This window comes from Ciconia boyciana, chromosome 7 (genome assembly GCF_034638445.1).
Source record: "Ciconia boyciana chromosome 7, ASM3463844v1, whole genome shotgun sequence".
Taxonomy (NCBI): domain Eukaryota; kingdom Metazoa; phylum Chordata; class Aves; order Ciconiiformes; family Ciconiidae; genus Ciconia; species Ciconia boyciana.
This window is the reverse complement of record NC_132940.1, coordinates 1,388,466-1,510,361: the sequence shown is the minus strand read 5'-3', so window position 1 is coordinate 1,510,361 and position 121,896 is coordinate 1,388,466. Positions and strand designations below refer to the sequence as shown.

Below are 121,896 nucleotides of genomic sequence, written 5' to 3'. Positions count from 1 at the left end.
TTTTACATGTAGAACTTCCAAATGAGAGTAGAAGCTCCCCATCCCGCCTCAGCGCTCTCCCCCCGTCTTCTGCCTTCAAAAGTCCCATTTTAAGCAAGCGCACAAAGACCCACCATTTCATTTTCAGGCAATCGGACGTAAGGATTTATTTCACTTGTCAGTCTTGCCAGCGTGAGTGGAATACAACGTAACGATACAACTTTCAGGCCAGTAGTTTGGATAGGATATGAATTAATTGGTGGTTTGGTTTTGTTTTGCACACCTTCGGTTTGGGTATGTGTGATGGCGGGCATCAAGCCACGTGTGCGGCACAGCAGTGGCAGCCAGAGGCCGGGCAAGGACGCTCTGCCCCGCGGAGCGCCTGCCGGGCGCCTAACGCCAGCTTGCACGGAAAAGCAAATTTCAAAAGATCGTATTTGCAAATCAGAGAGTCTAAATCATTTCTCTTACAAAAAAAAAAAAAAAAGCCTTTTGCCAGTCCTCTTCCTGGACAATTCCAGCAAACATTCTGGAAGGGAGTGACACCATTGCATTGCCTAAGAATTTCCACGGCCCTTGACGGGCGCTTCCCGCAGCTCCGCCAACCCAGCCACAGCCGGCGGCACCAGAGGCTTCATCTCCGTCAGTCGGGGCCGCCTCCGTCTCTTTGCTCGCACGCGTGGCTCTGCCCCGCACCCCGGGCAGAACAAACGCTCTCGTCAGTTCAGTTTTCTACTCGTGAGTACTGTATCCAGTTCAGAACCAACAGCTTACTTTACTAAAAATTTTACCATTTTATAAAAGACATGTTTAATTATGATGGAGATGGCTGTATTGTAATTAATATTTTGAGATAATTGTGATTTTGAGCTTAAATTATATACAGAAAATGGTCATTTTTGTATGTGTTAAAAGATTGCTATATTACAAACGACTAACTGTACTTTTCAGTTTAATTACAGTATTAATGTAAATAAAGCTGAATGAAGAAATATTTACTACTTTATTAACATAGATTGTGAATGTACTTAATGGTTTTTGCAGTATAAAGACTTACTGAACTTGAAAGCTGCTTCATTTTATGTGCAAAAAGGTACTTCAGAACTCTATTTTACATCTATCGATTCAGTGCAATCAATTCTATTGTTCGTTCATTTGCACACGCCGGTGGTATCCTTCCCGTTTTCTTTCATGTATGACACTTACCCGTAAGGTGCATATTGTGTTTAGAATGCATTTTGCAGATGCTTCTGTACATAGAACAAATACAGGGACTACAACAATGCTGTGCAGTGTATAGCAGAGCCATTTTTCGGCTTTGGTGTACCCAACTTTTTCAGTATTTAAAAAAGTGTTTTGAATAACATTAAAAAGTCTCTTTATTGTACAAATAATAAAAATGTCACCTTATTGTAATTCATTTTTGTCGCCTTTTACTACTGGAAAGGATCTGAGTTTTCAAAAAAGGCTGTTCTGCAGGTTAGGGGAAGGGAGAGGGTCATTACCGACCCGTCCCTTTGGAACGGGCGCAGGTACCCGTACCCACACCGTTCTCACCGCTCATTTCACGTACAGCTTCAGAAACGGTCACGGCCTCTACCAGCAAACAAAGCGGCGTTTGAGGGACAGGCTCCTTGTAGCTACCAGATACGTCAGAGAGAGACATGAAACTGAGCACCTCCCCTTGGTCAGCCATAGCTGCTGGCGAGACATCAAATCTGCAAGCGGAGCGGCTGCAAGCTTGGGAAGAAAAGCTGAGCCTGTCCTGCTTTTTAGGTACAAATGCCGTATGGAAGATGGGGAAACAAAAGCGAGGGTCGGGGGGTGAGAGCAGCAGCAGTTCCGTCCTCCGAGTAACTACAGAACAGCTCGTGACTTGTTTGAGCTCAGAGCAGCCACCCTTCCTCCTGCACAAAGCCACCACCACATCCTTCTGACAGGCAGCGCCTTGCCCTTTCCCTCCCCGGCCCTCTCCCTCTCTTTCGAGAGCAGGTTCATACCAGGCACCGGGTCTCTGGTGTCTCCCGCCGTGCCGGCCAGCCCTGGCCCGTCTCTCAGGGGGCTCACGGTCTGGCGCAGCTGCGGCACGGTGCGTCACACCTCCTCCCTCTTGCCGAGAGCTCGCCAAGACCACGCGAAGACCCTGCGGATGAGTAAGTGTGTTTTATGTTAATTCTGGACACATGCAAAACCCCGAAAGTTGAACTTTGAACTGTAGTAATTGTTGCGTGTTACAGAAAAGACAGGTGGAGAATGGAAAATGCTTTCGTTACACATATTTTTCCTTCTAAACACGTACCACAGGAAGCTTACCCATGCGATGGCAGCCTGGCAGCCTTCATACAGAGACTGAAGGGAAGAGCGAGGCACATTTCCGTTCCTCAAGCTTAGCGAGGATGCCTTTTACTTTAAGATTTTAAATTTTAGATTGCAAAGAGTTCAGCGGCTTGCCGTTAGAAGCAGTAGTCATACATAGGGACAGCACTAAAGGTTGTTTGCTGGCAAGAGGGCAGGGCAGCACTGGGAGGAAAGAGGTGACACTGCTCAAGTACCAGAAGCGGCGCAGTTGCCACAGCCTGCCCCTGTGCCTGGCCGCACGTACCGTGCCCGCTGGCCATGGCTTAGGCCGTAGCGCTGCCGCGGGCCCTGCGCATACCCTGCCCACGGCACCTCCGTGGTAGGTACAGTGACAGAGCCGGAACAGCCAGCCGCTGCCTCTCGGTGTGCTGACGGCAGCGCCCGGCGCAGTTTGAAAGCCAAACCAACCACAGCACGCGACGCCCCACCTGCGGGAAGCCGGCCGGTTTCTGCTTCACTTCCATTTCCAATTCACAGGCCTGCAGCGGGCCCAGAGGGAAGCACGGGATCTGCAGTCGCAGAGCAAGCAGCATCAGGCAGCCCCTCCTTTTCTATCGTTAACATCCCTGATGCGTTACTGTTGTTAACAAAGGTATCACTTTCAGGACGTGGAAGTGTGTTTAAATAAAAAAAATGAAAAGCATCTCAACGTTACTGGCTAGAAAACTTAATGATAGAGTAGTCTTAAAGAACTCAAAACGTACATGCAACAGGAAACATTTATTGTTTCAGTGCAGCTACCAACACCAACCACGTTTTGCCAACTTTTACGCGGGGTGCGCGCAGCCCGCAGTACATCTCGTACCATCTCCTTACCGTCACCACACAGTTTAAGGGTTCAAGCATTTGATCGCATACAGACCAGTAACCACGTCTTTCAGGCAGCCGTGCAGAGAGACTGAATACCTCACGGGAGATTATACAACAGGCGTACAAAAATCACAGTGTCTCCTGTCTTTTGCTCAAATACGCTGATGGTGACAGTTTTTTTAAAAACTAGCTTGGCTGTAGAAAAGGTGTTCTCACCGTTACTGAAGGCAGCTTTCATTGGCATTCTTTATTACAAAAAGCATAGGCACACCTTGTGGTATTTTAGAACACACTCTTGAAACATGCAACCTCGAGGGGAAAGTATTTCCTAGGTGAGTTCTTTCTTAACATGCCAACTACAGACAGGATTGTAAATGCTTTGCGGCACAGGCCAGGTTAACGAACAGTTGACGAAGGAGGAGGAAGGCAGTAAAAGCATACAGTGTTGGGTCGGGTAGGGTCACACTCTGCTTGTACTTTGATTCCCGAGCCGGCCGAGCACACAGGCTCCTGCATCAAGCAGGAATTCGGCTCCTCAGGTACTCCAGCACCGCAGCTGTTCCTTTCGCCAAGATGGCTGCTCGGGGAGTGCGGAATGGATTTCCTTCTAACAGAAGTGTCCTAGGGAAACAGAGAGGCTTTGAGTTTCTTGCATAAAGGCTTTTCCTTGCACCAGCACATTCATACGCTCCATATAGATTTTCTGAACCTTTTGAAATTCTTAAGCAATTCCTCTTCTGCTCTACTAAGAGAATTTTAATTTCTGCTTCCCCAGTTCACACTAACTTAGAGACATCTGAATTCTAATTTCTGCTAATACATCAGTGGTGGTATGTTATTGTAGACACACAATACACACACCCCCTACTCCTTCAGCAAGCCTCTGCCAGAAGAAAAAGAACTTCTGAAATACAGAAATGGCACAATAAAAGGGGAAACCTGCGCTGAATCGTAACCCTCCAGCTTCTAGCTCAGCTGCTGGCCCACTCTTCTTTGGTACACAGAAATCTCTGTGGCGGTTTCCACTCGGGGGGCGAGGGTGGTGTTTTATTTTGTATTTTTGAGGTCCCTCCAGAAAGTGTCCTTAACGGGGAAAACCACAGGGACCAGCAATTTGTCGTCTTTGACACGGCAGACTACTTAGGCACAACTGTCGCCTCTGGGGTGTATCACGTGAGGATAGTCGCAGCCACGTCCCTTTAGACCTCACGTAGAGGATGTTATCCTGTCTCTCTGGCAGCAACGCGAGTTAGCACACAGGTAGGGAGCTAAATGGATTAACTCACAGGTAGTGCTGCGGCTCGCCCGCCTGCCTTGTCCGTAGGTGCACCAGCAGCGTGAACGTATGTACGGACAAGGTACTCACTTCAGCCCTAGCCCTAGATTGACCCAAACCAACACACCCTTTCCATTTTTTTTTTAAATCATGAAACTGCTCCCCCAGTTCTCTACAATACTGAGGAAATATGGAAGAAATTGCACTGTTTTACAAATGGTGAGAGACCCTTTTTGTGCATTGAGACCTACAAACACACACACTGCCCATTAGTACTTTCTCCTCTGACAAAACATGCCATGAAGAAATCAGTCAGGATATATTTTTATCGAACAGGTCATCACTTAAAACACGCACCTGAGAGTTTCACAGTTTCCAAGTTCTGGTGGCACCTGGAGGAGGTCGTTGTTCTGAAGGTCCAGTGTTCCAAGCTTGTCCATCATCTTCAGCTGCAGGGGGTCGATGGACCCAACCTGATTGTTACTGAGCAGGATAGTCTCCAGGGCTACGATGCGATACAGGACGCTGGGAAACTCTTTAAATCTTCAGGAAGAAAAAGGAGGCAAACCAATGAAAGTCAGAAATAGGGCATTCAAAAAATTAGCAGCCTTTAACATCAGACAGCATTTTAGCTTTGTTTATTTAAGGCACACTTTTAAACACGCCGCTCCGAAAGGAGAACGCATCCCTTCTTCTACCATGCACGCAGTGGGCAAGCTGAACAAAGCGTGCTCGGCGACAGCTCAGCACCTCTAACAGAGCTGCAGGCCAACTGCGCTCGTGTGACAAGGCTGGCGTGTCGCACGGAATGGGACTCACCAGTGTAAAGAAGGAGAACAGCGGCCGATTGTTCTCCCTGTAGTTACGAAGTGCCCCGCCGAGGCAGAGGAACGGTGTCCCTGCCCCGAGCAACAGCAGCAGCGGCGGATGCTCTTCAGGGACAGCACTCGGCTGCTTCCCGCCGACCACTGCCTCATGTTTTTCCATCATTCGGAACTGCTGTATTGTGGATGCCAGCGGGCAGTCCCGTTGGTAGCCATTTTTTGACATATTGTTCACAAGATTGTTTAATCCCTTCTGTAACCGGTTGCTACCGCCTCTCTCGAAAACTTTTGTGGCAGACACTTCCAAAAATACACTACCCATTGTGTAAGGAAGTACGTGCACTTCATCTCTTTTAAGCTCACAGCTAGTTGTTAAGTGCCTCCTCATTCTTACATCACAGGAAGATCATACCGAATTCAGCCCAGTTCTTTTTATTATTGTATATTAAAAAAAAAATCTAAATAGTTGCTCACCTATTAAAAGAAAGATTTATTATTTGCAGTCTTGTCAGTGCCTCCATTTCCTCCGGTAAAGATGTCAAAAAATTATTTCTGTGTATCAAATGAAGACAAACAATAATCACTTCTATGAAGTTTTAGTTAAGAATCCACAGAGACAGAATATGCATATCTGTCGGTGCTAACATGCAGTCTTAAACCAATTAATTGCTTCGTAAATGGGTCAAGACCATGCTCAAGTACAGACACTTGCTAATGCAAGCCAGGTTTGCATTCTCATTTCTGCCAGGAGGAGATTTAAAGTCTGTCCTCTAAAGATTCCCACGTGTTTCGAAGCATCTAACAACTCCACAAACCCGCTGGGCAATTCAGCTCCTCGGGTTTCAGAGGAAAGCTTGTGAAACTGCCCAGATCTTGGTGCCAAAGTGAATCAGCAGGGTAACTCTAAAGCTCTTCAAAATTCATGTAGCCTGGTATCCAATTGCTGTTACAAGCTCGCTTATGGCTACTGTTACCCTAGTGTTTCCCACAACGGGAAGCCATTCAGAAGCTTCTTAAAGCTACAAGGAAGACGGGTTTGTAAGGACAAACAAGGTACGTCCCGAGTGTGATACAAAAAGCCATGACAGGAAAATAAAGACCACTCGCTAAAAGATGCCCAGACTTAGACTGAAATTCTTAATCACTGAGATATTCAGCCTTGTTCCCTCATCAATCTCGTATTATCACCCATTTCTGCAATCTTCTGCCTAACTCCTCCATCAGCAGCACGTACGTCGCTGCATCGCAGGCTGGCTGAGGGACCTCTGGAGCTCGGCTGGTCCGAGCCCCTAGAGCAGGCGGCCCAGGACCACGTCCGGTTGGGTTCTGGGTATCTCCGTGGATGGAGACTCCACCACCTCCCCGGGCAACCCGTGCCAGCGCTGGTGTTCACCCTCACAGTGACAAAGCGTTTCCTGATGTCCAGAGGGACCCTCCTGCGGGTCAGTGTGTGCCCAGGGCCTCTGCTCCTGTCCCTGGGCACCGCTGGGAAGAGCCTGGCTCCGTCCTCTCTGCACCCTCCCTGCAGGTGTTTGTGCACAGGGGCGAGATCCCTGAGCCTGCTCTGCTCCAGGCTGAGCCGTCCCAGCTCTCCCAGCCTCTCCTCACAGCAGAGATGCTCCAGTCCCTTCAGCACCTTGGTGGCCCCTCGCTGGGCTCTCTCCAGGCACAGGCAGATGACTTTAAACCAAACCAAAGTAAAAACCTGTCTCTGCAACTGTGCTTTGCTACGTTTCATTTTGTGAAACGCCAAAGACAGTAAATGCCAGCGAGCTGACCCTGATGTCTAAACAAATGCAATGAGCATTGTTCAGAAGCAGAGAAGGTAAAATGGCAGTAAGTAACTATCTGTTGCAAACAAAATACCTACAGACAGCTTCAGTTTCAGGCAGCACAGCAGGGTTGGTACCTTCACTGCGCTACCTCCTAGCTACCCTCCAGGATTTTTGGGTGGGGGGGTTGGGGTTTTTTGGGGGAGGAGGAGGAGAGGCTGCTTTTAGACAGCAACTTAACACCTCTGAGACCCTTTTACGGCCGAGACAAGACCTTTCATCACAGCAAGTCTCAGAGCTTGTCCACTTGGTTTTTGTGGTTTTCTTTAACCAATGCCTAAATCTAGGCCACTTGCTATTTCAGATCTGCCGGTCATTCAACTGTCACGGAGGCATTTTGGGAAATGAAAAATTATTTCAGTACTGCTATTCCACTGTAACAGATGGCTGGTTTAAAGAGGCATGAAAATAAGTTACTGAGAAAGGAAGTCCAACACACGTCACAAACCTGATATCCAAATGTGTCAATTTATGGAGCATGCAAAGCTCCAAGGAAATGGATGAGATTTTATTGAAGCCAAGGTTGACATCACAAACCGAGTCTTTCAGCTCCACAATCCTGAAACCCAATATGAATATACTTTTATTATGTAAGCTCATGTTTGCATTCTATTTTCTAAGTTATTGAAAAAAACCTGCTTTATTCTACAAATCAAGGACACTCTATGTTTCTTGACATTTCAGAAGCAATTTTGTGGAGTGACGACAATGGAAACTTCACCTGTGAAAGCTGCCTGTCCTGGAGCCTTACACTTGATGTAAAGACAAAGCTCAGAATCACTTTCCTAAAGTGATTAGGAGAGCAAATTTTCTCTCACTGATGAGGAGAGTGAATTGTACTACAAAAGCCTGCTCACTTAAATGCAGTTAAGAGGTATTTCAGAAACTATGGCACAGATGACCATCACTGCCATCTCCTGCCCTGTAGATGTTTTCACAAAAAGACTATCCATCTTCTTTAGCAGTCGAACAAACAGAAAGAGACTGTTATTTTATTGCCATCTTTCATTTCTCTTCCACTGTTCTGCTATTACAAATTCCAGGAAGCGCAGCATTTGCTGCTTCTTGTAAAAGGGTATTATATTAAGACGTTTTGGTGTAAAATATTTAACAACTCAAGAAGTTAGCTGTTCAATCCTTGTAGCAGAATCTCTGTTTTAGCCCTAAAAACAAAAGGTAATTAAATGAGCTAAATACTCATCTCTCCTATCTGAACTGCCACTGAATCCTCTGGCACCTAGCAGCGGCACACATTACTCCTCTGTGAATGCCACAGCTTCTCACGCAGTGAAAAAGCACGGGAGGCACAAGCATGATCTCACTAAATTGATTTTCTACAAACTGTACTGAAGAGAGATTTTTTTTCCATGACAAAGAGATCACACCTCTTCAAGTTCTGTGTGCTAGAGGTTAAATGTTCAGCACACTCAGGTCCAAGAATGGAGGTAAGTTACCCCCACAAATGTGGTGGTATCCTTAAAAATCAGCTTTCAGGCTTTTCTTGGGCTATCAGAGATGCGGTAACCTTCCTCCTTACACAAAAAGACTACTTATTCCCATTAGTGTCAACAGAAAGCCTTTCTTTGACTGTGGATGAAGTAACAAGTGCAATAATATCAAACGCTATGTGACGGGACACGAAACCTACCAAGAAGAGAGGCATGGAAATTGCTCAGGCTTCCTTAAAAAACCCAACAATTATGCTATCTGAAGAAACTGAATGTAAATAGAACCTCAGCTATCATACTAAAGGTATCGCCCAATAAAGTGGTGAATCCACACAGATTATCTTCATATGGGAAAAAGACCACTTTGTAGAGAAAGCAATACTACACTGCAGTTAAGTACAGCACTTCATTATTATGAGAAGCCACAGCAGTCTCCCCCCCCTTCAATTCCACAACGCTTAGCAAAGCAAGATGAAAACCAACATGTAACGAAGCACCACAGAGTAGAGCCAAGCTTCTTTTCACTGCAATCTTCATGCTAATCAATGAACCCACCTGCATGCTACTGGTACTAACAGTGCTATTATTCAGCATCTCGAATATACTTTCACTTGTGTGTGTGAGTGTGTACACACAAATACACAGCAGAAAGTGTAAATATACTTGATTAGGAAAAACACAGGATGCTGAGGAACAAAAGTAGAAAAGAAAGTAACAAATAGAGAATGACCTTTACAAAAGTACCTTGGAGGAACTTCATTCAGCTGGTTTTTGCTGAAGTTGACAGTGGCGACAGGATTGCTTCTGACTGCATTGAACATTTCATCGGGAATCACAGCTGCCTGTTTCTCACTAAGAAATGAAAAGCATTTAGCTGAGTAACACGAACAAGTTCATCATTTCCTATTTATTAACAAGACATTTTCATCTTCTTTTAGAAAAAGATGAGTCGTAGAATAGATATATAAATATCCACAATTTGAAGTCCTTGAAGGACTGTTAATCAGAAAGCTACCAATCACTGCGCCATGCTACACGGCATCTGGGCGATAATATCCTTGCACACTGGCACCCTGCTCTGTTACCCTGCTTAAGAGAAATCGCTAAGAGCTGAGTTACGTCACTCCCTCAGCAAACATCTGAATGCCTCATACTGGGCCAGGAAGCGTAGCAAGATGGGCATTACCCCGATTTCCCCCACTCAGCTCAGAAAACATCCCCAGCACAGTGCTGTGTAACTCGGGTAACTGCTCCGTCTGCAGCTCCTGAACACGCAGTGACCAAAGCCACCCCGGCCCTTTCACCGCAGCGAGGTCCTGGCCACGCTCCAGCTCCCAGCAGGACTATGCGTTTCACCCGGCCGTTCTCAGCAAACAGGGCTTCCTCCCCCTTTCCCAGCCTAACAAGTTACCTTGTTGGTTACATTTCAGACATAACTGAAGAGATACCTCCTACAAGGTGTTCTGAGACTTAATGCAAATTGCTCAAGAAGTTTACAAGGCACTAAAAGCACCTGCAGGTATTAAGCATCTCAGTGAGTTAAAAGGAATGCTACTGTGGAATATTTGATAATACAAAGAAATAACTTAAAAAAACCTGCAATTCAAATCTGCCTATTCCTGAGCACACAAATTAAAGTGAAAAATGCACAAATGCAGCAGGATTTGCAGACAGTTTGGTATGTATCACGAAGGGAAAACAAAACAAAACAAAAAGCAAAAAATAGGAAAGTGTTCTTACAACTTTAGGAATAGGTAATATTTCAAAACACATACCTATATTCCAATAATTTTAGTGAAGTTATGGCGTGCATGTTAATCCTTGACTCACTTGGAAGAGTCATGGCTGTCACGGGAGGCTCTTCATTTGGGCTAGTTACATCATCTACAGGCAACAAACGTATAGTGTCACACAAACTACAGCCGCAGCCAGATGTGGTGTTCTGAACAACCCAGATGGAGCGGTTTAGTGTCCCTAGGCACCAGCCATCACCCTTTTTAATTCTTCCTGCATTCTGGCTCAACTCAATACAATCTGATTCAGATTGTTTCAAGAATTTTCTAGTAAGGGTTTTTTGTAATCCTGGGTTTCTGGGTTGGTTTTTTTTAGGCTGGGCAGAGGGGAGAGGATTTGACTTGGATTTTGAAAAAATAGGTCAGGAAGCAATAGAGATGTTACGCTAGCGGTAGCTGTCTGTTATGTCAGGCAGAAGCCTCCAAGGAGTGGGGAGCTAGAAACAACAATAAACAGGGAATTGGGGCTAGGAGGGATGATCTGGATCACCTATATCCAGAACAGCAAATCTGACCACAATTTTAGTTAAAACATTAATATTTATACACCTTCATCACACCCTCCTCTGTAGAGTTCCTTCTGATTACTATCTACAACCCCCACAAAAAAGCTATTGGCTTTGCAAGGCTACTTTGAATGTTTAAGAAATGCAGATTAAAAGCATTGCTCTGCACACCTGAGGCGTGGCACCACACCCAGGGGATTCACATACACGTAAGCAGGGTGAAGCTTAGCTAGAAGTCCAAACATATGATAAATCCAACTTCCACTGAAAGAAATTGAACAAAACTCTATGGAAATTCAGCAGCATTCAAGAATAAAAGTCTACTAACAATTCCGCCTAACTGCAACTAGTTGTCCTTTCATTAAGAAAGGTCAAAAGGGTCAAAAAAAAGCTACAAAAAAAAAAAAGAGGACTTTTTCCCGTTTAAACCTCTACAGAAATAGGACTGCTACTGGTTTAGCTCCAGCTTAGATGCCATAACAGGTAGAGTAAAATCAGCAGCATTGCTGTACATGCAAGACATTAGCTGATTTTATTATCCGCAATTATATTATCTATTATAGTTCACCAGATAAGCTTCTGAGTACGTACTCTAGCATCCTATCAACTTTTGTCAAGTTAATAATATGTCAGATTTGCACGGAACCTGACATTTTGAAGCAGTTTTATGTGCTGCAGTAACCTCATTAATACTGCCATCCTCTGGCGGGCGGCGGGAAAACCCACTGAACAAAAAGGAAAATCCACACACACCATTTTCAATAAAAGTTGCTTGCATGTATTACCCTTCTAAATTAAGAGGTTAAGCATTTTTTGCCATTTAAGTGCACCATAATCACTTCCATATTGTATTTAACATGACCAGTGAACTCAGTCATTTTGCCTACTTTATGTTTTAAAACTTAAGAAAGATGAAGACTTCTAAAGATGGTAAACTGAAGTTCTGTTTTGAAAGCACTTCATCTTCTCAGCATGCAAGTTACTTTAAGACTCTGACAGCCTGTTTCCTATACAATAAAAAATAAACTGTCATCTCCACTATTTTGTTTAGAAAACACAGAACAAAAATTTTTTTAAAAAGCCAAAAATATCTCAGGGAATTAGAAGCCCAGGTATCAATCTGGAAAGTGACTTGAGTGCGCAGAAGCAACTAGCAACCTTTTGTCCGCTTTTTTAATACTATCACTTCCTTTTTAGAAAGTACTGCATCTGTTAGAGAAGTGTGATACAGAATCATCTAGGTGCTTTTTAATCCACAGAGGCAGAGCTGTGAATCCAAGAGAAGATTCTGCAAAAAAAGATAGAGCATTTGCGCAGAGAATAGTCCCCTTGAAATATTTCATCTGATTTTCTGCTTTATGACTTTTTAACTATTTCTATAGGGAATGTAGGGATCAAGACTATTAGATAGTAGAAAGATGAAGTTTAACAAGCCAGGATTAGAATGATGTTTAAAATAATCAGTTACTTTCTCCCCCAAAGCTTTTTATATTCTTAGTCAGCTACATGGTAGAGTTCATGGCATCACCAAGACTTTAAGGCAGACTTTTTTATGCACGTACTTTCTGGGAATCACAGCACTGTACTGCCCATGTTATTACATGAATGAAAAATACATAATACCTTTGCAAAATCCCACCTGCTCTTCTATACTGTGACCAAGCCAGCAGACAGATGGCAAGCTTAAAAAGAAGAATCCCTTATGTAAACTTCCCATGATGTTCAGGGGAAAAACAAAAAAGCTACTTGAATTCCTCATGCAAAACGCATAAAGGGACCAGGGGAAAAATACTTAAAATTGTTTTTCCAAATTATAAATCCTCAGTAACATTTGTTATTCAGTATTATCTAACAGAGTAAGAAAAAGAAATGGCACTGAAATATAAGAGCAAGCTGTTGAGTAAAGAAAACTCTATTATTGCAGGATAACTGAAGGAAACCAGACTGAAACAGCTACCCTCCATAGGTTCTACTTTATTTTAACTGCTTAGAAAGATTCTCTTTAAAATGCTATGCAATAGAGCAACATACCTTGTATTTTGCTTCTTAGATATTTCAGAAGTTCCTGGGTGCCTTTCTTTAAAAAAAAAAGAAAAAGTCAGTGAGCATTTGCCAGCCAGTATTTACGTACCTGTTTGACACAGAGAATGACGGTTCCAGTCACACGGGAGGAGCCCATGGCACTGCTGACTAGAAAAGCCACCTAATGCTTCCTGTAGAAAAACCCTCTTTGCAGCAGCTTATGAACTTGCTTATTTACAATTTTGTTTATTTATTCCAGTTGAAAATTTCCAATCCCACGTCACTACCTCAGGCTCCGCATTTTAGCTTTTTATCTAAAGTAGTTAGCCAGTTCCAAGCGCAAGGAAAAAATGCTCAAATAAACTTAATCTTCTCTTTAAAAATATCTAAAACAATTATGCTTTGGAGAAGAAATTTAAAATTTGTCAAGGAAGCTGACTGTTCAGTGTTCCGGTAACTTTCTGTGTCCAGAATTATAAACTCTGGGAAAAACACAGCAGTTTACATAATTTGCATGGATTTTTAACAGCTGGATTCTCCAATGATTTGACTTTCAATCCTCTCGTAGCAACTTCTACTGGTCACAGTTACTATCTGCATAATCTATGAGTAATTAAGCATAATCTCATCCCGCCCGTTTGTTTTAGGATAAAGCTATGTTTTCCTTACAATTTTACATGCTCCTCCTTGACGCTTTAAAACAGGGACTGACCTGAAGCACTGAATATGAATTAACATTTCTCATTCTAGCTGACGACTGTATTACACACAAGAAGAGACTGACTGATCTGAATGCAGGGGGGATAAAGGAAATGTGGACGTGGGAAAGGAAGGAACTCTCACAAGGAATCTGGTGAGACAACAGAAACAGAAGACAAAAGACTGAGAAAGAGAGGCCGTAGGAGACTGGGGCTGCCTGCAGGCACGGCTAGGCATGGCATGTGCCAAGCTGAGCAAGACAAGAGAAGCCAGTATGGAAGAACCTGGAAGCTTTTAAGGAAAAGGTGAAGGTCAAACAGAAAGCTGAGTAACAGTCACGTGCCTTGCGTGGAGAGGAAAGCAGATGTGCTGGTTGTGGCTGGGACAGAGTTAATTTTCTCCACAGTACCTGGTACGGGGCTGTGTTTTGGATTTGTGCTGAAAACAGTGTTGATAGCACACTGACGGTTTAGTTGTTGCTAAGCGATGTTTACACTGGGCAAGGGCTTTTCAGCTCCCCGTGCTCTGCCGGGCACGCAAGGAGCTGGGAGGGGGCACAGCCGGGCCAGCTGACCCCCGCTGCCCAAAGGGCTATTCCAGACCATACGGCGTCATGCTCAGTATAGAGACTGGGGGAAGAAGAAGGAAGGGGGGGACATTCGGGGTGATGGCGTTTGTCTTCCCAAGTCACCGATACGTGTGATGGAGTCCTGCTGTCCTGGAGATGGCTGAACCCCTGCCTGCCCATGGGAAGTGGTGAATGAATCCCTTGTTTTGCCTTGCTTGTGTGCGCGGCTTTTGCTTTCCCTATTAAACTGTCCTTATCTCAACCCACGAGTTTTCTCACTTTTACCCTTCTGATTCTCTCCCTGCTCCCACCGGGAGGGAGCAAGCGAGCGGCTGGGGGGGGCGCTGAGCTGCCGGCTGGGGTTAAACCACGACAGCAGACAATAAGACAAAGCTCAACAGCCAGGTGATGGTATGTTACGCAAAAAGGAGAGACTAGCATTTAACAGAAGACAACTAGAAATTTATCAAGAAACAAGAATGGGTTTGGGACTTGAATGAGAGATCTGAGGAAAAGGAAAAGATCAGACGGAGCAGGGATGGACAAGAGAAGAATCTGTGCCTGCTAGACTATACTTACCCCCTCGTCCTTGCCAGTCCTTCATCTCAGTATTCACCTGCTGCTAAGAAGTGCCTGGGGAACCCTACAAGCTTTATCAATTACTCCCCTAAATCAAGTGTAAAAAAATCTAGATAGGCATATAAAATTCCAGTTACATGAATTTACAGTGTTGGTAATGGATCAAGACAGTATAAGTATAAAATGACATAATGGAATCCTTGTACCTGTCGTTTGCTACAAATTTGACTTATACACAAGAAATTACACACATCTATGCTCTTACATTTCAAAGACAGCAAATCCTCAGAAGCTAGGGAATACCAGAACTAAAGCAGCCAGGCAACCCTAACTCAGACTCCTTTGCATGTACATTTTAAGGCAACTTTGAGCTCTGAAATCATGTATGACTTCCATCCACGGAACCCCTGCTCATTAATTTAGTGCATACAATGCTCACTTAGCAGATACACGATGTTTTCCCTCTTCTGGCAGATATTACAAAATTTAATTTCAACAGAGAGTCTTCAGCTTTGTTTATTTTTAGAGAACCCCAGTGCTTTGTAAACATTTATTTTATAACACTGACAAAAGCACAGAAAGAAGTAATGTATACCACCAACAAGAAGAGAGGCCTGCTGGGGAAAAAATAAAAGGGAATTCTATAGCAGCAGTAGTGCCCACGCTCCAGCCTCCCTGCTGCCCTATGTACTTGTTTTCTCATGCACAGTTCACACCTTCACTTTCCTGGTTACCTACAGAGAGAACGCAGACCCGAGGTGTAGGTTATCCGTGAGAAAACATAGCGCATCAGATTGTCATTGCTCAAAATGCATCTGCCATCAAATACGCTTTGGAAATTGGATCCTAGATCCTCAATTAAGGCAAGTAGGAAATGCAAAACAGAAATCCATGCTCATCTAGGAAAAGCCTGATGTAAAGCACTCGCCTAGCACTGCAATGAACTGTGACTGCAACAGGATTAGGCAGCAGACAGCTGCCTTATCCTTTTTCTCCCATTGCTTCATTTGCAATACAAATTTTAGTTTCTGTAGCAAATCAGAAACAGGTCCTATAAAGCAACAACCTCCTTTATTCCACAGTCCTCATGACCTTACGCACTGCATCAGACTCCAGTGGAAAGAGCACCCGAACCACAACACACACAAACAAAAGAGATGGGTTAAAGTTGCACAGGTGACTTGAAATCTGGAAGTTTTCTAATTTTTTTAAGTGTTTTGTCTACACAATTTGGATAACGTACCTATGCGACATAAACAAACTTTATATATTGTCTATAGTGCTTACTTGCAGAAGGTCTCTTCGAATGGTTCTCAAAGGATTTCCCTCTAATGCCAGGAATTTCAACTGAGGAAGGTTCCCCAACGTATAAGGCAATCTGCAAATGGAAGCAACTCATTTCAAAGCAGATTCAAAACAAATTCTAAGGAATTTGCAATGGTTTGTCAGATGGCCTGGTACTCCGAAGCTCAGGTTCAAATAAAAAGATACGGAATATATTACATTTAAGAAAGGCACAGTTTAATCATAGCATTTACACGATACAGAAAAGGTTCCTTCATTTTATGATTGAGTCTTTTTTTAATTACATTTTACAAAGTGAAATATATCACCTATAGAATTAGATGTCATTAGCTATGCCTCAGCACAGACATAATGCACTTTTTAATATTACCTACTGATATCATTGTTGGCGAGGTCAAGTCGCTCCAGCTTCTGAAGCAGAGTAATTTCATCAGGAACTGATTTTATCTTGTTGTCTCTAAGTTCCAATACAGAGAGGGAATTCAGATGCTTCAGATTCTCTGCATTTAATATTTCAATCTGATTTTCACCAGCATGTAATTCCTACGGAAACAAAGATCACCTACAATTATGTTACTGTAGTAAAATTGCTTTATAACTTACTAATCTCCTAAATCATGGCATTGGCAAAAACAAATGGCGATGTGGAGAAAACACAGATCTTGATTCCCTTTCCTCTGCACAGGAAATACCAAAGCCTCCAAAGATCCAGGGACACAAGTCTGAACTTAGCTCTTCTGAAACTATCACAGAACCCTCAGTTTTGAGTTCCATTTCCAAGCTAGGAATAAATTTGCTCTGCATTTGTCAAGAACTTCTCAATAACTCCTTTGCTCCAAAATTTTCTTGAATTCCAAGTTACAGGAAGTTGAGAGGGCAGCTCTCCATGGCCCTATTGGAAATGTTTCACTTATAACAGAAAAACTGAAAGGTTCTTTAGACCAAAAAGAGCGTACACATGCTGCTGCACACACTAAGACACTGAACTTCACATATCAACATGAATTTTGTTAGAAAATGCTGAAATAGCTTGGGATTTTAACTGCTGAGTTCAGAGTTATGCAGAACTAAGAAGGTATCTGCATTCTTTGATGGATTTGGTCATTGGAAACAACACAGTGATACAGGCGTTCAATTGTCCCAATCATTCTTCTATTAGTTGAGTAACAAATTTCTGATGTTCTGAGGCAGGCAATTTTCAATTTTAAACATACTGGGAATTAAGGCTACAAAATACCTGGAAGATCTGACTATGCTAAAAGGAAAAAAAAAAGTATACTTTCTCTGCAGTTACAAAGAAAAAAATGATAGTGAACAAAGTAAATTTATCCAGAAAATGCTCCTGGAGATAAAAAATAACTGTTGCAGGCAATATTAGATCTAGTTTTTCAGTCATTCCTCTTCTAAATATTCCTTTTATTTTCCCAATCTGAAGAGTACTGTTGCAAATTTGTCTTCCAAATGACCTTAAGATTGACCAATGTGGACAGTAAGAGTAATTGCAAATGGGGATGTATTGAATAGAGTTCTACACACAGAATTATAAACTTTTGATCACAGCAATTCACAAAGAATTGTGTTTAAAGTAACAGCTATTATTTTAAAAGTTTACTGTAAATGTATTTGCGGTAAACCAACCATTTCAAACCTTACCTTCAATAATTTGCATGAAGGAAATTCTGGTAAGGAACGTAATTTATTTTTTCTCAGATAAAGTTGTTCCAAAGATGCCATAGTTGCTAATTTAGAAGGTACAGTTTCCAGGTAGTTTTTAGTACAATCCAGTTGTCTTAAGCCTACAGAAGTAAGTGTGCAAGTGACAAACAGAAAAGAAAGAGAAAATAAAAGTCATTTTCTACAGAAGCATAAATATCCTGGGTTTTAAAATAAATATAACAACATTTTGGCAATGAGAATTTTGGAAGAAATCAAATCAGTTAGCATCAACATTTCTGAAACCAAGGCATCTGCTTTTCACTTGTTCTTCACAGGACATTCTGGAACGCTTTCAGTGACACTGCCAGGTACTAGCTCTTGTTTAGAGTACAGGACTGGAGGGAACAAGAAAGGGTCCAATATTGTAGACCATCTCAGAAAGATCTGCAGGGAATTTCTATAGCGTTAATAAAAGCTGGCAGACCACCTCCTGTCCCTGTAAATCTGCCACAGCTATTAAAATACGCGTTTCACATCAACCACTAGTCAGCTTGATGTTTAACATTCAAATATCAGAATTCAATTTCATCACTCTCTAATTTATGGTTTCTTCCTCTCCAGTAATTTCAACTCTCTCTCATTTACGCTTTATTTGCCACTCAAAAGATGCACTAAAGAAAAAATTTGTCAAATTGCTTATTGCACTTAAGGCTAACAACTTCTAAGCAGAACAATATTCATCCTTACACTTTTCTGATCATTCCATGTCCCGTTTATCAAGAAATATGAACCATAAGAGGACTCAAGTTTGATATACAGTAGCTGTAGCTGATTTTTTTAAATAATTCTGAACTAATATTCTTGAGAATACAGTAACTCTTTAAGAATACATCTTTTAAATCTTGAATAATATGCACTACATTTCTGAACATAACTACAGAACTGGCTGTACGGTATTTCATAATCTGAGGAAACTAATTTACTTTTCATTGCACTGATATCTGCAGGCAGGTTCTTGAGTTGATTACAAGCCAGATTGAGTCGCACTAAGTTAATGAGCAAAGCAAAACTTGTTGGGATGTCTGTGAGATGGTTGTTGGACAGATCCTGAAGATTAAAAAAAGAAAGAGAGAAGAAGAGAGAGAGAGAGGTTAGAAATAGAGATGTTTAAAATATCCCACGAGTACTGCTACTGCAAAGTTAATTACTGGCAGAACATTAAAATTAGATGGCTGACATCTTCAGGATCTCCCTGGTAGAAATGTGAATGGAAGAAACAAGTCTCCCGTGACTGACAGATCACAAGGGATTTTTGTTAAAATATTTGGTAAAACTTGGTTTCAAACACACACAACACCCCCCACCCCCCCGCTATGTAATAACTGACAACCTACATAAGTCATTAGAATATTCACAAAGTTCTGCTAAGCTATGGGGTTTTTCAATTAGCGGTAGCAAAACATGGATAAATTGGCCTTTCTGCACAAATAAATATTTTTCAAAAAGTTGTAATTTACTAATTCTTCTAAATTGACAAGCTGTCCAAATCCATCCGGCAAGTGACTCAGCTCATTGTGATGAAGAAGAAGGCTCTTCAGATGTGACAACTGCATCAACTCTTCTGGGATACTTTTCAGTTTGTTGTGGCTAGTATTGAAACATGGAACACAAAGGCAAAAACCAATTACTAAGTAGTTTTAAGAACATAACTGTATAAAGAACACTTTTTTTACATATGATGCTATCCAAACTAGAGTTACAACACTTGTATCAGCCAGCCGATCTTAGCCACCCGTGGCGTGTTGAAACACAAACTCTTCAGACTCTAGAGCAAGTACGAAGCACATCCAGCATCAGATACACGGGATATTCCGTGCTGGCACAGACTAACTGTTAATTACATCTGCAGTGAGACAGGCTTCGGCAAAATATTCTCACACTGCAGCGTGCACATATGCCTGCTGTTCAGGATACCGTCACCTTTAATAAAAATCTGTCTCCTACAACCATTACAGCTCTCTACAATGGATTAGTTTCCTAGGAGAAATGCATTATGTTTATTTGTTCAAGAATACTTTTAATCCTCATCTGAATTTACATATTCCAGCTGGATCTTACATTCTTTTGCTTTATGTTGTTCACACACACAGTGGCAGCATACCCTCTTCCTCCTTGTGCACAAATTTACAAAATTACTCCAGTAAACAGAAGAATACAAACTTTCCAGCATGAACAAGATCTATACAATTATTTCCAATGTATATTATTCATGACAAAAAGTATTTTTGTTCCTTTAAAACAAAATTGCCAGACTGAGGCACATGAATGTAGATATTGCTTTTGCGTGATTATTCACTGTTTTCACCTTCCAAGTGAGACTGTGACTCTGAGTATCAGTGAAATTGATTTTAACAAACCTAGGACCATCAGGTTTGATCCAAAACTTACGATTCTCAACATACTAATATTCTCTAGTTAAAAATCTGAAATTAATTTTCTGAAAGAAAATTTAATATACTGCAATCTCTTATTCACGCTGTGAAAGTCACTGCAATATTTCTCATGTTCGTTCTGTATCATGTACTTACCTGACATCAAGTTTCTGAAGATTTTCTAATTGTCCTAAAGCAGAAGGAAGTGATGTCAGTTGATTATCATGCACCTGGAAAATAAAGTTTTTAGAATACAGTTACTAATTTGTACCTTGTAGGTTTTCTTTCCCTACCCCGGAAACAAATCAAGCTAACCTAATACACAGAATAATTTTGTATAAAATAGCTACGTACATGCCTCAATGCAATTACGAATAGCAGCATTGCAACTGCCAATCTGTGAAAATTCTACTGAATTGATAGTAAATGCTAAGAAATTATATATGAAGCAGGGGGTGTGTGCAGGAAAGGTGGTTGCATCCAGTAATAGCTCTTCCTTCAGTGTCCATAATAAAACTTCCTAGATCTTCCTACAGAACAGTACCCAGTACCAGCGTATAAATGGGTATACTATCAGTGATCTGTAACAATCTTTCCTTTCTCCTGAGAATGCACCAATGCCCCTTCTACACATCCACCACTGCAGGGAAACGGAAAACAAAGACCTAAGACCATGTTTTCCCACCTCCTACAGAGAGAGTACAGTCCTACCATAACAGATCATTGTACTCACATCCAGAACAGTGAGCGCAGGCAGAAGTTTGACATCCTCTGAGAGACACTGCAGTTTGTTTGAGGCGAGTATCAGCTTGGTCAGATCTGTTTGCTCCCACCAGCGATCGGCAGCGCCAAAAGAGAGATTTTGATGAGCTTCCTCTGGAGTATCCAGATTTATCCGCCACACATGTTGAGGCACTACATACACAAGCATACATGCGTCAACTAAATTCTTCTGATATTTACTCTCATAGTTCCACTGTCACAGGGCTTTTCATATATACGTACACACACATAGTCGACCGTTTTTCTAGAGACATTTTTCTAGAGCTGACAATAACAAGCTGATGGAAACCTGCCAGCAACAGCCAAGAGAGAGCTGAGCTGCAAACACACGGCAGCGAACGTTCATTGCTGTCGCTCCCCCCGTATTTTTCCCGCCCCGCCCGGACGGCGTTGCCAGGCGTAAACCCGAGCACAGCAGGCACGCCAAGCCCGCGCAACCGGCCAGCGACCCCCGGCCAGCCCGGCGCCTGCTCCCCCACTGCAGAGCCGTGTGCTCTCAGGAGAGCCGAGGGCTCGGCACAAGCGCAGCCGCTTTCCCGGGGCTCCCACCCCGCCGCGGGAAGGCGCGGCCGGCAGGCCCCGGGCCGCCCTGCCCGCCCCGGGCCGCCTTGCCCGCCCCGGGCCGCCCTGCCCGCCCCGGCCCTCCACGGCAGCACCGCCGCAAACCCGGCTTGGCGCGGCCGAGGCGCGGGGAAGCGCGGGTGTAACCGCCAGCTATAGGGAGGGCAAGGAGCAGCGCGTCCCCGCCGGCACCGAGCTCACCCACTCCGCCCCGGGGCGGCAGGAGCCGCGGCGGGGTCTCCCCCGCCGCCCCGCGGGGCCGGGGCCGGCGCCGGCTCCCCGCGCTCACCCTCACTGAGGCTCCGTCCCGACAGGTTTAACTGCCCGCTCTTCCGAGCCGCCCGGATCAGCCCCTGCGGCACGGCGGGGCCCGGCTCCGCCGCCGGCCGCCTGAAGCCAGCGCGAGGGTCCCCCGCCAGCGCTCGCCGCGCCGCCGCCATCCCTCGCCACAGCCGGGCCGGCGCCGCCCCGCCGCCCGCCAAGCGGGCGGGGCCTGGCGGGGCCCCTCAGGCGGGAGGGGGGGGTCCCTCAGGCGAGGTCCCGCCGGCGGGGTGCCGCCTGGGCAGGTGCCCCGCGGAGCGCTCAGCGGGCCGCTGCCTCCCCCGGCTCGGCCCCGACCCCGGCCATTTCCCGCCCCGCGGTACAGCGTGGAAGCCAGGACGCCGAAATGGTGCCCCGGCATGGGAGCGGGGCCGGCCCGCAAAGGGTTCACCGCAGTGCCTGGGGCTGCAGGCCCACAGGGGCCGTTTGCATCTCCCCGAGGGGTTTTGTCGGTGTAGAAGCCGGCTCCGGCTCCTGCAAAACTTAAGAGCCAGACTGCCACCTTTGTGGGAGATGAAGACGGCCCTTTCCGTGCTGGTCTCGGCTCACAGCTGGACCACGTGTGGTTTTCATCATCCAGATGCGGTTTTGGCCATAACTCCCTCCAACGAATGGGAGGACAAAGGAGAGGTCCTGTCCCCTCAACAGCAGCGCTGCCCCGAAGGGCAGCCTGAGCATTTGGTACAAATCCACATGGCCTGTGAACGAAGCAAGACCAGAAACGGTAACTGACGGTTCTGATTCTTACTAATTACTGGAGAGGAGACTGGGCAACAAATTGGCTGCAGCTGTGCACGCCATCTGAGGCAGATCTCGCTCCCCACCCTTCCTCTCCCCCATTTCTTTTTGCTGAGGTCTTCACCCTTGTCACAGTGTGAATCCAGACCAAATAACCTGGGAATATTTTATACAGACACACAAGGTATACCAAAGGAAAAGGCACTTTTACATCAGTTTATTGTTTTTCCTTTTCCCTGTAGTCCAGAGTTTGCAAACCAAGTAAAAATACTACAGACTGAAAAATTCTGGCTGCCTACCAGTACTGGAGACCAACGGGGACCAGTCACCGCTTCTGCCATTTAACCTGGGAGCAGGATCAATGTCTGCCTGACCCCACCAGCAGTTCCTGGTGAGAAGGGAATTACGACAAAGGAGCGTTTCCCCCTTAGTCGTTGCACTTTTTAGCTGTAGCTCTTTGCAAACACCAGGTTTGTGTTTCAAACATTACCCTTTTTAGAAAGAGCTTCTACTAGTAGTTCCATTGGATTTAAAACTAATCAGCCAAGGACCAAATACCACGTTAGGTAAATAAGCATGAGATTCAAGAAGCCATCATACCGCAGGCACTAGCTCTCGACTGAGGATTTTGGCCTCGTTAGTTTTTTTACCACTGTTCTTTAATTCCCTTTTTTTCTGTCTCCTCTCTCTTTGGGAGTCGCCAGGCAGCACTCCATAAGAAAATGCTGGGTATTTCAACTGAGTATTAAAAAAAACAGTGCTGGAAATTGCAGAGTTTTGTATGAAGTCTTCAAGTCAAGTTTGTGTGTGTTCCCAGAAGATATACCTGGAAGGGCAGGAGTGAAGCAAGCTGAAGCTGGTTCCTGACAGGCAGAAATCATAACAATGGATGGGAAGGGCTGGGGGGAGGGCTGAACTTCCTGGAATGATTCATATTCTTTGCTTAAAAATCGCTTTTATGGATTTCAGAAATAACCAATTGCTTTATTTACAATCTGATGCCAGGAGCGACAGAGCAGAAAACATACAGAGCACTCAAAGTACATTCATCTCAGTGAACCCAGGCAACAAAGTACCTATTCCACTCATCTCTACGTTAATACAATTAACTCATATACCAATTGACCTAGCCTGTTTAAAATGCGGCAATTTTAAGCTTATAGCTGTGAAGGAGCAAGCAACATTAAAAAGCCCACCAGGAACACCGCGGGCAGGCTGCTGTTAGCAACGCACCGGCCCAGCTGGAGCTAAGGCCTCTGAGACCCACCCGCCCCTCTGAAGGCTGACCAGAAGTACTCTGCAACCCCAGCCGCCATCTGGATGAGCCCTCGTGCTACCGGGACAAAGGGCAGCTTAGGCTCAGTGCTCTCTGTCAGCCTTACAGTCCCTGAGGCGACAGGCAGGCCGCGCACAGCAGCGGCCGCAGCCACCTCACGCCTCTCCCGCCAGCCGCCGCCCCTGCTCTGCGCATGCGCGGCGCGTCCCGCGAGCACGGAGCGGGTAGCGCGCGGAGGCGGAGCCGTTTCCCCCCTCCCCCCCGCGGGAGTTGGGGCCTGGCTGCGCACGCGCCGTCCCCGCGCGGTCCCGAGAGAGGCCGGGGACACGCGCATGCGCAGGCGCGGCCGCTCGGTGTGGGCCCCGGGCTGTGAGCCTGCGTGGGTCCGCGCGCCGCGCGCAGTGCGCCTGCGCGGGGAGCGGCAGCGGGGGATTGTGGGATACTGCGGCCCAGGCAGGCTGGTGAGGCGGGCGGCGGTTTGTGCGCGGCGGTGGCTGGGCCGGGCCGGGCCGGAGGCGGCGGCAGGAGGCGCAGCGAGGAGCTGCAGCGAGGAGCTGCTCGGGCCTAACGCGCTCTTCCTCTCCCCGATGTGTTTGTAGCAGCGGAGCGGGCGGCAGCGCAATGGCTTCAAGCAGCGGCACCGACGTGATCCAGGTCACTAACGTCTCCCCCAGCGCCAGCTCCGAGCAGATGCGGACGCTCTTCGGTTTCCTCGGAAAGATCGAGGAGCTGCGCCTCTTCCCCCCCGAGTGAGTGGCGGCCCTCTCCTCTCCTCTCCCTTCCCCTCCCCTCCCCCGCCAGGAGCGGGCCCTTCCTCCGCCTCTCCGCGGCCCGGCCGCCGCCTCCGCCTTCCCCTCCCCTCCCCCAGCGCAGGCCAGCGGCCCGCCTCCTGCCTCCATGGCGGCCGGCAGCGGGCTGCCGCCGCGGCGAGACTGCCAGGCCTTGGCCTGCCCCCGCCCCCGGCTCCGGCTCGGCGCTGACTCGCTGAGGAGCTCGCCCGATCGCGAGGCGGCGAGGGCCCCGCTAGCCCGCATCGGTCAGCGCCATGCGGCTGTGCAGGGGGAATCTCAGCGAGTCGAGTTGGAGCGAGGTGCTCTCCGTGCCTCTGCAGCCTTCTTTCCTCTCGGATAGAGTTGCTGCAAGAGTTTACGTGCTTATTACAATTGTAGTTATTCACGTAATTATGTTACGCACATATGTGGGGGGAAAACAGTAGTTTACGGCATGCAATTACACGCGGGATTCCTCCTGTCAAATGCACGTTTTTCTCTAGGAGCTGTTTGTTCAGGGCTGTCTAGCTAACCTCTGCTGTCTGGTTAACTTCCAGAGCCGTAGGCAGGTTATGGACAGTTGGCCATAAAACTAAAATTTTGATATAAATATGCATTCTTTGCGAAGAATTCTGTGCAAAATGGGCAGGTAGTCACTAATATACAAATAATACACATCTATTATGTTAGTTAGGCGATAACATTGGTTTTGGCCATGTCAGTTTGATTTGTTTTACGGAAGGTAATGTCATTATATGTTGAGCTTTTGTGTATGTATTATGTAAGTAAAAAGGTTTCTTTTTGCCGTGATGAATGAGGGTTGTTTGGTTGGAGAAAAACAAGAACGTGGTCAATTATTTTTAATACCCAAGACTATTTTTTTTATTTTAGGAAAAAAAAGCTATCACAAAGCATTGTTTTTTTTCATCATTTGTTCTTCAATCCCTGCTAGCACAAAACCAGGAAAATTCCCCCATCCTGCTAGCTGGTTATATGTGCAAATCCAGAAACAGTATTCCTGGTGTTCTTGCAGTTTCTTACTTTGGGTTGGATTTTGGCAATTTCATGTTGGAAATTGAAGCATAGAAGGAAATTGAATTGAGGGACAGTTCCAGACATGAGAGTTGTGTTGTTAATAGCAGGGATAACTATACTTAAATGTCAGAACTGTTAATGCTTGGCAGCCAGCAAAGTAACTCACCTTTGAAGAGGTGCACTTATTTGATGTACTGCTCTGTGTTTAATATTTTGTCCAGTTTTTAAGGTAGTTTATTATAGCTGAATTCTGTTTCTGAAACTTTGTAGTTTTAGATACATATTAACTGATCTGTTAAAAGATTACTTTTGTGGTATCAGAATGAAGTACTCTACAAAAAAATCCCAAAATCCAAAGCCCAGCCCAGCAACTCCTTTTACTATACCCCAGACTGTCTATACATTTGTCATTTGGCTCATTTGCGCAAATGTGGAGTGAAATACTGGCCCCATGGGACCCTGCTCAGTACGGACATTGGATCTGTCTTGGGGCTGTGCGCTGGAGAGAAGTCTGTGGTCGGTGTGTTGTAGAGCTGGGCTATGGGAAGAGAAGAGATGGCTTCAGGGAGATCTGCCTTGTACCCTGGTGTCGATAATGTTTGATACTAGTTAGATAAGAGTAGGTGCCCGTATTTAGGGTGAACTTACTGGTTTGTGTCCTGGCGTAAGTCTGTTTCTGCAAAGAGGCCGGGCTCCCGCATTTGACTGCTGACTTCTGCCTCCTTTGTTCTGGCACTGGTGTTTTTGTCACTTCAGCTGGGTCATTTCATTGGTTTAGAAAAATACCGAGTTGACTGCCTTTACAGCTGTGTCGGTGAAGGCTATGCGCCGAGGGAGAAAAGGCAACAGGATGCAAATAACTCCAGTAACCCAGGTGCCAGATGTCTCCAATTGGATCACCAAAAATTAAAACATTTGGCCTAAATTTCTTTGGTATTTCAAAGCCCCAGATGAAAAAGGAGGATAATACTTAATCATCTTGTAGGGATATTATGAAGATTTCTTAGTATTTATGAAAAAGTTATAACTATAGAAAAGCCACTGAAAAAATTAATAAGGAACAGGAAATATAGTGTAACTAAATAAGCCTTGTGCAGAAGACGTAGAAAATACTGAATAGCTGTTGAAGTGAATGTTATCATATATCTTTGTTATAGAATGTATATCTTGGTGGAAAAATAGCATTTTTGAAAACTGTATGTAAAGGTTGTGCAGTTGATACTAGACCAGGCACTTTTTTGGACTGGGTTTAATTTTTAACCTTACTATTTTGAGGCGGTTTTGTGTCATTTCCTTTGTGTTGCTGTCCATACAGAGATGCCAAGGGCTCTGGCACCTCTAGACCTGCTGCGGGTCTCCACTGGGGTGCTCGGGGATCTAATCTCAGGATGCTTTAGAGTCTCCAATTTCATTTCGCACCAAAGAGGGGTGTATTTCTAGTAGTGGTAGGTTTTTTTATCCGTTTCTTCTAAAGCCTTTTCTGTTCCTTCTCCTTTAAACTTCAGGTCCTGACTTTTCCCTGCCCATGGTGTTCATTTTTTGGGCAGTACAGGACATAAATTAGAATCTGTAAATTCTCTCCATAATCTGAATCTCTTTATGTCCCAGATTATACTGGGATTCTTTCTTGCATATAGTATTTCCGAGTAACCAGTCCTATTTCCATTGCTCTACCTCCTTATTTGATCTTTCTCTCGGTCACTCTGATTCTGCTGTCCCTTGTAGAAGTTCCTTATTCTCCCAGGCTTCCAGATCAGATATAACTTCCTGAGCTTCTCTACATTTCTGTTTCTCTCTCTCTCTCTCCCCTCATCCATCTCCTTATCCCAGTTTATTTAATCAGCTATTACATGTTTTATGTATACCTCAGCTTCATATTCCATCTTTAATCCACAGCCAGCTCTGTGACTTCTTCCATTTTGCCTCCCCAAACCCTTTCTTCCTTCTTCCTTCTGCTTTTCCCCAAGGCCATTGCCTGGTTCTTGTCTGTATTGTATTCCACATAGCTTCATCCTGCATGGTAGGCAAAACTGAAAAGTGGAGGGACAGAACCGAAAAGTGGAGGGAATGGATTTCTGAGTGCTGTTTTTTTCTTTTTTTTTTCTTTTTTAAAAAGGTGTGTGTGTATGCAGACACACACACATACATATATACGTATAAAAAAGCTGATTTCAGCATATTCTGTTTAGCATATGAAAACTGCCTTTCCATCAAAACTTAAGTTTCTGCTCTGAAACTTGGACATAAAAGGTCTTATGCCACTGGTGTTTGATAGAGAAACCAATGTGTTCTCTGGTCTTGCTATTTAGATATGAATGACCCAGTCAACTTTTTATGGACAGAGAATTTTACCAAGAAAAAAGCATGGAAAATGGAAATGATGGAAAATACAGTCTACAGAATTAAAGCTGGATAAAATTAGGAGCATACTTAATGATAATTTCATATGTTGGATGGCATAGTAATTGGGAAGATCTTTTGCCTTATCTAATAACTGCCGATGAAAGCTATACAAGGGCTCTATCAGAATACTGGCGTTACTTCCAATTGCCACTGGTAGTTGGTCTGCTGAGAAAAGGATGACGACTTCTGTTTCGAATTGAAGCACATGGGTTGGTTCTTTTTTGGGGGTGGGTTGGTTTGTTTGTTTTTTAGTTGTGTTTTTTTTTTTTACTGTGTTTCTTCCCACCCAATGAACATGGTAATGTTGAAAAACATCTCTTGCACAGACAGTCTGTTCACTCCAGCCTGATTCTAGCCTGTAATAATGCCAGTAATAATGCCAGTAGTAATGTTGATGTAAGTGGCAGAAATATTGCTTAAAAAAATCAGATTTAATATTCAAGATGCTGGTTGCAATATGAGGGACCTTTGGTGGAGTGAGTAGTTAGAGGTTACAATGCGAAGGCTGGATTTCCCTGTTTATCTGCTGTATTTCAGAATCTGCTGTACTTCAGAATGGGTACATTGTTCAGACACCAGCCGCAGTAAATCGTCGTGTGTCTCAGCAGTCATTGGCATGATGTCTGAGAGAGAATTACTAAATTTTTCGATCTGTGGTGAATTAGAATAATGATGGCCTTTTTTTGGTAACCGTTGAGAACATCCTGTTCTTGAGAAATTTTGCTCAGCCACAGCTTGGATTTTAGAGTGACTGGAGATACGATTTTAAAAACTAAATACACTGATTATATTATGTCAGGCTGCATAAGCGTAGCCTTACGTATTCTCAGCTGTTTTCGTAGATTCAGCTAGCTGTACAGTTTAGTACGTAGTGGTACTCACGTATATAAACAGTATCGACTCTGCTTCACGTTCCCATGTTATCACAGACATTTTAAGAATGTTTGAAAATATTGTACTGCATTTATGTAATAAATTGTTATTTTTTTATAACTTAGATTAGTATACCATTCTTTTCTTCAAAATTTTACTACTGTGATTTTGTTAAACACTGTCTGCTAATGCTTCTTTGGTTTTTATGTTTTTATGCAAATGGTTAAGAAAAGGCACCATTTTGGCAAGCTGCTGTGTATTTGTAGATACAAAAGAGCTAATAGTTTCAATTTTTCTGTCTCTGTGCCATTTATCACTACGATGTTACTTTCCAATTTATTAAATCTGCAAGATGTCGGATGAAGTGGATGTTTCTAATTTTAATATTTTAAAAGCTGTAATACGCTGGCTTCAGTCTAGTTTTTAACATCAGGTTAAATTTAAAATATATTAGAGTGTGATCTGATAGGCATTTAGGGCAGTTCTGGAGTTTGCGTAACTTGCATGTTGGGCTGAGCCTGTGCTCAGTGGTGGTGAAGGTTAGATAGCTTTTGGCATTTGCGCTAACAGAAATAGATCTTGGATGTCTTTGTTGTTGATGTCGAAGTCATTCTCCTTTCTCCTGAATTCTGACAACTCTCTCTGTGCTTTCAGTGCTTAAAGATTTGATCAACGTTCTTCAACCCAGATAAAATTGTTTTGGCAGTGGGATGCATTTTGAAGAGCTAGTCTTATAGCTGTTTCTGTGAATCTAGTTAGTAAAGGTAGATCTTTGTCATGAAGAATTAGTGAATATTTTTCAGAGCTACCTCTTTTGGCTAATTTGTACCTCTGGTAGTTGATGGCGGAACTGAACAGCAAATGTACCCTGGCCTTGTTTAGGAACTAAGGTTTTAGGACTCGCTACTACATTCAGTACTTGCCCTGCACCTTCTGGAGGCAGCTTTTAACTTTTCTGCTGGACAGCTGTGTCTGCGTAACAATTTTTCTTACTGTGTTTTAGTTTGTACATCAGATTAAAGCAAAATCTGCACCATTTTCAGGATATATGGACTTTTGAAACCCATTCTGGACCTTTACCAAGATGAGTCTGCCTCTTTTTTGGGGGGTTTGGTTTGGTTTTGTTTCAGAGAAGGGGATAGGGGCACAGTTGTATGCCCTACAATTCTTTTCTATTGTAGGAAGTAGATATTTCTTTTTTTTTCAAGTGACTCAAAACTTCTGCATTCTCTTTTGGATTTTCCCTGTCTGGGATTTTTTACGCAGCTCTGCTGACAGACGCTCATTTTGAGCTGTGGAGCAGGTACAGACCTATCTTGGAAAGACGTCTATGTTTACTGATCGGTTGTTTAGGAACTTTTCACCCCTTAGTGAGGTTTCAGCTGTAGTGTTGCCTACCTGAGCTGCTTGAATTTCTGTGTGTTTAGTGCTGTTACTGCTGAATGATAGATGCATGTTCAGTAGTGTACATCCCTGCAGAATGAGCTTGACAGTTTCTGTGTGTGTGAGAAGAAGCATGATGAAGTGTGGTCTAGAAGCTTTTATGAAATTGTGTTGATAAGTAAAATCATAGTGATCTTTTAATCATTGCCCTCTTCATTTTGCAATTTACCTTAAGTCATTTGGGGCCTAAAGTAGAGAGCGTACAACTGCTGGTGGTGTTAACTTGTGCGGTATACATAGTAGGTAACTTTTTATCTTTCTTGAGCAAAGCTTTTCTTCCTCTCCTTCCCTTCTCACAGACAGGCCATGAAGACTAATTTGCATTTAGGTGACTGGTCATAGATATATTGTGCATAATAGAATTAATGTCCAGTTGCATATGAGGCAGTGAAACTCTTTCTGCAATTTTACAGTGGATTGGCTTCATTCAGTGTCATTTTGTATCTGTGGCCACGCAGAATGATGTTTGATACAAAACCTGAAATGGTGTTCTTGCATAGAGAAGTCATGGTCCCTATGACTTCCTGGCTCGGTGAAAGTAGGGAGACAATAGAAGTTACAGGTTTCATACTGTCAGACTTGCTTCCATCTAAGTAATTTATTTCTTTCTTTTTCAGTGATTCTCCTTTGCCTGTTTCATCGCGTGTCTGTTTTGTAAAGTTCCATGATCCCGACTCGGCAGTTGTGGCCCAGCATCTGACAAACACTGTATTCGTTGACAGAGCGTTGATAGTCGTACCATATGCAGAAGGTTTGTGAATTGTTTAATGGCCTATGAAGCCACCATATGTTGGCATTTTATTCCAGTATAGTTCACAAAAACGAGGATTAGTAAAATGTCAAACATAAGATATTAACATTTTGAAACCCTTGGTATATTGCCATTGGCCCATGGATTAAAGAATTTTTTTAATCTAGTGACACTGAATGAAAGTGGAAAGTTTACCTCTTACTGGTTTTGTGTGTCTTTAAGTTTAGAATATTTTAGGCAGAATTATTTGCAGATTTTGCTCTTTATCAGTCTCAATGAGACATTTTCCTAAACAGACTTAGGCAAACCGGTCAACATTTTAAGGAAATTTTGCCTTAATAATTAAGTGTTTGCCACTTTCACATAGGCAGAAATCTCTTCACGAGAATGGTTTCTCCCTCCCTGAGAGTGCATGGGAGAGTAGATGAACATTTCGTTGAGATATGCTGCCACTGCATTTAGTTGGGAACTTCCCCGAAAAGGCACTCACTCTCACTGTGAAGTTCAGTATACCAAGGGTTTGAATAATTATGGTTTAATTTGAAAGTGAGATCTTCCAAGAGGTGCCAAATGGGCACTGGTACTAGTTTTTTATTCCAAGTTTTCTTGTTCATCCTTGATATATTTTATAGAATTTCACTAAATAATAAACTCTTCTCTCTGTTATTTGTGTGTGTGATTTTTGTAGTGGAGAAGGCAAATGCAAAGCCCTTCCAGATGACTGAAAAACAGTGGGTCCTCTGCAGCTACAGGGGATTCTAGACATTAACTAAAGGCCAGCAAGCACTCAAGTCCCCAAGTGTTTTCCTGGTGTAACCACTTGTTAACTACATTTTCTCTTCTTCTTTTTATTTTTACATTTTAGGGTGTTACAGTAATTTGAAAGGCAATGAGCAGGGTTTTTGGAACTTACCTTAAAAACAAAGTGCTGAGAAGACACCTCTTCTTACAGAAGTCTTATAAAACTCTTCTAGACTTGCTTTAGAAGTAATTGATTTCCATTGTACTGTTTCTTGATTTACTTCTGAAATAATGGATTTTCCCAGATCGCTTGAATTCAATAAAATCTCTGCAGATTAAGTCATACTACAGTAATAAATTTGGTACATGGCCTGGGTTCAGACCTATAATCAAGACATTGTAATGCTGTAGGCTGTCTTTTGAGGCCTGGGGAGCTGTCTTATCTTTGTATTCCTTAAACTTAAAAGATACGAAAACTTAATTTCTGGAACGTAGGAACCTGCAGCATGACCTTTGATTGAGACGTGCTGCTTTTTGAGAGCGCAGAACACATTCTGAAATTGCCATCGAGCTACTGCTTCTGCTTTCGCTAGTTTAGGTATAATAGCATAGTTGAAAGGCATCTTGTCCTCATCTTTGTATAAAAGCATGGTATAGCAACAGTCCATCCGAGTTAGTACTGAAATGTTCTCCAAGGCCCATGGTGAAGAATGTTAGTGTTTAACTTCTCCAGTAAGGATAAAAACATTTTTCTCTTTGTCAGTCTGACTTTGTCCATTGTGCTTGATGGTGGATAAATCTGGCACATAGAGAAATCTGCCCAGTAGTTTTGGTTCAGATTGTGTAAAGAAAATACAATTAATAAAGTAGAACATTTTAATGGGCCTGTTTAAATCAAGGCGTCCTCATGGGCTGTTTCTTGTGGTGTTCTAGTCGTTCAGAATGTTGATGTTTTTGGCATAATGATGTGGCGTATCACAAGAGATACGTTCAGCCAATAAAGTTATGCCCCCGGGTTTTGTAATCCTATGCTTTTGTCCCTGTACTGGAGTATAGTTTTCCCTGCAAACGCATACTGCCAGGGTCCTAGTCAACAAGCTATTTAAGCACGATACAGCAAGATTCTTAAAACCATAGTGAAATTGCTCGTGTGCTTAAAGCCAGGCATATGCTTAACTACTGTGCTGAACTGGGCCCTTTTATCTTTTATTTTCTATTGTGATAATTCTGTATTGATATTGCCTGTCACTGAAGTAAATGTTTATTATCTGTTTAGTGCAATAATTATCCCCTATATCACGAGCGCACTCCCGTTTTAGCATACACAGACATTTTGGTGTTGGCTGTTGCTTTGTGTTATAGAACTATACACAAAGTCTACGGTAAGGTTTAGTATTTGTAATTTTCACTGTGATATTCCTAGATTTGGAAGGAACTCTAAGATTAAAGATGGCTGGGGGGGGTATGTAGGTTCTTTGGTTAATGTTTGTTTCTTTTGTCTGTTTCTTTTTCTTTCATTTCTACACATTCATGCAGTATTTCATGGTTCTAACAAAGCAGCAGTAAAAAAAGCTCTTGAAGCATGAAAATTAACTGGTGAGGGGCCTCATTGCTTTTTTTAAAATTGTAGTTTATTTATTTCTAAATACTTTTTTAAAAAACAATTAGAGGATCAGATGCATGATTTTTTTAATGGATGCAGATCTTCTATGAGGTGTCTCAAGATAAGTCTGAGGATTTGTATTTAGATGCCAGAAATGTTGTAGTTGCACTAATTTGAAATGTTTAGATATAATTTATAAATATCCTCTGAGACATAATTTTGCATGCAAAATTACCCCATAATCTCTCTGTAGGTATGTTAATATATTTATGCATTAATGCCCTTTATCTAAATGACCTTTTTCCCCCCCTCTCCCTCCATAACTTTTGGTATCTAAATTGATGACAGCTCAATGACACAAGCAAGATAACAGTGCTGTGTATTATACATTTGTTTATATTATCGGCACTTCTCAGTATAGGTGGAAGGAACCATTACCTTTATTTAACAGTGGTTTTTCTTTTTTGTTGTTGTGTTTTACAGTTCTTTTCCCTGGTTCAGCCTGAACTATATACCAGGCCCTGCTGAAAATACCACCCAACAGTTTTCTTCTGCAGCTTATCCAGTTTCTCTTAAGTGCCCTGTACATATTGTATGTTTTATGATGAGATGCAGTTTCTTAATGTGTATTACAGAAACACTACTGGTATTTGCAAATATATAGTAAAATTGTTTTATTGAACTCTCATTTTGGGGGCTTGGGCACATTAACAAATTAATCCATCTGTATAGGGCTTTTGCTGTTGGATAGAATAAAAATACCTACATAATTACATATTTCATAGTAGGACCCTTAAAATTATATGTGCAGAGCAGGCAGTAAAATAAGACACTTGTCTTAGTTGGCTGCAAGATTTTGGGCCAGAAGTTTCCTCTGAAATGGCAGTATGTAGCAGCATTCTTGGTACAATAAGCATGGCACATATCGGAACAAATGCATTTTACTGCACAGGTAAGGAATGTGCCGCAATATACTGTATGTATGCACCCATCCACCCACAGACACACATACACAGCGTGTCTTTGAAGATCTGCAGAGACTTTCATTTTCATTTGACAAGTCAGCAAAAGCCCTACGCTTGATTCAACAAAAAATATTTCCATACCTTCTCTTAAGTTTTACAAAATTTATATGGTAGGTGTAAAAGAAAACATAGTGAACTGTACCATATTATTAACCCCTAAATCAAACTTTTTTTGTCTTGTGTATCTTGATTTTTCTGTGTGCTTTATAGTGAAGCAGCCGACACGAGTCGTTGTTCATAAAACAGCTTTTGAAAGTTGAGAGCACACCCCTGGAGAACCGACTGTGCTTGCTTACGTTTGGTTCATGACTTAAAAATCGAGTACAGGTGATGAAATCTTGGCAGTGTTAACAAAAAAGTAGTGTGTATTGTGCTATTTTTTTGCTCTAGAAACTTAACCATTTGTAGAGAAAAAGGAACAGTCAAATTTTCACACATTGAAGTTTCATTCTGACAAAAAAATTAATGATAAATATTAATAGCCATCAAGCTTTGTATTTTAGCCAACATAAGTACTTTCAACAAACTCAGGTGGTGTATCAGGGAGACATTTTCTGGGTGTATTTGTGTATTTTCTGCCTTTGAAATGGAATGCATTCTAATGCAAGGCTATTTCTCTGCAGGAGTTATTCCTGATGAGACTAAGGCTTTGTCTCTCTTGGCACCAGCCAATGCTGTGGCAGGTCTGCTGCCTGGAGGTGGACTCCTGCCTACTCCCAACCCACTTTCTCAGGTAGGCTCTCCGGTTAGACTGAAGTCAAGGGAAACGATTAGATGTATTCTGTTAGGTTCTAACTTACTTTCTGTTGGTTTTTTCAGGACAAATAGATGGATGTGCTAATGCTGATTCCTAGAATGTTTTAGTTTATGTATCTTGATGGATTGTTACAGCTATCTGAGATGAATTGTGGCAAAACGGTGATAAGCTGCTAGATGGGATACTTGTATTTCCCTAACATGATGCGTCTGGTATCTCAGAGGCCCTGTGTTTATATCTCTCTCTCATCCCTCTTATCCATTGTACGCTTACGGACAGATTTGACAAGCGGTAGAGATCTCGTAGATTTTAAATTTGTGAAATTCAAGGAGTTGACATGTTGTGGAGATACCTTCCGTTAATACTCCAACGGAGGGGAAAAAATTGTAGCCTGTATTTGCTCGTTATCTAAATACACAAGAATTTGTGTGGAAGATGAACAGTAAGAATAATACATTGTAGAAAAAATTTCAGTCAAAGCACAAATCTTATTAGAGAACAGAGAACCAAAGTACAAGAGGAAAATTAATAAGAATAAAGCTTCATTAATTTTGCAGTTCTCAAATCTACTTCTTCAGCTTGCGCTTAGCTCTTCTTTGTGTAGCTTCCATTATGATTTCTGATTGCATGAAAGGTACACTTGCCATTGAGTTGTTCAGAAGGTCTCTTTAACAGTATTTAGAGGGAAAAGTCTAAAGTTTAACTTTGAAACTTGAGGAAAGGGATGGAAGAAACAAATAGTGTCTTAAAGATTTCTTTCACCAAAAACTGTATGTACATAAATTCCTGAAAATGGTTGTTGAACCACCTTCATTTTAGTTCTGTCACTCTGAATCCCAGCCTGCTTCCGATCCACTTAATGGTAGAATCTATTTAACACATCCATTTTATGGAAAATTGTGGTGCATGGTCATTTTTTTCAAAGGCATCTTGAAAGCTTGTTATGTAGCTCCTTTTGACTGTTACTGGGAGTTGGGCATCTAACACAGTAAAAACAAATTAGAGCTGTAGCTTATGTTCACAAAACCAGTGTGTGGGAATGTGGCTTTTTCTTTTGAGACTGCAGGGAAAAGCCTGTACAGTTTCAAGAGATCAGCTAACTGAAAAACTCATCGTCAAAAAGTGGAAGGTTCTGCTCCCTTGCTCTTGACTACATGCTCTTGCTGCTGCTTTTGTGCTGGCTCTGGAGCTCATCAGATCCTTTTGTGAACTGTTGTGTTAGCTTGATGCAGACAGCACAAAAATAAGTTCTCTGACGGCGCGGTGGGTTGAATTGGTTGACACATGAGTCTCCAGTGCCAGAGCAGTCAGAAAGGAGGCGGTGAAAAGGAAGGGAGGGAGAGCAAGACCTCACAGCCACAGCACAGCGTTTGATTAACAAAAGATCACGTAGGTTTTAGCACAGTATGTGTTTCGTTTTAGTGTATGTTTTGATCATCTCACTTTAAATGGCAAAAAAAATGAGGTTCTTTTATGAGGCTTCTAGATTAATTTAAGGAATTCAGACCTATGCTGTCATCGTACTTCTTCCAGTTTTAATCAAATTTGAGAAATTTGTGGAGATGTAATAATAGTATATTGTCTTTTAACATAGAACATGTTAATTTCAATCCTAAATTGATTTAGATATGCAGTAGTTGTCTCAGAAACTTATAATGAATTTTCACTTTAAGACTGGAAAAGAATTTCATTTTAAACTATTTCTTGAATATAGTGGAATGCTTTATTTTTGTACTTCCCCCCGCCCGTTGGGATGCAGAGGAAACAGAATTTCATTTTAGAATATTTATAGGAAAAAAATCTTTCATATACAAAGTTTTGGAGTACTGGAATAAGGAAAACTGAAATACTCTTGCTGACCTTACTATAATGTTTCCTGGAGCTAGAAGCCTATGTAAAACCCAGTTCGAGTTTCCATGTGTCTAGTGCTTGGGAATCTTGATCTAACAGCTTTTTACCACTTGAATATGGCTTTGTCTCACTGCCGTCTTTGTTACAGATTGGTGCTGTTCCTTTAGCTGCTTTAGGAGCTCCTGCTCTTGATCCTGCCCTAGCTGCTCTTGGGCTTCCTGGAGCAAACTTAAACTCTCAGGTATGTCATACACTCTAAAATTTTCTTTATTGTCCCTAGCACATACGTAGTTTGACTAGCACACGTGATGCTCTTGGTGTCCACCAGTATATTAAATAACAAGCTGAAGATCTGGAAATACTGTAGTTGGGTTTGAAGAAGTGTTACAAAATACTACTTTTTATTAAAGGCTTGGCTCAATGTAGTCTGCACAGGCTGCTGGTTCTTTAAATATCTTAGAATTGTTATAAAATGCAGTCTTTGTTTCTTGGCATAGCAGGTTTATATATGAACACTTTTCTTTTGCTACCCTCTTTTCTGTTTTAAAATTAATTTTCATTTATATCAGTTTAGCAGCCACCATCTGAAAAATCCAGTGATTGATTTTTCTGAGCACCTGTTTGAATAAATAGTATCTGTAGGAGTACCAAATTAAATGCTGGAAGGACCTAAAAAATAATTTGGGACTAGTCATGAAATATTTCAAGTATGTGTCATTATCAAGCTATGAACCTGTCTTGTACTTACAGTAAAAAAAAAATTGTTTGACTTTTTAATTTTTGTAGGTGTGGAAAATACTGAGGAGACTTTAAAAAGACTTTATGTACTAAGTAATAGAAAGTAGAATATTGAGTTAATATTTAAGATATAAGAACCAAATACTGTTGTTCTGGTTTAGCTTTAGTCGGCAACTAAGCACCGCACAGCCGCTCGCACACCCTCCCCGCCCCGGCGGGATGGGGGAGAGAATCGAAACAGCAAAAGTAAGAAAACTCGTGGGTTGAGATAAGAACAGTTTAATAATTGGGAAAAAGAGGGGGAAAAAATATATAAAATAATAATAATAAATTGTAACGAAAAGGAAAACAACAAAAGAGAGAGAGAGGAACAAAACCCAGGGTAAAAAAAAAACAAACCCAAGTGATGCAACTGCTCACCACCCACCGACCGATGCCCAGCCCGTCCCTGAGCAGCGATCGCCGCCCCTGGCCAGCTCCCCCAGTCTCTATACTGAGCATGACGCTGTATGGTCTGGAATAGCCCTTTGGGCAGCGGGGGTCAGCTGGCCCGGCTGTGCCCCCTCCCAGCTCCTTGTGCGCCCGGCAGAGCACGGGGAGCTGAAAAGCCCTTGACCAGTGTGAGCACTGCTCAGCAACAACTAAACCATCAGCGTGCTATCGACATTATTCTCAGATTAAATCCAAAACACAGCACTGCACCAGCTACTAGGAAGCAAATTAACTCTGTCCCAGCCAAAACCAGGACAACTGTACAGAGAACATGTTTTACAGGTAGAAGAAGTAGTAATAATGTAATGCATTGCTAAGAAATCCATAAGCATTCTCTTTATGCATGCCACGTGTAGTAACAAGCAAATAATGGTGACAATGAAATAACAAATGAAAAAAATAAGCATTGTAAATGCATATTAGAAAAATACAAATTTAGTATGACGAAGGATTGTGTCCTTTGTCCATTAAGCCAGCTGATTGTAGCAGGCTGTTTGGGTTCAGCACATGGCTACCTCTGTATAAAGAAAATTAGTGGAGACTAAAGATTTAGTTGTTAAGACACCACTGGTACAGGAAGTGACCAATTGTAATAATATCTGGATTTTTCTAAGAGCTGTAAAATATATTTTTTCATGGAATTTTTAGAGTAAAGAAGCTTTTGCTTATTGTTCATAAATCGACATTGAGGACTTCCCATGGACAGGCAACTTAGTTCTTTAATGAGGTCTCTATTCTCTTGAAGTAACAGAGAAATAACCTGTAAATACCAGACGTGTATTTTTATTTTAAAGTGCTTTGATTCTGTCCAGGAAAGGGCCTATGTATGGCTGCTGTGGGGAAAAAAAGTACCTAAGCACCACTGAAATGTGATGTTCGCACCCTCACTACCATCCACAAAACAGAACAATATGCCTTTCTGTCTGTAACGTGTTTGGGGTGTATTTTGTTTTGGTTTTTTCATCTGTAGAGACTTTTTGCTTTAGCCAGTGCTGAGGGTACATTCAAGGAAGATAATCTTCTTAAGCATACACATCTTCCAACGTGGTTTTAACTTTTTTTTTTTCTTCTCACAGTCTCTTGCAGCAGATCAACTACTAAAGCTTATGAGCACAGTGGATCCAAAGTAAGCATCAGTGTTTACAGATACTTGTATTGCAATACACTTGATCTTGGGAATATCTGTTGTGATTCAGTATCCAGTCTTTGTCCTGCTGGATCTAATTAAGGTTGGAGAAAACTAGTGTCTTGGAGAACTTGTGCAGACTGTCTTTTCTGTGGTAGAGAGGAGGAGGAAATGAAGATTATTCAGCCTTGCATCTACAGAATAACACTGATTAATCTCTGGGATTTCATTTTGCTAGATTCATTTTTTTGTATGTAATTTTTGTCATTTCGTAACGTAAAGGTGCAGCTACCACCTTACGTCCTGCAAGGTTGAAATGAAAGGGCTGTGGTTGAGAATGAGCTGAGACCAGCAACTGTTGTAAAAGACAGTAATAAAAGAGTCTACGTATGTTAAGCTGTCAGAAGATAATGAAAGACAGCATGTCTTATTACTTGGTAGAAAAAGAGTGCAAATAACAATAAGCACAAGTATTTGCTAATTTTTATTTCAGTATTCAGTAAAAGGATAATTTTGTTCAAAATAGTATGGCAAGGGGACAGCAAGTAGGGAAGGATTGTAGTGCTTAATGTATTAGTGCGCCATTAAGCTATTGGTAACGTCGCAATAGGATGATGAAAGCATATGCCATTGAGAAAAAGCTATTAGACAAATTAGTAGATGAAAAGTGTACTAAATGAAAAGAAACCACATCTGCCTCAAAGCCCTGGTACTGCAAATTGCAGGAAGCTTTGGAGAGAATTCTTTCAACTCTCAGCTTTGGGAAAGCATATCGGTGGGTGCTTGCCCTGCTGCTGTATTAGCTAAAGAGACTTCTGCTAACCCTGTTTGGCTGTTCCAGTGTTTTTAAATTGGCAGAGCCATCTGATCTATACCAGGGGATAAAGCTACATATGTGATCTATCTTGGTTTTTAATACTGTTCTGGTATATTATTCTCTATTTTAAATTGACATTTCTGTAAGCAGGGAAGGCATAACTGATTGAACAAAATAGTTACCCAAGATAATGGGTTAGATAAACATCAGTCAGGTATATTGGGTGTACCTGGTTGTCTTCAAAGCCACCGTGTAGAACACCTCTTCTGAACTTTAAATTTCATCACATTTGTAGGCTTCTCAGTATGGCTTATAAAAATGGAAACCGACTTTCTACTGTATAATACGCTGTTTCCTGTGGAGTTGCTCTTTAAGGTGATGGGAATTGAAATCGTGTTGTACAAAAATGTCCTGAAATGTGTCATCAGAAACGTATCTGTGCAAGACTAGAAACTTAGCTGCTGTTTGCAGTTCACTGGAATTCTAAGAGCCATGCTAGTATCTTGTGCCACTGTTTTCAGCACAGGTGTTGCATCTTAGACTTACTACGCTGCTATCTGAATGGTGACAAAACGCAGGCAGATTCTGATTCACTGAAATCAGTCACTTTGAATAGGCTGCAAACTGACAACGGAGCCATGTATTTCTTGGATTCATCAATGCTGAATTGCTAAAATTCTTTTTTGTTTACCAGGTTGAACCATGTAGCTGCAGGTCTTGTTTCACCAAGTCTGAAATCAGATACCTCCAGTAAAGAAATAGAAGAAGCTATGAAAAGAGTACGAGAAGCACAGTCATTAATTTCTGCTGCTATAGAGCCAGGTAATTTTAAATCATAGAATACCTCATTCGATTCAAGATGGAGTTTTGACTTAGTATATGATAAAAGCTAATGGTCTGTAAAATATTGGCTTAATGCTTTCATGTTCTGTAGTGACTTAATTTATAGTTGACAGGTTTTTAATTGTCCTACAGCGTGAATGCTGCATGTGTCCTGCAGAATGATGCAGGGAATTAATCATCTGTTGTTTTTCCCAAAATTCACTTGATTTGAAGATTGCAAAATGCTTGAGCTTCCCGTGATTAAAGTTCATACTGCCATCTCTGAGATCTCATTGGAAACAGCAAGTGGCTTAACCATTGACATCCTAGTGACGTTTGTGCTTGGGGATGATTTCCTTTCTTTTAATTCCTAATCTGTAAATAATTCTTTTTTTTGTAGTTTATTTCAGTAGATTTTATTTTAGAACAAGATGCAGCAGTTCATCCACAAATGTCAGAATCACCAAATCTGAGAAGCAGTAACTTGGAACACTGAAAATACAGTTTTGCAGCCTCCTGATCATTTTCAGGAAAGAGTAGAGCTCCTGTTGTTTTATTATACCAGAAACATGTGCTGATTGTTTTGCTTGAGGCTTTTTGTGGGAAATTCAAAACAGTAATTCGAGAGATTCTTCAGCCCTTCACAGGATGGCAGAGATTCTGAGATTTTAACAAGACTTTCCATTGTCCTGCCACTGTCCTCTTTTAACCGACTTAAATTAAACATTTTCTGAATTTTGACTTCTTCAGTATGAAACTTCGTTGGTTTTATGTCACATATATGTCTTTGTCATGTGTTCATTCTTTGTGTCATCTTTTGAGGAAAAGGATAAATAAGCCTTGATTTCAAATGTCAAAATATTCCTTAGGTTTTCTTAATCTTATTTATATCTATAGCATGAAGCTGAACTTCCTTTCCTTTATAAAGTCTTTTTGAATACTAAAATAACATTGGGTTTTTTACTATGCTTTTCCTTTTTAACTCCAGACAAAAAAGATGAAAAACGAAGGCATTCAAGGTCAAGGTCACGCTCAAGGAGGAGGAGGACACCTTCTTCATCTAGACACAGGTACTTAGCTTATTTGCTTCAGCTACGTGAGGGGTTTTTTAAAAGCAATTCCTTCAAAAATACTTCTTGGAAGTGACACTTCACTCGTGGAGGCTGACAGATGGAAGAATGCAAATGGTCTGAAGAAAGCTGAGGCTGTGATGTGGCTAGACTGTATAGTGTGAGATGGAGGCCTACCTCTGGTTTTGTAGAAAGGGTGGGAGAGAGATGATAGCAAAAAAAATACCTCAAAAATACCTTAAACTACTGCAGGAAGAACTTCAGGACACCTAGTCCTAGCAGTGTTTGGGCTCTGATTTTATTTAACAATAAATTGCTTCTTGTATCAGATAAGAAACACCTTAGCGCGGAGCCTTGGTTTTACACAGCCCTCACTGCTGTGCACACCTAAGCCATTGTAGGCTGTCCATTTTACAATAGTTCCTTAAACCTCTGTTTGTTCTTCAGTCTCTTTCCAGCGTGCTCATGTGGTAATTATAATTTGTCTTAAAACCAAGCACTAGGAGGCTTCTCTGAGTGTTGTTATTTATGTACGTAAATGTTTACCTGTTGGGCTCTTTGTTTCTAGTATGTGCAGTGAATTCAGCTTAGTGGAAGTATCTGGGACAAAAGTTTTTCCAGCATTTTCTAGGTTATGATTTACTTGGAGATCAGGTCTGTTCAGGTATCCTGACTAGAGCTCTTAATACTGTCCTACCCAAACAAAGGCATACGGCTCATTTATGCTGTTGCCTGGTCAGCTCCAGTGAGGCAGTGCATGCCAGCGGTCTGTGCAAAGCCCTTGTAACTATCGCCTTCCCATTTGTACTTTTTAGCTATTTGCATACTCAGTAATTGGCTTGTATTTGGTTTAGCATTCTGAAAATTTCTACACATTTCAACATGACTTACCAGTTTTCCTCTACAATGGGACTGATATTTTCTTACAAGGAGAGAAATAAGAGGGCTGATTGAAGCATCATTGGACTTTGACATTTAGCATTTGTGCACTTCCTCTTTCCATTTCCTTGGTGGACTCAGTGCGACTCCTTCGCTGTTTTCTATAGTCTTTTCTTCTGTTTTCTGTATCATTGTGCATTACAATACCATTAGCACTGAGCAGATGGATTCTGAATAGTATATAAAAATGTCATATATTTAACTCCCACGTACAACGTGTTACTCGTAGACGGTCAAGAAGCAGATCAAGGAGAAGGTCCCATTCAAAATCAAGAAGCAGGAGGCGATCTAAAAGTCCAAGGCGAAGAAGATCTCATTCCAGAGAGAGAAGCAGAAGGTCTAGGAGCACATCCAAAACCAGGTAATTGCTTCAGTAAATCCATTCTATTTGCTAGAAATTAAATTAATAAATTTTGGTACTTAATGAAGGGGAAAAAAAAAACCAAAACAAAACAAAACCCAAACCACACACAAACAGAAAACCTAGGGCAAAATGAGCTAGTGGCTCTTTTTAAAGTCACAGTCTCAAAGTAACGTCTTACAGAATTACATTACGCTTGCCCTATATGTGTGCACAGTTAGTTACATAAAAACATGTAACAAGCTTTTCCTAAGAGTCAACAGATGCAGCAGGCGCTAGCTGAATCGCTCAGTAGCTGTCTCTGGAAAGCAGGAAATGCGAGCATCTAGACTTGCAGGTTTTGTACACAGAAGCTATAAAAGAGCTGTTTTTTTATTTGCTGTAGATAATTGTAATCTTTGTTTCTCTTAATATAATGTGACTGGCCCCAGAAACACTGAACAGTATATGCTATCCAATGTAGTTATCATGTCTCCATTTGTTTTCCTATGGAGCAAAAGTAGTGAATGCTACTTGAATAGTTTGAAAATGACTTAAACTTAAAATCTGTATTTTACTAAAAGGGATAAAAAGAAGGAAGAGAAAGAAAAGAAACGTTCTAAAACTCCCCCCAAAAGCTACAGCACAACTAGACGATCAAGAAGCACAAGCAGGTACAGTAACACGAGCGTTTTCCTTGGTCTCTATTTCCAGCATGCTTTATCCACTTTAATAGAAAGAACATTTGTGTATGTAATGGGATGATGATTCTGTTACGGACGTATCGGGCGTATGCACAAATGCACGTGTACTCTCTCTACCGATGTCTAGAAGATGCCTTCTCCCCCCCCCCCCCCCCCCCCCCGATGCTGTAATTTTCTGGAGGTATTGTTTGGGCTTACAATCGTTTCTACTTGCTCTATATCAAGGAGACTATGATGCTTTGAGGTCACTGTTAAACTCTTTCCTGATTTATGGAATAAATACATGCAAAATGTGAGCTGTTCTTTTTAAAAAAAAAACTTCCAAAATTAACTTGCAATATTGAAACAAAACAGTTTGTTCTTGTTTATTTGCAAAAAGAGTCAGTATCCCCAACACAGTCTAAGCTAGCAATTTGTTCATGAAGGTGGAGGTAGAACAGGAAACAACTTACTCTGCTGAGCAGCAACTGTGTGGGCTTTGCAGTACTGCTAATAGTAAATACCCGTTTTGAGTTACGCCTATTTACTGCCTTTTGAGCAGGGCTGGGTTTGGAGCCAGATGTGTATTTGTAGCTTAAAAAAAAAAAAAAAAAAAGGCTTTGCTCTCTCTTTCCTGCAGAGAAAGACGACGTAGAAGAAGCAGGAGTGGAACACGGTCACCTAAAAAACCCAGGTCTCCTAAAAGGAAAATGTCCCGGTCCCCATCTCCAAGAAGGTCTGTAAGCCTCTTGGCTAAAAAAAAGAAACAACTGGTGTCTGGGTGGGAAATTCCCGAGACATGAACTGTAACAAGATCACAGCGGGGTTATTTTGAAGACTGTGTGTGTTTGGCTTGTCCCTTATACCTCTAGCCCGTAGGCTGATTTCTTGAGAGAGTGGATCTCTGCTGTCTGCTCCCGGTTTCATCATAATTTAATCGCCTTCAAGCATAGAGCTTCTCTGTTAGTGCCCAAGGACTCCAAACGTGAGGTATTCCAGGGGTGAGGAGTAGGAGACTCCCAGAGTTCCCGGCCCGTTTGGCTCTGTACAATAGGAGTCAACGGACTTTTGGGTGGGCCTGGGCGTTTTGTGACCCTTTCTCCCAAAGTGGGGAACTTGAGGTGCTCCTTCATGAAACGCTGTCGTCTTGCTGTTCTCAGCACGGCGTTTCTTAGACTTCGCTTTGTGGTGGTTGTGTGTGATCCAGAGCGATGAAACCGGGATGTTTGGTTATTTTCTGGAATCGAATGGTGTGCCTTTGTTGCACACTGCTATTTCTCCCTTTAGATTTGTAATGACCTATGGGTAACGGTCTGGACGTGGTCTGTGTTCTCGTTATGGAATGGTGTGATTGTGGTTTTCATTCTTCTACATGCTTTATCATTGTAGACATAAAAAGGAAAAAAAGAAGGATAAAGACAAGGAGAGAAGTAGAGATGAGAGGGAGCGGTCAACAAGCAAGAAAAAAAAAAGCAAAGACAAAGAGAAGGATCGAGAACGAAAATCCGAGAGTGATAAAGATGTGAAAGTATGTTTAAAAACCTGTTTAACTCCACTGCCTGTGCTATAGCATTAACCTTAAACCAACAGGGGCTTTGAAAGCAAGTTTTACTTTTTTTTTTATCTCGGCAAAGCAGGTCACAAGGGATTATGATGAAGAAGAACAAGGATATGACAGCGAGAAGGAGAAAAAGGAAGAAAAGAAGATGGCAGATTCTTCCTCCCCCAAAATAAAGGAGTCCGCCGCTGATAAAGGAGGTGGAGATTCAGCAAGGGAATCCAAAGTAAATGGGGATGATCATCACGAAGAGGACATGGATATGAGTGACTGAAGCTTGCCTTTGCAGTGAACACAGCTGCAGACGTGCATCAGTGTCATTCCTGTGTGATTCTTTTATGCTGTACTTGTTAATCCTAAATCTAGATGTATACAGCTCTAAGCGATACATGGTTTGTAAATCTCCTGATACTAACTCACATCAAAAGCTTTATAGAAAGGTAACCATTCTTGTTACGGCCGAAAGGGATTGCGTAGCCAAGCAATTTTTACTAACTTGGTGATGCTTCAAGCAACAGTAAAAAGCTGCATGCATCTACAGCAGGCATGGACTGTTTGTTGTATGATCTCCTTTAGTAAATCAGCTCACTTACGATAGTGTTTCTAGAATTTGATTCATTGCAGTAATAGAGCAGTATAGGGAACGCACTGGCTGCATGCTGACTGTGGCAGAAACATCCTCAATGTTCTGAAGTCCTACAACGTACGGTGGATCTACTTAAGGGTCTTAAGTGTGACTACACAAAAAAATTGACAGTACATCTGAAAATCAGCATTCTAAGATAGGTAGTTTTTTGGTTGTGTTTTTTTTTTTAAGCCATGTGGCTGGGGTTGGTTTGGTTTGTTTTGTTTTTCCCGGTGGGTTTTGTTTGGCTTTGACAAAGTTAAAATGCACTAACCTTTTTGAGGGCTTTTTTTAATCTGTCAGTTCAAATCCGTCTCAGGTGAGTTGGAATGGTTCTTAGCTTTTCTTCTTGAGCCTTGGGGAGTGAGAATCTCTGCTTGATCAGTGCCCAGTGATTAAAGGTTGATTTGTGCAGTTTTCATAATCCGGGTCGTCTTATTTGTTAATGAGCTAAACACATTGCAAAAAGGTAGTGCATTTTAAAATTGACCTTCGTACGCTTTTAAAAGCAAGTCTACTTGATAATGTACTTTTTACAGGATCTCAAGTTGTATAAACTAATAAATTTGTGTTTACTGTCACTGCAGTAGTAATCTTATGCACACAGTGATTCCATGTTATATGCAACGTAGTTAGGCAAGCTGTTTTCTTAGTTACAGAAGTTCAAGAGCTTTTACTTTTGTGCAGGTAAAAAGACAGAAGTAGGCTACAGTCTGTGCCATGTCGATGTACAGTTTCTGAAATTGTTTTACAAAACTTTGATAATAAAACCCTTAAACTTACACTCATGTTCCTAAAAAACTCTGCTGGTATTTATTTACACCACTGAATGTATGAAACCTTACCTCATTCGTTTAGAGTATACATTTGTCTTCATCTACCTGTTTTAAAAAGACAGTAATGACTCCACCTCATCAAAACCTGTAAGTGCAGTGACAAAGCCGATGCGCCTGCCGTTTTAGCTCTAGTTCAGTATGTTACGCTAAAGAAAGAATTATTTTACTGTTGGCGGAATGAAGGGAATGGGCTTAAATGGGAACCTAGAGGTATGATGGGACAAGTACTTTTTAAAAGAAGTATGTATTTGTAAAAACTTTTTTGTATTTTCATTGAAATATGAACACTCGCCTCTTCAGGATGGTAGTGGGAGACTAGCAGAAAGGGGAAGCAGCGAGTGCTTTGTGCGTGTGAAGTAGGCTGTCCGTGTCAGCTACAAACTTACTGGTTTCACTGGGTAAGTTTTGGAATGAAGCTGTCAGAGGTGCTTGAACTCCTCGAATCTGAGGAGTCAAACCACCTGCTTTTTAAACTGTCCTTTTGCCCCAGGCGAAGTGGAACTTGCCGTTTAGATACGCAGTGTCATTTTTAGAATTTGTAGAAATGTACATTTTTACCAACTGTTCTGAGTATTTTGTCAATACAGAGAGGTGTATGTCATACAACCAGTTCTAGGCTTTTATTTCGAGTGGAGAGAGAGTGATAGTTCTTGTAATGAAATAAAAATAGACACGGACAAGGTGCATGATGTCTTCATAGATGTGCCTTTTTTGTTGTCATCGAGATATTTATATGTGAAGTACAAGAACATAAACCGATTTACAGTAATAAAGTCAACCTCCTTGATCCTTCGACCTTGTTGTTGTGAAAGTCATTCACACGCTGCAGCGAAGGACCAGGTCAGGGTATCGAGCTCAAGATGGCAGACCAAGGGCTAGGTGTAATGAAATGATGTTTCTAGTTCACTCCGCTAACGGCTAAGGCTGGGTTGTGCGGTAGCTGCCCTGGCTGCCCAAGCCCAAACACAAACTGGAGAAGCGTGCGTGGCTTTAGCCCGCGTTTGCTCGTGAGGCAGGTCGCCTTACCGAGCGTTGCTTTGTTGCCTTGCAGGGTGGGCGCGCTGGCTGAGCCCGCAGGGCCGTGCTGCGGGGAACGGCCGGTAGCCCCTGCCACGCTCCCTGCCAGCAGCGCTCCAGACAAGCCACTGCCCTCCTGCGTTGCTTGAACCTGTCCTCGAGCTTCCTCTCCCAGGTGTACGCACGCCACCTCGCACAGTTGGAGCACTGAGCCGGAAGAACTTTGTTTTAGTAATTTGAAGTTGGTTTGCTAATTGTTACGGAGCACAGGCTCGCCTGCTGCTTGGTGAGGCCTTCCAAGTCAATGTAATGCCTCTCTGCATTCCTGAAGTAGTTTAGTTTAATCCTGATTGAGTAGCAGCTGCTCCTGGCCCCTGGCCTTCCCACAGGTGGGTTTCGCTGAGTTTTTCCACTTTAAATCATGCAGAGAACCAGGATGTGGAGGCAGCACCCCACGCACCGCTTGGCTGGGCCACAGACAAAAGGCGCACAGCAGCACCGTAACCGCGTAACCCGCTGACTGAACTGGAGGGTGAGGGGAAGCGGTTCCTTGCCCTTCTGCTGTCTGCTGGGGGGCTGCAGCCTCGGCTGGGCAACTGGTTTTGGAGCAAACCTGAAGCTGGTGGAGAATGCCAGCTGGGAACCACGGGGGAGTAACGCTCTTCTGGGGGTGGCAGCTGTTAGAGCCCATGCTGTATCACAGGTTTCAGTAGCGAGTGTTTCTGCTACCAGAGTTCTTGAAACCCAAAATGTTTTAATACCAAATAGAATTCACTTTTGCTTATGCATCAGCCTTACATTTGCCGTTCTCAGATCTCAGCATTTGCTCAGATCCCCAACAGTCCAGCTCTTCCGTGGGCACATCAGCATCAAGGTGGCCAGAAGCACATTCCCTCTGGGCTTGAGGAATGAGACCTCTTTTCCTCTACAAGGGAACTAAAACCAGCAGTGGTTATTTTGCTCCAACTGCTCAGGTACCCTGTCCCCATGCAGCTCATTCCGCAGTATCTGTCTCATTGGGAATGAATGCACGCGACCTGTTACACGAGACCAAAGTACCGCAATCCAGATGGAAAGAGTTACCTCCTGCTGTGGACGCTGGGGAATTCGGTGTCCGTAGCTGGGCCATCCCGTGTGGATGGCTTACCGTACGCCAAAGGAAGAGGCCTTGCTCAGTCCTACCTTCACAGAATCAAGCTGGGAAGCCCCTAGCAAGCGTTGCCGTGCTCCTTTTAGAAGCACTCCATCACAGACAAGCCAGGCTCTGGGCTGCCCTCGCTGTTTCACAGCGTGCTGTAGCAACAGAAAGGCCGCGGCTGCAGTTTACCCAAACCGTTGTTTCTAACTGGTAATGGTTTCAGTGCTTTCTGTAACTCCAGACATGAGTTCTCCTTACCCTTTATAAAGGTGAGATCTTAGAAGTTAGCAAAGCCTTAACTTTAGAGGGATGGCCTGAGCTCTGCTCTGCAGGCTCAACTTGTGATGCTTGCAGGAGGGCAATTCTGAGTTAAAAAAAAAAAAACAGAAAACCAAAAACAACCCCTAAAACCCCCAAAAAACTTTCTACAAGGCAAAATGAAACTTCAGAAGTTCCAGGTTTCGCTCTCCCTCCACACAGTTCTTCTGACAGACTACCGTTATGACCAGTTGTCACATCTTGTTATTTGAAGGAGTGCCTTTCTGGGTTTAGAAGAGAAAACTCCCGTAACTACTGAATGCAGTTGGGCAAACTCCAAAGGTCTCCTTCCTTCCCTCCTTCCCTCCCTCCCTCCTCCCTCCCAGGCAGCTATTTCTAAACTTCTGCCTCCTCAGCTCGCGGTAAATGCCAGAAGCTGCCATCCACGTCCTTCCCCCCTGCTCTTCCACTGTCTCCTGGACAGCCCAATACAGTCTGGAGCCTTACAGAGTGTAAAGAACAGTCTATAATGAAAATGCAGGATTTTATTTAAAAAACAACCAATAAAATGCCCTTGCAGAACGTAGCAGTGTGAGCCTGTCCCCTCAGACCGAATCCCATGTCTACAGTGTATATATATATCCTGAAAAGTACTGACAGGAGAGTTAAAACTTGATTTTCACATGTTGAACAGTTTCAGAATCAAACAGCGTATTTTGGTCTTTATTCTAACAAATGATACAACCAAAAATTACTATTAGTGAAGGTAAGTTAAAAACATGGACCAGACAACTAGTAAAATGCAAAAAGGTGACATTGCTTCCATGATAATTACAAACTGTAAGGAAAATAAATGTGAAACTGCAGCATTACAGGAAATTTGTTAATAGAGATTAAATAATGCGGTTACCCTCGCATGAATCACAAATCAAGAACAAGTACATTTAAAAAAACAGACTGTTGCTTTGAATATCAACTTAACAAGGTGGGTTTCCAGCACAAATATATCCAGAGTTTTTTCTAACAAATCGTTTCAATACATAAATCAAGAATTGCGGTAAAGTGAGTACAGTGACTGGAACAGCAGCTCCTTGAAAGGAAAAAGAAAACGCATTCCCTTTGCCACAAATTAAAGCAGTATTTTGGAAGACCAGGAAAACAGTTTGGTTAAGAAACAACCCTAGGAATTCTTTTGCAACAATTTCTTATTTCAGTTTACCACAATTAATGGCTGCCTGTTAATACTTATTCATAAAAACACCTCGCAGCCATGAGAAAAAAAGAAAAAGAAAGTGGCGAGATCGGAACGAGACAGACAGTGCCCCGAACTGTGGGCCGAGGCGGTCTCCCACCCCGGCACAGAGGTCTCCTCCTCACTCACATCACTCACGCGCCGTTGCCAGCTTTGCCTCAAAGACCACCACAACGTCAACGAGCACCTTAACTCGGTGATTCTTACCGACCCGCGCACGCTCCCTTTTTCATCCCGCTGCTGTTAACCACGACTGACCCCGCACGCCTCGGCTGGTGTGCCCAGAAAGCCGCTTCTAGTTCCCCAGATTTCTCGCATTCCAGGGCATCTCATTGCGCTGGAAGTCCTCGCACGGGCACCAAATGATCAAGTTAAAGCTGACGCGCTTCCTGTGGCGCAGCAGGGACGAGACAACCTCTGTATAACCGCTGTGGATATGCGTTCGCTCTACAGGGCACCAAACCTTGCCTTAACACCCAACGTGGCCGTAAGGAAAAGATACGGGGAAAAACAAAAATTAAGTTCTAATCAATCCTGCTAGAAAAAATAAATTTCCTGAAGATATCTGAAGAGGAGATCGCAAGTGGTAAAGGACACCGGTGCCCACAGCACAGCTGCGGGCTAAGGCTCCCTCTATACCAGAAACACTTCACCCACCCGCAGCGCCGGCGAAGCTTCTGAGCAGACGCATCCGTACCGACAAATACGCGCTTTGTGTCGGTACAACACAAAAACCCTTGCAAGCAAAACAAATTATAGTGGATAAAACATTTATACCAGTGTGGACAGAGTCACCACTAAAGAACTGCACCAGGATCACATCTCTTCACACCTGTGGATTGCTACAGTTGTGCCAAGATGCAAGTCCCTAAGGTAGGCTCAGCCTAACGTCCCTCTCGCCAACGAGGATTCCTGCAGCTTGCAGCGTAGCCATCAGGAAGCCATGCCCCAAGCGTCCCTCTGCTTACAGTTTCAAAACTCATCACTAGGAATGTTTCAGACAGAAAACACATCACCAAAGGTTGGAAGGAAAGGTACTGGGAAACAGTTCACTGAGCCTTACTGCCTGAGGCCGTCGCAGGCCTCTGAAGACAGCCACTGAACTGGAAAGGACACTGGCTGGAGGCCGATCATCCAGGTCCGCAGCAGGAAGAAAAGCAGCAGGGCACGTTCACCATAATAATGTAAGAAGACCACAGTCGACCAAACCTGTGTCCACTCTTCTCTGCTGACACTCCACATTAGAGCAAGCCTTAATATAGCAACCCACTATAAAAATTTTCTGCAAATCTTAAAATGTATCAAAGTTAGTAGTTGTGTAATCATGAAGGTTAAAAAACCCCACAAAATCTGCAGCCAGAGTCCATGGAAATCACGGAAAACATTCCACAGACTGCAGCGGGCTTGGAGTCAGACACCCCGTTTGCCACCAGAAGACGACATGGGCTGTTCTATAGGCAGCTGGAGATATACAGAACCCTCTGTTTTCACGTGAGGCTACACAAAAAGCTTTGTTCTTTTTTTTTGTTTTTTTAAGTCTAGAACCCAGGCCATCGCAGTCGCTATATTGCCTAAACCACATAGCTCCAGCTACGTATGCGCCTTCCTATGTCAGCAAGCTCTGTGACAGTAATTCAGAATAACCCAAAACGCAAAGTAATAGGAAACACGTGGTTCCTTCCCTGTAACACTGAGAAAAAGGATTTCTAACCTTCACCTTATGGAGAAACATTCTTTGCGTTTGCTGGAATTTCCAAGCCGCTCGGCACTCCTGTATGGCACCTGCACTCGCTTCAGTCTCACACCGGGCACAAGCCCCGATCCAGCAGCACCACGCAAAACATTCCACCCTGCAACGGGCACCCGTAAAAGAGGGCGACAGGAGAAATCTGCATTTGGCCCCACTGCTATCTAATCCTGACCTCCAGCACCGACAGGAGAATTCAGTCTCTACGTACATTCAACCCTGGTCTCTCCAGGATCTCGGCCGTTTCTAAGGAGGAGCATGAGGTGGGTGTCAATTTATACCACAGATGTCAAACACTTGAGGAATTCATAATTACTTGGAAGAACAAGTTCTATCATTCCTACCGAACATTCAACATCTGCTACTGATACAGTACTTTGAAAGTAATTACAATTCTACGTTTCCCTTTGCTTTTTCCCCCCAGTGTTATTTTCGATTTGATTTTGAATTAGTAACTCCAGTGTATCGATCACAGACTGCAAGGTAAACTACGCACCCGTCAGACTCGCAGGTCTATAGGGTCGCTGGAAGAGGATCAGCCTCAACTCCCTGTTTTCAGTTTATCTGTACTTTGCTGATAGCGACTCACTAGGACCCCACTCACAGCGTGGATGCCGTACTTCTCTAGAGCAGCCTCTCTGGGTTTCATACAGACGGACTCCAGAAGTTTGGAACGAACGTCTGCTTCAGACACGTACTTCCACGTCCTGTCGATGTGCCTGACAAGTCAGCTTTATTGCCGTGTGATAAGCCATCTCCATTTGTCACCTGCATGGTTAGTTAGGTTGGTTACCTTCACTAAGCATTGATGGTATTCTTTATAATAAAAGTTTGATACTTAACTCTATTGATTTCCAGAAAAAGTTTTAACTACAGTGCACAAAGAATATAATTTTGAAAATATTTACATTTTTGTACAATTACACCACAGCACTTTAATCTAAATTTCTTAATACAAACAAATAGCACCATTAGCCTTTTGCACAAATTCTTTCTAACGAACCAAAAAGCTGGATTATTGTCAAATTAGGAGACTGGAACCACTTGGAGTGAGAATAAGCTCAAGAAGCCAGAGTACTGAAACGCTTACCTATTCAAAATATTAAGAGGAAGGAAATTAATCTGGAAACACCCTAAGCATTTGCAAATAAAATCTTCCAAGGTGAGCCCTATTCAGTGTGCACTACAATTAAACTAACTTCAGGAGAAACTTTTTCTTACATGAAGATTTAACGCTTGAGCTTAGTGTTCTAGCAACTCTTTCTATGCATCCCATGTTTTCGAGTGGCTGCTGAATACAAATACAAGATAACCTAGCTGATGCTCAACAATTTATGGAGCAAGTCTCCCAAGTGAACGTGAAAAAAGAAGAAAAAAGTGACAATTTCTAGCTAATGAACCTCCGAGCATGCGAATCCACACAGCACCATGGACACAGCAGGGACTTCCAAGCCAGCATGATGAAGAGAAGTTAAGCGCGGAGCCAATGAAAGGAAGATTAACGAACAGCTCCGGGAAGAAATGAGCGGTTCAGAGGGGGGTGGACAGCACCACAACGGATTGCAGTAAGGTGCTAGAGGAGGCCCCTTACTCCCTGCAGAGCGAGTGCTATTTCTGAAGTGTATTGCAGTATGAAAACGCAATTGTTTAATGGTTACCATTTGGTTCATTCATCTACAGAAAATGCATTCCTTCTAATATACGTTCAACTAACATTCAAATTACTGAACTGTACATAATGATACATAGTTTACAATTCATGAAAACAAAGCTTGAAAGAATATAATATGGTCATCTGAAGTATGGTGGGATGTTTTATAGGGCTAATATCCAGCTAAGACATTTCAACTTTTACGCTAATGGTCCAAGAGTGCTTTTTGTATCACCAAGAAATGTAAAAAATTTAAAAACGAATGATAGTCCTCACAGCTGAAGTATTCTCAGGGTCATCGAGGTGTCAGACTACCACGCTTGCAGCACTGGATGTATAAAAGTGTGAACGACACATCAGGAGACTTGCTGTAAATCAGGAACTAGACTAGATGCCCATTATAGTGAGTATCATACATCAGTCATTTGATGCATGTTCCCTTTTCTTCTGGATTATTAAGTTTATCCCTTCCTTTACGACCCACTTTTCTCTATATATCTGTGGGCTATTTGCATCCATTTGCTTTCACTGCGGTACGCTGGTATTGTTATTCACCATTGACCTTCCAGTTTAGTTAGAGATCAGGAAAACGGCTGGGGTCCTCCTTGTAGTCATCAGGAATAGTGAAGATGGATTCATCAAATTCATCATAACGGAACTCCTGAAAAGTCACAGTGGCTGTGATGGTGGGAAATACAGGAATATCTAGATAGGAAGCAAAACGGTGCAATGAAGAGCAAAGAAATACAGGCTCACCAATAATTACCAACTGTCACTTAAAGATTCCTAACTTCAGACTTGCTAAAGACAGAGAAGCTTGTTTAGTATTCCATACAATGGCGATCCAAAGCTCTTAAAAAAGGAGGTGGTTTAAAGAAAGTTATTTCAGAGTATACTCAGATACCCTGAGTGCGGAAACAATACCCAACTCAATACGCCATTCAAAAAACTGTTAATATTATTATTTCAGTGGTTTTCCTTTCTTGATGCAGACCGACGACATGGAAACCAAGGTGCTGTGAACGTACAGATTAAGCTGTTAAAACAGAGGACATTGGCCTGAAGACGACACAAGATAAAATAACCTTGCCACACGTAGGCTTCAGTTGAGCAAATCCACATGAAAAGACGAACCTTTTTCACAGTTGCTTTAAAACATAACCCTTTTCCAATTAAGAGTTATCCTCAGTAAAACTGGCTTGCCCATGAACTACCTCCATGAGCTAAGCAAAAATTCAATCCTCAATAAACAGAGCTGTGCAAATATGACAGAAGGTGGAATATAGTCTGTTCAGAATTGTCTAGCTTCAACAGCTTACTGGTATGCAAGAAATCCTGTAACACTTAGAAAAGGTACTATTACTTTTTGGCAGTTTACGCTGTGATAACCTATACCACGAACAAATCGCTTTATACAATTCCATTTGTTAGAAGTGTAATAGTTTTCTATTTATTTCTAAGTGAAAAACATATCACCAGTAATCCTTGAGGAAAAAGAAATACAAAAATGCTACAAAATACTTAACTCATGACTGAGATCATCCTTTAATGCAAGGATAATTCAGCGTATCTGCATCACTCTTAGAGCAAGACCCTAGCATTAGGAAAATGTAAATTACAGAGCTCTCTTCCCGACTAGGACTATATTCACTTTTCAGCTGCAGATTTCCCACCTAATGTTACTTCCACTAACTTAACTACGTTCTCCTGAAATCTACAGCAACACACTCTGATGCAAGAGAGTTCTTTTCCAAAACTCAACAGAAGTTTTGAGCATAGCGCATAAGCAGGTGCACACATTTTGGAAATATAAAGCTGCAAGAGTTGTTGTAGTCATCTTACCTAATTTTACAGGAAAGCCTGGTGGAAGCTTCATTTGAACAAATTCTCTAAGTTTGTTAAAGTGCTTGAAGGGTGCAATTACTTCTAAAACATTCAACAATCTGAAAAGGAAAACAGATTTCATTACAAATTCTTGTTTCACAAGCTTTCCCTCTGGAAAAGATAAAAATGACCCAAAGAGCAAGGTGATAAAAAAGGAATTGAAAAATTACACCATGCTTATATCTCTATCTCCTTAGAGCTTCACTATCAGCATCTTCACATTCAGTTCTTAGCGATCCATATCGTATTACAGAGGTGTACAAATAAACATCAAGATATTAATTTCTTGTCCTCATTTTACACAAGAGACTGAAGCAGAGACTGAAGCATCCTTCTCCACAGACATAAGGAACCTGACAGGTTTTGTACTGGTTTAGAGGACATAACTTTGTGCTAAAGCTTGTTACGGGCAAAAATGTTTTAGATTCTGTAGAATCAGGCACATCGGTATCGTGACAAGTTAATGATAAACCTGGTCAAACCTCCAGTCTTATCAAGAAAGATAAGTGCTTGGCTCTTCCAATAACAGGCACACCAGCACTGAGGTCTCTAATTTTAACAGTTGACTTGCTTAACAGCGTGACTTCATTCACAGGTTTTAAACCGCCAAATTCCCATATCTGAAGATAGGAAGAACTTCGCCATTTATAAACACATTAAAACATTTCCCACATATAAATAACATTCATGGCCAATAGTTCTGACTTACGATTCAATTCCTAAGGGAAATTCCTGGCTCATAGCTATCGTGGCTTTAAAGGTTTTCTTGCTTTCTTTGCAGACCAGCTCTCTACCCAGATGAGGAGCTCTGTAAGGGGGAGGGGAGAAAGATAAAGTCAGTTTTTCTCTCAGTGAAACCTTGGCTCTAAAGGAAGGCAGACAGACTCAGGTTTGAAAACATCAGCACAGAACCCCCACAATAAAGCAAATACTTTAAAAGTAAAAGCTGTGCATAGTACAGACAAGTCAGTAACCATCTTAATTTAGATTACTATGAGTTCTGCTAAACCCGGAGACAAGACAAAAACAGTTAGGGAAACGACTTAAGAAAAAACTTCAAATAATTCCTCATAAACATTATATTAATAAACACTATAGAAAGACATGACAACTGCCTAGAAATATATACAGCCGATTTCAGATGTTAAAATAGTCTGTATGTGAACAAAGTATCAAGTTGAACTAGAAAAAGGTTAATCTGCTTTCTGCCTAAAATATAAAACAATCTCAGAGAAAGCGGAAAAGTTACTCTATCGCTAGAAGGCAATACTGGAGAACACAGGACAGATAATTCTGTTATAGGGAGGAACAGACAGGTAACAAGATAAATCTTTTCCTCTTTTGCTTTATATTAGCTAGAAACCTAGATTTCCCATTAAACTCCCTTCAGTTAATCAGATTATTAAACTAAGCGAAATCTTATATACATACATATTTCTGCCCCAATAGTAATAGCTGTTCAAGCATAACCTATCTATTCTGCTTGAATATTCATTCTGTCTCAAATACATTAAAAATTAAATTAGTTAAAAAACCCAAACCAACCAAAACGGATCCACATGCCTTTTTAGTATGCCTATCATCTTATTCCCTGGTAACATCCGACTATAGGCTAGTCTAGGATCTTCGGAGAAAGGGCTTTTATCGTCGTTACTTCTGTGACACACTCAGTACATTTTTTGGTCCTTCTACATTCCACAGCTAGACAGCATGCAGTCCTAGAAAATAAACTCACCTGCTTGCATCTTCTACAAATGAAGCTACTATATATTAATTTATATTAATTTAAATTATAGGTGTTCGCTACCTAGTTGCACACCTAGAGGAGAGCATCTTGCAAAGACCTAGCCACTACTAGGAGAACTCTATGTCCTTGTATTCCAGAAGTGTGCATTTTTGTACACTGCCACTGCTACTAGAGTCTCATTCAATCATAAACTTGTATTTTAAACATGGTGAATTGGGTTATTTATTACTATCATAAGTAAAGATAAATGAATTACAGCAATGAATTTGTGAGAAAATCTTCCTTAAAAAAAAAAGCCAGCTTAAATGTGCATATTTTCAAAATGTTTAAATTTCAAGCCACAGGTATCAGGTAGACACCCGTCCAGTATTATCATCACCAGTTGATGCAGCGATACTGTTTACGTGTACAGGTATCAGCTCCCCAGCCAGCCTACTGCAGAACCTTAGACATCTGAGACATCAAACCAATGTTCCTCTGCCCCCAGAAAACTATAAACAAAAAGCACCCACAAACTAGAGAACACACACAAAAAAAAAGCAACCCAAACCAAACCACCCACAACCCCAAACCACTAATCTAAAGGTGTCTATGGAAGATAATGTCAATAAAACACCAATACTTACTTTCCATTTTCAGCAGATATGTACTCTTCCCATGTAATTGTATTGGGCGATGGCGGAGTAAGTGACTGCCGTCTGACAGGCTGTTCAGAAAAACATGTCTTAACTGTTTATCTTGCCTTACATTCTCTTAGAATTCTGCCATTCAAGAGATACAGCTGTACTTCAACTCTACAAAGAACAGCAATATAGTCTATCCAGTCTGTAGCTGATACTTCACTGGGCTTTTCCATCTCCTGCTCTTGCTCTCAGAGTCTCCATTTAGGTATTTGGCCTCAAACTGTATTTTACATAGAAGTTGGCTCTTTTAATACATCAGTTAATCCAACTGTCTGAATGACAAGTAACAAAGCTAATACAGAAATAAATTAATCATTTTTAAAAGGCTGTATCGTGTTCCCAGATGATGTCTGGCTCATTCTGAATAGCTCTTGATTTCATGGTGATAATAACAGGCTCAGTCCATTTTAATGAAGCTAAAGGAAAACACAATTGAAGAGAAAACCAGAAAGGCATTCTAAACAATAAACATTTGGTCTAAAAGAAGTTAAAGTGATTTGCCATAGCCAAAGAGACAAATTAAGACTGGAATATCCAAGGTAATCACAGAAATTCCTCAATGTGTGCGCTAATCAGGATAATTCATTAACGTATCACCATGATTATATTTGTAGGTCATATTTATTACTTTAAAATTAAGACAATCAAAACAGAATAAAAACGTTATCTATACATTTTGCTAGATGACTGGTGTGAAGGATTATTCTCCTGTGCAAAAATTCACATACTGCGAAAAATTACTTAGGTATACCTCAAAATTTTGTTCCATTAAGTTGCCACCTTTACTCAGGCTCTCCATGATAGCTTTATTTCGAAGAATATCCTCCTCACTGAGATGTTCTCTTCTTTTCCTTGATTCTAATACAAGTCCATTAACCAAGTAGAAATCTGCCAAAAAGTTTCCTACTCTTTCCTGCACAAAAGGAATTGGGACATTAATGACTTGCAGAAGATAAAATAAAAACATTTACATTCTTGTATATCCAAATAATTGCACTTCAGTGCAACAAGATAACTTTGGGATTGAAATGTTGTAATTTACACAACCAGCCACATGAGCTATCAGTGGACAATCCCAGTAAGGTATGTACAGCACAAACCCAAGAACTCCATCAGGAACAGGTATTTCATATCAATGGAAACTTTAAGACAGAAAAGATAGTTTAAGAAATTAAGAGTGGCCAAGGGAAATCTGACTAAAATCCCCTTCAACAGCAAGCTGAGTTAAAGGATAATTTACACATGCAGAATATATGGATTTGGTATTCAAAAGTAAGAAAGTTCTGAAACTCTAGCTCAGACGAAAACTTGCGATGAATGGCACTACGTGAACAGATCCAGATGAAAACAAAATCCTTCAGAGCTAGCCAAAAGACAGCAATTTCCTACTCAAAGAAGTTACAACGGTGGCCATTTCAGTTTCTTCACAGCTGATAACTTGTTATCAGACTGATAACACTGAAAGGAACACCCGAAGGAAACTACCCAGGACACTCCCATCTGCCTGCATTTCTTGGACACAGGAGCGCACAGGATCCTTACTGCATGCCCTGGAATGAATTTGCAGAGACCACATACTCCTACAATAAAGTAATTTTCAGCACAATCTGTTCTCCCCCCTGCCCAACAGCTACCATTTGTTATCTTTCTTCCAGGCTACTTTTTTCTTATGAAGGCAGTCCATCATATATATTCTATGTGGTCAAACTAGTGACAATTCAGCGGGGTAGGGAGAGACATTCTTCCTCCGTCCTGAACATCTTATTCTTTTACTCCTTATTTCTTCCCAACCACATCATCATAAGGCTGTCTGAACTATTTTGTCTCCAGTAATGCAGTCTGTGAAATTCTCTTTCAGCTTACTGTTTTGTCTTCTCGAAAAAGCCATCCCGTTTGGGCACGTGTGAAGGTAATTGATTTGGTTGATAATGTTGCTGAGTAAATATCACTGCTCATCAAAATGTCAACCTCTTCTTCTGTTTCCATCTCAGATTCCTAGAAGAAAAATTCCCAAATACTGAACAGAACTTAATGATAATGATTACTTCTTCTAAAAAAAACAAAACCAGAAACAATCAATATATATTTTCCTTTGGAACTTTTCCCAGAACTAGCATTTCCTGAATTTTCACACTGTTTTATAGAAGCTCTGCCCAAATGGTTACCAAGTAGTTTAATCTTGAATATTAATGCAAATAAAGCATCCAAGTGTGATTTGTCCAGACGCTCAGCAGCCACACCCTTTCCACAGGCAAAGATCCATATGCTTAAGTCATTGCTGGATAAAGCTACAATTAAAAACTGGACTAAATACAAGGGGGCCAACGAGTCACACCCTTGCATCGTTAACAACGACACTGGCCACAGAGTGACTAAAGGGATGCAAAAGCAGGGGCAAGCAAATTGGAAAACCCACCTGAGGACACCTAAATTAAGCCCACTGGAAAGATTAAAAAGTAGCATGCGTCGTAATTTAAAACGTATTTGCCTATTCAGAATGATAAAAGATATTTCCAAAAGATTCACGTTCTAGCTTTTTCCTCATTTAGAAGTCTGTATTCAAAAGCACTGTTTTTCATAGCGGGATTTTATGTCACCTATACAGCTTAAGTTATGACAGCCGAATAAAAAATTCTTTGGTTTGCATTTTTTTGGAGCTTGTTTGGGTCTTTTGGAGAGGCGCATTTTGTTTAATAAAATAAGTCAGACTTCTGACGTGAAGTAAAAGCTTGAGATATTTCACACCCTACATTCACACAGGTCTTTACCTCATGATGTATTCGCTGGTAGACTTTTTGTTCATTGTCTAAAACTACAAAAGATTCAGAGGGTGCAGCATCACCATTAAAAATGAAGCTTAAATCCCCTCGTTGGCACTTCATGTCGGTAAAGTCTATGAGAGTTGTGTCCAGCCTATGAAAATAACATCAATACTTTAAAAGAAGTTACCCATAAACAGTCAAACACACTAGTAAGTTCAGTTCGCAAGCAGAAGCTATTTTTTTTTTTCTTTTTCTTCTTCCCAAATCACAGCCAAACACACGAAGGCCCAAGTTTTCATAGAATATTTCATAAGTGAAGCCTGGATGCAGAAATTAAAAAAAAAATGCTATTAACAATTAGTAAGTTTCACATTATAACATCTCTACCATTATAAAGGCATTCCAAACTATTCTTACGCTAACTTCACAGGAAAAGGTGAAGTTTTCTTCAGAAAACTTTATTTCAAAACTGCCAGCCATGAGGAAGTGACAGAATTTATATAGCCAGTATGTGCTACACATTGAGAAATCCAACCACTCCATGTCATCAGCATCCTATTCTACAAGCAGCAGCCACTGATTTGAGTAACAATATTAGGACATGACCCAAATCACGAAGAGGGCTAAGAAAGAGACTCATTTTTTTAATCTGACTTATTTTAGTTGCTATTTCTATTTTTTCCCCTCACCAACACAAAAGAAATGCTTCTGCTGACCTGAATAACTAGAAGACGGAGCCAAGGACAAAGATCTCTCTAGCAATTCATACCCATTATTGCTAGAATATTTACTTCTTTAACAAAGATGGCTAAAGAACCTGAATATAGTCACCACTTCAGCTCTAAGGGGTGATTGCTTAATACTCATCATATATTGGCCTGTGATTTCAAGAAAGAATCTGCAGCTATTTCCACTCAGTGCCAGTCTCGTTAACTCCCAGTCTCGTACAAGCAGAGCACACAGAAATGAGAAGGGAAAAAATGGTCTCAGACTCCCATTTGACCTAAAAAGTCAGTTCACACATCTATGCTAACAGCTTTAATAGAACAAAATTTTCTACAGATTGAATCTTCTGAATCATATTCTTGACTTTTTGTTTGTTTTAAACTTCGGAACCTAAAGACAAAGACAGAAAAGACATTTGAATCCAAAAACCCAAACGAAACCAGTTAAAGAGGTGAGCTTGGAAAGACTCCCGGATATTGAGTTTGTGAATCCGTCACACTAAACATTTTCAAAAGAGAAACAATACCACTTTTTTTACTACATAAACTGGAGCAGCAACATTTCTCCACAAAACACTGAAAGCTCATTTATTTGAAATTGCGTTAAAAATATCAAAGTCCTATTTTTCAACTAATCACTGTCACGTCTGCTAGAAAAAGCCTTATACAGCTGAACTGCTTTTGCTTTATATTTTAAGTGACTCAGGAACTGAAGTTAAATTCAGATCAATAGAGAAAAAAAGACAGTCTGAAGTTCAAGCCACTTCTTGGCTCTAAACGCCAATGTACAAACACAATGCTGTTTCACAAATGTTTGCAGACTCCTCAGAGATTTCTTTCAGACCACACTGGAATCCAGCGTTTTCACTAACATGCAGATATTTACAACTTAGATAACACACAGAGTAAAATCAGTACTTACCTGATATTTATACCTTGTTTGTGTATTTTACATGCATCAGAAGGCAGAATTCGGGAAAGTAAAGGCACTAAAGGTAGGGAGAGAGAATGCAATTAGTACATTGAGGTTCCTCTGCAAAGTATTTCTATTAAAACTACACATCAGTTTGAATCTCGATGTATTTTAATACAAATACAGCATACCCATTTTCCACTCTAATCTCAAAACAAATACAACTGACTAACAGCAGGGTTATTTCGGCAATAGCTGCAAACCTGATCTGTAATTGTACAGACTACTTTTAGCATCAGGACATAATTTAAAATGTCCTCAGCCACAGCTAAATCATTTATAAATTCTAATAACTCGTCTTCTAGCCATTTGAAATTTTAATTCTATGATTTGATCATTTACTTATATATTGTAATGACTGAAAGCCTAGCTACAATTAAAGCAGAACACCCACAAACAGAAAAAAAAACAACAACCCAACGCACTAAGCTTAAAACATCAAGCAAACATTAAACCACCAGTGGAACTGAGAGTCAGTATAGTATTACAAGATGGATGTCTGAGACTGCAGCTGTCCTTATTCTAAAAAGGACCATTTACTTTATAGCAATAAAACCAATTCAACACAATGGCATTTTAACACATTCTTCAAAATGAACTACAAAGAATTAAGACCACCTGTAAAATGTAACTAGCCCAGAGGACCAATAATTAGGACAGAGGCACTGCCCAGAGCACCTTTTTCTCTTCAAGAAAGAGAATATATAGAAAAAACGAAATAATGTAAACAGAGGGACAGTGAGACTCCTGCGGAAGAGGACCCCTAGAAGTTGGCTTTACCTCTGGCATCGCTTTTTCTGTGCGATGTCCGACTGCCACCATCATACTCTGCAAGTCAGGCTGCAGTCTCATCACTAGGCAATGTCTTATCTCACTCCATGCCTAGCTCTGATCTCTGTTTTTACGCTGACTCTTCCATGAAAAAGTCCACTCATTAAATGTGCAGCACACAGTAGGCCACCTAGCAAAATGAGGTGTTTGTTCCGTATCTGTTCAACATTTGATGGCAGCCTGGCTGCTTGTTCCTCCTCTGAATAGTGGAAGAGGCATATAGTGCAGCAAATACTTAAGACTATGCCTCTATGAAAGTATACAAAATTACTAACTTAAATTGCAACCAGTAACAGACAGTATCAATTCCGACATTTTGACATTATTCAGACATGTTGATCATTGTTAATACGTTTTCGCTAGTTTATTTAGATCTTTCTTCTACAGGTAAGAGGAAGTGGAAATTGAGAAAACACTAAACGTTACACAGTCACATAAAAGAACATTAAGGTGAAGCTAGGGTTTGAAGAACCTACCACACAGTTGCGCTTAACTGACAGTCACCGTTCAGAGTACAGGCTGAAATTCAGGAAATTAAATGCCCCAAGTCCAGTTAGTCAACTAAATTGTTCAAATCACTGCTCTGTAGTGACACCAATTGACCAGACAGAGACATTTTAGTATTTTATTCTTCTAATAATCAATTTCTTAAAGTAAACAACAGCTTGTTTCCCCCCTGTATCATGTCATTTTACAGAATAGAATTCAGCTCCTAAAACAAATAAGCAAAAAGAATTCAGCAAAAAAGTTGTCCGTCCCTTCTTTGTAACTTAGATCTCGAGAACTGGATAGTGAACTTTCCAACGTGCAAACCAGAAAAGCATTTAAGCTTGAGAGATCAAGCGTGCTGAAGACTGATTATATTATCTCCCTATGAAAGGAACATGCAATTGCTTACCCCAACTTTGAAAATCCCAGTGAAGCTCTAGATAGAAGTCACCTAGCTGAGATGAAAAGAAGAATATTTTAACAAGCTTTTTAGTCTAAATGACAACTGTAAAATTTGCTGAAAGACAGGCAGAAGTTGTGTTTTGCCAAACAAAGAAAACTTTCTCTAACGGTAGTATTTGAATTTATACTGAACTTAAACATTTCTAACGCTTTAACTGAATCAGTGACGATAAAATTATGTAACTCGTTTGAACTACCCATTTTTAATGAATTTTTTAAAATAATAATTTACACAGCTATTAAGCTGTGGATTATAAAAGATTTATTGTAAATAAGTGTTTAAAAAAAGATCTATGGAGCTCTTTGCTTGCTCTGATTGATCACATCCAACCCCATGGAATTACATGTTCTGGCTTAAATTAATGAGTCAAGTTTCAGCTAGGAGTATACACATACACAAATTTCAATTTGCCTTCTGGAAATATGCTTAAGTCATTATATAAAAATCCCTCTACCTCCATAAACACATGCCAGCCAACTCCTTTAAACTGTATGCAAAGCAAAAGCAAAGTAAGGGGTGACTTGATAAAAATTAGCAAATGTTGGTAATACACTGACGTAGCCACATACTTCCACTCCACGCAAGAAGAAAAACACGCAACCCTAGGCCAGGTCTCACACCAGCAGGAATAAGGAACAGCAGAGCTGTTTTAGTAAGGCTGTGTCTGCTTTCTGTTTGCTCTCACTCAAAAACTGAAAACTTTTCACTTCTAGACAGACAGCAGTTTTAGGTTTTTTTCTTGGATCAATGAAAAACATAGGAACATTGGTAGCGCGTATTCATAGAGTGTATCACTGACACAGTTTAGCTCAACTTTTCAGAGGTATGGATTATTTAACTTAAGATAAATAGTTGGTTTTCTACAAACCCATTCATATTTTACCACTTGACGAGGCCGGAGAAGCTCACCCCACCTAAAGGGAAATAAACACCTAAGGGGAAATAAACACCTGTATAACCACAGTTTTAGCACACTAGCAGCAGTTTGAAACGGAGGAAACTGAGCTTTTCTTCTTGGTTTCCCTAAACTGCAGAATGTTTCACTGTGCTCAGGAAGAATTGGCTGCTGCACGTAGATGGAGAATTAAACCAAAAATCTCTTTCATTACTAAGCAAGAAAAGAAAGTGTCATTCATGACTGGTGACTAAACAAACCCAGTAAATTATTTACCAAACCAAAACATTTAAGAAAGCCTTAAAAATCTAATTAAATACATACAGATTAAAAATACATTCTTTAACTTTTAGACTGCAAAGATGACTACCAGGTCTGCCTTACATAAACCTTTCTATTTGAATTTCAAGAAGTTGAGAAGGAAGTATTACCTTAAAAATACACATCATTCTGTGACCCCTTAAAATGGACACAGTAAGCTGAGATTGCTAGTAAGAGCGAACGAGATTTGTAGAAGCAAGTAAAAAACTTTTTTACAGTTTGCCAGAGCATCCATACTAAGAATGTAAGCCACTGCTTTCCACCACGATCTGTTTTTGTCACAACACAACTGCCTTGAACCTACCTCTTTCAGGGCTTTTAATAATCGAGGTCGCTTTTCTTCAACACTTTCCCTGGACTGCTGTTTAAGCTTCCTTAGGAGTGCTGTAACTAAACAGACATTAACTATAAGGTAAATCTATTCTATTTGTTTGTTAATTACAGGTTAGTGTCATTATTTAACATCTCAAAAAAAGAAAAAACAATGCAAATGTAACATTTCATCAGACTTTGGAGAAATTCTCTTCAAGTTAGAGTAATACTACATAGCCTACTCTGATCACAACAGGAAGAACAGCCTCAATAATTGTTTATAATATAAAGTATACAATTGTGTCATAGAATCATAGAATCATTAAGGTTGGAAAAGACCTCTAGGATCATCCAGTCCAACTGTCAACCCAACACCTCCATGCTACTAAACCATGTCCCAAAGTGCCACGTCTACACGTTTTTTTAACTCCTCCAGGGATGGTGACTCCATCACCTCTCTGAACAGCCTGTTCCAGTGCTTGACCACCCTTTCAGTATAGAATTTTTTCCTAATATCCAATCTAAACCTCTCCTGACGCAACTTGAGGCCATTTCCTCTCATCCTAGAAAGGAAATAAGAGGCCATTTCCTCTCGTCCTAAAGAGGATGTCTAGAGGTCTTTTACATGTGTACTAGTAAACATGTGGGTACACATGTATATTATTGAACACAAGCCTATAGATTGCATAACGTCTACTCCCACTGAGAAAACTCTTTAGTAGTGAGGAGCTGACATGCAGAATGTTGTTAGTATACTACAAACTAGTGCATTCATATATTAATAATGTATTAATATAGATATAATATATAGTGAGTTTTCTGCTACGGGACATGGTAATACCAAATACTATTAACATCCACTAGAGAGTAGCAGTAGAATAATTTTCCCTTTACTACTTCGTATCTAAAGTGAATAAGTAATCACTATATTTGCCTACTGGCCTGTTGAGATGAAACATAAAAGCAATATCCCATAGCCAACTGATATATCAAATATACATATGACCACATGGAGCAGTTCCAATTAGATGTTCCCATACAGCTAAAATCCATTCTGACCTTGTAACTCCAATTTTAAATACAGAATGCTACTTTAGAGCTTTTACAATCACTTTAAGCAAAATCTTAACTCTACCAAGCATTATGTACCCTAATGCAATTTCTTTCTCATCAAGGAAATGGACATGTGTAGAGCTTGTCATATCGTATTTAGATAGAAAAAAGTTCAGCTGATTAAGATAAACTCTTCAGAGAACTAAAATAGGAGTATTATAAAAAACCCTAGCTTGAAAACCTGTTTTCCTGTTCTGAATGAGGCCTCAATTTCTGATCAATTGGGAAGCAGAGGTTCTTACTCATCTGTCTGTCTCCATAGCTGATGGCTTCTGCAAGAGGGCTCCATCCCTGAGCATTTTTCACCTTTACTGGAGCATTATGGGCTAAAAGCAAGTGGGCACATTCTGTAACAAAATAGTAATAATTATTTACAGTAAACATCAAGCATGTAGCAATATCATTCATAATAAAGGAAACAATAATAAAGCAAAAGTAGTAGATATTCAATATATTAAATAGTTTATGAAAATACATTATCTGGATTCTGACTCAAATTTTAAACAAAACACATTTATCTAAGTACTTATAGCACTTCCCTGTTAAATATTAGCACTAAAAACATAATTGGTGATCAACCACCAATTACATAACCAATGTCCCTTCTGCTTCTTATATTTTGCTTTTTATAAAGCTGTATTTCTGTATGGGCATATACACGCCCACAACTATGTAACAAATATTTTTAAAACACTACATCAGCTCTCTCTGCTTAATGCACAAAACCACATACCACGACACACTTCATGGTCTTCCACACAGGGAAGTTGTGCACGGTCTTCCCCCTGTCTATCTCAACCCCCTTCGCCCAAAGGCCAACGGTGAACTGATTTGCTAGAAATGGGCACGGAGACATAGACTTTAGGCAGCTCTCAAGAACATTGCATGTAGGGGGAGCAGAGAGGAAGCTGTGGCACTAACACATCCCCATGTGCTGGAACATCTTGTGGTAACATGGCATCTAGAGCGGGCAAACAAGCACACTCTGACCAACGAAAGCCTCAGAACGTGCATATAACCGGCTGTACAAAAGTAACAGGTATTGTAGGACTAGCAATGTGGGTATCTGGAGCACTGATAACGGAGCACACAACTCACGGTCCTGTGCTCCATCACTTGCAACACGCTACCTTTTTCATCAACAGCATCAGTAACAGCGTGCATCAATGTTATCCCTGGCGCTCTGCATGCACATGCTGTGCCGACCAAGCAACATTAACATCTCATCAAAGCCACACAAGTTCCTAATGGAGTCACAGCTCAATGTGCATTCCCTTCTCTGTCTACGGGTAAAAGATGATGGTGGAATGGGGAACACTCCTTAAAATTAAGGAGACAAGAAAGCTTTCAGTGTTTCCATGTTTTGAATAAGCTGTCCTCATTTGAAACAGTTCTTCAGTTTCTAACTACAGAAAGTTTCCTCACCAAATCTCATTAAAATCAACCTGACCCATCTGCAAATGATAGAGCAGTACCAAGCTGGAGCTGCAGGCTGAAGAATGTCTCATTACAAATAGGATGGGCAGGCATGACGGATAGAGGAACCGCCTGGATTATTCTCCTACTGTAGGCGTTACAGGAAACCATACTAGTCATTCCACATGCAACAATCGTGAGTCACTGGCAAGCACAGTGTTTGGGAAGGAAGAGATACTTCACTGGTGAATATACTGTCTTTTGTGGTAAATAAACAAAAGCCCTGACTACTTTGTCAGCAAACACAGAGAGGTATTTTTATGGTTGCTTATAGTGCCTAACACAATAACAACACTGTACAGTGAGCAGGCAAATACGCTTGCACTTACCAGCCAGATTACATTTTCAGTTAAACAAACAGGATGTAAATTCGCCCTGCGCTTCAGAAAAGACTGGCTATAACGCCACTATATACAGCTGAACAGTCTATATGCATCCCCCCCAGAAAGACAGAAAACTGACCTTCGATAGCAATGAGACAGACTAACAAGGTAGGACAGGACCTGGGGTTCTTGGTGGATCAACGACTACGCAGGAGTCAAAGTCGAAACAGTACAACCAGGTCTTGTGCTGGATGTCACGCGCAAACAGCCCTGCTCTAGGCAAGCTAGACAAAGGCTCACCACAAGCATCCTAAAGGATCTAGGGCTTTACACACAGGATGACTGACTATATGGAAAGAAGCTAAGAGGTGAACTGCAAACTGAAATCTAAAACACGCAGCCAATGAGGAAAGGAGTAGAGGGAAGAAATGCCTCTCCTCTCCTCGCTATACTATACACAAGGATAACTCATATTCAAGCAGTCTGTCAGCACTGAATAGGTTGCTTTTTAACCTGGAGCTGAAACATAAAATAACCAAATTTTTAAGAGAGACTTAGAACAAATATTCAACCATACTGAATTAAAGTTGGTAAACTCTTTTCTACCAGTTTTATAAGAAGAAGCATCTTTGATCAAAATTGTTTGTATTTATGAATGTGGTATGATACTGCTGTAGTCATACGGAAAGTCCCTTCATGACAGCTGATCGCCTTTTAACCAAAAACCCACAACCCCTTCTACACCCAACAGTGCAAAACTCGTAAATATTAACTAATGACCGTGACAAACTACAGCTTGAAACAAACACTGCAATAAGGCACAACAGAAGTCATATACATAGCTGATCTTCTTTGCTTGAAAACACAGAGCAAGTAGTTAGAAAACTAAAATCTACCTTACGAAGAAAAATGCCTTATTTAAGGCTGAGAAATTAAAGGAAGGCTTTTGCCTCCTTTTCCTTCTATTGCTCTAAGCCTCTAGTCTAGGACCCTCACTGGGAAACAGCAGTTCTGACAAAGCACCATTTTTTGCAAGTTCTCCTATCTGTGACTTCTAGCAGGCAGGCACTTGCAAAACATTATTTGCCTCACTGTTGTCTCAAAAAGTTTCGGCATATCTTCTTTTTCTCTTCTTCTCTGTTTTTCTTTTTTTAATTTAAAAAGTATCACAGGCTAGACCAATATTGTCTGAATTCCAGCAAGCTCTACTGTTTATTCTGCTGCATAAGCCACCTCTCTCCCTTCCTCCTTCAAAATTACTTCCCACTCTAACTCTCAATTATCTTAGATCACTTCCTAGGTATTACCAAAACATCCTAAGACAACTTACTGCATTTCCTGCATTCCCCTCTCCAAATCTGCCACGTGTTTCGGTTAACAGCAGCTCTCTCACGGAGCAGTACCAAGTACCAGGCATAGGACTCACATGGCTGAACAAAACCAAGCCATTCTTGTTTCAGTAGTGAAAAAGAATTTTACTGTCATGGAGTCTGAAGAGTCACACTCCAGGTTCTTCCCAGTCTTGAAACATGTCTACTTCTATACTTTCTATTTGAAGTAGAAATTTAAATCCTGTGCCTTGAAATTCTGCTGTAAATAAATCCTCAAAGGATATCTGGAAAGATGAGAGCCAAGGTGAATCAAGAGGCTGCACAGGCCTGGAGGCTGTGCTGGGCCCACGTAGGGCAGTCTTGGCACATGAAGAAACAGCTAGGCAGTGGGGCTGAAATCCCAACCAAGTGAGTGACTACATTTCCACTCACAGAGTTGTTTTATTCTAGAGGATGTTATTCTGATTCACTGCACTGGGAAAAAGCTAAACGGGGTGGTTCAACACCTCTAGTGAGCAGATCAGCAACAAACCCAGTGACACTAATAACCAGAAAAGTGTTGACAAAGAGAAATGGTATAATCACACAAACAGAAACTAATAACCCTTCTGTACCATGAATTAATTGCACACTACAATAGAGATCTGCCTGGATCAAGTCCCCTGCCTACACACACTGAGTATATCCTTCTGCTTCAGCTGCCTGGACACCAAAGGGGAAGCAGGCGTGCATATGCTTGCCTCCACTCCTTGGAGTTGTTTCCCAATCTTCTATGACATTCCAAGTTTCCCAATCTCCTTCTAACTCTGCAAAAAGAGAGGAGCTGGGTCCACCCACTGTGCTTGTTCTAGGCTCATGAAGAGTCCAACTGCTACAACTCCTTTCCACCCTACCCAGCTCCTTGATTTTGGCTTAACGAACAGCTCTGATTTCTTCTCCAACTGTTCTCTTCTAAATCTGCACGGCATCTTCTTTTCAGAAAACCTCCACTTTGACCTAGCTTAAAACACAAGATCACATTCAGGAAAACTGAAAAACCTTTTTTTCCTCTTGCCCCCAAGTCTTCAGGATAATTTAATAGCTAACAAAATTGATGGTTTTACCCACCTTTATGTCCCAACATCACAGCAAGATGTAGAGGAGTGTTTCCTAAAATAAGTAATAGAAATAAAAAGATATTAGATTCAGGGTAACAGAATCCATTGCAATTCTTTCAGGCGTTTGCACATACAACTCAAACGTTACGTGTTAAGAAACTTCAGTTACACGACCTAACCAAGGAACACACTAAAATACACCAGCACAGTTACAGTTTTCTAAGCAAGCATTTGGATTATATTTTTAAAATAAATAAATCTGAAACACATTTCATGGGCCAAAAGAGCTTTTTTTTTAATGACGTCTTGAAACTTGCTCCAGCCAAAGAGGTCCAGTTGTGTCTTCAAGAAAGAGATAATCCAAACCTCTATGCTTATCATGGTCTGAAAAGTCTGATATTTTACAAAGAAGGACATATCTAGGTTAAAAGCTACTCAAAGATATGATACTGCTTAAAATTTTAAGAGTCTATTTTATTAATTTTTCAAAGATTTAGTACAAAATTTTTACTAATACAGTATTGGGCAGATTGTGAAGTAACGGTAACTTCACCACAAAAAAGCCTTTTAGTTATTTTAATGCCTTGTTTCCAAAGAAAGCTTCCGAGATTACTAGCAGATATTACAAACGTGACCCTATTTTCCTGGTGATGCATATGACACATTTTGTACTTCTGTTCTTAAATATGCACTGTACAGTACAGAGTTGTTTTTCTGGATTAATGCTGCTACCAGAATTCCGACACATTTTATTTATGTAGCTTAAAGATGCAAAATTCTTCCATTTAACTGTATTACTCCGTTTATATGTTTAAACATTTTCTTAGTGGAGTTAACAGAAAAATTGCTCGAAAACAAGTTTCTTTTGCAATTATAAAAAATGCACTTGATTTTAGGGTTATTTTACAGTATCATGTTAGCAATAAGTACTTGCTGCATGCAAAGGATGATGTACCTTACATCTAAAAGATGCAATCCAAAACACTGAGAGGTTGCTATACAAAGTAATTGCCAGCATACTATAGTATCATGAAATCTCTGATCAAGATAGGCAAGCAGTCAAAGGCAGAGTTTCTAAGTGGTTTGGAATGAGATATTCAACATGTAGTACAAATTATTCTTGCGGGCCACTAGCAACCTCAGACAGCCACATCCTAGCTCATTATGCACACTCTAACTAAGCTAACCTCAAATTTTCTGTTGACAGATTTTCTAACATCTGTGAGCCAAAACAATTTAGAACACTGGATGCAGCCATTATTTGTTAAGTGACTGAAATAGCAGCGTTACTGAGGAACGAACTTGAGAATGAGCCAAACCATGTACTCAGAAAATTCAAATTATGCAAGCCAGGGGTAAACATTTTCCTTACCTTATCAAGCACTTCAATGGGATATATATATAAAAATAACTCTACACTAAGTTTCCTCTTGCATTGATAAACCTTAAAATTTGAAAAAACACCCCACCTTTCAAATGGTGAATAAAACAGAGTCAGACAGCTCCAGTAGCTATGACAGCTTGGTGTAATGGCAAGAAACAACAAAACGAAAGCTAACCAGGCCCCTGACAGCTTTCTGGAGAACTTTGTTGGATTTCATTCAGCCGATAAGCAGAAAGTGCAATTGTGAGATAACACACATCATTTCAAAACTCCTCTGGGCAAGGTTCTGAGCAACCTGATCTAACTCCGGTGTTATCTCTGCTTTGAGCAGGAGGTTGGACTAGATCACCTCCAGAGAGCTCTTCCAGCATAGATTTTTCTTTGACTCAACGATCGTCTTCACACCAAAAAGTATGCAATTCAAAAATTAGATAGGAAACTTGGATACAGCAGACAAGGGGGAGAGGAAGAGGAGCATGCAGAAAAACAGACAGTACTATAGCCTATAAAGCACAGAAACTAGAATTTATCAATTCCAGAAGAAAAAAATAAAAAGCTATTTATGAGGAAGCTGAAAAAAGGTAACCTCCTGCTTGCTGGTCTTTAGCCAGTAAGTCCCTGGCAAGGAGGAGTCTAAGTTTTAACAAACATCGGCGAGATAAAATAAGAGGTTAGCTGCTGTGCCAACGGGAGAGGAGCCACGCTAACAGGTAAGCCAGGAAAGCACCTCTAGGAAAGGGGGTCAGAAGGAGAGGCAAGGCAAACACATAGAAAAGGGACTTTATGAAACTTAGAAAGAAACACTGCAGTTCCTACCGTTCTGGACTACCTGGCCAGTTAGGCCTTTTTCTCACTGCCCATGATCAACTCCTCTCCACACAACTCTTAACCCGGACCAACCGAGCTCAGTCAGCACAGACACAACAGCGCGTGGCTGCTTTGGAGAGCCGGCTGGAGTGTGGATGGAGCGGTCTAACAACGTGCATGCAGCACACCAAACCCTGTAAGCACCACACTAATCTCACGTACGTTTTTATTCCATCAAAATTCCACTGCTACTTTATAAAAGTACCTCCCTGACCCCCTCTCCAAAGGAAAACAGTCTCAGCAAGAGCTGAGACACAACGCTAGCTCCGGCACAACAAAAAATCAAACCTGGAACAGCATTTTGCACACTTCCATTACTAATCATCCATCTTAAGATCCGATAAACCTGGGGAGGTCTTGATGCTCTTTGGGCCAAACAAAATGGGTTTTATCAGTAGCAGATTTAACGCTGACTTATCAAAATAAGCCATCCAAACTGTGTACGGTTGCATGTCACAAAATGAAGAAATTATGGTGAGGAATCACTCAGCTCATAGAATGCCTCCATGCAATCTTCAGGTTCTTCCCCCCAGCAGGAGAAAGGGAAGAGCTGTTCGAGCAGGAAGACTCCTCTTTTGTCTAATCACAGTCTTAAGCAGAGGTAAGCTTTCGTTCTGCCCACGAAAACTGCGGGAAGACCTTGGAATGCCTTGGAAAACATGAGACCAGCACTGCCACAGTCTCCCATCTAGCAACAACCGCCAACCGTCAATACTGAGCAGCAACAGCAATACTTCGCAGGGTCTGAAGCGGGCAGCAGCCAAAGACTTTTCACACATTTCACCTCAGAAACCTGGCTGGCTGGCAGGCACGACAAGTTAACTTCTACTCCTTTGGGAGAAATGGGATCTGAAAATGTAAACCCAATCCCAGCAGCTGCTGAAACAGAGCCACACTATCATGCTCTTGCTATAGCATTTGGACAATAAAAGTCCCAGACTGATAAATTAATTAGTACCAGTATTTACAGGACTCAACGGGAACCGCTCCACTGGAATTCTATCGCACTGCAACCTCAAGTTCCACCGATCCTAAAATACAAATCATGTTTAGTTGTTTCATCATGGCAAGAACAGCTGCAGCTCCTCTAGAACAGTTACTATCCAGACCATACAGAATAATTCTAGGTAAAAGCAGTCTGATGAAAGAAAAATGGTGAACTTTAACCAATTTTTCCTAGCCAGTGCACAGTGCAACTAAGCATTTCTGCCAGGACAGGCAAGAGGGGGGGAGAGGGCCATTTCACTTCTTTCAGTCGCATGGATGCTTTTAACAGCTTGAGGTTTTCAATGAACCACAGCACAAGCCACAATAGTAAGAGTTAGATTCCAAGACAACAAGCAGCTTTACGCAAGACAGCTGCTGGAGAGCGAGAGAAGGGTGCAGATATACAACTATGTTGTTTACTATGCAAGTGAGCTGTAATAAAAAAGGGCACTGTAAATAATTAAGTGGCTGACTTGTAGTCTTGATGACTTCCATGCAATTTAATCATAATGATAATGTGTTTGACATGACCATTTCTAGACACTGACTAGAACATGAATGGGCACATACTTGAACAGTTGCAATCAAATTCATTCTCTTTTGGCAACAGCTTGATTTGCCATATAAACAAATCTAAAGACAACTTCATCAATATCTATAGCTTTGGGAAATGAGCGTACATGCTTCCCTCCCCAAGTCGTATAGCCTACAAGGCCTTATTCCAAGAAAGCAGTGATACAACGGTGCCTGAAATCCTGCATGCGCACATCCAGGGCATGCAAACAAGAGTTGTTTGCACAAAAACGCACACAAAATATCGTACTTGTCCACACGCGTGTGCATGTGTAGCGCTTAACCTTTCGTTAGGCATCTGTCACACCTACAAGGAAGTAGAGTCTGTTCTCCAAGAGTAATTCAGCAAGAAGATTTGTCTATTCCAGAATATAACATGTTTTTATTCTGAATAAACATTTAAGCTCTTAAATGCATATTATAGTAAAAACAGAAGTAACCTAACAGGTATACATACAAGTTTCTCCCAAGAAACTCACTGTTTTTGGAATAACGATACCGGCCTTCCAATAGGTAATGTTTTTTGAGCTTAATTTAGACAGCGAGGCAGGCTGCACTCAATTTACAGACACAGCCAGCGTTTGTTTTATCAGAACACCAAGAGTTTAACATTCGACAGGACTTGGCTTTTTGCACTTAACTGCACACTAAAAATGGGACTGAATTATAAACAATAACTGTTACTAGAAGTTCTTTTTCCCCTCTGTCACTTCCTTATCATGTACTAGGATTCTTCTGGCTTATTTCTGAGTACAATTGTAAACTGAAGTTATCTACCCCAAATAACTCACAATTCAAATACGTAAACAAGTGACAGATGGATTCAGGCAGAAAGAAAACAATAACAAGGAAATATTAGTCAGGCCTTTGGTATGTCAAGACATCAAGGGTTTTGTTGTTGGGGTTTTTTTGAAAACTTAATAGCAAAGGAACACTTAAAGCAAAAACTTGAAGGAAGATGAGACTGAAATCCCCAAAGCGTTCCTACTGTAAACAGCATTGAGAAAGCAGGAAGATGTTAATTTGAAATTTTTATATATATATGTGCGTGTGTGTATATATATTAAAAAAGGATGGTATCAATGTTTGTGATACACATTGAAGATGATAGTGCAACAAAGATGGAACATGAAGTGCCTTCAAAGTAAAGACATTAAGCTTATGACGATGAGCTATTTGATGAGGAATTGGAGGAGGTGTAGGGGAGAAGTCAGCAGAAGGAATACATCGAGTGAGAAAATTTCTTCCCGAGTCTGTTGCTTTCATTCTACCAGTATTTGCTGCAATGTTTGGAATGAAGATGACAGGATAAATATATCTGTAGCTATATTTATAACAACGTGCTTAGAAAAATGTTATGACAGTTGTAAGAAATACTCCTCCCCGTCTTGATTGAGAAAACTGAGCTGTATGTTACTCTGCATACATTAGTTTGTGTTTCAGAGCGCCTAACGTTATTGTGGACATGGCTTTTAATTTCCAATTACATTATTCTTCCCATGGTACGAATCCCAAAGATTGCTCTACCTTAATGTTCCTTTTAATTTTACATAACACAATTAAGTAAAACAAAGGGAACATTTATCTCTTAATCAGAAAGAGAACGCAACTGTACGCTTTAATCACAACTTCTCCAGACACCACATACGGTATCACTTAGCATTCTCCAGCAGGATCGTGTCACGTTACTCTTGAAATAGGTAGGAAACATAGAGATGGAAACTAACCCTGAAACTTAAGCTGACTTGACAGGCTGATTTATTGTTTAACCACGTAAAACATTCCCCAAATTAAACATACTGTTTTAAAACGTCCCAGCAAGATTTTCAATATTTATGCATTACAGAGTAGCACCAGGATCGTATTTCTACCTCTGCTACTGCCACTCCTATGTCCCAAGCAAGCTTGCAGAGGAGCAGAGAAGATGATTTTGGCTCTTTCAACTCCCAGAAGTAAAGCATTTTAAAAAAAAGTTTTGTTTTGGTTTTTTTTTAGCCTGGGGGAAAATCAAAGATACTTCCACCAGCAGCCAAAGGAACCACTCCCGAGCGCGCTCGCCATCTCCGAAAGCAAACAGGTGACAGTTCAGACGCTTTAAAAAAATAACGTTGGGGTTTTTTAAACGAAGGAGGGTTTTGGACATGAAGCAACGCCGGTACGAGGAAGCTCTCCCAGCATCACGCCCTGACAAGAGCCGGTACCGTGCCCGCTCGTGTTACGAGAACCCCGCGGCCGCACCGCTCCGCGGACCCCAGCACCGCTTCCGCCGCCCGCTGCCCAGGCCCCGGCGGCAATTCCGGGGCGAGACGAGGTCTCAGGCCGAGCAGGAGGGAGGGAAGAGGCTGCGGCTCCCGCGGAGCCCGAGGGAGCTCCCCGCAGCGCGGCGGGCGAGGCGGCCGCCACCTCCCTCCCGCCGGGCACCAGGCCCGCCCCGCGGGCAGCGCCGCGCCGCTCCCCCCCGCCGCCCCGGCTGCTCACCGTGACTGTCCTTCTGGCCGATGCCCTGGGTGCGGATGAGGGCCGAGAGCCGCCTCACGTCCCCCTTGAAGACGCACTCGTGCACGGGGAAGTGCGCCGGGCACTTGTCGGGCTCGGCGGGCGGGCCCGTCCCGCCGGCCGCCGGCCCCCCCTTCAGCGGCAGCCGGTGGTGGTGGTTGCTGAAGATGCGGTGGCCTCCGGCCCGGCCGCCCTTGCCGCTGCTCCCGCGGCCCCCGGTGAAGATGCCTCCGGGCGCGGCGGCCGCCTCTTCCTCGCCGGGCGCCAGCAGGTCCCCGTCCTCCTTGCTGGGCTTGTGGTCCCTGCGCAGCGAGCGCAGCTTCTCTCCGGTCATCGCCAGCGGCGGCCCCGCGGGCGGCGGGGCCCCGCCGGGAAGGCTCGCCGCAGCCGGAGGGTCGATGCGCTCAGAGCCGCGGCGGCGAGTCCCGTCCCGTCGGCATCCCCCGCCAGAAGCACCCGGAGCCCGCCGCGCCGAGGAGCCGCCTGCCCGCCCGCGGGGGCCCGCTCAACGGCGCGACGCCGCCGCCATCTTGGCCGACTGCTCCCGCGAGAGGCGCGGCGCCAGGCGAGACTTCCCCGGGCACCGCGAGACTGCGCGGAGGGCGGGAGGCGGCGGGCTGAGGCGGAGGGCGGGAGGCTGCGCCCGGCTGAGGCGGCGGGCCCCGGTACCGCCCCCCGCTCGGCCCGGCGGGCCCCCTCAGGGCCCGGCGCTTACAGGAGCGGGGCCTCGGCCGGGGCGGGAGCCCGCGGGCAGCCCCTGGCGGCCGCCGCTGAGGCGAAGGCCGAGCCAGCGCTCGGAGCACGGCGGGCAGCCCTGGCCGACGGCTGGGCTGGCTCTTTCGGTTGGGGCTGGGGTGTGTCCTTCACGGGGGTTTATGCACACGCCAGTGTATCTGCGCTAAGAATGCATCTGGCATTTCTAGAGAAACAGCTGCTTCTTACACTGGCAGTAAAGGCCTGCCGTTGTCTCACGGGTATGGGGAGACCAGGCAGCTCGCCATTCTTCCCTTGAGGTGACCGCATTTCACGGAGGGCTGTGCCTTCCTACAGACCTTGCATCCCGTATCTTTGGACCACTATGGCTGCTACAGCACAGGCTCTTGGCTGTTGGGAAGCGCTCCCGGCTACCCAGGCTTATCTCAGCCTGCCGAGGGAGAGAAGCACCGTCTGTGGTGCTGTGTATTGTGAGAGAAGGACCCGGAGCCTCGGTCCGTTGCAAAAATCTGCTGTGATGACTCCTACGGATTCCTCTCGGATTCGTTTGTAAAGAGGCAAGGCGGATCCAGGAGCGTCTTGGTTTGAGGTTTAGTTACGCAACTGTGTAGATGACGGCGTGTGTTCTGCACGTTGCTGCATGCCAGAGGTGTAAACAAACCGCACAACAATGAAATAAATGAGCCAATTCCCCTCGTTTGCTAAGAGAACAGAAGCCCTGGGTTACTTCCCGGGTCACGAAAGGTGAAGGGATTTCTCAACGCGATCTCAAATCGGCACTCCTGCGTCTCCTCTGGCGTGGCTTCCATGAGTCCCCTCGTGAGCCAAGGAAAAGAAACAGGCTGCTAATGCTGTTCTGAACAAAACGTCGCCCAGTCCCTTCACTATTCATCCACCTCCCTCGTTTGTGTGGCTATTTTGTTCACCGAGGGAAAGGGAAATAGAAGGAAAAGACCCAGCGTGATACATGACTGGGAAACAAGAAGTTATCTGGGGAGTGGTGGGACCTGTACAAGTTGTCTTCCTCAAAAGCACGTGCAGGAAAAGGGCAAGACAAGACAGTCATCCTGTCCTTATGTCAGTCCTTGCAGATGCATTATCATCTTATAAAGTAACTGCGTTATGTTCAGAGCTTCCAGGTTTCCCTGCAGGAGCTCCTTCTTTAGCGCTAGTTCTGCAAGTATCTCCTTACAACAGTGGAATGAATCATTTAAAAAATGATGTGTCAAATTCCAGGTAAACTGGATTTTTTACTAATGCTTCCAGGGGAAACAACCTACAAGTTGTCAGGAAGATTAGATCTGCCGTGATAAAAGACCTACCTGTCTGGGTGACCTCTTTCTTTACCCAATTTGCATGATCTCCTCTCATGCTAAGTGGCTAAGAAGAATTCTAGGCAGAGATAGGAACTATGAAATACGATTTCTCCGCCTGCTGTCTTCAGAGTGACAGCACAGCTGCTTCCCGTGCACCTATTTACAATTCTAATAGGGAATTTTAAATAATTCTAGGGAAAAAAGTCGCCTTTGCTGTATACTCCATTGGTCTTTCCGACAAGATTTTTCTGGCTCTTCTTGTTTTCAGAGAAAATTAAAACCCGTTTACAAACAGAATTTGAGAGATTGGCACTGTTAGCAATTCTGATGTCTCTTGTCCATTCTCCAGTGCTGCCCAAGAGGCCGTTTGCCCCGGTGCCATGCTGGAAGCACGTAGGGGCATAGCTAGTCTTGTGGAGGAGATGTACAGCTCAGGTTTTAGCTGATGTCGGAAGCTTCACGTTGCATTTTTAATTACTGGAGGCCAGCTAAGAGGAGACGGAGTCATGAAGTCACTGTTTACCAGCTTATTACGGAGTCCCTTATTCAATCCAGAAATATAACGAATGCATTACTAATGGGAACTGCGCTGTGAAAACTGGCGTTCGTAGTGAATCCAGATGCCTCCCGAGCCAGGACTGCACTGTGTAATTATTCTACACCTACAATTTGTGAGAATGTGTGGGGTTTTTTTACCATCTGACAACAGAACTTTGTCTTGTTTATATTCTCCATCTTCTTAAAGTACTTAAATTGCTCTCTTCCAAGCAGTAGGCCGTTTAGACAAAAGTAGCAGGATCAGATATTGTGGCAATGTGGAACTGCATTTTCTACAGTTTCTGGGCTGTGAGTCTATGGAAACACCACTTACGGAATTCCTCAAGTAGGAAATAAACAGTGGCGGAGTGATTTCTCATGGGTGTATTCCTCCAGGAAGGACGCCGACTTTTTTAGTATATAAAGGAACAGGTCAAAAAATAGCGAGGAATAAAAGACTAAATTTGTACAAACCCCAAAGGTAGGCAGTAAATGAAAATTACATACTGGAAGTGTGCATCTGCCTTTGTTCTGGCTGTAAGTCTAACAGTAACATTTAAACTTATGAAGAGTACCTAACAGAATATTGAAAGCACCCGGCTATAGAGAAATGCTTTCCGGTTGCCTTTTTCCTTGCATCCACAAGGCACCACAAAAACAAACGAGGTCCTGGAGGACAGTGAATGGAATCTGCCAGCTCTGGAGAAGTTACCTTCTGCTTCTCCTGGGCATTCAGAATGACTGGCTTGAGTGACGCTAGAGAGCAATACATTTTTCAAAGTGACAAAGAACATTTAAGGAAATTAAACTTAACAGGAAAAAGTAGGTAAGAAATGTTAAGACATCATAGCCTCAATGGCTTCTGTTCAAGTGGAAGTATTAATTCTCTTTTCTTTTCAGCTGGTGCTGTCCTGAAGCACTTCAGAAATTTTTATATGTCCTTATTAAAAGGGAAAACCACAAGCTATTTACTCAGGTTGCTCAGACTAATCCATGGGACTAGCATCTGCAGAGTTCCTTTTTGTACTTACTCAGGGAAGTGCTTCAGCTGCCAGTTGTGGAGATATGAGGGTGACGATCTGTGTCCGTGAAAGGAGCAATAGCACCAAAGACCTGTATACTTACTTTCGGACAGGGCAACCCCCTCCAGAAATAGCCCCAGAAGACTACTGTGGGCTACACAGATGACCATAACGTGAAACTGGAGGTAGAGGAAGAAATTTTGTATGACAAGGAAATAATTTCATTTGCCCCTTCATCTTCAGCTTGACTATCCTGAATTCCGCAAGACAAATTATTATAAAAAGAAACCAGACCCTTTATGGAACTGCCCGAGGTTGGCTGGCCACCTCAAACTTTGTGACTCGGTGTCCTGGCAGTATGGCGGGTTCAGAGCAAAGCTTTGCCCATGGGATTTATGTAGACATTTTCCACAGGCCTACAGGAAACAGATTTGTCACCGGAGGATTAAATTCCTCCACCCTAAATTTCACGTTTCTACTATGTGTCGAGGCTGAAAAACGGGCTTGGGAATAATCCGTGTATTTCTTCCACTCAGATCCAGTTTTGCTCTGAGTTTACCTGCAAATGGTATGAAAGTTCCTTCAAATTCAGCCTGGAATGTAAGAGAAGAAGGTGGAAGCGTCAGGAAAAGCTCCCTGACCGCTCGCATCGCGTTTTGGCTGCGTGGCCCGGCTGGGCCCACCAGCGCGACGGCCTCGGGCGCGGGAGGAAGCCGTTCCCTGGGGATGGCTCGGCGGGGTCACCGGACGCCCTGTCACCTGCGGCCGGGTACGGCGCCCACCCCTCGCCGGCGGCCCTACGGGGCGAAGGGCTTCCCGCCGGTTGGCCTTTCTCCTGCAGCCTAGGCCACGGGCTCCCGGGCTGCCAGGCAGCCGCTTCTCTTCTGGCAGGAACGGCTGCTCTCAGGGACCGAGCCACGGTGACTCACCGCCTGCCCTGCCCGCCGGCCCTTCGGCGGGCCGCAGGCTGGGCCGCCGCTGCCGCCGCCGGCAGCGGGGCGGAGCGAGGGGCTCCCCCCCCGCCCGCCGCCCCCTCCGCCGCCGGCCCGTGCTGGCGCCCGACAGCGCCCCCCGGCGGGCGGGCGGGCGGTGCCTCAGCGGGACGTCGCTCCCCGCCCTGCGGCGCGGGCGCTGCCCGGCCCCGCCCCGCCCCGCCCCAGCCAATGGGGGGCGGCGGCGAGGCCCCGCCCGCGCCGGGCCCCTCGGGGCGGGGCGGGGCGGCGGCGGCCTGCGCGGGGCCGGCGGCGGCGGCGGCAGTGGCAGCGCGGCCATGGAGCGCGGCGGGGCGCGCGGGTTCCTGCCGCCCTTCGCGCACTTCGCCACGCAGGCCATCCACGCCGGGCAGGAGCCCGAGCAGTGGCGCTCGGCCGCCGTGGTGCCGCCCATCTCCCTCTCCACCACCTTCAAGCAGCGGGCCCCCGGGCAGCACGAGGTGAGCGCGGCCGTCGGCGGAGCCCCGGGGCGGGCTTGTCCCCACCGGCCCGGCCCGGCCCGGCCCGGCCCGGCCGCGCGGGGGGCCCCGCGGCGGCGCGGGGGACCGGGGACTGGGGGGCGCCGCGGGGGCCCGCGGCCCGGCATGGCCCGGCCCGGCATGGCCCGGCCCGGCGGGCAGCCCCGGGAGGTGGGGGCCGGCCGGCCGGCCGGGGGTTCCGGGGAGGCGGCAGGCCCCGGGAGGGGGCGGGGGGCTCCCGGTTCGCAGCGCGTGGAAGTATTCCCCTCGTGCTAGCTCCTGACAAAACCCGGACGCCTCGTTCCCGCTGGAAGAGCCGAGCTGTCCCGCGCGGGCCCGGAGCCACGCTCAGGGTGGGCTCCGTGTGAAGCCCCGTGAAGGGGAGCGGCCTGGCAGCCCCGCTGCGCTGCGCGGGTGGGCGCCGGGGGCAGAGGCTGGTACCGGCGTGGAGGCGCAGGCCTCGGCCGGGCCTCCTGCGTGCAGCGGGGACTTCCCTGAAGACTGCGTGATGGCAACGCTTGCCTTCGCTGCTGCGCCCAGGCAGAACACACTTTCCCTTTGCACGGATTGTGTAAGAGGCTGCTTCGGTTGTCCTTCCAGACCGAATGGATAGTTCATAAATATTTTGTGGATGTGCGGTAGAAAGTACTAGAAGCGTTTGTGTTGAACTGTCATGAAGTTTCTGATCGCTGCCATGCGTGTATGAGGGAAATGACACAAATTCGCAACTCGTAAATCGGGTATTTGTTCCAAACCCGAGGTCTGACCATCGCAGTGTGCTGGTTGGGCAATAGGAGTTTGCCTTGTGATCTTTGATTCCACACAAAATCACTTACACAGACTAAAATTGTGAATGCTTGTAAGTAGGTAGCTGTGTTGAAGAAGACCACAGAAGAAGGAATCACGCGCTGCTGTATTCACGTACTGATGATAGAATGGCCACGTTCTTGCCGGAAGCTCCGTGAGAGCGGTCTGCCAGATTCCTGAATATGATGAAGTTGTCATTAAACAGAAATCCTGAAAGCACGCACATACCAGGATGCTTAGCCAGGTTCTCTCTGTAACAAGTGCATCCATGCATGCATGAGGTTTTTTTTTTTTTATTAAATTTTGTCAGTATTCACATAAAAGCTGTTGCACCGAAGTGTGGAACTTGGCCTGATTGCATGCCAGGGAAACGTTTGAGCTGTCAAGAACTTTGATGGGTACAGGTTGGCACTGGCTAGCGCCCTATAGCATCTTTCAAGCAGAGTGTTGTGGAGATGGGAGACGTTCTTGCTGGTAACATAAGAATGAGTGGACTGTGTCAGACCAAGGCCTTTTCTCCAACAGTGACCAGAGATGGATAGCTAGGAAGAAGTAGGAGAGTGTGGCTAGCAGTACGATACTTCCCCCAGTGCCCCCCTAGAAACCCTTTTCAGGTTGGGGACGCCCAATCGGACGATGCGGACAGCAGCCTGACGTAGCCAGACAACCAGCCTGCTGTTCTTGGAGGAGGTGGCTGCGTAACCTCAGTGTTGAGAGTGAGGACTTTTTAAGGAACCTAGGACTATTACTGTACAAAACTTTCTCAGTGCTCTCTCAAGTTATATTTGTTTCTTGCTTTCACAATAGGGTTATGAATACAGCCGGAGTGGAAACCCTACCCGGAATTGCCTGGAGAAGGCTGTGGCAGCGCTAGATGGAGCTAAATACTGTAAGCAATTAATAGCTTCGTCAAGCAAGATGTCAGCATGTGTGTCTCCTGACAGTGTCTACACTAGGCATAACTTGGGGAGCAAGGACACTGAGTTGTCAGCAGCCGTTGTATCACAGCGAGACTTTCACAGCCGCTGACAACTGGTTATGGGCAAGAGCTGCTTTGTGGTGTGAAAAGAGTCCAACGCTTACCTTATCGTTCAGGAAAGTCCAGCTCAATCATTGGACTTTCTGTAGTGACTTTGCTTCCTCTCGCTGCGTTTGATGCCTAGGCTAAACTGAATCCCTCCTTGTGCGGTAGCACTGAACGCAGTGGGGAGCGGGAGCCCGTGGCAGCTGTTACCAGGCCATGTTACCAGTGTTCATCCTGGGTTCCACCCTGTGTAAAATCAGGCTGCTGCTTTTACTGAACCCACTTAATGAGTGAGATAGCCTAAGTGAGAGTGACAGAACAGGTTCCTTTTTAAAAGCAAAGTGAGGAAAGCAAAGGCAAGTTTGACAGGGTTGTATCACATTAAAATACAGCCTGTCTGCCACTTACTCTCTTCTGTTTTAGGTTTAGCTTATGCTTCTGGCTTGGCTGCTACTTTGAATATTACTCACCTGTTAAAGGCAGGGGATACAATTATCTGCATGGATGATGTCTACGGAGGTATGTAAAGCCCAGGTGGTGTTTTGATTTTCATTGTGCAAATGATTAAATGTACCTATTTGTGATTCTCACAAACTTTCTGAATTTCCCACATAGGACCTTACTTTTCTTTAAAGCCCTTTCACTTCATGAGAACACAGAACACTCCTGTCTGATTTTGGCGTTAGAAATTCAAACACTGAAAGATTCTGCCGCACAATGTGGAGGTTTAAAGAATATAGCTGGCTAGTAATATATGCTTGAGTGAGGGGAAAATAGCAGCATCCTAGCCTTGCACAGGTTGGTTTGCAGAGCAGGACCCCCTGCAGTCCAATGTAACACAGCTTTCCAGCTTCTGGTATTTCTACTATTCCTTCCTAAGTTTGACCCTTTACCAACCAGCATTTTGTCTGGAGTGTTTCAGGCAACTATTCTGTCATCTTTCCTGAAAGCAAAACTTGCATCTGTTATGCCCACATCTTCTGAATGCTTCAGTGATGCTGCAGCCCACCATTAGGTTTTGATTGTGCGTAGTTCTTTTTGATCCATTCTTCCAAGAAACTCCCTAGGAACAAACAGAGTTCATCCACCTCTGCTGAAGTCCTTCAAAAGGTTGATGCCACCCAAAAGTCCGTAGTAGGGAAGTCTGCCAGGATAAGCTGTGACAATCAGTGTCCTTGCTGTCCAACCCATGTGTTTCACTGATCAGTGGAGCTCATCTCCCTCCATCTGCTTCAAGGCCTTAGCACAGAGAGGTCAAATCTGCTTTGCTTTCAAAGGAAGGTTAGAGAGGCCAGCAACAGGTAGCGTTTTCCCAAGCAATAGCTGGAAAACCTTATAGGAAGAGTAATCACCTTTCCCGTTGCTAAGAGTGATTACTGTTTGCCAGTCAGTTCTCTATGCTTGAGCATGTCAAATATAAATACACACATTTACTTTTAATGTCTTAGTTCTGTCATGCCAGATAGCTCTTCTCCAAAGTACCTCTGGAGCCAAGTTGAGTGAAGACAGCAGGAATCCCTACTGACAATCTGCTCCTTTAATCCACATCCCTCCCACCACAGAACTCGGTAAATCAAAGTCATTTGGCCAAAGCATATTATCAGTTCCTCACTTCAGAAAGGCCTATAGGTGTATTTTTCAAGCAAAACCAGTTCACCTGCTCGTTAAAGCCTCAGCCTGTGGTGGTTTCTGCAGAGATTAATTTCATTGTTTCTTCCCTGAATTTTTTTCATACTTTTGTTCTAAAGAGACCAGCTTCCCCCCAGGCAGCCTTATTCAGTAGAGTTCACACCCCATGACACGGTACATGTGCAGATCTGCCACTGACCGCCGTGGCCAGTATGTGTTCAGCCCCTTCATTCTTCCCTTGGATATTAGGGGCTCCTTGTCCCCTAAGTCCCTGCTTGCTTTTCTCCTAGGCTGTGCTTTCTGGCTGTTTCTAGTCGTCTTTCCTGCTCGTGTTCTTGCATGCTGCAGCCTGGTCCTTTGTCAGCCACTTCCTCGCTGTTGCCTGCGCTGACTCCTTTCTGCCGTGCGGGCTTTACTCCTCCACCACGCTTGCCCTGTGCAGCCTTCCATACTTCAGCCCTGTCACAGCAACCTTTGAGTCACTGGGTGCTGCGTGCTGGCCTGTGTCCCTGCCCCCTTGAGGGTACACTAGCTTTGGTAAGCTTTTAGTGCGTTTTTTGTAAAAAGCCTGGTTGGATAGGAAAGCAGTACTGCGCTTGCAAACTCTAACGAGTCCGCAGTATTCAAGGTTGTCAGAAAAACAGTCAAAAAAACTGCAAAGCTCTCGGGCAGCGCTGGAAAGCGTATTGCCTGGGACGTGTTTAAGAGACACTGAGTTTTGGGAGGCGTGAGGAGGAGCTGTAGGTAGTTAACACCTCTGAATTCTGAGCCACTGCTGTAACTTCTTAAAAGGGCTACTTTCAGTGTAACCTCTCATTTCCATCTAAGGTTTTTGTAGCGTGCTATTATTGAAAGTACGTAAGACTACTATAAAGCAACTTTTCTGTGGTTTGTTATTTGTAGAGTTGACAGCCTACGTGAAAATTTCCCATGCTTGAATGAACTTACAGCACAAGAGAGAATATAATACATAGCTTATTGTAGAAATAAAAGTGTTTCCTTAAAAAAAAAAATCATTCAGACGTAGCATTCAGCACACAGAATCATACCCTGCATGTACTATGACTTTATGGCTAGATGGCAAACTGCTGTTCTGCGTAAGTGAGTAAATGTTGAATAACCTTGGCAGAAAGACCTAATGAATTAATTTTTAATCCAGGCAGTGTTGCCAGATAGTCAGTATTTTGCGCATCTAGTGATCAACTGATTGCTTCTGATTTCTTCTTTTAATTTTTCCAATGAAAGGCTTCAAAGACAGAAAGAAAGGAAATAACCACTTTTGTTAGGTGTTTATTTAATTGAATGATAAGAAACACAGTAGCTGGAGTCTTCCCCTTGATTCTTCTTCTCCCAGATTCTCAATTAAACTTATTAAATAGAAAAAAAGAGTTTGAAAATATGTGGTGGAAAAAAGGTATTAAAGTGGGGTGGGGGAAAGGGGATATAAAAACTGGAACTGCTAGCTTGTGCGTGGCAAAGGGGTGGAGGAAGAGTTAGAAGCAGGCAAACTAAAAGGGGTCTATTTAATTTTCTGATTAAAAAACCTCCGAACAGCTATTAATTGAAAGTACTTCATAAATCACTCTGATTCCATATTTCCATTATTACTTTTCCATGATGTTTAAATCTATAGCAATCTTTACACTCTTTAGAAATAAAAAAATACTAATGTGTCATTTGTGGTGTACCGCATAAAACCGTACCCTTCTGAGTTTCCATGGATGCATACAAGAGACTGGAGATGAGTGAAGGAAGGTTAAGGAAGCTGTTTCAGTTTGTAGCTCTGATTTTTTGTTTGGTTTGGTTTTGTTTTGTTTGGGTTTTCTAGGCACAAACAGATACTTCAGGAAAGTAGCCATGAAAATGGGTTTGAATGTAGTTTTTATTGACTGCACAAAAATGGAATGCCTGGAAGCTGCAATTACACCAGAGACCAAGGTAGGGGAGAGAGAAATTGCTGAACTTACTTAATGTTGTTAAGTAGTTTTATTCTTGCTCTTGTTGTATTGGGTGTATGTGTCAAGCAGAGGGGGCTGCATGGGTGGCCGCGGTGAGGACAGGTTGGGGCACAGCTGGCTCCGACATGTCCCCACTGCAGGCCACTTGGTGATGTTTGTGGTGCCTCATTTAAAACATTTTAAGGGCAAAAAACACCATAGAGAGAGAGAAGGAGGGAAAAGGTAAGAAACAGCAGAGGGAACACCAAGGTCAGAGGAGGAGGAGGAGGAGGGGCTCCATGGCACTGGAGCAGATAATCCCCTGCTCTAGTGGAAGATAACTCAGCTGGAAAAGGCTTACAGACTTTTGGGTGCAAAGACTTTCTTCTGGCTACGTCAAGCCTTCTTCAGATGTGATGCACTTCGGTTTTCAAACGCTTTGATGTTCTTCCCACCTATCAGCTGTTTTTGTGGAGAATATTACCCCTCCCAAGAAACCTCGCCTTTCTTCAGTAGGGACACTTTCTTATTTCCACTCTGCAAATCTGCATGGGAAGCTGACACTCAACGAGTTAACGTTTAAAAGCATTATGACTTACCTGTGTGTCATCACCAGGATTGTAAAATCTCTAAACTGATGTTTTGTGTTGTTGAATTACTGCAGCTCGTTTGGATTGAAACGCCCACAAACCCCACACTGAAGGTCATTGACATTCAGGCCTGTGCAGATGTAGTACATAAGCATAAAGATGTTCTTCTAGTGGTAGACAACACTTTTATGTCTGCATATTTCCAGGTAAGCACTTACCCCAGTATTTCAGTGTATTTGAAGATAGGGTTTTAAAATGGAAGCACCACCAAGGAACTGTAGTTCTACGCATTGTAAAATTACCAGTTCTGTTTCTAAATACCACCCATGTACTGCTGCCATTTACATTAGTAAAGATGGTACGCAAAGTGTTTTATAGCTAGCCATATACCAGTATGATACCAGCAGAACCATATAGCTCAGCAGTCAAGTAAACACACTGAATCAAGACAGTCAGGTAAGCCATTGGGAGAATGGCTTCTCTGTCATTCAAAAATCATGTTTTTTAGTTCTCGCTGATGGAAATCATAATAGGCCTGTTAAAAAGTGTCCTGTTTTCTAACTTTGGCCTTTTTATACCAATTCTTTTGCATATGCTGTTTATGATCTGTTCTGAACCACTTGATATTCTAAAAAAGGTAGTGGAAGAAAAAATTAAAACAAGCAAACTTTGTTAAATCTTTCTTTGAGACATTCAAGTTACCTTTTTCTTCAATAGTTCGGTGAATGTGTGGCTTAGAAGTTTGTAATTTTGATCTCGAACAACTGGCATGACTTTTCTGCTTTTATAACTAGAATACAGGAAGTGAAGACAATTTCTTATGTTCTAAAAATGCTTCAGAATAATGAGCTTCGAAGTCTTGTTCATCTTAACATGGGCTAGAAATATTCATGTATATTTCCCAGGAGACCAAGCTAATCCCTTGTATTTTAGGTCTAAAATAAAACTTTCTTTATAAGTGCAAAAGGCAAGGTGCCTTTGTTTTTGTTAAGGGTACTGAAATCTTTATAAATTAAGGGAGCTTTACAGAAAGTGTTAATGCTTAGCTAAAGCAGCACTTGAGTTTGTCTTGTACATAGCAAAGGCTTGGTGATTTCCCCCCCCGCAATGTGTATTACTGCGGGAAGACGTGTGTGAAAGAAGAAAAGTGAGCATCTGGATATATGAGCTAGTTAATGTACCTTTTATTGGCCTGGTGCTAAGAGAAAGTCAGTTGTAATGATTAATTCTAGTAAGCGTAATAGGTAATGTCTTTAAACCCCTCCAGACTGCTGCTGATACGCTGTACTAAGAAGATCCTAATTTTAGAGTGATTTATATAGCAATATTGAATGTAAAAGGCCCTGGTGTTTATGCTACTGTTCTCCTGGCTGCGCATTGGGAATGCACGTTATCCACGTTCCTTGAATAGACGTCCGTGTTTAATCTGACAGCAGCAGTCTTTCATTCTAAATCTGCTTGCTTTGTTACCTTTTAACATATTCATACTCTTCAGTCTTTATAATATGTTTATATTATGTGCAAAGTCCTTTACTCAGTGACTGATTAAAAAAAAATATTGTTCATTGCTTCCTGCCCACCAACATCTCAGTTTGCCTCACCTTAAAAAGGCTTCTGGGAAGAAAGCTGGGAGGTCAGGGAAGAGAGACCTGGCAAACAAAACCCTTTGCACTTTCTTCAGGTTTTCAGTTGTGCTTTCGGTGCAGTATCACCAATACTGATACCTAGAAAACAATGCAATTTTTTTGCTTTGCAGACCGAGGTCTCCATTTTCTAAGGAAATACACTTCAGAGTAAATACCGTTACTTACCCCTGCCTCAGCTAAGCAATGTAACTATTTCTTTCACAAATATGAACGGGCTGTATGTTAGATGTATTCAATCACTCGTCTCCCTGAAGCCGGTGGGAATTAGACCAGGGCTTTTAAATCACATTTTATTGTGCGTTCTTTTTATTGTGCTTATCTTGAATTCAGAGTGCTTTCCTGTACTATTGTTTTTGTCACGTGTTCTATCTGTCTTCATTCTCAGGCTTTTGTGTTTAAGGTGTTAACTTCAGTGTTAAGTTTTTGTGGTAGTTTTAGTTTCTCCACCTATTGTTATTTTCTGTGTTGGATCACAGCCTTTCTGGATAGCTTGAAATGAACCAGAGTGCACACAAGCTTTAATCAGACCTATTATTTTCATATCATTTCAGCGTCCTTTATCTCTGGGGGCTGATATTTGTATGTATTCTGCAACCAAATACATGAACGGTAAGTATGCGAGTTCAACACAACTCAGGGTGGCTATTTAAAAGCCATTCTGGCTGCGGGCAGTTCACAAAAGCCAATGTGTCTGCTAGTAATTCTTAGATGGATCATTAGAGGAGGTGGACCATTGAATAGACCATTAGTCTTTGTAGCTCCTAAACTGTCCCTGGAAGAAGGAATATTGACCTGACTTCAGGTAATAGACCTAGGGGTGTTTATAGCCATGTTGGCTTTAATTTGACTACAACAAAGCAAGTGGCTTCAGTAGAAGGTAGCTGCCAGAACCTCTGTTAAGTTTCAAAGGAGGTTTCATACAGCTGTCTTGGAGCCTGTCCAAAAGCACATTCACTGTGTTGTTTCCCAGACAGCCCGGACTTGGAGCTAACGTGACTGTAGCTGCGTTGTCCCTGGTGGTGCGGATAGCAGTGGAAGTTTTCTAGTTGGGGTTCACTCTCGCTAAGACAGCAGCCTGGTGCTGCTCCGTGGGACATGCCTGATTCCTGTACAATGTCTTGCTTTCTGGCAGTTAGCGGCGGCGGGCTTGGGAAGTCTCTGGTGTGCATGGGGGTGTGCATGGGGGTGTGCATGGGGGTGTGCATGCAGCACATGGCAGAGCACACTGCTGACCAGAGCTCTAGAAAAAGCTGAAATCTGCCCTACGTTTCATGTGCTGCACAGGAAGGACAGCTGTAGCAATGAGAAGGAGCCCAACGTCTTGCAAAAATGGGACTTTTTTAGCACCAAGACTGAGAAAATGGGGGTTTGTGGCAGAGCCCTGGCGCAGATGGAGTGGCTGATTCTGTTCTTGTCTTCTCCTTGCATTTTTAGGGCATAGTGATGTTGTAATGGGACTTGTTTCAGTAAACTGTGATGATCTCTACGAAAGGCTCAAATTCTTACAAAACTGTAAGTAGTCAATGTAGGAAATACCTTAAAATGAATTGGGTTCAAATATACCAGCTCGTAATGGGAAGCATGTTGCATGCACACAAGTATGAGATCTCTCTAGAGGTGTAGCTCGGGCATTTAAATGTGCAGAAGTGTAAATGACTGCAGAGAAAACGGTAACACAGATGTAGGAAACCTGAATTCTCTTCCCTGCCTTTCACTGGTACGTAGGGTGGCCTTATGCAAACACGATAGCTTTCAGTATGCCTCTGTGGCTTCTCTCTCAAATAAAGTTAATGACACTGGTCTCCAGTTCTAACTGCTTCTAGAAAAATGCTGAGAGCAGTGTGGGTTGTTCAACATTTGTTCACCAGGGGCTGGTGAGGGGGGTGAGTTGTCCGGCGGCAGGTGCTTGAATGCAGGCAGGACTCGTCACTGCAGGACTGTAATTCCCCTCTGTCCCTGCTTTCCCCTGAGAAACGTGTGCCCCGCTGCTCCCGAGGGAGGACTGAGCCGCGGAGCCTCTCTCGAGCGTGCTTCCTGGAGCCACGCGCTGGCGTGGCCTGGAGAGCTCTGCCCGTGCTCTGTGCATCGTGCGCAGAGGCAGGAGACGTGCCACGTCCTGAAAGCATCAGATGCGGAGAGGCTGCGGTCTGGCTCCCACGTGCAGCACCTGCAGTTACATGGGGCACGACTGCTTACAAGGTCTCTCTTTAGGTTGTAGTTAAGACCGTGGCAGAACACAATTGTTTCCTATATTCACTTGACTTTGTACGTGAAGAGGGATACAAAGCTTTTATTTAATTTCATCTAACTCTTGTCAAGTATATCTGGGGTTTTTTAAACTCATCCACACATTAGAGGGTATGCCTAATGCAGAATTTTCATACATAGGTTGATTTTAACAATTTTACTGCCTGTTAATTGTAATGAATAAATTTCTGTACAGTGTTCTGTCTGCCTCCTGTCTACAACAGGAGTAGTAAAGGTATATTATGTCTAATAAATTTAATCCTTGAGTCTTCAGCTTGTTAATTCAGCTCATTAATTGGGTTCCCATGTGTGTGAGACGAAGAAGACTGATCGCATCAGATGTCTTTCCACTTGTCTTGTTCTAACTTTAGAAATTTTGGAAATTAGGACTGTATTTAGTTTTACTAAAAAAGATCCCTTTGTTTTATGTGGAATTTTGTTTCAATCTCTGTAGCTCTTGGAGCTGTTCCGTCTGCCTTTGACTGTTACCTGTGCAACCGTGGTTTGAAGACACTACAAATCCGGATGAAACAACATTTCCACAACGCGTTGGCTGTTGCTCGATTTCTTGAGTCAGATTCCCGGGTGGAGAAAGTCATTTTCCCAGGTGGGTTGGCAAGACTTCAGAGCAGGTGACGTCTTGGAGTGAGGCTGGATTTGGGTACTGTAGTACTACGTGTCGTTTGTGCTCCCTTCACGCCGGTGACTCTGGCTTAGGTGTCCACCTTGGCAATGGGCTGTTTCTGCATAGCTGAAGGTGAGCTGCTTTGCCCTTTGAAGTGATGGTAATTAACTTAAAGCAACTTCTACAAATTTCAGGCTTGCCTTCACACCCTCAGCATGAGTTGATCAAGCGACAGTGTACTGGCTGTCCTGGGATGGTAACCTTTTACATTAAAGGAAATCTCGAACATGCTGCTACCTTTCTCAAGAATTTAAAGGTAAGTGACGGTAAATACGCACTGCCTTAGAGGGACTTGAGCCTGTCCTTCTGAGGGTAATAATGGAAGGAAGTGTTTTTTCTTGGGGTGGGGAGGGTCTTTCTCTGTACTTGCAAAGCTCCTAAAATCTTTTGGGTGTAACCAACTCTAAGTAATAGATTATTTGTAAATGGGAGGCTAATGAGAGGGAAGAAAAGGATGCCTCAGCTCATTTGAAGTATTTGTTTACACAGTAGGGTGTAGTATAGCCAGGTTAGCCCAGGCATTGCTTCTAATAGAGGGCCTGCATACCAGCCTGTTGCAGAAATACCTGTAGTATTTGAAAGCAGAGAAGCTGTGGCTGGTGTAATACTGTTGTAATATTTCAAAGTACTCATCAGGAGAAAAACCTATTGAGAAATGACATGAGTCTTGAAGCAAAGAGGGAGTCCCTCAGTCTGGAGAATACTTGTTTGTTTATTTTACCTAAACCATAGGCTTTTGCTTGTCTTTGCAATGTATTAATTCTGCCTGTGCTCTTTAATGTGTTTGCTAGTCTTGATCTCTGGTTAATTTGCATCCTGCTCTTGTGTTTTTGCTGTTTTGTTCTTGGAAAAACAAATCAGTAATAATTGACAAAGGTAAATTAGAACTTCCTTCTTCTCCCTATCTTACTTACTTGCCAGCTAATGTCATCAACTCACAATTAATTTACTAAAAATATGATTTTCCCACAAAATATCCTTTTACATGAGAGAGAGCATTTAATCCTGGCACAAGAGATCTACCAGCTTTGACAAAAAGCATCAGAGAGTACGTTCCAGAAGTAGTTCCTTACGAGTATATTGACTTCAGCCCTTTGACTTGGATAACATCAGTTTGTCACTAGGTTGGTATAAAAGTAAAGCCATTTCCTTAAACCAGGCTGAGAAGAGGGTTCTTTGGTTGGTAGGTTTAGTCGTATCTCTTTTTTAAAGGAAAAAAAAGTCAATATGAGCAACCAGGTCTGGAGAGAAGTGTTGAGGGCAGTAAGTGCATTCGCAAAAGACAAATCGTGAATCCGTGTTTGAGTGCAGTTGGCTCTCTAGAGAGCCTTTTTGTCATCCAGGAATATATGTCCATAATTCAAAGAGCAGTGCTAAAAAAACCTTAACTAACAGTTAGCATTTCACAAACACTAGTCCTGTTAGGCACTGAGAAATTTAGGCTAGTTTTCAAAATACTAAACTAACCATCAGACCTGAGCAACGAGTGAAAAAATCTGTTCAGCTTTATGAGGAGAATCTGAAATGTTTGGGTTTTTTCCCCATCAAGTCTGCTATTTGCCAGCCTGAAAAGCATAGGCATTAAACGTGACCGTTGGTGAGTGATGCTGAAAGAAGAGTATGTAAGGACAGGATATAATCACTTCAGCCTTAACTGAAATTTTTGAGATCTGACTCTCATTTCGTTCAGGCAGCCTGCTCTATCCTTCCTCTGAACAGAATGAAAACCCCGGTGGTGCCCAGGCAGAACCTGCTCCCTCAGTTGGGCATTTTCCATCCTGCTCTTCCTCCATCGCTGCCCATGCATTGCATTGTAGGAACTACTCCTGAGTTAGTTTTGCATCAGCGCCTCTTTACAGCCTTTTTAGGACAAGTCTATTCTAAATCTTAATAGCTCTTACCTGCTAAATGTACACTTTTTTCCCTAATTACAGCTAATACCTTTCATAGGATAAAAGTTATTATAGAAAAACTTAGAACCCCCCGCCAACCACTAAACATTCCTTTTTCATTAACTGTCTCTTTCTAAGCATTCATAAACTTACACTTCTTATGTCAACTTCTGTTTAATTTTTCCCATAGGTTTTTGCACTGGCTGAGAGTCTGGGAGGATATGAAAGCCTCGCAGAGCATCCGTAAGTCATTCTTCCTCTTAAAAGTCTAAAGAAGCTGCAGAGTAACAGAAAAGTTTCTGCTCTATTTTGATGGGAGTTCTAAAATTTTCTAGTACACAAAGCTAAGATACCTTGCATGTAATTGAGATTCAAGGATAGTATGTTGTGTAGCACAAAAACCAGTGGCTACTCTAGAAATGAGTGTGGCTTTTGTGAATATGAGAATGCAACGGTGAAAGGATTTCCACGCTTCCTTGTTTTTACTGGAGACTGAGCCGCAATTTGTTGCTGTGATAACAAATCCAAGGAAGCAGCGTGTGTTTGAATTAGTAGTATTGAGCAGATTTGGTCACCCTGTTGAGGAAGGAGGTCTGCCGTTCTGCCTGCTTACACAAGAGGGCATGTTCAGTATGCTACACCGAACTGCGTCTGTCTCCACGTCAGGTAAATTTTGTGGGGATTTTAGTAATACTTAGTTGCCCCTGTCTAGGTTAAAAGGCTAAAATTAGGATTTTTATGGAATTAGATTATTTTACTTAAATCCAATTTGCTTTTCAAAAAGATACATGGGAAGTTCTGACTAAACGTATATGCTAAATCATTTCAGTTGCTCATTTTAGAATAACAGCAAATCTTAAAACACTCAAGCAATTGCAAGGTAACTGCTAACCGGTGGATGTCAGTGGCTGAGCATATGGGGGAATATAGCTTCTTACCTATATCCTCCATAGCTGGAGAGAATAAACTCTTCAATGTAAGTGGTACAGTTTGACACATGGTCTGAGGAAACAGAAGTTAAAAAATCTGAAGATTTTATACTGGAGATTGTATACTATAGCTGTTTCTCCACATGCTTAAAGTAGAGCTTTTAGATACTATTTTTCAGAAGACTAAAAAAAAATGTGGAAGGAAGAGGAATAGGATTTTTTTTCCTCCTTTTTCATTCCCAGATTGTTAAGTATCCACTTCTTATTCATCATTTGTAGCGTGGAAATACTGTATTGAAACGCTGGGAGGTACAAGTCAGTGACTTCTCTGCCGTTCGCATAAATTACAGTAACTGATGATAGGATCTCCTTCCATCTGTGGGTTAACCAGCAGGTGGTACAACAAAAGGTGTAAAGTCTTTATCGAATTTCAGCGGATGCTGGCAGGAAACCAATTTGTTTGGTCTTTACCGATAAAAGTAAACACTTCTTGGAAAAAGGCTATTTTTTTCCTGCAGGGCCATCATGACTCACTCTTCGGTGCCTAAAGAAGATAGAGAAACTCTTGGAATCAGTGATACATTAATTCGCCTGTCAGTTGGTTTGGAAGATGAAGAAGATTTACTGGAAGACCTAGACCAAGCTCTGAAAGCTGCTGTAAGTGGGTTGTTACCTTAGAGCTGTCACTCTAAAAATAATTTCCCCTCTAGTCCTCTACCTTTCTTACTAAACTGCTAGTAATTCTTACCTCACTTAATTTTTAAGCTACTCATAAGCGTACCTTGCAGAGTGAGTGTAGGGTTTTAAAGCTTTGGTTGTTAGGTTTCTCTTTGCAGCGAGGTTTACAGTCCTTGTCAGTCACAGTGTGAATTCACGTGGATCCCTATAGCAGACAGGATGTCCCTGGCATCCGAGTGACGGGGATAGCCACTAAAGTCAGGCTGAGAGGAGGCTCTCGTATAGGCGTTGAAGTGCTTAGTGTGTGCTTCAGATTTTTCATGTCATAGTTTTAGAGAGGGTTGAAATATATTAAGGAGTTTCAAGAAAAGAGCTTCTATCAGACAGTAAGTCCAATATTTGAGTAACGCGATTTTAAGTAAGTCCATTTTATCCAAGTCCTTTACAAACACTACCCACAGTTCTGTATTTCAGACAATAGATTAAAATTGTTCTTTACACGTGGTAACTAATGTGATGCCATATGGTGTCTTTTCTTCTCAAGGCAGGTTTCCTAAAATGCATGAGGTGTATATGCGTTTGGGTACGAGTATACGCACATGCATATGTGCAGGGGAGAGGCTGGTTAAACGCATACTGTCTTTTGGTCCTACACAGCTTTGTGCTATGCTTGGGATTTGCTAATGCTGTGACTGAAGGAATAATGGGGGTTTTTGCAAGCTTTTTTTATCACTTTTTTTTTTTACTGGAAAGGATTAGTCATAACTGAAAAGTAGGAAGTATGGGGACTTGACTTGGAACTGGAACATCAGTCTGATGGATCCCCTTTGACAGCTGCAGACTTGCAGTTTGATGTACCGGTATTTCATTGCAGAATATGCTATGTCGTACTGTACCTTGTATTTATCATGCTGTGACTTATCAAGGGCATTGCCAATGTCTTTGGTTTCTGCAATTGCAGATGACTTGTTAGGTGAGTTTCCCAGATGATCCCAGGAAGCAGATCATGTCATGTGAAAGGTCCTTTCTTTTTCCCAGAAGGAGGTCCCTGACCTTCGGGTATGCAGAATTCATCTTCATGTGAAATCTCACAGCAGCTTTAGATCTGAACATGTGCGCAAGGCATGTGAACCAAATGCCTTAAGCCTACCCAGGCACTCTGCCTCAACCTCTAATTTTGTCTGTTCTCCAGAGCTTCAATGGAAGATTAAAATCCCTCCAACCTTCATAAGCATAATTATGTGTTGGAGAGAAGAAGGAGAATTTTCTCTCGATCCTGGCGGGCAACAAACAGAGCCCAGAGGTATGGGATGGCTGCAAGCAAAGCGCCAGCCAGCCCTTTCAAATGCTGTTGGAGATCTCAGGATATCCATTGCTCGAGGATGCGTACTAGGTCTTCGGATCTTGGTGCAAGCTTAGTTTTTGTTCTCAGGAACTGCCAACTACTGTCACACATCCCATCCAGAAAATGCGTTATTCTGCCTTTACAATTTTAGGTTCCTTTTCCAAGTATCCTGTTTGCCTGATACAGAACTTCACTCTTGGAAAGTCAAAAACTTTGATTTACAAAATCTAAACGTATTCCTAACCTGTTTGTATCCACTTGATCACATGTTGCTCCCGCACAGGCAAATGTAGGTATTGAACATGTTGCTACCAGGCAGTGAAAAGGTTTCATCAGGCCAGCACGCTCTCTGCCACGCCGTGGGGTGGGCAGGGGGTCAAGGGAGACAAACCAAGGAGTGCAGCAAGGCACATGCCTAAGAGGGGCTTCAGCAAGCATTGGAATAAAGTTTAATGAATAACCACACTAGAAGAGCACGAGTTTCCTTCTTCCCTTCTCCCAACTTGTATTTTCATACTGTAGGAGCACCATAACTCTCGTTGGTTTGTCTGTTTTCTTTGAGTGGGAATTCTGCAGATTCGGTGACTCCTCAGTAGTCCTTGCAACGCTGAGGATGGAGTTCACAGTCTTTGGTGGACCTTGAGTTGGCTCCAAGTCAATGGCCGAGGCAGAACTTGGTTCAGCACTACCTTGTTCCCCTCTGCATCCCTGCAGGCACCTGAATTGCAAAAAAGAATTAAAAAAATAAAGGTGTTTGAAATACAGAGTTTTGTCTGTGTGAGAGAACATGGTGGTACTGGTGGGTAAAGTATACATTTGAGTCCTGCAGCAATTGTAGGAGATGTATGGTAGTTTGTACTGTAGAGACAGGAAATTTTTTGTCCCTCTATTTCTCTCTCTCTCTCTTTTTCTTTCTTTTTTTTTTTTTGTGATTGATAGGGAAAATTAGCAACAGTAACTGCATATATTTCTATATGCCAGCACAGAGCATGAAGATAATCTAATGCTAAAATGTATCTTATTTATGAAAAGGGAAAAAAAAGTGCATGGTTGATACAGGTGCATAGCATAATTATATCTCGTTTTCCCTTCTCATTGCAGTTTGCAGACCATAAGGCTTGACGTTTAAAACCGGAACTTGGAATTGGACGTTGAAATGGCTAAAGAAGATGACACAGAAAGCCAGACTGCTAATGATTTCCCTTTGATTTGCCTTTGAGAATTGAAATCTGTTCAATGCAACGCTGGATTCCCGGGGAGTTCTCACTTTGTGCTGGTGTGGTTATTCTGCTGGTGTCTGGCTGTGCACGGACCGTGCGCTGTGGCACGCAGCCTGTGCTCTCCTGTGGGTCCGTTTCTGTTGTGTTGTAATCCTTTGGCTTTGGATTTATGGAGTCAGTAAGTCGTGTTTGAGAGCAGCCATGCTGCACACTCAGGAATATTATCCCGCTTCTCTCCGTGGAGATCAGTGTTTCTCATTTGTCACGCTAGTGCTGCAAGGGTGTTAGGTCAAAAGGGTTGGTTTCTGTTACTGCTCCTCAGGATGCACAATTAATTTTTCTCCTATCTTCTGATCCGACAGTCCACCTTAAAGCCAGTACAAATTAACTCAGATTTTTTAAAATTAGGTTGGAAATGTGGTTAAATGCTTTTTCACCTGTTGATATTTTATGGAGTATTGAAAATGAAGCAAAATCCAATACCTGGTAAACAATAGTAACTTTCGAAAGAGGATTCTTTCTCTTCTTTTAAAAAAAAATCATGTAATGTCAATTGTGGTAATGATTTGGTTTATATTTGGAATGGGAATCATTTTAATTAAAATACCCTTTGAATTTCCCTGATGTATTACTTTTTTTTGTCATTCGCGTATCCTACTTGCATTCAAAATCAGGTCATAAAATGACCCTGGATAGGCTTAAATTTTCCTATGGGAAAATGAAGTCATTGATGTTTTTACTTTTGTCAAGAAAAAAAGATATAAATTCTAATATATAACAACTTATCGTGCGGTATTCGGGCAAGGAACATTCAGGTGCCTGCAGGCGCTGCTTGCTTGGGGTAGGTGGTGGGCAGCTGCCTGAAGCACCCTGCAAGGTGTCACCTCTGAGCAGACCTCAGCCCTCCTGCCCACATCCGCGTGGTTTATCTAAATATCTGCTTTTTATAACCACAAAAGAGGCACAAGTGCTACAGGTATTTCTTACAAGACTGACTACAGAGGTCTTTCTTGGTAAAAGCATTTAGCTTTCCCAAACTAAATGAAAATTAGATTTTTCTGGGGGTGTCGTCTTATTTTGTTTCTTTCTCAGATTGAGAGGTGACATGAGATGCGAGTTTGGCGACTTTCCCTTGCCAGCTGATTAAAAGCTGCCTTAGAGGAAGGTAGGGAACACCCGAACACACGTTGGGATAACTGTTGTCTGCTGTTGCTGCAGGAGAATCAAGCCCTCGGGGTTCTGCACGGCCGGGGCAGAGGCTGAGCACGAGGTGGAAATGAATGTATTTCATCTAGCCCTCAGAGTGGTTATTCTGAGTCATTCTTGGTTAGCCCGTCTGCAAGATCAGTGAAACACTGCAGGTAGCTTTTCATTAACTTCTACAGGATAAATATTGTTACTGTGCTGTCCGGGTCGGTTTTTGAGTCTAAGCATAAGCAGCACATCAGCGTTAATTTCTGTGGAAAGACTTCAGCAAGTAAGCTTTTGCATATATGAGTACAGCTTTAAAAACCTTGACAAGCTCCAGATTAACTGTGTTGGGGTTTGTGCAGGCGTGTGGCACATCGGTGAGGCTGGCGGCTGAGTCGGAGGGTGGGAAGGGGCTACGGCGCGGGAGATCCACCAGCAGATGGGTCAGATGGGTCGGGGGAGATCCACCAGCAGATGGGTCAGATGGGTCGGGGGAGATCCACCAGCAGATGGGCCAGATGGGTCGGGGGAGATCCACAGGCAGGTGGGTCAGATGGGTCGCGGGAGATCCACCAGCAGATGGGTCAGATGGGTCGGGGGAGATCCACAGGCAGGTGGGTCAGATGGGTTGGGGGAGATCCACAGGCAGGTGGGTCAGATGGGTTGGGGGAGATCTACCAGCAGATGGGTCAGATGGGTTGGAGGAGATCCACCAGCAGATGGGTCAGATGGGTTGGGGGAGATCCACAGGCAGGTGGGTCAGATGGGTCGGGGAGATCCACCAGCAGATGGGTCAGATGGGTCGGGGAGATCCACAGGCAGGTGGGTCAGATGGGTCGGGGAGATCCACCAGCAGATGGGTCAGATGGGTCGGGGAGATCCACAGGCAGGTGGGTCAGATGGGTTGGGGGAGATCCACAGGCAGGTGGGTCAGATGGGTTGGGGGAGATCTACCAGCAGATGGGTCAGATGGGTTGGAGGAGATCCACCAGCAGATGGGTCAGATGGGTTGGGGGAGATCCACAGGCAGGTGGGTCAGATGGGTCGGGGGAGATCCACCAGCAGATGGGTCAGATGGGTCGGGGGAGATCCACAGGCAGGTGCGTCAGATGGGTCGGGGGAGATCCACCAGCAGATGGGTCAGATGGGTCGGGGGAGATCCACAGGCAGGTGGGTCAGATGGGTCGGGGGAGATCCACAGGCAGGTGGGTCAGATGGGTTGGGGGAGATCTACCAGCAGATGGGTCAGATGGGTTGGAGGAGATCCACCAGCAGATGGGTCAGATGGGTTGGGGGAGATCCACAGGCAGGTGGGTCAGATGGGTCGGGGGAGATCCACCAGCAGATGGGTCAGATGGGTCGGGGGAGATCCACAGGCAGGTGGGTCAGATGGGTCGGGGGAGATCCACCAGCAGATGGGTCAGATGGGTCGGGGGAGATCCACAGGCAGGTGGGTCAGATGGGTTGGGGGAGATCCACCAGCAGATGGGTCAGGGGAGATCCACAGGCAGGTGGGTCAGATGGGTCGGGGGAGACCAACAGGCAGGTGGGTCAGATGGGTTGGAAGAGATCCACCAGCAGATGGGTCAGACGGGTTGGAAGAGATCCACCAGCAGATGATGGGTCAGAGAGCGGCAGTGGGTGCCAGCTGTGGTGCGGGCAGCGTGCTGAGATCCTAGGGCCTGTCTCTGGGACGATAAAGCAGGCCAGAAGCGGTGGGGCTGGGCTTCGCGCAGCAGCGGCAGCGGCGCGGGCGCGCTGAACCAGCGCCGCGGTGCATCCGTCCGCCCTCCCCGAGAGCGGAACCAGCACGCAGGGTGCTGCGCGCCTCTGCGCACGGATAACCCCAGAGCCCTGCCGGCGCTGCGTGGCCAGCGCGGCGTCTGAGCTCGAGCAGGGCTTCAAACAGGTAAAGACTTCTGTCTGTTGTAATTAAAGTTAAGACTCTGCTCTCTATACCGCATCAATACAGCATTCGGCGTGAAGTACGGAGTACAAAGATAATCCTGTCAGCCGCTCTGGGCCTTCTGAGCAGCAAGCAATTATGTGTATCGGCACACAAACCGACTAGTCTGGATTATCTAGAATGATTGATTCCTGGGGAAACCCGAGATGAAGGTACGTATACCACACAAACACCTAATTTACTTACCTGCATTGCTGAGGAGATCATAAAAGCACATGCGAGACGAATAAGATGCTACAGGGGATGCAGGCTGGTAGGTGGTATGAAGATGAGGAGCTCTTGCTATTTTTTGAGAAGCCGACAACTGGTGACGAAGAGTCTCAAAGGCTTCGTGGTTGCATTGTGGGAGCTCGTAACTCTCCCCGCTCTGGTGAAAACCATCTTCTCTTCCATGTTAACCTCTCTCTCAAATTTTCACGTTTGTGGTTACAACATTTTTTTGACTAAATATCTGATTTAATTTCTATGTTCCCAGTCCGGCTCGTTTTTCGTAGTGTCTTCACTAACACGGGCGTAACGAGTGATGAATATGGGCAGTTTTAGACAGGATGAACTGCACAGAAGGATGTGTCGGCATCTGCGAGGAGCTGATGGGGAGGGTCAGCGCGCACCTGGGGTGCCAGCGATGGGCTGGATCCCCCCGCTCCCTGCTTGCACAGAGCGAAGCCCTGGAAGGCGAGCAGCCTGCATTTTTCCCCTTCCCAGGAGACCGGGAACCAGAAGTAATTTTTCCATTATTCTTTATTCATCTGAATATCCTTGATCAGCATTTCCAAATTAGATCACACATGTCAAAATAAGATTTCACTGAAATGTCGAATGCAGGAGCTGCCGTGCTGAAGTAATGTCATGGCTGGTTCAGGGCTGGGCGGAAAGGGGAGAGCCGAGTGCCGGCGGCTGAACAGCAGGTCAGGGCCCTGGAGGGGACGAGAAATCAACCCCAACCGGCCCTGGGGCAGGGAGCGGTGGTGGTGATGGGCTGGGTCCTGCCGTCCCGGCACGACCTGCGGTCTTGATGTGGCTCGTTTTGGTGGACCAGGGGCTGAGCTGACCCCTTCCAGCCTTGCTCCAGCTCAGGAAGTATTTATCTTCTTGCAATCAAGTCAAGAAGTTTTAAGTGTTGCTACATAGAACAGCTTTACAGTCGGGATACGCTTCCTTCCGCTGAGGTTTTCCCAGGTCTAGCGCACAAACGTGGGCGCTCGGTTAACCAGAGCTGCTCGGTTAACCTCACGGGCCGCGCGTGAGGATGATCCTCCGAAGAGCTGCGGTTTGCGGGCTGGGGAGATCCGCTTCTGCGCTGGCGGAGCTGGCCCTGCCGGAGCTGCCATGCTCTCCAGGCCAGGCAGGACACCGCAGCCTGTGGCAGGTTCAGTGAGGTTGCTGGGTGTTGTGTGCAACATTTTGGGGTTTGGTTTAGTTTTTCTTGTTCCTCCAAGAGGTTGGTTACTGGTTCCACCAGGTCAGCAGCTAGTAAAAGCCGATCCACAGAAAGTCTCTCGGATACATATGCTTTTCTAGTAACTGTGCAGCTGCTACGTTGTGCAACAAGCTCCAGGTCCTGGTGTGGGAACGGTTGGTCTTCGGCTCTTTGCAAAGGGGCACGAGTGTCTGGTTTCTATCAAAAGAATTATCTACCATGAAATGAATAGCTTGTGTGTTTCCTAATTCTTTGGCTGCTGCCTTCTGCAGACATGAATTTCCTTTATACCATTTATTTGGGGAAAGGACAGATGAAACTACCAGCAGCTAAATTCTCAATGAATTGTTCAATGATTCTCTCAACACACACAATATCGGCCTGAAGTTGGCTCTAAGGTTGTCCTCCCTGCGACCGGGGGCTGGCCTCACGTTGGACCTGCCAGAAACCGGTCTCCTTCTGGGGAGGGGTTGAAGTGAACGGTAGGAGAATGCACCAAGCTGATTATACGTCTGAACAGAAGGTAATCCTTCGAGATCTTCTCTAAATATCCCTTCTTTCTGTGACTTTCCTGGAGTCATCCCATCTGCCCCCTCTCACGGGCTGACTCCAGGTCCATCATGCGTTTCACATACCACGTTCTTTCTGAAGATAAAAGGGTGTGTTTCATCCTTTGATTAGATTTTGCAGATGTGGATCCAAATTGCATTACACTTCAAGGGGAATTTCTTTTTTTATGTTGAGGCCCAGATCACACTTGTATTGAATAAAGATTACATTTGTTCCCTGGGAAATAATTGTATATCGCTAAGCCTAGGAATAAGACCAAATCAACTGTGTCTGTTTGGAGAAACTGCAGCCTGCAAGGCGGCTTCGTGGTGCAGGGGGAAAGTGGAAGTGCTGCGGGGCGGCAGCTCCCGCACAAAACCTGGCCCTGGTGTTGCAGGTCTGGTCCTTGCCCTGTGCATTTGACGTGCTGCGAATCCCCACGGTGGGGGATGCCAAAGGCAAGATGGTCCTTGTCCTTATTGGCCTTACACCGGCGGGAATCTACTGAGGAGAGTGGGTGTCTCGGGAATAAACGAGAGCAGAGCTGGCTTTTGACGCTAAAGCTCTGCCAGCGCCTGCCCTTCCTCCTCCGTCGTGCACCGACTCGCTGGCCCAGGTCGGAAAGCGCAAGGCAAATGCAAAAGCCCGGCCGGAGCGCAGCCTCACCGCTACAGAGGGGACTGGGATGCACTCCTGTGCGCCGGTACTGGGGGTACGCGTTTCGGAAGCGTTTCTGCGCTTGGGGTGCCCCACTCGTGCGCACGCACGAGCGCAGAAGCACGCAGAAGCACGCACTCGGGAGCAGAAGCAGAAGCTCGCTGCTCCTTGGCAAGCCTCCGCCGTGCCGGCTGCGAGGAGGCGGCTTCTGCTGGAAAAAGCTAAACCCTGAATGACGGAGATCGCTTCGTTTTTGCCCCAGGTGCCGCTCCTGCCTTGCCGGCTGTGCCCACCTTCTCCCTCTGGCCCGGGCGCTGCCGGCGGGGCACGGCTGGTTTGCTCTTTCCTGAGCCTGGCGATAAGCGGCAGCGGGCTGTGCTGGAATAACGTGCCGCCAGCGCAACTCGTGCTGCAAACCCTTGGACTGGAATGTCATTTTAAGCTGTGTACCAGAGTGATCCCCAGCTGGCTGTTTCCTGACGTTTTTACCATGTGAAGGAGAGGAGGTGCTGCTCTTCCCGTGCCAACCCACTGCCTTGCACCCAAGGTAGACGTGGCTGCGAGGGGCATCTGGGGAAGGGAATACGTGGGTATCTCCGCCCCGGCTCACCCGTGGAGGCTGCCAGGAGCAGCCAGGGCACGCTGCGGGAGCTGCCGGGCAGCGTGGGGCCGGGCCAGCGGTGACGGCCCCGGTTTTGGGACCTTTGCTGCCGGTCCCCGCAGCGCTGCACACAGGAGAGGCAGCGCCTGCTCCCGGCCCCCAGCGTTGCAAACGGCCGCGAGTGCAGGAGTCGGCACCTCCCGCGCTCTCTCCCAGCCTCAGATTCCCCTAATGAGCTTTTTTTTTGGCATTTATCGGCTGCAGACGCAGTTGCAACCATTTGATGAAGGCCTTTTTTTGCTTGCCAGTCATAGCACAGCCAAGAGCTGTACCACATTAGTCAGAATAGTTCTTAGAAACTTCCAGCTTTTACTTACAGGAAAGTTGCTGTAATTGAAATCTGCTATTTGTCATAATGATATAAACTTGTATATAGAGAAAATGTCAAGCGATACCGTGCATACTTTCCATTTCAGAGGAGACGCTCGCCCATTTTGCAGATTTGGAGACTGGCCCTTGCTGTCGCCGCTGGCCGTGGACACAGAAATATGAAGATGCTTCATCTGCTGCTGCTGCTGTAGGTCCGTGTCAGAGCACGAGCTGGGAAACGGCAGCCCAGCACCCTGCGTGTTTGCGGATTTAGTGGACTCAAAGGCATTAACTCCAGCGAAGCAGATGCACTTTCGTGTTACTATGGCTTCCTAACCATTGCAGGCATGTCTTTGAGAAACACTAAACTGAGTTTGAGACTGATAAGTGCTTCATAATTTTTTAATCTGCTGTTGCGTGCAGTAACTGACTTACAAATGCGATTTTTGTTCCGCCCTTTTATTGTCTTCCATTAGGAAAACATTTATTCTCTCGTGTCTTGCTAAAAAGCCAGGTGGTGTAAAATGGGAACAGAGCCGCGGCTCTTGCCCTGCCAGCCTCTCCGCGGCCAAGCCCAGCTCCGGGTGCCCAGAGGTTCCCTCTGCTCTGCTGGTGCGGAGCGGGGGGCATCTCGGTCTCGCAGACGCCCAGGTCGCTCCGGGCTGTTGCTGGGGTTGGGGCCACCTCCCCATCCCATCGGCTGGGTCCCCGGCGTGTCGGAGGAGGGAGGGGGATTGAAAGATTTTTCTCCCAAGGCTTTCAGCCATCATTTCTAGCTCTACAAGCAACCACGAACATTTATTTTTCCTCCATTGCATCACACATTTTTCACCTTTTATATCACATTCCTGCTTTATTAAACCAAAGGGCTGTGTAGCTGCCCGCGTTTCCTCTCTCTGTGTGTATCTACGCAGGTGTTTGCGCAGCCTCTGGCGCTGCCATCCCCGAGCCGCACCGACGCGGGCGTTAGCCCCGGCTCCCCTCCCCTTTCTGCCCTTGGCCGGCGGCTGCTCCGCACCCCGAGAGGCAGCGAGCCCTGCCCGGGGCCGGCGGCCGCTCCCCGCAGAGCAGGGAGCCTTCCTCCCCGCGCCCGGCGGGAAACAGCGTCCTGGCTGTTTACTTCTTGCCCAAGAGCGCTGCTTCCGCCAAGCGAGCGTGTTTAATGGAAACGCTGACTTTCTCGGTGAAAGTTTTCTGGTTCAGCCTGGGGCTGTCAAGGCATTGCCAAGGACAGAAGTGGAAAGGAAGGGAAAGATTTGATGAAAAAAGAGACGTTTGGAGCCTGACACCATTCCCTGAAAAAAGCTCGATGACTCGGGGCTTTTTACATCCCTGTGGAGCGGGAGCCGGCGTTTGCCTCTCCACCGCTGCCGTGAAACCAGCCGGTTCCCTGCCAGCCCCCCCGCGGCCCCGGGCTCCCCTTGCACCCAGGACCGCACCCCCGGCTCACTTTCCCCCGCTCTAAGGGCGAGCGACGCTCTCCCATCTCCGACACGGGTTGCAGAAATGGGAACAAGAATGGATGTTTTTGCAAGGTGGAGAAGAGACTTAATGAGACTTAAGCACGGGGACTCCCGGCTCACCGGGACCCGGCAGCAGCAAGCCCTCTCCCAGTCGTGCATGAGAAACAAATCCGAGTCCATCGCTCCGACGTCTGGGCTGGGCGCAATTAAAGGCGGTGCATCCTTGCAGCGCAGTCCTGCCATTTACAGAAAGGAAAAAAATCCAATTAGCAACGCTTATTAATTAAGATTATTTGATCTATTAACAATGAAAATTAATTTGCCGATAGATGCGCAGTACTTGAGAGAGTGAATATGAATTAATGACTGTAGATATCGGTATCTCTTAGAAATCACAAGGGTTCTGCAATCATTTCCTCTCGCTCTTTTAATTAGGTTGGTCAATAGAAATTTCGGGTAAATTTCTTGCATGTGGAATGCTGAGCAAGCTGCTCTTAAAAAGCCTAAAAATCGTAAGTCTACATTAGTGTCTGGAATTAATGAAGAAACTGGAGTGCACGGCTAGAATTTCACCTGTGCCTTGACTAAATATCAAGTTTGTTTGGAATGAATAAATTAAGTCTGAACAGCTTTTTAGCTGGATGCGACAAGTGGGAGAACTTGAAGCTGCACTAATGCGGAGACGGCCACCAACGGGGCTCATTTTTCTCCTCCGTCCCTAGGGAATGCTGCGTTCGTTTTTTGAACGGAACTAAAAAAATTCATTTTCCCCCTACTTTTTGGACCAGTGCTAAAATGGGCTGCTGTGGGAAGATGCCCCCGCGCTCCGCTCCCGGGTCCTCCTCCTCTCAGGCAGACCACAAAGGCCCTGCCGGCCCGCGCTGCAGAGCAGGGGGGCTGCAGACCTGCCTCCGCGGAGGTGGGGAGAAGGTCTGGCGGGGCACCGGCAAGCCGCCCGGCTCAGGTCGTGCTCCAGCTTCAATGCAGTGCTGCGTCGGCACAGGATTAGTTCTTAAATTACCAGCCCTCCTTCATCGAAAATTCTAGTTTTTTCCCTGCACTGTTTTTTTTCCTGGTTTTTCATCCCTGCAATTCTTAAAACCAGACAACATTTATTTAAACATATTTCTAAAGTATGTAGAAGTATTTGTTGGATCCCAAATCTGTGATTTTCAGAGGAGCACAAGAAAACGAAGATCACCAATTCCCTGAGAAATTGGACGCATACGTTTCTGAGGATAATCTGTAAATCCAAGCTTAAACGGCATTTTACTCTTAGAAAATGTGTTGCAGTTCTTAGTGGCAGCAATATTTATTCAAGGTACAGCAGTACAAAGTCCAGATTGTCTTCCACATTCAAGACCAAATCCCATCTGGGTTCTCAGACATATATTTTTCTTAACTTCTTTAAGTAACTGTCCATGATCAGTTTATTTAGATTTGCAAAATCCTCACTCTGGAGACCACTATATATAGCCGAGATGATCACGCTGGCAGTAGCAATTTCAACGTGAATTCATCCTTCGGCAGATGAGCTGGAAAGGATCCTCCGGGGTCCCATACAAGGAGTGGGAATATCTGCGCTGCCCCGCAGCTCCCCTCCGTGATTTATAGCCCAGCTGCGAGTCTCATTTAATGAGAGGTTTAGGTCAGTTCCGCCGTCCGATCGCGTGCAAAGTCTTTCATCACATATTTATTGGTTTTGAGCGTGTCAACTATTTGCACGTCTCTCTTTCGGCCATGCTGGCAACTCTTCATCCCCCAACCCCGCTGCGCTACTGACCTGGGCGTAAGGCAGAGGGCTCGGGGCCAGGGGAGCGGACGGGACCTGAGCTTGGTCCTACCAAGAGAGTGATGAACAGTCCAGGTCTCAATCAGGTCTCACAAATCCGAGGGTGGATATTTCTTGGCAAACCAGCAGCAGTCGGCATACTGCGTGAAGCTGGCCTCGGCTTCGCCTTCTTCAGCAGCTCGAAGCGTGAAGCAGGAGAGCGATGGGGGCTGGAAGTCCTGTGGACATGGCCAGGCTGGAGCCGACAGCCGCCACGGCACCGAGATGGGCTGGGGCTGGAAATCCCTGCCTTTTCACAAGTTCAAAAAATTCTGACTGAGAGTAACAGGATATGGAAACACCAATAAGGCATTTTATGGTCTGATAGCTGTGTTTTAAAAACCACCCGACACACTATGGAAGAAAGTAGCCAAGCCCTCTAACTGGTTGCATTTTCCCTTCTTTAGGTAATTTACTGATTTGGACAAACTCAATTTTATAGGCAATTCTACAGACTGCATTTCCTGTCCCAAGCGTGGGAGATACTCTTCTACCTGTTAGAAATTACCGTGCCTGACTGCAAGATGGGAACGGGAGTTCTGGCAGAGTCTTCAACCAGTCTGCGGGTCTGCACCCGCCGCTGGAGCGGGGCCGCTGCGCCAGTTAATATATATACACATACATTTCACCCCGATGGACCTTCACCCAGGGCAGCGGGAGAGGGGAACGGGACGAGGCCATCGGTGCTGGCGGTGCTGGTGCCATCGCGGTGTCCGCAGAGGAAGCGGTTCCCTTCGCGCTGCGCCGCAGAGTTTGGGTGGGAAAGTTTAATAGTTAGGGTGTTTTTTAATATTTCCATGTCTGCCTGTATTTCCAAGATGCCTGTTGTGTTCTCACCATGGCACAATTATTAACATCATAATTACTGACTTTAAAAGGTTTCATGTGTTTCACAAGAGCAATATGAGATCTGAGAAGAATGGAGCGAAATTCCATTTCAGTTGGGAATATTTCCCAAGAGAGCGTGTCACAAAGGCTCTAAGAATGAAGAAAATCTTTATATTTAGATTATGTTAATCATTTATCTCTTCTCGTCTTCTAGGCTTTCATGAGGACAGATGAACGTAAAAGGAATTCTTTTGCTTGGACACAGAGAAGAGCAGAAACAGATCAGTTCCAGCCACAAGTGATGTTTTCTGTTCCCAGGCTTCGTTTCGGAATCGGTGCGCCTGCTTTTGGTAAGTGATTTCATCCCAGCAGCAAGTTCACAGCTAGTTTCAGCAACGTGTTAAGATGAGGGAATGGGAAGTTTAGATTAAAAATTTAGAACCACTACCATTTGAGAGATCAAAACTAATATTTGTCTGAAGAGAGAAGTATCTCTGAAAGTCAAATTAAGATGCTTCTGCTTGTAGGCAAAATAGAAAAGAGAATGAACATGAAAGGAAGCGAAGATAGAGAATAATTTAAGTAAAAGCAAAAGCAATCAGATATCCCAAATCCTAAAAATTTCCCCAGATTCCAAATATTTGGCTCATTGAACTTGATTTCATGTTGTTGCTCTTTAGATAGGACGTGGTCTCCTCGGACTCATTTTGTAACTCCTGCAGGGGCATGTTCTGACCGGCAGCCCGCGGTCTGCGGTAGGTTTGGCTTGGCGAGAACATCCTTTTACCTTCGCCGCTTCCACGAAATAACAACTGCAGGGCGAGTTCCTCCTGACGCAGGTCCAAGAGCCCATCCTTCTGCCGGGTCTCTCTGCAGGCTCCCCAGTATGGCCACGTCGCTGAGGCCTCTCATGTTGCAACCTCACACGAAAAATGAAGCTACTGAGTTTCGTGACGAGCTCAGTTAAATCCCTCCTATTCTTTCATCTCTAACATGTGCATTGCACTATTACCAAGATTCTCTTCTGATTTGGTGAGCTCCCTTTACAGCACGCGCGAAGGCAGCCGCATCCTTCTCTCAGCAGCAGGAGGTGCCTGGGCTTGTTCAGTCTTTTCCTTCTCCCAGCGCTGCTTGTCCTGCACCTCGCGTGGTCGCACCTTCCACAGACGGGGGGGAGAAGCTGATTCACCGGTATCCCCGCGAGGAAGACTGCCTTCCTAAAAGAAATGCATTATTTTTTACAAGGAAAGACAAGTTTAGCTAGCAAATTCAAATCCACTGAGAAGCACTGCCCTCCTTTTCTCCTTTCCTGCCTGCCTTCCTTCCAGAAATTTCTGAACGTGGAGAATTGTGCTGGTGTCCTCCTTCACACGTGGGTTTTCACCGGTGCCGTTGCCTTTTCCCAAGGCTTACTTTGAAATAGCTTTGGTTCCTAACACCAAATCGTACACGAGGGCTTCAGCACCGAGAAGAATTCAGTGACGCTTTAGGTAGTTTAGCCGGAGCGATGTCTTTGCGAACGGCCACAGCTCCGCGTTAGCAGCGCTGCTGCCTGCGCCCAGGCCGGGTTTCTCTGAGCAGCTTCCCCTGCAGCTCTTCCCGGGAGCTCCAGGCACGTCTCCGGCAGAAGGCCCTGCCTTCCCAGCAAACGGGTGTGCCGGAGCCCTGCCCTCGCGCCCCTAGCCCTTGATGAAGCAAACCAGAAGTCGCAGGGCCACGAAGCGCTTGGTGGGACTCAGTTCGACCTCAGCGTTGCCTGGGAGAAAAGAGAAATCTGGGAAAGGGGCTTTTCTGCCCCAGGCTCTGGACGGGGCCGGAGGGGGCCCCAGGCTGCGGGCAGCCCGCCTGGGAGGAGGAAGGCTTCTGCACCTGGGTGCACGGTGGCGGGTTTGGGGGCTTTGGGAGGACGGCAGGCAGGAGTGAATGGCGGCCGGTCCGCGTCGGGCACTGCCGTCCTGCAGCGACACGTCCCCGCTGGAGCTCGGTCCCGCCTCTGCTCCCTGCGGGCAGCTTCCCACGGTGCCTGTAATTTTCAGAGATACGTTTCAGGTGGCAAATTCACTGTTAATCCCTAATGCTAAAATATGTTATTTTTTTTCTCTTGTCTATGAAACCCATACTGAAGTCTACCTTTGGCTTGCTTTTTTTTCCTTGGAAACAAATTTCTTGCCAACTTGGCCGTTGGGCTCAGTATAATTAATGCAAGCTCCCCCTGAGACTCAAAGAAACAAATGCCTCCACTTACAGCAAAGGTTAAATTCAATTTACTCCGTATTAAATCCATTCTTCAAAGAAAAATCCAAACAAAACCGTTGCAGGATTTTTAGCACGGACGACTGGTGCCGAGCGTTTCGTATGCGCCCCATCCACGGCCAGAGCAGCTCTCCCCGGCCCTGGGCACGGGCCGCTGTCCCATCTGAGGACGCTGTTTGTCCAGCCGCACGTCTGCTCCTGACCCCAGGGAGCGTTGCCCCGGCTGTTGGGAACAGTGCCATCTGCTCCATTATTTTCTGCAGAGTATTGTTCACACGCGCCATCCATGTATGGATGTGCCTGTGCTGGGAACCTAATAACGAGATACGAGGGGACATGCAGGGGAGGACGAGAGCTGATTTCATCAATTATCTGAATTACTGTAAGTGGACGCGTACTATTTCATTACCTGTTGAGAAATGGGTTTTATTGATCCCGTTAATAAAGGAGATGGGGCTTTCTATTAGGAGGCTGTGAAGCAGATAATGAGGCGGCAGCTCTCCTCTGCCCTCGGATATTCAGGTACATCGCTTTTTACCGCCTTCTTGAGCGCTCATCCTTTTTCACGCCAAATTTCCCCCTTCAGAAAAGACACGAACTTCATCTCATCAAAGCCCGTCTGCTGCAATCTCCCCGCACATCGTGCGCTCTCATCTACCCCTCTGCGAGCGCAGCCGCCGCGGCAGAGCGTCCTTTCTGCCTTTGAGGCTTGAACCAGAGCCCTTCAATTTGACGACCGCTGGGAGAGCTGATAAAGCTGGAGCCAGATTTAGTCCTGCCAGGGCTCCTGTGAGCAGCCGAGCCCAGAGAGGAAGCCAGGGTCCTTTTGCAGTTGTATTTTGGAGTTGCTGAAAAGTCAGGGGGGGTGGGCAGCCGGAGGGTGCAGGGCTTTCAGGCCTCCTGTGATCCGCAGCCGTTCTTTCCCTCAAACGTGAGCGTGCGCTGTGCTGCAGCTTGCGCAGGTCCCCTTTGCCCGCTCGCCTGTTTTCCAGGCTGCGCTTCCATCCTGCATGAGCTTTGGTAGCCACAGCAGCTCCTGCGGAAGGGACCCTCCGCCCCAGGGCCACGGTCCTGCTCCCGGCAGTGGCCAGGCCAGCAGCGGGGTGGCCCCGGGGGGGTGACGCACGGTGTGAGGTGCTCTGCTTGTGGGGACGCCACGCCGTGCCCTGCTCGCGGCAGGGGTAACCCTGACCCGAGCGGCCGCGCGTCTCCTTGCTCGTGCTCTGCTCATCCCGGCTGCGCACAAGCCGGCAGCTCTCCCGGCCAGCGGAGGGGCTGCGCTGCCCAGCGATGGCTCCGGACGGCACCGTCGGGAGCATCTTGAACAACGCGGCATTAAATCCCTAACGAGGATGAGCGCAGCAGTCTTGTGAGCCTGCTGGGCTCGTTGATTCTGGCGAGCGACTCCGCAAGGCTCTGTAAGAGGGACGGGGCTGCTCCGTTGGAGGTGAAGCCCCTGCAGATCAAAGTGCGGCCGGTGGAGCGGGCAAACACCAGCGTGACGAACGCGCTGTTAGCACTTCGGCGTAAGCACGTTGCACAGTGAGACCCAGGACAGCTGCTGGCGAGCACCCTCTCAAAGCCAGGGCTGGAGTCCTTTGTGCAAAAAGCCCCTCCACCTTTGGGAAGGTTTGTGCCAGTCCAGTCTCAGACGTGCTCTGGCAGGTCGGGGCTATGGCAGAAATTCGGCTGCCCGCGGTGTTTGGCGCGGCAGGGCTCTCGTGGGGGCACGCCAGCTGCGGCCCATCCGCCCGCCCGCCCGGTGTTTTGGGTGGGTGCCACGAGGGGCTGAAGGGTGCCCTGCCCACCCGGGGCGTGCGGGACTGCGATCATTTCAGTTGTGTTGGGTTTTCAGACGATTCACAGGATATTCCCTGCATCTTCTCCTGAGAACAGCGCTCATCATACCGCCAATAGCACGGTAAAAGAGAAGTAGCTCTTAGAAGATGGGTATTTAATACCAAAAGGAGCTTCCCTGCTCAGCAACCGGGCGGGCGAGGCAGAAGATGCCGGCTCGATCCGACCGTGGTGCCCCATGGGGACCCCGCTTTTCCCGGCGGCCGCAGCACCCCCACCCAGGGCACGTAAATATTCGCGGGGCGGAACAAAATCCTTATCCTAGCATCTTTTCTATAAAACCTCCCGCTCGTATTTGTTTAGCCACACTATGTTTAAATGAGAGAGCTGTGAGGGAGCAGGAGACTCACATGAAGTCTATTTATTTTAATCTCTCACTGTCATTTTAAAACTTGGAGATATTATTTCCAGTCCTTCAATTTCCTTTGTTCCAAATCCCAGTTTATGTTTTCTTTAAAAGGTTATGCTAACATGAATCAAAAGCCCCACAAGTCAGTTTGCAAATTTTGCTGCCAGCCCTTAATGACCTGCTAAAAATAACGTGAATGATTCATCTCCTAATCTATGGAAACGGTAGTGATTTGTTCTTGGCAGCTCTCTCGGGTTTGGTCTGGGCTGCAGGAGATGACAGTATAGCAAATCAAGGACTGTTGAAGTGATTTTTCTCCTTTGTGCTTCAGGGGAATGCAAATCTTTTCTACAAACCAAGGTGGGTTTTCCGTGGCCGTGGGGATACCCCCTGGGCAGGGCCTCAGGGCTTCCCAATTTGGACACGAACGGCTGATGCCGGTAACGTTGGGTTTAGACGGAAATATTTCAACAGAAATAATTTTAGACAGCAATATTCTAAACAGTGTGTTTAACAAGCCCTACAATGCTCAATATTTTGTAATCTTTTAAGAGGGGCTGCTTAAATGTCCTAATAAGAAAATAAGGGCTATTGTAATAACTTTTTTTTAATTGAAATCAACTCATCGGCTTTATTAAAGCTATTTAGGCTTTAATTCCAAGCCTCCTGCAGACCTGCAGCGTCCTTTACTGCACAGGTTCCACAATGCCAGCCCTTTTCTGACCTCCGCCACGCAGGGATGTGCAAAGCGGCTTCAATTCCGGCCCTTCCTAAGGTGCAAAACCCCAGTTTTTCCAGAGAGGGGCTGGGAAAGGCAACCCCTCTCTCGCGGGTTTGTCTGCAACCACGGCTGACTTGTTTTAATCGGATTTGGTTGGATTTGCTCAGAGAAGAGGAACACGGGGATAGCAAAGTGTACTTGGGCTGAGCATAATATTTATTCCTCCGTCCATGACCCTTACTAGTTGCGCCTGGGGAACATCCACGTTAACTATTTTTATCTTCGCCGTGCTGCGATGTGACCGTGTTGCGCGCAGTCAGCCGTGCTCGTGTGTAAACCGGAGAGTTTATTGCTCGCTAAACAAGTACGAAACCATCTATATTAATATTATTTTACAATTATGCGCAAAGCTTTGACGGGGTGACCGGAGCAGCGCACAGTACGTTGGATCAATGCAAAACCGCCTGACCGACCCGGGCGCTGAACAGCCTGCAAACATACGCGGGGCTGAAATCTGTTTGCAAATTATTTTGCAGCTGCTTACTGAAAATAAATAGACTTTCAGAAATCTGCGGCGGTTTGTGAATGTCTCCTTAATGGAAAAAAAGTCTATTTCCTCAAGTAACCGATTTAGTGTCTGTAATTTAATCAGCTCCGTTAATGCCAACGTGCCGAGGCCGCCGGGAGGAGGCTGTGCGCCCGAGTCGCGGGGACGCTGGCGCGAGGGGTGCGGGGCTCCTGGCCGGGCTCGCGGCCGGAGCTGACCCCGCGCCGGGGCCGGCAGCTCTGCGCCGGGTGGGACTCCTGGTACTGAGCAATGTGGACCAGAAAAAACCACGGAGTCAGACGTTATAATCTAAGGTGTCTTTTTCACAAACGGTTATTTCACAAATGGTTATTTACCTTTAGTTTGAACCAAAAGGTAACTCCGACTCGAAGGATTTGGAAAGCATGAGGTGTTTTCCAGGTGTCACTGGCCGAGCTGGGGCTCTCACCTGTAGTGCTTACAGCCAGAATATATTCCGATGAATGAAAAAAGGCATGAAGCATGCAAAATCCAAACCCCCATTTGAAACCCTGTTTATTTAAAATGTGCTTTTTATTGCAGTGCTGAGGAAGGATAAAGTGGTTGTGTTTAACCGTATAAGAAAAATATTTACGTAACTCCAGAACTTCCACCGCTTCTCTGTATCTGCCTGCGAAAGCTCGTCAGAAGGGTTCCTGCAGATTTTGACCTCTTCTAGAGCTCCCAGCAGCCGGCGCAGCAGCTGCTTGCGGCACACGCCGCGGGGCGGAGGGAGCTGGGTGAGGTGGCTCGTGATTTTGAGCAGGGGCAACCTGACCTCAGCCCCAGACCTCCCCTCCAGGCCTCCCTCCTTCTCGCTGTGGGCACATGTATGGGGGGAAGGGTCTTGACATGAAACGAGATTATTTATTTGCTGCTGGGTCCGAAACAAGAAGGGAATTATGTTCTGAATAATACTGAATCACATTTAACTTGCTGCTATTACTGGAACCAAAATATGATGCAAATCTGCCCTAAACTCCTTTGATCTCCGATGGTTGCACGCCTGCTCCCTCCGCAAAACCAGTGAATAATTTTTTCTGCCCGGCTGAGTTACGGTATCAGTGTGCAGCAGATTTTATTATTTGTCAGACCAGTTTGATGTGTGGCCCATGAGTCTATTGCAGTAATCAAGGATGAAACTCCTTTTATAGCACTTAATGCTGAGCTCTTTGTGTTCATTATGACAGCTGCTTGGAGGAATCTTGGATTTATTTTATTTACTTTTCAGTGACTATTGTGTATTGTAACGCATGCAGCTTGCTAACCCAGCATTTCTGCAATCAGCTAACACTAACAAAAGGGAATCCGACAACTTTTTGGCTTGTTGATGAGCCCCCGCGCTCGGCACCGCCCTGCTGGAGCAGGCGGCCGGGAGGTGTCGAGGGAGGGACGCATGGGTTTGCACATCAGTCTCTTGTGCCAGCGCTTCCCGCTGTGTTTGACGGCCGTATGAGAATGCCGTGAGGAGGAGGATGTACTTTATAAAGGGGATTACTTGTGGAGATTTCTTTCTCCTCTATGTCTCTAAAGGACGAATGAAAGAAAACTGTGTGCGGAAATGTATTACCCGGGGAGCTGAGGAACGCTGGTGCTGCGTACCCATCCGCAACCCATTAGAAATGGCATCCGCTTTTGGAATGAACGCTTACTGCCCAGTGAGCGCACGTGGAGCCGATGGGGTGCCGGGGACGTTCCCCCTCCCGGCTGCCCCCGGTCCCGTCGCTCTCCCGTGCCCGCCGGCAGCGCGGGGCTGGCAGAACCAGCTCGTGGCTCCTCCACCCGTCGGTGCCTCCGACCGTGCCCGCGCCTGGGTACCCCGAAAGGGGAATAATCACCCCCTCGGGTCCTCCCTCCCCGGCGCAGAGCGGGGCGGCTCCGCGGGAACATCGCAGCCCAGCGGATGTTGTGCCGCGGCAGGGTCGCGTCGCCGTGGGCTCCCTGAGGTACCCGTCCCCCGGGGAGGCTCCCTGGGGAACGTCGCGGGGAGAAGCCCTGCCAGCTCAGCCAAAGTTTAACGTGAACGTTTTGTTTCCGACGGTGAGAATTCAGGGTGCGCTGCGCCGTGTGCGAGTGGCTTGGGTCTGCGGCACCATTGCTGGTTCCCAAGCTCGCCCGCCCTGCCCGGCGGCCGATCCCTCGCAGCTCCCGGAGCATCGCTTATGCGCACAGACGGGACGCAGGAGGAGTCGAGGGAGCCAGCACTTCATGCCCCAGGCCTTTCCTTATTCCTGAACTGGAAGAAAATGCTATTTCTTCTTTCCAGACTCCATGACGGAAAGCAAGAAGCTCATTCTCAGCGCAACTTGCAGAAAATATATTAAATATTGACACTAATTAGATTAGCCTGGCTCAGTACAATGTTGATATTAATTCGATTAGATTGAATTTAAGAGGAAACAATGTTTAACTTAATGCCCATAATAAACGAGGAGGAAGGTAGTGAAGCTTTCCTCCTCCATTAAAAAAAGACAGATCAGAAAATAAATATTTTAGGCTCTGAAGAGAGATACCATTGCAGGCGGTGGGTGCGACTGCCCTTGGGGTGCAGTGCCCGGCCATGAGCCCTCAGGTGAGCTGACGGGGACCTGCGGTGCTCTGCCGCCCAGCAGAGGAGAGCCCTCCGCCCGGATCGCACCCGCAGCAGCTGCTCGTGGGCGGACGAAGAAAAGACCAAGGCATGTCAGGGGCAAACGGGAGTAAGGCCAGCGGCTCTGCGCACGGCATGGGCCTCCCGGGCTCACAGCCCCCGTGGCTGCACATCCAACGGCCGTGGTTGCTGCTGGCCCCGGCCAGCTCTGCAGCTGGGCTGCACAGAGGATGAGCTCAGGCTGAAGGCAGTCTTTAGACCTTCTGGAGTCTTGATTTATCCTCCCGTGACAGTTGTTTTTCTCCTCCTTTTGGCTTTACTCCTTCCTCCCGATGAAGGTCTAGCAGACGGGAGCAAACAGGTTAGGGGAAGCAGGGGAGAGCATTCACCCCGGCAGCAAGCAGAAGCCCGCGGTGACGGCACCCCTGCCACCGACCCTGCGCCGGGCCTGGGGACTGCCCGTCATCCCCCACAAACCGCCCTCGGCCCCTGCCGTGTTTTCTGGAAACGGAAATATGGAACCTGTTATTGTACAAGGCTGTGATAGCAGAAGCAGCTGACATCCAGCTTTGCTGAAGCACCCTGGTCCCCCCAGGAGCGGGACCACCCCTCGCCCGCCCGGGAAAGCGGGCTCCTGTCCCTCCTGCTGACAAACCCGCGCCTGGGGCCAAGGAAGGTTTTGGGGATGCTCAGCGTGCTTCTCTTGGGGCAACCCTTGCGCAGGGGGACGCTCCACCGGTGGGACCTCCTTCTCCAGGGGCTCCGTCTCCAGGGGCTCCTTCCCTTCGCCCAGCCAACCCTCCCCGTGCCTGGCCGGGAGGAAAGCGCCGTCGTTTCCCAGCCACCTCCACGGTGCCACAGCCGTGGCACTTGAGATCCCGTCGGTAGTCTTGCTTATTTGGTTACTTGCTTATTTGGTTACTTGCTTATTTGGTTATTAGTGGATTTTATTAACTCTTTGGCACTTTTCAGAGGGAAAACTTTTTAATTTCAGAGGGGAAAACTGTCCTTTGGGGTTTTTTTAGGCTAGGTCTATTTCTGTGGTTTGAATAGAGATATTTCATCCCACAAATAAATGTGTATGACCATAATTAATGAGGACATAATTACGTCCTGTTTAATATTATCGTCTCATAATAGTGAAAACAGGATGTTCTTGCTCCCCTGTGCAGATTTTCCACAAGAGTATGATTTAACTCTACTTTTCTGCATCTCCGCTGCATCAAAAAACTGCAGGGTAATTAATGCAGACATTAATCGTCACGGACAGTTGGCGTTAGCTGCACGTGACCGTGCAGAGACAGCAAGACAGAGATCCTGTGATTTGGCAGCAAGCAGGCGTGTTGCAAAGCTGGCAGGCTGGAGTCGGGAGGATTACTTGACTTGTTAGCGTGAAAGCTATGCAGAAGTTCAAAGCTGTTAAAAGCAAAGCAGGGGTAGACATGAATGCTCGTCATCACCCGGCCAAGTGGTCATCTCTCAACCCCTTCTGGCCCTGCGGCTGGAAGCGCATGAGCCCATCCCTTTTAGAGGAAGGGGAGAGAGCTGGGTCCCCGGAGGGAGCAGCACCGCAGCAGAATTCAGATGATATATGGCTTGCTTCAAGATGGGATAATCTGTTTATCATGGCTTTGTTGCTATGGCAGCAAGATTTTATTCCAGAGAGGTTGACTGCGGGGAGGAATTTCAGATGTCGGATGGGAGAAGGGGTTTGCAGCGGTCCTGCCATCAGCGGGCCCCGGGAGCGCAAAAGCGAGGGGTGAGAAGCGGTACGGAAAGGTCTGGAGCTGAATTCCTCCTGCAGCACGGAGGACCCCAGGGGGGTACCCCAAATGCAGCCGAGATCGCTGTGGTTTTTCAGAGCCCGTCCCGTCAGAGCTGGACTGCAGACCCGGCAGTTCTGCAGGAGAACAGGGAGCCGGGGGTGTTGGTGGCCTGTGAAGCGGCAGGGACGAGCAGAGGGAGCTGATGGAGTCGAGCCCCTCGGCAGAAATCCTCTCGGGATGGTTTGCGACACTTCGCACTTTCTGTGTTAATATTGAAAAGGTGCCGACTCAGCTCTTCCCCGAAATCCTTGGGAGAGAATTTACTTGTGTTTGTTTTAAGTTAATTTAGTTTGGGAAAAGAAAAAGGACATTTTCCTTCCTTTCCCCATTTGCATAAAACCTCACATATGCAGTTTAAGCGGCTGCTCTGGGTTCCCGTGGCTGCGTGGCCACGTGCACCCGCTCCGGCTAACCGGGGCGTGCGGGTGACCCATCTGGCTGGCTGCTGCCGGTGCAGAGATGCTCCTGCATCCTCCTGCTCCCCTGCGTCGGTACAAACACGAGTAATTTGACTAATGGAGTATGCGGAAAAATCATTTTTAGGTGACTTTGGTTTGTCCAGCTTCTCTTTCAGGTCAAATACAATGGCTTTTTTTGTTTGGTTTGTGTGTGAGTAAGTTTTTTTAGTGCAACTAACAATGAGGTGTTTTCCTTTGCTTGATCTTTTCCTTCGTTCAGTCAGTCTTTTTTGAATCGACCTCTGCGGATACGAAGGGAAGTGCCAAGATCATCCCTAGACTGCGGCAGCAATACCATTCTTGTACTGCTACGGTATTACTATTTTCACTGCTTTTATAAGCAGACCATAAAGAGTTGTTAAGTAGCTGCTCATTAAGAAGGTGGGACACTGTCATGGCCCCATAAATCATCTGTATCTCTGTAAACATCCTTGTCTTACAGGCAAATACCGAACTGGTTAGTTTATTACTAATTCTTTATGGACTTGTTCATTGATCCCTAGTACTGAAGACTAGCAATAATTTTTAATAGACGAGATTCAAGAGTCAAATCCTTATTTTCCCGACACTTTTCTGGGGTTTCCACTGCTGAATACGGCAGGGAGCTCGTGATGCCGTGACCTGCTCCCCGCGGGAACACGCTCTGCCAGCGAAGAGGCTGCCTGCGTGCTCCGGTACGCGAGCTGGGGGCTGCAGCGGGCAAGCTGAGGGCCTTCAGTATTCCAGACTTGCTTCGCAGCTAGAAAACCCTGCATGCGTTAGATCAGGGTGTGAAGCTCTCGCGCCAGCACCTTTGGACGTCCCTGCGACTGTCAGACCCAGTGCCACCTCCCCTTCGCCCGGGCTGACGCCCTGAGCGGCGGGGGGGGGTTACC

General features: G+C 44.4%; 4 protein-coding genes across 8 annotated transcripts; 2 read left to right on the top strand and 2 right to left on the bottom strand.

The window, feature by feature from the left end:
• Positions 1-3,176: 3,176 nt before the first annotated feature.
• On the bottom strand, positions 3,177-21,913 carry LRRC40 (leucine rich repeat containing 40). The gene is made up of 15 exons (XM_072868946.1): positions 21,721-21,913; positions 20,821-21,002; positions 20,244-20,317; positions 19,173-19,302; positions 18,639-18,762; positions 17,653-17,795; positions 16,370-16,542; positions 15,982-16,072; positions 12,858-12,903; positions 10,303-10,411; positions 9,272-9,379; positions 7,528-7,638; positions 5,722-5,799; positions 4,781-4,966; positions 3,177-3,768 (listed from the first exon to the last, which is right to left on the bottom strand). Exons 1-15 carry the CDS (start codon positions 21,869-21,871, stop codon positions 3,663-3,665), a joined length of 1,812 nt encoding a protein of 603 aa, XP_072725047.1. The 5' UTR covers positions 21,872-21,913; the 3' UTR covers positions 3,177-3,662.
• A 2,168-nt stretch (positions 21,914-24,081) lies between these two features.
• Positions 24,082-47,012, top strand: SRSF11 (serine and arginine rich splicing factor 11). Of its 5 annotated transcripts, XM_072868948.1 has the most exons (13): positions 24,082-24,227; positions 24,366-24,515; positions 30,908-31,041; positions 35,034-35,143; positions 37,167-37,259; positions 39,325-39,374; positions 40,886-41,013; positions 42,002-42,083; positions 43,252-43,383; positions 43,947-44,036; positions 44,686-44,781; positions 45,435-45,573; positions 45,680-47,012. In XM_072868948.1, the coding sequence occupies exons 2-13, from the start codon at positions 24,388-24,390 to the stop codon at positions 45,875-45,877; spliced, it is 1,380 nt and encodes a 459-aa protein (XP_072725049.1). In that variant the 5' UTR covers positions 24,082-24,227; positions 24,366-24,387; the 3' UTR covers positions 45,878-47,012. The 5 variants fall into 5 exon arrangements, with proteins under 5 accessions (XP_072725049.1, XP_072725050.1, XP_072725048.1 ...); XM_072868949.1 differs by lacking the exon at positions 24,082-24,227 and having other exon boundaries at positions 24,237-24,515; positions 45,683-47,012; XM_072868947.1 differs by lacking the exon at positions 24,082-24,227 and having other exon boundaries at positions 24,237-24,515.
• A 3,001-nt stretch (positions 47,013-50,013) lies between these two features.
• ANKRD13C (ankyrin repeat domain 13C) lies at positions 50,014-78,450 on the bottom strand. The gene is made up of 13 exons (XM_072866956.1): positions 77,842-78,450; positions 71,563-71,604; positions 67,568-67,672; positions 66,205-66,290; positions 64,631-64,676; positions 62,851-62,917; positions 61,210-61,354; positions 60,305-60,436; positions 59,193-59,354; positions 58,385-58,464; positions 56,721-56,819; positions 55,970-56,070; positions 50,014-54,832 (listed from the first exon to the last, which is right to left on the bottom strand). The coding sequence occupies exons 1-13, from the start codon at positions 78,191-78,193 to the stop codon at positions 54,702-54,704; spliced, it is 1,548 nt and encodes a 515-aa protein (XP_072723057.1). The 5' UTR covers positions 78,194-78,450; the 3' UTR covers positions 50,014-54,701.
• Positions 78,451-82,658: 4,208 nt separating this feature from the next.
• CTH (cystathionine gamma-lyase) lies at positions 82,659-100,146 on the top strand. Its single transcript, XM_072868161.1, has 12 exons — positions 82,659-82,880; positions 84,513-84,594; positions 85,153-85,248; positions 88,187-88,296; positions 88,960-89,091; positions 91,083-91,140; positions 91,966-92,043; positions 93,233-93,385; positions 93,598-93,719; positions 95,546-95,598; positions 96,803-96,941; positions 99,409-100,146. The coding sequence occupies exons 1-12, from the start codon at positions 82,719-82,721 to the stop codon at positions 99,427-99,429; spliced, it is 1,206 nt and encodes a 401-aa protein (XP_072724262.1). The 5' UTR covers positions 82,659-82,718; the 3' UTR covers positions 99,430-100,146.
• The last annotated feature ends 21,750 nt before the right edge of the window (positions 100,147-121,896 follow it).

Coding starts and splice junctions, on each gene's coding strand:
- ANKRD13C (XM_072866956.1), bottom strand. CDS start 78,193: ATGACCGGAGAGAAGCTGCGCTCGCTGCGCAGGGACCACAAGCCCAGC. Junction 64,677..66,204: donor TATTAAAAGCCCTGAAAGAG/GTAGGTTCAAGG, acceptor TTTTCATCTCAG/CTAGGTGACTTCTATCTAGA. Junction 58,465..59,192: donor TAATGGAACAAAATTTTGAG/GTATACCTAAGT, acceptor TTTTCTGAACAG/CCTGTCAGACGGCAGTCACT.
- CTH (XM_072868161.1), top strand. CDS start 82,719: ATGGAGCGCGGCGGGGCGCGCGGGTTCCTGCCGCCCTTCGCGCACTTC. Junction 91,141..91,965: donor TGCAACCAAATACATGAACG/GTAAGTATGCGA, acceptor TTGCATTTTTAG/GGCATAGTGATGTTGTAATG. Junction 96,942..99,408: donor ACCAAGCTCTGAAAGCTGCT/GTAAGTGGGTTG, acceptor TTCTCATTGCAG/TTTGCAGACCATAAGGCTTG.
- SRSF11 (XM_072868948.1), top strand. CDS start 24,388: ATGGCTTCAAGCAGCGGCACCGACGTGATCCAGGTCACTAACGTCTCC. Junction 39,375..40,885: donor ATGAGCACAGTGGATCCAAA/GTAAGCATCAGT, acceptor TTTGTTTACCAG/GTTGAACCATGTAGCTGCAG. Junction 42,084..43,251: donor CCTTCTTCATCTAGACACAG/GTACTTAGCTTA, acceptor TGTTACTCGTAG/ACGGTCAAGAAGCAGATCAA.
- LRRC40 (XM_072868946.1), bottom strand. CDS start 21,871: ATGGCGGCGGCGCGGCGAGCGCTGGCGGGGGACCCTCGCGCTGGCTTC. Junction 20,318..20,820: donor CTGCGCTCACTGTTCTGGAT/GTGAGTACAATG, acceptor TTTATTTTCCAG/GTGCATGATAATCAACTGAC. Junction 18,763..19,172: donor TTGTCAATTTAGAAGAATTA/GTAAATTACAAC, acceptor TTTAATCTTCAG/GATCTGTCCAACAACCATCT.